Source organism: Saccopteryx bilineata, chromosome 2 (assembly GCF_036850765.1).
Source record: "Saccopteryx bilineata isolate mSacBil1 chromosome 2, mSacBil1_pri_phased_curated, whole genome shotgun sequence".
NCBI classification, from domain to species: domain Eukaryota; kingdom Metazoa; phylum Chordata; class Mammalia; order Chiroptera; family Emballonuridae; genus Saccopteryx; species Saccopteryx bilineata.
Genome location: NC_089491.1, coordinates 312,449,377 through 312,578,693, shown reverse-complemented (window position 1 = coordinate 312,578,693; position 129,317 = coordinate 312,449,377). Strand labels below are relative to the sequence as shown.

General features: G+C 47.3%; 4 protein-coding genes, 1 non-coding gene and 2 pseudogenes across 7 annotated transcripts; 4 read left to right on the top strand and 3 right to left on the bottom strand.

Annotated features, from left to right (window-relative positions):
• Positions 1-19,627: 19,627 nt before the first annotated feature.
• TRNAS-GGA (transfer RNA serine (anticodon GGA)) lies at positions 19,628-19,703 on the bottom strand. The gene has a single exon. It is a non-coding gene; the product is annotated as a tRNA-Ser (tRNA).
• A 10,306-nt stretch (positions 19,704-30,009) lies between these two features.
• IQGAP3 (IQ motif containing GTPase activating protein 3) lies at positions 30,010-85,890 on the bottom strand. 3 transcript variants are annotated; one of them, XM_066261810.1, is made up of 38 exons: positions 85,807-85,890; positions 80,737-80,824; positions 67,381-67,537; positions 66,676-66,753; positions 64,492-64,568; positions 63,440-63,507; positions 63,235-63,348; positions 62,862-63,040; positions 62,318-62,405; positions 61,685-61,848; positions 60,853-60,940; positions 59,499-59,662; positions 57,625-57,782; positions 55,389-55,510; positions 55,122-55,285; positions 54,152-54,242; positions 52,921-53,088; positions 52,689-52,828; positions 52,415-52,585; positions 48,582-48,665; positions 48,371-48,442; positions 48,209-48,278; positions 44,601-44,809; positions 43,654-43,806; positions 43,194-43,357; positions 42,644-42,868; positions 41,028-41,168; positions 38,245-38,329; positions 37,593-37,825; positions 37,091-37,223; positions 36,883-36,985; positions 36,138-36,264; positions 35,034-35,121; positions 33,981-34,193; positions 33,366-33,532; positions 32,981-33,082; positions 32,424-32,532; positions 30,010-31,780 (listed from the first exon to the last, which is right to left on the bottom strand). In XM_066261810.1, the coding sequence occupies exons 1-38, from the start codon at positions 85,841-85,843 to the stop codon at positions 31,667-31,669; spliced, it is 4,908 nt and encodes a 1,635-aa protein (XP_066117907.1). In that variant the 5' UTR covers positions 85,844-85,890; the 3' UTR covers positions 30,010-31,666. The 3 variants fall into 3 exon arrangements, with proteins under 3 accessions (XP_066117907.1, XP_066117909.1, XP_066117908.1); XM_066261812.1 differs by having other exon boundaries at positions 34,029-34,193; XM_066261811.1 differs by having other exon boundaries at positions 62,318-62,396.
• LOC136324424 (hsc70-interacting protein-like) lies at positions 68,638-76,665 on the top strand (annotated as a pseudogene).
• Positions 85,891-93,265: 7,375 nt separating the features above from the next.
• TTC24 (tetratricopeptide repeat domain 24) lies at positions 93,266-98,477 on the top strand. The gene is made up of 8 exons (XM_066255196.1): positions 93,266-93,965; positions 94,140-94,343; positions 94,819-94,947; positions 95,112-95,224; positions 95,565-95,663; positions 96,674-96,768; positions 97,869-98,024; positions 98,125-98,477. The coding sequence occupies exons 1-8, from the start codon at positions 93,266-93,268 to the stop codon at positions 98,204-98,206; spliced, it is 1,578 nt and encodes a 525-aa protein (XP_066111293.1). The 3' UTR covers positions 98,207-98,477.
• A 5,568-nt stretch (positions 98,478-104,045) lies between these two features.
• Positions 104,046-108,081, top strand: NAXE (NAD(P)HX epimerase). The gene is made up of 6 exons (XM_066261809.1): positions 104,046-104,281; positions 104,407-104,515; positions 104,640-104,750; positions 104,830-104,943; positions 106,835-106,982; positions 107,686-108,081. Exons 1-6 carry the CDS (start codon positions 104,052-104,054, stop codon positions 107,886-107,888), a joined length of 915 nt encoding a protein of 304 aa, XP_066117906.1. The 5' UTR covers positions 104,046-104,051; the 3' UTR covers positions 107,889-108,081.
• A 1,079-nt stretch (positions 108,082-109,160) lies between these two features.
• LOC136326209 (G patch domain-containing protein 4) lies at positions 109,161-119,557 on the bottom strand. The gene is given in 9 exon segments (XM_066261808.1): positions 109,161-109,351; positions 109,354-109,939; positions 110,169-110,219; positions 110,479-110,570; positions 113,600-113,686; positions 113,766-113,858; positions 113,952-114,025; positions 114,666-114,801; positions 119,481-119,557. Coding segments are annotated over 8 exon segments (1,110 nt in total). The 5' UTR covers positions 114,745-114,801; positions 119,481-119,557; the 3' UTR covers positions 109,161-109,303.
• A 4,862-nt stretch (positions 119,558-124,419) lies between these two features.
• On the top strand, positions 124,420-124,973 carry LOC136323359 (actin-related protein 2/3 complex subunit 3 pseudogene; annotated as a pseudogene).
• The last annotated feature ends 4,344 nt before the right edge of the window (positions 124,974-129,317 follow it).

Sequence of the window (129,317 nt, the reverse complement as noted above, 5' to 3'; positions counted from 1 at the left end):
TGGGGGGGAAAGAAGGTGGCTTTAAAGGGCCAGGAGCTTTTGGTCTGCTCAGTAACTTCTGTGAGATTTGGCCTTGAAAAACAGGAATGAAATGAGATGTGGGAAAATCTATTAGAACAGGAAGAACTGCAGGATAGATGTTAGGAAGAACTTCACAGAGAAGGGAGGCCAGCCTTTTCCTCTATGTTCCACATAAATTTGAGTATTTTTGCCTGGGAAAGAGAGCCAGAAGGAGCAGGACACTCTGAGGGTGAAGAGTTGGCATTAAAAACTAGCCCTGTTACAATTTCAACCTCTTCTGGGTCCCTCTCCAGCATGTCTGCAGCGTAAGGACTTTGTTCACTTGGTATCCCTAACAACAAGTACAAAACACATAGTGGATACGAATGGAGTCCAGTACAAAGACACCTCCTTTAGGAGGCTTTTCCTGATTGCCCCACTGACCATGCATAGCATATACCTGCAACTAAAGACAATCTCTTTCTTTTGAACACCCACCTACAGCATGTAATGAACCTGCCTCTTCCTTCCATGCATTAGTGACTACAAGGCAGTGGTTAAGAACACAGAATTTAGAATCATGTAAACCTGGGTTTCAATTCCATTTATACTGTCTAGTGGTTGAGTGACTTTGGACAAGTCTCTTCATCTTAGTTCTAGTAACTGTCAGATGGGGCTAATGCTACTTATTCCATAGATTTGCTATGAGGCTTAATTGGGACAATTTCTATGAAACTCTCGTATGCTATCTATTGCATAGCAAGCCCTCGATAATGGTGAGGCGTAGGTTTTAAGGAGGCCTTCTTTCCTACTGAACTGTGTGCTTCTTTTTTTTTTTTTACAGAGACAGAGAGAGAGTCAGAGATAGGGACAGACAGTAATGGAGAGAGATGAGGAGCATCAATCATTAGTTTTTTGTTGCGACAACTTAGTTGTTCATTGATTGCTCTCTGATATGTGCCTTGACCAGGGGGCTACAGCAGACCGAGTAACCCCTTGCTCTAGCCAGCAACCTTGGGTCCAAGCTGGTGAGCTTTGCTCGAACCAAATGAGCCCGTGCTCAAGCTGGCAACCTCGGGGTCTCGAACCTGGGTCCTCCGCATCCCAGTGCGATACGCTACCCATGGCGCCACCGCCTGGTCAGGCAACTGTGTGCTTCTTGAGTCAAGGGCCCTGCTATACTAGTTTATTCTCAGCACCAACACAATGGGAGTATTATAGCTGGTGCTTTCTAAATATTTGTTGAATCAATAAACAAGAATGAATGAATGAATGATATTAGTGTTTCCTGAAATCTGACCTCCAAACCCACCCCTTAAGTTGTTACCCCAAAGTAGAAAAGATTAGAAATGTCCCCTCTGTGCCAAGGTTTTAAACTCTATGGTAGAGTCTCAGGTAGAGTTGGAGTGAGGCCCTAATTTCTGTGGTTGAACTAAAAGTATTAGGCAAACAAGTTGCAAATGATTGGCCTGCAGGGAGACCTGAGAGGGGCCCTTCTACCTCTCCCCATCCCCAGCTCCGCTGCTAAAACACTGTTCCAGGAAACTCAAGCTGGGCTTTTGCCAGAGGCATAGGACACTAAAAAGGAGCAGAAAGAGAGGAGCTTCTTGCCCCTTCAGAATTCCATAGTCAGGCATTACCTATGTGTGGCCTTTTATTCTCTGGAGCCTAATCTGTCCCCCCACCAATTCCTCTCTCCAGCTCTGCCTCCCACCCCCACCCCAACCTTTATTCCCTCCATAGCTTCCTGATAGTTATAGTGGGGGTGGGAGGCAAAAGACCTCTTAAACCTTATTCCAGCTTCTTGGCCAGAGGAGCAGTAGCCACCTCGTCCTGGTTCATCCTGTCTTGCTGCTGCTTGTTGATTTCATTGTCAATATCTGTTCCCCTCTCTTAAGTAGAAGAACTGTCAGACAATAGAAGAGACTTCCTGCCAGGGAAGGAGCTATGAGCAATAGTGAGAGCCCTCTCCTAACTTGAAGATCAAAAAGAAGCCTGGTAAGACCCTCCTGAGGGGGCGAAGGTAGGGGTGGGGAGCCGGGAGAAGATGCCGGTCGGTTTCCCCCACAAGAATCTCCCATTGGCCTTGATACTGGCTCCGCCCCCTGCAGGGGTGGGGTGCTGCCCAAGAGCACTCTGTGTTCCAGAAAACCCCAAAATAACTGCCTTCGCTGTCCGGTTGCTATTTTTGTCTGTCTTGTTTAATTATTCAAACCCAGTTGGGGAGTGAACTATAAAAAGCTCTCCTACTTGGGGACCCAGGAGAGCTGGGAGTCTGGCCAGGTTGCAATAGCAGCAGACAACAGACAACAGAGTTTGGGTGAGGTCACTTGGTCCAGCCTCCTGCCTCCTCTGTTCCATCTGCTGTTTGCCTGCTTCTTCTGCTAGAAGGCAGAATCTAGCCCGCCTCTCCCACCAGCCTCCCCCAAGCTTCCCTCGTGCCCTCATTTCAGCATTCCTCCAAATCCATCCTGTGTCCTGCATGGGAGCTGGGCTCTACCCCATCTCCCTTTATTTTGTAAGTATTTCCTCTCAGCTGTCTCTTTGCTGACTGCTTTTGCCTCCTGGCTCTTAACCCAGAGGCAATATTGTCAGACCCAAGCATTGAGGACTAAGAGAGTGGGGTGGCAAGGAGTATAGGTAAATAGGTCAAGTCAGGGGACACAGAAAGGGAGACTCGAGGGCACTTGGTCATCTAGGGGCTGGGAGCACTGTTCTGGAGGCAGGCAGGCTTCTGACATCAGTCACAGGTGTGAGCCTCTTCAGGGTTTCTCTTAAAGACTGATCTTGTAACTGAGAGGATGGAGAGGAGGCCTCAAGAGGGGTCTAGTCCTCTTTTCTTTCCTTCCTTCCCTTTTCCTTCCTTCCTTCCTTCCTTCCTTCCTTCCTTCCTTCCTTCCTTCCTTCCCTCCCTCCTTCCCTCCCTCCCTTCCTTCCTTCCTTCCCTCCTTCCCTCCTTCCCTCCTTCCTTCCTTCTTTCATTTTAAATGTTTTGCCATTGAATTGAGAGAGAGAGGAAGGAAGGGAGAGAATGGAGTAAGGGAGAGACAGAGAGAGAGAGAAAGAGGAGAAAAGCATCAACTCATTGTTCCACTTAGTTGTTGTTTCTCACATATGCCCTGACCAGGGATCAAACCCAACTTCCACGTGTAGGAACAACACCCTATCCACTGAGCTCCCCAGCCAGGGACTAGTCCTCTTTTTATTTGATAGAAGTCTCAGATCAGTTTCCATTGAAGCTAAAGTCCAGGAGAGGCTAAATGAGGAAAGCAGGATTCCGCTAGGGGCCTCTTCTGTGTCCCACACCCTGTCCCCCATAGACTTTTCCTAGAAAGGTTAGGTAGCAAGGGGTGGGATCATGATTGCTATAGAAACATGGGGTCAGGGCCCTTGGAGGTGATGAATAAAGGGATTGTGTTAGTCAAGGGGAGATTGGAAATTATATAGTCTAAGCAGGAGGGAGCCAAAGAGAGGCTGAGGCAGCCACAGAGACCCCAGAGACAGATACATGGATGTGGAGTTACAGAATGGATGAAAGGACGAGGGGCCTTGAGTCTCAAGAGAAGGAGAGACACAGGGGCAGATCCAGAGCCCCAGAGCAGAGAGAAGGGTAGACAGTGAGGTGAGAAGCACAACATAGGGGAGGAAGCCAGCAGCCCGGCAGATGCTGGGAACAGGGAGCATGGCAGGACTTTCCAAGAGTCACTGTGGGTCCTGAGTGTTAAAAAGGAATCTTGGGTTTCACATTTGGACCTATTTTAGTACTTGTTCCCACATATTGCCTGTCCGCGGCAGCAGCAGCTCCTGTAGGTCCAGCCTGGCTCTTCCTGCTGTGGCTGCTACTAGAACTTCAAGGGAGGTTGCTGAGGTCTGGGAAGAGGCAAGCCATTGCTAAGCAACCAGAGCCTGTGTACCTGGAGGGCATAGGAGGGGGCTCTGGCACCACTGATACAGGGGAGGCAGGGACATGTAAAGGAGCAGAGGGAACAGTGCCCAAGTCTCACTCTGCCATTTTCCTCGTGACAACAGAGGTGTCTCCACGACTCAGTAAGCATGGTAACGAGGAAGCGAACAATCCAGAATGCTGTGATTGTGTGCACATGCCTGTGTGGCACTTATCGGACTATCTCTGAGGACTGCCAGAGGTAGGAGCTAGGGGACGAAAGACCAGGGTAAGCATCTTTCACAGTGTGATAGGAGGGGTCAAGGGACCTGCCTCACCTACTAAAAGGTAGGAGCCTCTGTGGAAGTGCAAAGGCCTGAGAGTGGCAGCCTGGTGGGGGCCAGAAAGGGAGGAGAAGCTGTCTGTAACCTGCCCCAGACGCCTACAGACAGAGGCTCCACTGCGGAGAGGCAGCATGGCAGCAGGGTCTTCACCCATTCTGGACGTCCGTGTTTGCAAAGCTAAAGTTCTCTACTACGTTTCATTATTTTTATCCTATTATTTTATTTATTTATTTATTTATTTATTTATTTATTTATTTTTGCATTTTCTTTTCTGAAGCTGGAAACAGGGAGAGACAGTCAGACAGACTCCCGCATGCGCCCGACCGGGATCCACCCGGCACGCCCACCATGGGGCGACGCTCTGCCCACCAGGGGGCGATGCTCTGCCCATCCTGGGCGTCGCCATGTTGCGACCCTCCTGGGCGTCGCCATATTGCGACCAGAGCCACTCTAGCGCCTGGGGCAGAGGCCACAGAGCCATCCCCAGCGCCCGGGCCATCTTTGCTCCAATGGAGCCTCGGCTGCGGGAGGGGAAGAGAGAGACAGAGAGGAAGGTGCGGCGGAGGGGTGGAGAAGCAAATGGGCGCTTCTCCTATGTGCCCTGGCCGGGAATCGAACCCGGGTCCTCCGCACGCTAGGCCGACGCTCTACCGCTGAGCCAACCGGCCAGGGCCTTATCCTATTATTTTAAAGTTATTTTTAGGTTGACTGGAATTTGGCAGAAGTAACCATCAATAGGAAAGACTATTCTTTCTCCTCTGAGGCTTGTTACCTATCCAACTGCATCTCCGACAGGCCTATGGAAGCAGCTCGAGCCTCCACCCAGTATTAAATGAGCACTCTGGGAATCCACAATAGAGCGTTGGGGAAGTGCCGAGGGGTGGGCACTGTGGCAGTCCACACCCAGCCCCCTTTGCATAGTGCTAGTCTACCCATTGGAGTCCCACTCTCGCCTGTGGCACATACTGGTTAATAACTTCTTGCTATCTATCCTGGTAAGGTCCCTGATTCCACAGGGAATGGGGTATGCCTTAGCCCCTCCATCTCACACACTCTGGATCTGCCCCCTAGAGGGCTGTATTGCTGAGAAGACTCAGGCCATAGAGTCTGTCTCAGGTCTGACCGATGATAAAGAGAAGAAATTGGGGATTAAAAGGATATAAACTGCCTGACCTGTGGTGGTGCAGTGGATAAAGTGTTGACCTGCAATGCTGAGGTCGCCAGTTCAAAACCCCAGACTTGCCCAGTCAAGGCACATACTGGAAGCAACTACTACAAGTTGATGCCCTTTCTCTTTCTGCTCTTTAAAATCAATAAATAAAATATTTAAGAAAAAATGGATGTAAACTTGTTTTGCTTTTATCCTTGCTTCATGCCAGGCACTCAGAAAAGCATTATACTCACTATTTTCATCATCATACATCTGACATAGAATTTTCACCCTCATTTTACAGATGATGAAAGTGAAGATCAAAGAGGTTAAAGAGTGTGTTCAGTAGTTATGGGGTCCCAACGCAGGCTTGTCTGTGCCCAATGAAGGGTCAAGGGAGAAAATGGATTCACTGTTGGCCAAGAAGAGAAGCCCTGACTGTGTGGTCACAGGGATAGGACAATAGCCTCATGAATTCAGTGTTTGAAAATGCTGATGAGAACAAAAAGGGCACTCAGAGATCAAGTATGGTCACATAAAGACCTTAGAGTTACTCAGGTTTTGTTGTGTTTTTTTTAGCGAGAGAGAAAGACAGATAGACAGGGACAGATAGGAAGGGAGAGAGATGAGAAGCATCAGCTTGTAGTTGTGGCACTTTAGTTGCTCATTGATTGCTTCTCACATGTGCCTTGGGATTCCAACTGAGCCAGTGACCCATTGCTCAAGCCAGCAACCTTGGGTTCAAGCCAGTGACCTTTGGCTTTGTAAGACCGGTGGCCATGGCCATGCAGATTCACATTGGATTTGGGCAGATGGTAAAGGAACAGTGGAACCAGAGGATGGTGGGCCATTCTGTTTATTAGAGTCTCGCAACAGTGGATGAACAAGTAGGCAAAGCAAACTGCTTCTTTCTCTCTTAGGACTCACAAGCAAAAACAGGTGGGGGAACCCTGACCTGTGGTGGTACAGTGGATAAAGTGTCAACCTGGAACACTGATGTTGCTGGTTCAAATCCCTGGGCTTACCTGGTCAAGGCACATACAGGAAGTAACTACTGTGAGCAGATGCTTCCTACTTCTTCCCCCTCCTTCTCACTGTCCCTCTCTTTCTCTCTCTTTCTCTCCCCCCCTCCAAAAGTCAATAAGTAAAATCTAAAAAAAAAAAAAAAAAAAAAAGCCTGACCAGGTGGAGGCACAGTGAATGGGGTGTCAGACTGGGAAGCAGAGGACCTAGGTTTGAAACCCCAAGGTCGCTGGCTTGAGCACAGGCTCACCAGCTTCAGTGTGGGTTGCTGTCTTGAGCCCAAGGTCACTGGCTTGAGCAAGGGGTCATTCGTTCTGCTGTAGTACACCCCCCACCCCCAGTCAAGGCACATATGAGAAAGCAATCAATGAACAACTAAGGTGCTGCAATGAAGAAAGATGATTTTCATCTCTCTCCCTTCCTGTCTCTCTGTCCCTATCCATCCCTCTCTCTGTCTTTCTCTTTGTTTCTGTCACACACACAAAAAATAAATAAATAAAAACAGGCTGGGGAGGAGGTGGGGAAACCCTTCTCTGGCAAATAGCAAGAAATGGCCCCTCCCAAAGGCAGCAGGCAATCTGCAATCTACCTTCTGCTGCCCTGAGGGTAAGCACCTGCAGTCCCACGTAGACCATACACATGAAGTGCTGCCCTGTGCTCATGCACCAATCAGGTAAAGTACAAGGCAAGCAAGCCTGACACACTTGTTTGCCCAACATTCCACTGTTTAGGGTTGGTTGCTTCACAATCCACACAACAGGTATCTTCCATGATGGTCCCTGTGTGAGGAGTGGAGCACATTGCATAAACAAACAGACTACAGCAATAGCAAAAGTTATACAATTATAATAATTACAAAGGTACCCTTCACAATGTCTCCTTGAGCACTCTGCCCAAGGCGCTAACTGGACCCCCACCTCTAGCCCCCTGACCTACTGTAGGTAAGAGGGCCTGTATAGTCCAGGGTTATGTCCATGGAAACCATAAATTGTCCTTGGTGCATCTCTGCAACTGGATGAGAGCACCTTGCCAGTGCAGGAGGGCCTCCACCAGAGCTGGGCACCCCCCCCCCATCAGTGTCTCTCATACTGTCCAAAAACGGCATGTCCATCCAACAAGGGAGCTGGTGCCCCACTCTGGTTGCAGTCCAAGAGTCCATTACACCACTCAGTGATCAGTCCACGATATCCCAGCTGTCTGTGCAAATCACCCAGGTAAAGGTCCATTACAGGCAACTAGGCACACAGCTCCTTAATAAAGAATCTCAGCACCTTTCCATAAGCACTCTGTTAAGCCCCATCCAAACCCCTCAGCAAGATTATAGGGCTTGGCGGGGTCAAACACATTCAGGGCTGTGCCACCATGGTAGTTCTCTTATTTGTTGCTGCCGCTGCTGAAAAAAAAAAACACCTATTATCTTCTAATGCCAACACCTGCTGCACATTAGAAGATGATCAATGGATTTTCAACTTTACATGGGGTCTCAGGCCTCCCTGCCCAGCCTGTTAGGTGGGTCTCTCAGTCTTCCCCCTATTCAAACTGGAACAATGGGTTTTGGAGATCCTCCTCTCCCTTGGCTGTCTCCATCATAATCTTGTAACCGTGCCACCCATGTACCAACTGTTTTATTGGTAGCTGCTGGGGCCTTTCGTCTCAGCAACTGGAACCTCTGTTCTGGTTTAAGCTGCCATCAAAGCTCCAAAATAACATTTTAGACTTGCCATCCAATTTCTATCTGCCCCATATGCAACCAAATCTACTCACAGCTGTATTTGGGTAATCTTTACAGGTTTATTTCCCTTGTTAGTTGTGGGATAGGGCAGCACAGGCAGCAGCCCTCACTGCTTTATGACCCTGTGCTGCCTCCAGCTCCCCTAAATCTGCTACCATCTGCCTAACCATGTTGATAGGCTGCCCCACATAGGGACCCAAGATAGCCACTAGGGGCCCAAAAAGGGAAGATGGGGCACTGCAGAGAATGAGGTCCCTCATCCCTGCTGTAAACACTTCCTCATCTGGCCCACGGAACCTCAGGTTGATAGCAGCATTCTTTATACCTAGTTCCCAAAGGACTCCTACTAGCTCACTATAGCATTGCTACCTGCTCACTGCTTCTGACAAGTCTCCGGCATTCTGCCAGACTGTAGGAATAGCAGTCATCACCCCTTCTAAAAGGGTATGGTTTCCTGGGTTGCCATAGCAGTTCTGAAGATGCTGCCTCAAGGAGGAGTGCGTGGTAATAGCAGCCAATATCTCCACCTCTGTTCTGGAGAGCATGATGCCATCCACCCCCTATGTCCCACAATTGCCCCAACTAGGCTACCAGGGGCTCGGTAGGTTTCTGCCATCAGCTCTGCCTGGGTGTAGGGCTGGACCACAGAGTGCTCCAGTACCTAAGGAGGAGGCTGTGGTTGCCCCTGAGGGACTTTTTGCTGCTGGGTTTTTACCTTCTGAGCAACCACTGGCCAGGCTCTGAGTTTGCAGATGGCATCTTCAGCCTGAACCTCCCCCTCAGAAGAGTCAAAAATGTCTACTCCTGCCAGCTCAGAGCCACTCTGCTTGTTCAAATGCAGATCCATCTTCAGTGCCTGCTTCAGCTCCGGTGGCTGCCAACTCTCAGCCTGAAGCTGAGATTCAAGCTCTTGAACCCACAGTTGTGTTTCCACCAACTGTTGGTGCCAGAGTTCCACTTCCAGGGCAAACTGGAACTCATAAACCTGTAACTCCTCCAGAGATCATTCCAGTTTCAGGCGCCATTGATGTTCAGCCTGTATCTCACACTGCAGTTTTTGAGAGCAGTCGGCCTCCTTTGCCAGCGCTTGTTCCAGTTCAGGCTGTCACTGGTTTTCAGCCTGTAGCCTGACCTGCAGTTCTCGGACCTGCAGCTCTTTCTCCAGTGACCATTCCAGCTCATGCTGCTCTGTTTGCAGCTCACCCTGGCGCTTTCAATCTCAGGCAGCTTCTTGCACAGAACTCCTGGTTTCCTCATGCAGGGTTGCAAAAACACCCACCCTACAGCCCCCAAAAGGAGAGCCATGGGGAACCATACACAGGAGAGCAACGACAACTCCTCCGCCCCACCCTTCAAGGGTGTTGACGGCTCTGATCTGAATCTACCAATCTGATCTGAATCCTGCCGGCTGCACCAGTTGTAAGGCCAGTAGCTGTGGCCATGCAGGTTCACATTGGATTTGGGTAGACAGTAAAGGAACTGTGCAGCTGGTGGATGGGGGGCCATTCTGTTTATTAGAGTCTCACAATGCTGGACAAGCAAGCAGTCAGGGCAAACTGCTTCTCTGTCTCAGGACTCACAAGCAAAAACATGTGGGGAGTGGAGAACCCCTTCTCTGGAAACAATAGCAAAAAATGGTCCCTCCCAATGGTGGCCGGCAATCTGCAATCTACATTCTGCCACCATGAGGGCAAGCACCAATCAGGCAAAGTACAAGGTGCGCAAGCCTAACACACTTGTTTGCCCAACAGGCTGCAAGCCAGTGACCTTAGGGCTCAAGCCAGCAACCATGGGGTCATGTATGATCCCACACTTAAGCCAGCAATCTTGGTTTTATTATTATTATTACAGTATTATTATTATTATTATTATTATTATTATTAAGAGGTGAGGAGGAAGGGAGGCAGAGAAACAGACTCCCACATGAGCCCTGACCAGGATCCACCAGGCAAGCCCCCTACAGGGGGGATGCTCTGCCCATCTGAGGCTGCTGCTCTGTTGCTCGGCAACCGAGTTATTTCAGCTCCTGAGACAAGGCCATGGAGCCATCCTCAGCACCCAGGGCCAAATTGCTTGAACCATTTGAGCCATGGCTGTGGGAGGGGAGGGGAGGAGAGAGATTGAGAGAGAAAAAGGGAGGGGGAGGGATGGAGAAGCAGATGGTCACTTCTTCTGTGTGCCCTGCCTGGGAATCAAACCTAGAACTTCCACCTGGGCAACAGTCTACCACTGAACCAACTGGCCAGGGCTTGACCTTGGAGTTTCAAACCTGGATCTTTGGTGTCCCAGATCGATGCTCTATCATTGCATCACTACCTGGTCAGGCGGAATTACTCAGGTTTAGAGAAAGCCAGGAGAAAAGGCTGAGTCAGACCAAGCTGAAATCTAATCTCAGCTCAGTCATGTCTAGCCATGTGACCTTAGGCATGTCACTGACCCTTTCTGAGCCTCAGTTTCCTCAGTGACAAAGTAAGGGTGATACTCATAAAGTGCTGCAAAGATTTAATAGATAATGTAAATAATAAATAACATATGTATGTGTGATGCCTTGCAACAAATTCCCTCACCTTCCATCCCTTACAGAACAAGAAGACCACATGTAATTAAGAGAAAATTCAAGGGGGTGCAAACACATTAGTGTAGTACCAGGAAGCCCAAATCCTGGCAGAGGTTTCTGGAACATCTTAGAGTTTTCTCATTCTCATGGCAGGGGGGAGGTTGGTTATATTTGGAATAAGAAAGAGTATCAAGTAAGGGCCAAAAGAGTCCTCTGCTGAAGCAGCTGGAGTACTGGTGACAGAGACAGAGGAAACACAATTCCCGACTTTTATTTTCTTCCCGTTTCTCTTCTAAGATATTTAAAGTGGAAATAGGAGAATTGGCCTGACCAGGTGGTAGCGCAGTGGGTAGAGCGTCGGACTGGAATGCAGAGAACCCAGGTTTGAGACCCCGAGGTCACCAGCTTGAGCGCGGGCTCATCTGGTTTGAGCAAAGCTCACCAGCTTGGACCCAAGGTCCCTGACTTGAGTAAGGGGTTACTCAGTCTGCTGAAAGCAATCAATGAACAACTAAGGTGTCACAACGAAAAACTAATGATTGATGCTTCTCATCTCTCTCTGTCCCTGTCTATCCCTCTCTCTGACTCTCTCTCTGTCTCTGTAAAAAAAAGAGAAAGAAAGAGGCCCTGGCCGGTTGGCTCAGTGGTAGAGCGTCGGCCTGGCGTGCAGAAGCCCCGGGTTCGATTCCCAGCCAGGGCACACAGGAGAAGCGCCCATCTGCTTCTCCACCCCTCCCCCTCTCCTTCCTCTCTGTCTCTCTCTTCCCCTCCCACAGCCCAGGCTCCATTGGAGCAAGGATGGCAGGGTGCTGGGGATGGCTCCTTGGCCTCTATCTACCCCAGGCGCTAGAGTGGCTCGGTTGTGACAGAGCGACGCCCCGGAGGGGCAGAGCATCGCCCCCTGGTAGGCAGAGTGTCGCCCCCTGGTGGGCATGCCGGGTGGATCCCGGTCGGGCGCATGCGGGATTCTGTCTGATTGTCTCTCCCTGTTTCCAGCTTCAGAAAAATACAAAAAAAAAAAAAAAGAAAAATAAATAGGAGAATTGAAGTTATGGAAAGGTGAGAATCAAATCTATAGCCCATTTGTTCACTGACTGCCTATCCTGTGAAGTTCAGCAGTAGCATGGAGGGAACGTGCACAGATGGGAGTGGGGGCCTTGGCCCCAGTCCGTGAGGAATTCTGGACAATAGAAGTGTCAAAAGTGCCCTGCCTGACCAGGCGGCAGCACAGTGGATACAGCGTCAGACTGGGATGCAGAGGACCCAGATTCAAAACCCCACGGCCGCCAACTTGAGTGCAAGCTCACCAGTTTGAGCCCAAGATCACTGGCTTGAGCAAGGAGTCACTCACTCTGCTGTAGCCCCCCAGTCAAGGCATATGTGAGAAAGCAATCAATGAACAACTAAGGTGCTGCAACGAAGAATTGATGCTTCTCACCTCTCTCCTTTCCTGTCTGTCCCTCTCTCTGTCTCTCTCTGTCTCTGTCACACACACACACAAAAGTGCCCTGACTGGATAGATCAATTGGTTGCAGTGGTAGTCAACCTGGTTGCTACTGTCCACTAGTGGGTGTTCCAGCTTTCATGGTGGGCAGTAGCGGAGCAACCAAAAAATAAAAAGATAGATTTAGCTATAGTAAGTTGTTTTATAAAGATTTATTCTGCCAAACTTAGCAGAAATCCGACATAAAGTACTTGGTAATTATTTTTTAAAATATTTTTCTTTTTTATTTTATTTTTATTTATTTATTTATTTATTTATTTATTTTTTGGTATTTTTCTGAAGTTGGAAACGGGAAGGCAGTCAGACAGACTCCCGCATGTGCCTGACCGGGATCCACCCGACATGCCCACCAGGGGGCGATGCTCTGCCCATCTGGGGCATCGCTCTGCCGCAACCAGAGCCATTCTAGCGCCTGAGGCAGAGGCCACAGAGCCATCCTCAGCGTCGGGGCCAACTTTGTTCCAATGGAGCCTTGGCTGCAAGAGGGGAAGAGAGAGACAGAGAGGAAGGAGAGGGGGGAGGGGTGGAGAAGCAGATGGGCGCTTCTCCTATGTGCCCTGGTCGGGAATCGAATCTGGGACTCCTGCATGCCAGGCCGACACTCTACCACTGAGCCAACCAGCCAGGGCCTTTATTTTTTATTTTTTACAGGGACAGAGAGAGAGTCAGAGAGAGGGTTAGACAGGGACAGACAGACAGGAACAGAGAGAGATGAGAAGCATCAATCATTAGTTTTTCGTTGTGACACCTTAGTTGTTCATTGATTGCTTTCTCATATGTGCCTTGACCGCGAGCCTTCAGCAGACCGAGTAACCCCTTGCTCAAGCCAGCGACCTTGGGTCCAAGCTGGTGAGCTTTTTGGTCAAACCAGATGAGCCCGCGCTCAAGCTGGCGACCTCGGGGTCTCGAACCTGGGTCCTCTACATCCCAGTCTGACACTCTATCACTGCACCACTGCCTGGTCAGGCTTGGTAATTATTATTATATGCTTTAACTTGCTGTAACTCTGCTTTATAAATTTTATAAAGTAAAGTTACTTCCCTACTTTATAAATCACCATTACTGTGGAACCAGTGGGCGGTTAGAAAATTTTACTACTAACGGAGATACAAAAGTGGGCGGTAGGTATAAAAAGGTTGACTACCCCTGGGTTAGAGCGTCATCCCAAAGTGCAGAGGTTGCTGGTTCAATCCCCAGTCAGGGCACATACAGGAGCAGATTAATGTTTCTCTCTCTATCTCTCAAATTAATAAAAAACAACAAAGTGTCAAAAGACTGTGGTAAAAATAGGAGGCTCCGATCTTTAAGAGGAGGGGAAGATAGATTTCAAAACTCCAGGCATGAGCTCCCATCATTTTGGAAGGTTGGAGAAGAAAGCAGGGATCATCTGGAGCTAGCTGCCCTAACCACTCAAGTGTGGGCATCACTGGGTGACTGTAGAACTGCAGAGAATTTCAGCCTGCTCCAGACCTGCTAATTACAACTTACATTTTAAAAAGATTCATAGGTGATTTAAATGTATGTATTCAAGACTGAGAAGCACTTCTTATCACAAGAAAAAAAGTTAGTAATGATGTGTGGTAATGGATGTTAACTAGACTTACTGTGGTGATCACTTTGCAACATATGCAAATGTCAAATATTGTGCTATACAATTATGTGCCACATGAGGATTTTTAATCCTTGACAGATTGCATATATGATGGTGATTCCATAAGATTATAATGGAGCCAAAAATTTTCCATAAGTGGTGCTGGTGATGTTGAAGCCAACATAATTTTGTAGCACAAAGGTTGCAACAATCAACAAGGCTGTGGTTGAGAAAACAAACAGCTTTAACCTGTGTGAAAGCAGACGACTTTGAGGAGTGCCTACCGGTGGCTCCTGAGGAATTGACTAATGAGGAGCTATTGGAACTGGAACAGGGACACATTGCTGAAGAAGAGGCAAAAGAAAAAGAAAATCTTAGGTTTCATTTCTTCAACCCTGCCAGTAAGTCTGTTTCAGGGCTTGCAGCAAATGACCAACCGTTAAAGAATGTCTGACGTCACAAGCTGAAAAGTCCTGGCAAACTTCCATTAAAGACCCTCCTTGGTCCAGCAGCCAATGGGCTAATGCCCCACTACCCGTCTCACTCCCCCTCCCAAAACCCCTTAAAACCCAGTCCCAGGCTGTGCCTGGCAGGGTTCCTTTATTCCTTTCTATAAAGCCTGTTACTCTGGTCTTTTTGGACTCCCATGGATTCCAACAGAAATTACAGGAGAAAAGACAAAGAAAATTCACAGTGAAGGGTTTAGCAGAAGCTTTTGCTCCTTAAAAGGTTTGAAAGCATGGCCCCCAACCCTGAAAGGTTTTCATTAATAGAGAGGAATGTTCATGGTACATTATCTGCTTACAAGCAAATTTATGATGAAAAAAGAAACAAACAAACCAAGTAAACCGCCGTGGACATATCTCTGAAAAGAGTGACAGCTCCTGCCCTGGATGGATGGATAACTTGGTTGGAGAGCATCGTCCTGAACTGCAGAGGTTGCCGGTTCAATTCCCAGTCAGGGCACATACAGGGACAGATCGATGTTCCTCTCTCTCTCTCTCTCTCTCCCTTCTCTCTCTCAAATTGATAAAAGAAAAAAAGGATTTTGAGAAAGGTGACAGCTCCTCAACAAGAGCCTCAGGCATGTCCTTCAGGAGGTTATTTCAGAAGAAGGCATTTTTATCACAGGCGGTGACAGCTCCAGGTGTGTTGGCCCTGAAGACCTGAGGGTGGGATGGGAAGTGGAGGTGGCAATGTCATTATAAAAAAGAAGAGAATCCATGATGGCGGATTTTGTTATGGCCATCTTAGAAAATATAATATGTTACATTTACTAACTACACTGGGAAACAATTTTTTTTTTCATTTTCTGTTGCATGAGGTTTTAGAACTATTTCTATATATTTCTGCATCGCTGATTCCAAATCTGAAATCTGTTTTTTGGTGCATGCTCTAGTTTTTATGCAATTTTAATTTCTTTTTGTTACAGTTAATGGTATGCATTGGTTTTTACTTTTTTTTTTTTTTCTTCTTTCATTTTTCTGAAGCTGGAAACAGGGAGAGACAGTCAGACAGACTCCCGCATGCGCCCGACCAGGATCCACCCGGCACGCCCACCAGGGGCGACGCTCTGCCCACCAGGGGGCGATGCTCTGCCCATCCTGGGTGTCGCCATGTTGTGACCAGAGCCACTCTAGCGCCTGCGGCAGAGGCCAAGGAGCCATCCCCAGCGCCCGGGCCATCTTTGCTCCGATGGAGCCTTGGCTGCGGGAGGGGAAGAGAGAGACAGAGAGGAAAGCGCCGCGGAGGGGTGGAGAAGCAAATGGGTGCTTCTCCTGTGTGCCCTGGCCGGGAATCGAACCTGAGTCCTCCACACGCTAGGCCGACGCTCTACCGCTGAGCCAACCGGCCAGGGCCCATGCATTGGTTTTTAAATTGGAGTTAAAGGGCAACGACTCTTGGATTGAACATAACCACAAGGCAATTAATGTTTTACAAACATCACTTTTACATAATTGTAGTTGTTTTGAAATGTAAAAAATTATTATCTGATAAAAACACCATCTTATTTTGTCTTAAAATTGAATCATGGCTTCTTCGAGTAAGCATAAATGTAAGAATAGTCCTGACACCTTCTGTTATATATGTGGCTGTTACACACTTCAATGTCAAAGGCGCAATATTTCATCATTTGTGATATGTGCATATATTGCCTATTTTCAAGTTCCCCTTGGCGATCAAGACAAGAATTGGGCTCCTCATATTGTGTGTCATAATTGTGAGGAAATGCTTCATGACTGGACAAAAGGAAAATGCAAAGGAATGCCTTTTGGTATTCTCATGGTTTGGCATGAACCTAAGGAGCACAGCAGTGACTGTTATTTCTGTCTGATCCATACAAAGGGCATCGGCAAGAAAAAACTGGCATATGATCGCATATCCTAATAGTCCTTCAGCAATACGACCTATCCCACACTCTGAGACACTCCCGGTTCCAGTTTTCAATGGTTTTATTTCTTCTAAGGACGAAGAAAGTGAACATGATGATCAAGTGTATTTTGATAAAATGCATGAGGAAATGGTTGTAGAATCTGAAGGGTCTTCTTTTCATGCCAAGCAGTCATTAACCCCTCAGCAGTTTAATTTTTTTTGTGTGTGTGTGAGAGAGAGAAGAGAGACAGGAAGGGATAGAGATGAGAAGCAACAATTTATAGTTGTGTCACTTTAGTTGTTCATTGATTGTTTCTCATACGTGCCTTGACCAGGGGGCTCCAGACAAGCCAGTGTGACCCCTTGCTCATGCCAGCAACCTTTGGTTTCAGGCCAGCAACCATGGGATCATGTTGAGCTCGAGCTAGTGAGCCTGTGCTCAAGCCGTCAACCTTGGGGTTTTGAACCTGGATCCTCAGCACCCCAGGTCGGTGCTCTGTCCATTGCGCCACCACTGGTCAGGCCCCTTCAGCAGTTTAACCAAACCGAATTGAATGACTTAGTAAGAGATTTGGGCCTATCAAAGAAAGCAGCTGAGTTATTAGCCTCCAGGCTTCAAAAAAAGAAAGTACCTCACCGGTCAGCTAAAGTATCCCATTTCAGGAAGCGTGAAAAAATTTTTGTGGACTTTTTTTCCGAAGACAAACACTTTGTTTACTGTCATGATATCAGTAGTCTTCTCAGCCAGCTAGGTGTTACCACTTACAGTCCAACAGAATGGTGGCTATTTCTTGACAGCTCTAAACAGAGTCTGAAATGTGTTCTCCTACATAACAGTAATGTTTATGCAGTGGTTCCAATTGGTTATTCAACTCATCTGTGAGAAGATTACAATGACATAAAAATTGTCCTCGACTTTCTAAAGTACGAGGAGCATAACTGGATCATTTGTGTGGATCTTAAAATGGTAAAATTCCTGCTAGGACAACAGAGAGGTTTCACGAAGTATCCTTGCTTTCTGTGTTTGTAGGACAGCTGAGCTTGGGAGAAACACTGGACACAGAAGGAGTGGCCGAAACATGAAGCTGTGGAAGTAGGGATGCAAAATATTGTGAATGAACCTGTAGTTAATCAAGACAGGATCATTTTCCCCCTACTTCACATCAAACTTGGCTTAATGAAGCAACTTGTTCAGGCTTTGAATAGAGAAAGTAAATGCTTTCAACATATTATTTCTGCTTTTCCTGCCTTGTCTTTCGAGAAGATAAAAGCAGGTATATTTGATGGACCTCAAATTCGAACCCTCATACATGACGAAGAATTTGCCAGGAAGATGAATAAGGAGGAGAAAGCAGCATGGTAGTCTTTTGTGGCAGTTATAAAGAACTTCCTTGGCAACAAAAAAGCAGAAAACTATGACCTTCTGGTTCAAAGGATGCTGTTGGCTTTCTGCGACATTGGATGTAACACGAACGTTAAGCTTCACTTCGTGAACAGTCACCTTGATAAGTTTCCTGAAAATCTTGGAGCTGTTAGTGATGAGCAGACTACTGCGGGAGCATCAAATGAGATTGTCCTCAACAAGTACACAAATGCAAGAGCTACAAACGCAAATTTTTGCCTGAATAGAATTTAAATAAGTTTTACGCAAATTTTATGATTAAAATAAGTGTTTAAATATGTTCTATTTCAAAATTGTAGACAAATTCTGATGCAATCATATCTTTTAGTGTATTTACTGCATTATATAAATTATTATATTTTCACAAAAATGATGCCCAAGAAGACATTCTACTTCATTATGTTAAACTAAATGTTGAAAATTTTACAATAACATGAAAACCTAAAATCTTGAATTGCAAAAAAACCCTGTAGCTTACAGAGAAAAACTAATGTCAGATTTGAAATCAGCACACTCGAATTAGGTAAGAACAAGTGTTTTTGTGTATGCAACAAAAATTTTGTTCCCCAGTGTTATCAAAGTATTTAAAACTAAACAATGATGCTCTTGCATTTTTCCAATTAAAAACAACTGACTCAGTTAACACAGAGTAAAAGCTACGGGTAAATCCAATGTCAGGGCAGATGGACTAAGTCGTACTGTGGTGATAACCCCCTCTAAATCTCATAATAAGAGTCTCCATTCCAGAGAGTGGCTGTCTCTCCAGAGTGCTATAAGCTAGTGACTCAGCTCATGACACATGTTACACACATGTTAGTAGGGAAGGCTCTGCTCCACATACAAAGGTGGGCAAAAGTACATTTATAGTTGCATTGTGACATTCTTTTGAGTTAATAAAGCTATCATAATAATCATAACCTGCATGTCTTTTTCCATATAGACAACTATAAACCTATATACTTTTGCCCACCCTGTAGTCACTCAAGGACCTAGGCTGATAGAGGCACTACCATCTTGTAGCTGCAGCATCGGGAACAGATACCACATCAGTGAAAGAAAGACCAGAGCATCAAAAATGGAATACTCGTTGCCAAAGTTAGAAGTGACACACGACACTTCCACTCATACTTTTTTTATAGAGACAAAGAGAGAGTCAGAGAGAGGGATAGATAGGGACAGACAGACAGGAAAGGAGAGAGATGAGAAGCATCAATCATTAGTTTTTCGTTGCGACCCCTTAGTTGTTCATTGATTGCTTTCTTATATGTGCCTTGACCAGGGGGCTACACCAGACTGAGTGACCCCTTGCTCAAGCCAGCGACCTTGGGTCCAAGCTGGTGAGCCTTGCTCAAACCAGATGAGCCCGCGCTCAAGCTGGCGACCTCAGGGCCTAGAACCTGGGTCCTCTGCATCCGAGTCCGACGCTCTATCCACTGTTCCACTGCCTAGTCAGGATCCACTCACATTTTGTTGGCCCAAACTAGCCGTATAGTCCCACCTAACGGCAAGGGAGCTGGGAATGTGGCAGAGTAAATGGAGGGGTTTTTTTGTTTATTTTTATTTTTATCCTTTTTATTTATTCATTTTAGAGAGGAGGGAGGGAGGGAGGGAGGGAGAGAGAAAGAGAGAAAGGGGAGAGGAGCAGGAAGCATCAACTCCCATATATGCCTTGACCCGACAAGTGCAGGGTTTTGAACCAGCAACCTCAGTGTTCCCAGGTCGATGCTTTATCCACTGCGCCACCAGAGGTCAGGCATGTAAATGGAGTTTTTTTCCTTTTTTTTTTTTTCATTTTTCTGAAGCTGGAAACGGGGAGGTAGTCAGACTCCCGCATGCGCCCGACCGGGATCCACCTGGCATGTCCACCAGGGGGCGATGCTCTGCCCCTCTGGGGCATTGCTCTGTTGCATCCAGAGCCATTCTAGCGCCTGAGGCAGAGGCCACAGAGCCATCCCCAGCGACTGGGCCATCTTTGCTCCAATGGAGCCTTGGCTGCGGGAGGGGAAGAGAGAGACAGAGAGGAAGGAGAGGGGGAGGGGTGGAGAAGCAGATGGGCGCTTCTCCTGTGTGCCCTGGCCGGGAATCGAACCCGGGACTTCTGCACTCCAGGCCGACGCTCTACCGCTGAGCCAACCGGCCAGGGCCATAAATGGAGTTTTTGACGAATGTCTCTGCCACACTGGTATGGCACTGACAAGGCCATACATCATGTGTCTTTCCACACCTTACCTCTCAAACCTTTTCCTCAAATATCTACATGGCTTACCTCTTCTTCTCTTCAATGAAATCTCGCCTAATCACCCAATAAAAAATTGCAGTCCACTGCTCTTTCTTGTCCTTCGCCGTGTTGTCTGTCCCTTATTCCGCTTTTCTCTTTTGCTAACGCACTTATAACTTCTGTCATACTAATCTCCCATCTTTTCCTGTCATGCTCTCAGCTCCACAAGGGCATTGATCTATGTCTGCTTTGCTTAGTCTTTTTTTTTTTTTTACTGATTTGAGAGAGAGAGAGAGAGAGAGGAAGGGAGAGAGAGAAGGAGGAGAGAGATGAGAAACATCAACTTGTAGCTGCTTCACTTTAGTTGTTCATTGATTGCTTTATCATACATGCTGTTGGGTAAACTAGTGTGTTTAGATTTGCTCGCTGGTATTTTGCATTGGCAGCAAGCGCCACGTGTGTGCGGTCTGTGCAAGGCTGTGGGTGCTTGCCCTCAGGACAGCAGATTGCAAATTGTGGATTGTCTGCCTCCATGGGGAGGGGTGATTGTTTTGCAGGAGAGGGGGTATTGCTGTCAGGCTTGTTTTGCCAGAGAGTGCTGAGGCTGGTGGGGACCTATGAGTCCAGTGAATCAGTGAATCCAGAGAGCTGAGGGGCTTATGAGAGGGAAGTGGCCTTTCCTGCCTGTTTGCTTGTCTGCCGTTGAGAGACTTAATAAATGGAATGGTCCATTTTCTGGCTCCACAGTTCCTTTACTGTCTGCCTTGACTCCAATGGAAACCTGCATGCATGGCCATGGCTACGGCCACTGGCAGGATTCGGATTAGATTGGTATGGAGCCGCCACCACCCTTGAGGGGTGGGGTAGAGGAGTGGTTGTTTCTTTCCAGCATATGGTTCCCCATGACCCTCCTTTTGGGGACTGATGGCTGGCTGGTTTTCTTTACAGCCCTGCAAGAGGAAACCAAGAGTCGAGGTCGAGAGCTCCTGAATGAACTGCAGAGTGGCAGCAACAGCATGAACTGGAATGGTCACGAGAGAAAGATCTGCAGTTCAGTGACCTGCAGGTACAGCGCCTGGAACTGGAGTGGTCTCTGGAGAGGAGGCCGAGTCGGTTCCCAAATCCAATGGGAACCAGCATGGCCATGATGGCAGCGACTATTGGCCTTACATCTGGTGCAGACAGCAGGATTTGGATCAGATTGGTATGAAGCTTGTCCAGTTGGAGAGATGCACCAAGGGCACTTAATGGTCTCCCTGGATACAGCCCTGGGATACAGGCCCTCCCACCTACCGTGGAGTAGAGGGCTAGAGATGGGCCACCAGTTAGTGCCTTGGGCAGAGTGCTCAGATAGACATTGTGCTGTCGTTATGAGACTAATAAATGGAATGGCCCACCATTTTCTGGCTCCACAGTTCCTTTACTGTCTGCCTGAATCGGCAGGTTGTCTACCGAGAACCTGTATGGCCATGGCAGCAGCCACTGGCCTTACACATGCCTTGACTGGGGACTCCAGCTGAGCCAGTGACCCCTTGCTCCTTGCTCAAGCCAGAGACCTTGGGCTCAAGCTAGTGACCTCGGGCTTCAAGACAGCAACCATGGGGTCATGTCTCTGATTTCATGCTTAAGTTGGCGACCTCGGGGTTTCAAACCTGGGTCCTCAGTGTCCCAGGTCGATGCTCTATACACCTGGTCAGGGACATTTGTTGATTTTTTTTATGATAGCTGTTGTGACAGGGATGAGGTGGTATCTCATGGTGCTTTTAATTTGCATTTTTCTGATGATTAGTGACATTGAGCATCTTCTCATATATCTTTTGGCCACCTGTATATATGTCCTCTTTGGAGAAATGTTTATTCAGGTTCACTGCCCATTTTTAAAAATTAGATTGTTTGTCTTTTTGGTGTTAACTCTTATGAGTTCCTTATATATTTTGGATATTAACCCCTTATCGACTATATCATTGGCAAATATTTTCTCCCATTCAATGGGTTGTCTTTTAATTCTGTTGATGGTTGCCTTTGCTGTGCAAAAACTCTTAGTTTGATGTAGTCCCCCATTTGTTTATTTTCTCTTCTGTTTCCTTTGCCTGAAGAGACATATGAAAAAAAAATATTATTAAGAGCAATGTCAGGCCTGACCAGGAGGTAGTGCAGTGGATAGAGTGTCGGATTAGGATGCGGAAGGACCCAGGTTCGAGACCCTGAGGTTGCCAGCTTGAGTGCGGGCTCATTTGGCTTGAGCAAAAGCTCACCAGCTTGGACCCAAGGTCGCTGGCTCCAGCAAGGGGTTACTCGGTCTGCTGAAGGCCCCCGGTCAAGGCACATATGAGAAAGCAATCAATGAACAACTAAGGTGTCGCAACAAAAAACTGATGATTGATGCTTCTCATCTCTCTCCATTCCTGTCTGTCTGTCCCTATCTATCCCTCTCTTTGACTCTCTCTCTGTCCCTGTAAAAAATAAAATAAATAAATAAAAAGCAATGTCATATCGGGAGGTGAACACGCAATATGTTATACAGAGACTGGTTGTAGAATTTGGCACCTGAAACCTATATAATTATGTTAACCAGTGTCACCCCAATGAAATTCAATTTAAAAAAAAGAGAAAAAAGAGCAATGTCAGAGTTTACGGCCTGTGTTTTTTTCTAAGGCAGCAGTTCTCAACCTGTGGGTCGCGACCCCGGCGGGGGTCCGATGACTTTAGGCGACCCCTGTGTTTTGGTCGTTCGACCCCCGCCGGGGTCGCGACCCACAGGTTGAGAACCGCTGTTCTAGGAGTTTTATGGTTTTGGGTCTCACATTTAAGTTTTTAATCTATCTTGAGTTTATCTTTGTATATAATGTAATAAATTGGTCTAGTTTTATTTTATTTTTTGCACATATTTCTGAGTTTTGTTTTTTTTTTTTGTATTTCTCTGAAGCTGGAAACGGGAGGGGGCAGGGGGGGGGAAGACAGACAGACTCCCGCATGCGCCCGCCTGGGATCCACCCGGCGCACCCACCAGGGGGCCGATGCTCTGCCCCTCCGGGGCATCGCTTTGTCGCGACCAGAGCCACTCTAGCGCCTGGGGCAGAGGCCAAGGAGCCATCCCCAGCGCCCAGGCCATCTTTGCTCCAATGGAGCCTCGGCTGCGGAAGGGGAAGAGAGAGACAGAGAGGAAGGAGAGGGGGAGGGGTGGAGAAGCAGATGGGCGCTTCTCCTGTGTGCCCTGGCCGGGAATCGAACCAGGGACTTCTGCACGCCAGGCCGATGCTCTACCACTGAGCCAACCAGCCAGGGCCATGAGTTCTTTTTCTGTTCTATTGATTTATGTGTCCATTTTTATGTTAGTACCATATTGTTTCAATTACTGTAGACTTGTAGTATAGTTTGATAGCAAGTAGTATGATACCTCCAACTTTGTTTTTCTTTCTCAAGGTTGCTTTTACTATTCAGGGTCTTCTGTGGCACCATATAAATTTTAGGATTATTTGTTCTAGTTATGTGGAAAATGCCATTGGTAATTTAATAAGGATTGCATTGAATCTATAGATTGCTTTGGATCTGTCCTATCCATGAGTATAGTATATGCTTCCATTTATTTTTCTTCTTCAATTTTTTTTCAATGTCTTATAGATTTCTGAGTACAGATCTTTTACCTCCTTGGTTAAATTGATTACTAGTTATTTTTTTAAATGCAATTGTAAAAGGGAGTTTTTTTCTTAATTTCTCTAATAGTTTGTTATTGGTGTTTAAAAATACAACTGATTTCTGAATATTGATTTTGTATTCTGCTACTTTACTGAATACATTTATTAATTCTAGTAGTTTTTTTGTGGCAGAGACAGAGAGAGTCAGAGAGAGGAACAGACAGGAAGAGAGAGAGATGAGAAATATCAATTCTTCATTGCGGTTCCTTAGTTGTCCATTGATTGATTTCTTATATGTGCCTTGACGGGGGGGGGGGGGCTACAGCAGACCGAGTGACCCCTTGCTTGAGCCAGTGATCCTGGGCTCAGGCTGCTGAGCCTTGCTCAAGCTGGATGAGCCCGCACTCAAGCTGGCAACCTTGGGGTCTCGAACCCGGGTCCTCCGCATCCCAGTCCGGCGCTCTATCCACTGCGTCACCACCTGGTCAGGCTAATTCTAGTAGTTTTGTGGTGGACTCTTTAGGGTTCTTTCTGTATAGCATCATGTAATATTTAAATAATGACAGTTTTACTTCTTCCTTTCCAATTAGGATGCCTTTTGTTTCTTCTTCTTGGCTGATAGCTGAGGCAAGAATTTCCAATACTGTGTTCAATAAAAATGGTGAAAGTGGACATCCTTGTCTTGTTTCTGATCTTAAGAAAGATGCTTTTAGCTTTTCACTATTGACTATAATGTGCTTATCATATATGGAAGCAATTTTCAACTAGTGTGTCACAAAAAATGTTTAAACATGCAATACCTGACTATTTAGTCAGGAACACTGACTTCTTTTCCCTTAGATACTCAAATAAAAAAATGACAACAGCCATCACAACAATAGCCATCTGGTGTGAATGAATCAAAGTTATATCATTTTTTTTGTCAGATTGGCAAAAATTATATATTTTTTGGTATGCTGTAGAATTTTAGTAGTTTATGTGTGCCATGAAATGAAAAAAATTAAAGATCACTGATATCTGGCCTTTATTATGTTGAGGTATGTTCCCTGTACTCCACTTTGCTGAGTTTTTAATCATACATGGATGCTGGATTTTGTCAAATGCTTTTTCTAAATCTACTGATATGATCCTGTTTTTATCCTTCATTTTGCTTATGTTGTGTTCATGTTAATAGATTTGTGGATACTGAACCAATCTTGCAGCCTAGGAATAAATCCTGCTTGATCTTTTTAATGTATTGTTAAACTCCATTTGCTAATATTTTGTTGAGAAGTTTTGCACTTATGTTCATCAGTGACCTTAGCCTATAGCTTTTTTGTCATTTCTTTGGTTTTGGAATCAGACCATGTAAAATGTAATGCTGGCCTTGTAAAATGAGCTTGGGATCCTTTCTTCTTCTTCAATTTTATTGGAACAGTTTGAGAAAGATGTTAATTTTTCCATAAGTTTTTTTTTGTAAAATTCACCTGTGACGCTATCTGATCCAGGACTGTTTTTGTTTGTTTTGTTTTTGAGAGAGAAAGAGAAAGAAACATTGATTCATTGATCCACTTATTTATGCATTCATTGGTTGAGTCTCATATGTGACTTGACCAGGAAAGCCCAGGGTTTTGAACCAGCGACCTCAGGGTATGGGTCGCCACTCTATCCACTGAGCCACCAGAGGTCAGGCAATTTTGGTTGTCTTGTATGTCCTCTGACCTGGGATCTAATCCACAAACTTGGCATATCAGGATGGTGCTCTAACTAACTGAGCTACCTGTCAAGGACTTGGTCCAGGACTTTTGTTTGTGGAGAGTTTTTTTGGTCCACAACTTTTGTTTGTGGAGAGTTTTTAAATTTAAAATTTTTATTTATTTTAGTGAGGAGAGAAAGAAGTGGGAAGAGAAGAAAGTGTCAACTCCCATATATGCCTTGACCAGGCAAGCTCAGGGTTTCGAACTGGCCACCTCAGCAATCCAGGTCAATGCTTTATCTACTGTGCCATCATAGGTCAGGCTGTGGAGAGTCTTTTGATCACTGATTTGGTTTTGTTAGTAGTTATCGGTCTGTTCACATTTTCTGTTTCTTTTTGGTTCAGACTTGGAAGAAAAAAAAATTTATTTATTCCAGTTTGTCCAATTTATTGGGATGTAATTGTTTGTAATATTTTCTTACAGTCCTTTGTATTTCTTTTTTTTCTTTATTTTTATTCTTTGTGACAGAGACAGAGAGAGGAACAGATAGGGACAGACAGACCAGAAGAGAGAGAGATGAGAAGCATCAATTATTTATTGTGGCACTCTAGTTTCTCATTGATTCTTTCTCATATATGCCTTGACCGGGGGACTACAGCAGACCAAGTGACCCCTTGCTCAAGCCAGTGAACTTGGGTTGAAGCTGGTGAACCTTGCTCAAACCAGATGAGCCCACTCTCAAGCTGGCAACCTCAGGGCTTCGAACTTGGGTCCTCTGCGTCCCAGTCCGACACTCTATCCACTGTGCTACTGCCTGGTCAGGCCAATCCTTTGTATTTCTGTGGTTTCAGTTTGTCACTTTCACTCCTGATTTTATTTGGGTTCTTTCCTTTTTCTTAATGAGTCTGGTTAAAGTCTTATCAATTTAATCTGTTTAAAGACTCAGCTTTTGGTTTCATTAATATTTTGTATATTTTTAGACTTTTTAAAATTTTTCTGCTCTTTTCTTTATTACTTCCTTCCTTCTATTCTCCTTGGACATTTCATATAAGTGGAATGGGCTTTGTTTGTTCTTTTTCTAGTTCTTTTAGGTGTAAAGTTAGATTGAGATTTTCTCATTTCTTGAGGAAGGCCTGTATTGCTATGAATTTCTCTCTTAGAACTGCTTTGACTATGTCCCATAGAGTTTTGGGTTGTTGTGTTTCATTATCATTTGTCACAAGGCATCTTTTGATTTCTTCCATGACCTTGTTGTTAACCTATGCATTGCTTAGCCTGTTATTTAGGCTCCATGTGTTGGTGTGTTTCCTTCCTGTAATTGATTTTTAGTTTCATATCAGTGTGATCAGAGAAGGTGCTTGGTATAATTTCAATTTTCTTTTCTTTCCTTTAGAGAGACACAGACAGACAGGTAGGGAGAGAGATGAGAAGCATCAACTCATAGTTGTGTCACCTTAGTTGTCCATTGATTGCTTTCTCATATGTGCCTGACCAGGGGCTCCAGTCAGGGCAGTGACCCTTTGTGTAAGCCAGTGACCTTTGGGCTCAAGCCAGCGACCATGGGGTCATGTCTATGACCCCACACTCAAGTTGGCGACCCCATACTCATGCTGGTGAGCCCAAATTCAAGCTGGATGAATCTGTGCTCAAGCCGGTGATCATGGGGTGCTCAGCATCCCAGGCTGATGCCCTGTCCACTGAACCACCATCTGGTCAGGCTGATTTCAATCTTCTTAAACTTGAGACTTGTTTTGTGGACTAACCTGTTGTTAGTCCTGGAAAATATTCCATGTGCACTTGAAAAGAATGTATATTCTGCTGCTCTGGGATGAAATGTTCTAAAAATATCAACCTCATTTTGTCTGTGTCATTTAGGCTGCTGTTCTTTATTGATCTCATCTGACTGGATGATAGTACTTCACTCCTTCTGATGGCTGAATAATATTCTATTGTATGAATATACCACTGTATGTCAACCATTCTTCAGTTGATGGACATTTAGATTATTTCCCCAGGCCCTGGCTGGTGGCTCAGTGGATAGAGTATCAGCCCAGCATATGGACATCCCAGGTTTGATTCCCAGTCAAGGACATGCACGAAAAGAAATCATCTGCTTCTCTCTCCATTTTCTCCCCTCTCTCTCCCTCTTCTCCTCCTGCAGCCAGTGGCTGGATTGGTTCAATCGTGTCCCCAGGCACTGAAGATAGCTTGGTTGGTTCTAGAGTGTTAGCCCCAGGCACTAAAAATAGCTTAGTACTTGAGCATTGGCTCAAAATGGGGTTGCTGGGTGGATCCCGGTCAGGGCACATGCAGGAGTCTGCCTCACTATCTTCCCTTCTCTCACCTAAAAAAAAAATTATTTCCCCATTTGGCTATTATGAATAATGATGTAATGAACATTTTGTGCAGATTGTGTAAACATCTGCTTTCAATTTTCTTGGGTTTATACCTAGGAGTGGAATTGCTAGATCATATGGTAACTCTGTTTTAACATTTGAAGTAATTGCCAAATTGTTTTCCAAAGTGGCTCCACAATTTTATAACCTCCTACAAGTTGTAATCTCTCTGCATCCTCATCAACGCTTGTTATTACCTGTTTTACTTTAGCCATCTTAACGGAGATGATGTGGTATCCCATGATTTAATTTGCATTTGCTAATGACTAATGATGTTGAGCATTTTTTTATGTGATTAGCCATTCATACATCTTCTTTGGAGAAATGGCTATCCAGTCTTTGTCCATTTAATTGGGTTGTCTTTTTATTTTTGTCTTGTAAGACTTCTTATACATTCTGAATATAAGTTCCTAATCATATATATGATTTGTAAAATTTTCTCCCATTCTGTGTTGTCTTTTTTCTTGTAGGTGTCCTTTGAAGCACAAGTTCTCAACTTTGACAAAGTTCAACTTATCTAATTTTTCTTTTGTCATTTGTGTTTTTTGGCATCCTAGGAAACTATTGCCTAATCCAAAGTCAGGAAAATTTGCACCTATATTTTCTTCTAAGAGTCTTCTAGTTCTAGCTCGTACATTTAAGTCTATGATCCATTTTAATTAATAAAATTTAATATATGTGACCTATGTTTGTGTACGCTGAGGTAAGGATTTGACTTCATTCTTTCACATGTGAATATCCCAGTTGTCCCAGCACCATTTGGTGAAAGGACTAGTCTTTTCCAGCTGAATTGTCCTAGTGCCCTGCACTAAATTTTTTAATCTCACCAAATTGTCCTCCAGAGAGGTTGCACTAGTGCAGGGGTCCCCAAACTATGGCCCGCGGGCCACATGCGGCCCCCTGAGGCCATTTATCCGGCCCCCGCCGCACTTCTGGAAGGGGCATCTCTTTCATTGGTGGTCAGTGAGAGACGCAAAGCATGGCATCGCTCACATACAGTATTACTTCCAGTGACGTGGGATGCACGCCTCACGGCTCCGGAAGCACGTCACATCACTTGTTACATCTAGCAGTGACAAATATGGACCGGACATTGACCATCTCATTAGCCAAAAGCAGGCCCGTAGTTCCCATTGAAATACTGGTCAGTTTATTGATTTAAATTTACTTGTTCTTTACTTTAAATATTGTATTTGTTCCTGTTTTGTTTTTTTACTTTAAAATAAGATATGTGCGGTGAGCATAGGGATTTGTTCATAGTTTTTTTTTATAGTCCGGCCCTCCAATGGTCTGAGGGACAGTGAACTGGCCCCCTGTGTAAAAACTTTGGGGACCCCTGCACTAGTGTATATTCCCACCCATAGGAACCAAGTGCCTATTGAGCACTGAAGGTTAGCAAAGGACACTGATAAACTAAGGCTCATCAGGAACCACCCCTTAGTAGAGTCGGGGTAGGCTTGAAAGAGAGTGGGCTGGAAAAGTGGAAATGTTTCTTTCAGAGGAAAATGCTGGGGAATATAAATCGAGTAGGTGGGCCAGAATTTAGAGCCTTGTTTTGCCTGTACCAGCTGTGTAACCTTAGGCTGTTAATCAACCCTATTTACTTCAGTTGCATTACATTAAACAAAATTAGTAACCATACACCTTTGTAGAGTTGTGAGGAGTTAATATATGTAAACATCTCAACCTATGAAAGGCTATCAATAATGGTAGCTATTGTGACATTCCTATATATATGGGGTTGAGATCATGTGATTGTGAGGGAGCATCACAGTGGGACAGTGTTGGAATCATTTGGTGAGTGTGAGATTTTTAATGACTGATCATGTGTAGAAACTTGAATTGACTGGTATGTGTCACTGTCACCCAGAGCAAGACGGTACTTGAAGCCTTTGCTGTGATATGCTAAGAGGGGAAAAGGATGTGACTGAGACTGAATGTGACAGCAAGACAAATCCTGAGTGACATAATGGGATGGGGTACAGGGAGGCAGGCTGCAGCAGACAAACTTGTGGGGGCCCAACAGGGGCTGCTTAGGAGTTCAGATGCCAGGACAGGTCTCTACCCTGTCCCCTCCTCTACAAACTTCAGGAAGCAGGGAGGGAAGGAGGGCAGCTTTCCTCATGGAAAGGGGATTTTGTGCAGTATCTAAGGAGCTGCCACTCAAGCACCTTTGGTATTGTTGCCGAAGGCTCAGGAAAGAACCTCCTGAAAAATGTGTGCAAAATGGATGGGGTAGAACCAAGACCGGTGTATCCATTTCTTGGCTTTAGAGTGGCTGATAAAAGCAGAATCAAAACCTAAGAATTCCTTCCTCCTCCTCTCTGTCCCCTGGGGAGGGAAGAAAGGCATAAATTCCACATCTCATTAAGCTTTTACAAGCTCAGACAGGCAGAGCGGTCCCACATGGGAGGCATGCAGGGGGTTTGGGAGGCTGTATGAAGGACTCCCCAGCTCTTAGCAAAGATCTGTCCAAGACTGTGGAGGCTTGCTCTGCAGCAAATGAAATAGATGTGGGGTAACAGCTGCTTTTATTAAAATGAAATCAGAAAGGCAACAGGAGTAGGAAGTCGGTACATGTGGGGACAAGAGAAATAGCAGAAATAAGACTGCAGATCTATCAAAATTGTCTGGAAGAGTCAGCTCTAAAGTACAACAGTCTTGAGGGGGGACAAGAAAACGAGACTGCTCTGGGACCATATGAAGCTGAAAAAATGAGGCCTTAAACATGAGTGGGAGTTTTACTGCTCTTAACCTAAGGTCACTTAGTTTTTTTTGTTTTTTTGGTATTTTTCTGAAGTTGGAAACAGGGAGGCAGTCAGACAGACTCCCGCATGCGCCCGACCGGGATCCACCCGGCATGCCCACCAGGGGCCGATGCTCTGCCCATCTGGGGCATTGCTCTGTTGCAACCTGAGCCACTCTAGCGCCTGAGGCAGAGGCCATGGAGCCATCCTCAGCGCCTGGGCAAACTTTGCTCCAATGGAGCCTTGGCTGCGGGAGGGGAAGAGAGAGACAGAGAGGAAGGAGAGGGGGAGGGGTGGAGAAGCAGATGGGCGCTTCTCCTGTGTGCCCTGGCCGGGAATCGAACCCAGGACTCCTGCATGCCAGGCCAATGCTCTACCACTGAGCCAACCGGCCAGGGCCTTGTTTTGTTTTTTTTTAGGTTTTCTAAAAAATATTTATTTATTTATTCTTAAGATTTTATTTATTCATTTTAGAGAGGAGAGAGAGGGAAGGTGGGGAGGAGCAGGAAGCATCAACTCCCATATGTGCCTTGACCAGGTAAGCCCAGGGTTTTGAACTGGCGACCTCAGTGTTCCAGGTCGATGCTTTATCCACCAGTCAGGCCCTGGGTCTTTTTTTAAATTAAATTTATTGGGGTGACCTAAATACAGGGTATAAAAGATTGGCATATTAGTTTGAATAAGAGAAACGAGAGCTCTTTTTCTGAGCTCAAAAGATGAATTAAAATCATGATCCGAAGTATAAGGCTGGAAGAGAGAATAAATACCCTAGTGATCCACATATAAAATAGACCATAAACAAAGGAATGGGATTTGAGGTTAATGGAGGGTCAGCTTGCCTATGCCACCGTGGAGGATAACAGTGCTACAACTCCACACGGGCATCAGCAAGCACTTCTGCCCCTCCTGGGTGTGAGAGGCAGGGGCTGGAGGGTGTGAGGCATTATTCCAGCCGAGTGGCCTGCGCTGCAGCAGGGCAGGAACACCCACTGCTATAGAAGTGGGTGTAGGCACGGGGAGCCTGGGCCTGGCCTTGGGGTCAGCAGAGAAGGTGGAGGGAAGTAAGGCTGCAGGTGCAGTGCATGTAATATTGCGGTGATCATGGAAGGCAGCAGCAGACACAAGTGCAATTGCCTTCACAGGCCAAAGGGCAGGGTTTCACCTCACCTAGGTTCATGCCCTACCATCTACCTGGAAAACCACGGGGTTCTGGGACTTAAAAGTCACACAGCCAGACTCTGGGGCAAGGCTGACTTTAGCCAATTAGAGATGCTGCCAGTGGCCAGGTAGATCAACTCCTCCTAGCTAGGGAAGAAGTAAGACTCCTTGAGCCTTGCACAGTTCAGAGCTCTGGGTGTTTGCAGGGAAGTGGAGTAGCGAGTGTTAAGAAAAGCATTCAGTGAGATAAAGGCTGGGCTAGCACCCACTGCTTCTGTCACTTCCGTAAGAATTTCTTGTTGAGGAGGAAGATGAGAAGGTTGACGTTGACCTTGGCCTTGTTGAAGAGCTTCATGACAGCAACACCCTCATACTGGAGCTGCAGGAGGTCCTAGAGAAAAGCAGGGAGGAGAGTTTAAAGGTTCTTCATCGTGGCCTAGCCAGTCTATAAAACATCTTGGAGCCTTACACTGTCATCCAGGGGCAATGGCCACTGCAGTGGGGCACTGCAACCCTACTTTACAGGTGAGGAAAACAAGGCCAAAGGAGGGGTGCAAAGACTTGACCAAATGTCAGTTCAAGTGGAGCCAGGGCCAGAAACCAATTTTCTCATTCAAAAGGCAAAACAGCAAAGCAAGATGATTTGGGTTTAAAATCACTGTTTTCCCAAATGACCTCTGTTTAGGCTGGCTTCTTAATCTTTTAGCCTCAGAGCCTGTAAAACAGGCATAAAGCTTCAGAGCTACAGAGAGGATTGAATGAGATAATGTGTCAAGTCTCTGACTTGCATCAGAGCTTCCAGTGTTAATCCTACTTCTGACATTGCCAGCCCACACCATTGTCCTGACGCTTGGCAGTGGGTCTGTCCGAGCAGAGACAGAGGGGCTTGGGCTACACAGACCCTCACGCTTTTCTTCAGGGACAGATGATACTGATGGGGGAACGGAGCTGATGTCATCTGAGGTTGGCCAACTATCATCAGGCTGCACCTAAAGCCTGGCAGGTGTCTTGAGGGTTCATGAATGTCCCCTCACCTGATAGTGAAGCTGAAATCGCTCCATGTCCACACCCAGGAACTTGGAGTTTACTTCAAACTTTCCCGCCTCGTCTCCAGGAGTGATGTTAAAGATCACATTTCTGAAGCTATCAGAAACAGGATTCAAAATGGGGCCCACTGCTTCCTTACAGGGTAATAGTCCCACCCTTCTATCCTCTGCTCCGCATCCTGGGTAGTGCCGTGTCACCCAGAGCCCAGACCTCCCCTCTGTCATTCCCAGGCCTCAGCTTTCTCTGTCTTCTCCCAATTTTACTTCTGTTCACCACCCCACATCTCCTACCTGCCCAACCCCACTCAGATGTTCTCTCCTCTGGGAATCTTTCCCAGCATCCTCTGCCTTGGGGTGTTGGAACTGCGCCAGACTATGCCCACTGTTCTTAATTTTCTGTCTAAAGATGTCCTGTCCTCCCATTATTATCCTTCAAGACAGAGACCATGTTTCTTCTCCCTTCCTCCTAGGTGCCCAGCCCCAAGTTCCACCCCCAGGTAATGGGATGGGAAGGGCCCGACATTCTGCCCTCTAAAGAAACATACTGAGAGGTAGGAAGATCTTCAATTTCCACCAAGACACCCTTCTCCAGGAGCTGGGCAGCAGTGTAATGAAGAGATAGCCGCTTCTTCCCTTTCCCAGAAATCCTGATTAAAGAAAGGTCCCAGAGAATTCATCCAATAAACTCTTCAACACAAGGATAGTGTACTTTCTGTGGCTGGTAGACTCTGAGGGAGACTCTCACTGTGGGAGACAGAGCTCAGGAGGGGCTGCACCTGAGCCCAAGACTTTGCAAGGGAGATTCAAAGACCTGGGTTAAGAAGGGGCCATACTGTGCTAGAGTACAATGCCCCTTTCCCAGCTGGCGGAATGGGGCAAAGGTTGTCACGGACAGGGTGAGAAGGCACACGTGAAGAAGGCAGCACCTACTTGGAGCTGGGGGCCAGGTGGTCCAGGCAGGCCTGGATGTACTGGCTGTAGTAGTCGCCCTGCTCCTCACAGAAGGTGGTCTTAGTCCTCAGGCCTTGGAGTGTGGTCCGGAGCTTCACCAGCTCGGCCTTCCGCCGCTGCCGGTGCCTGCGCTGGTTACGGATGTCCTGGGGTTGGAGGACGACCAAGAGAGGGGGAGTTGGGCCGTCCTGGCAGGAGAGCCTCAGGGCCTGACTCAGCCCAAGAACAGCTCACTGTGAGGACCTCGCAGGGAAAGCGAGAAGAGGAAGATTTCCAGACTGTTTTTCCTAGGAGGAGGACAATCTCAAGGATGCCATCTCAGACCTTCAATTTATGACCTTCCTCACTGAGGAGTAAGTGTTTCCAGGCTCTTTGATTTTTAGTAAAAAAGTTTCCAGAATACTTCCCTTAATTTTAAAATCTTTCTTTCAAAAAGGATCCTTGGAGGTTTCGTGGCCTTCCCTGGGCTGGTGACAATCTGGGGTGGGCACTTACCAGGGAGGCCTGTTCTTGAGGTGCCAATACTATGTACACACGGTGCATGCACACACGCACACACATATAAGTACACCGGTCCCGGGCCCAGGTCATTACCTTGGCCAGTTCATCCACCAGCCCTTGGTAACCATCGCTGGCACTGACCAAGCCCAGGCTCTCCAGCCGGCGCAGGTTCTGCATAACACGTCTCTGCTTCTCTGCCAGCGGCAGGAGGGAGTCGGCCACCAGTGAGCGGTGTCGTCCAAGCAGCTCTACGTTCTGGGCCTCACAGGCCTGGCGTTGGCACATTAGCCGCCTGTGAGCTGCTTCCTGGGGGGTGAGGGACCGGGGAGGGGGGAGGGGCGGGCAGAGATGTGGCTTAATGGGTCTACCAGGCCCCACCATTCTGCCTCCAAGCCAGGGCAGGCCCCAGAGGCAGCAGCAATGAAGGTAATCCTGGGCACTTTGGGGCATCATCAGGAGAATGCCCCCAGAGCCCAACCTCTGGGTGAAAGAGACAGGGGTGGCTTGTGAAGAGCATCAAGGTGTAACATCATAGACACAGAAGGGCCTCACAGACCGCCAAGGGGAGCAGAGGTACAAGGGAATCCCGAACAGAAGTACAGCATAAAGGACTCTGGACAGACATCGGTGGCTGTGACTTCTGAACACTGGGACTCTGTGATGGCTCCAGAGTATTTGGGGGCATTTCCCTCCTGTCCTGTGTTGGAATGCCCCTTTACTGGTCATCCCCACCTTTTCTCTAGGAAGCCCCTGGTTTAATCTTCACTACAACTGGCCCAATTTGCCCCTGGCTCCCCACCCTCTTACCACTGTCTTCCGCCTTTAGGCCTTCAGGTGCCCACCCTCTCCACTGAGCATCAGCCCCTTGGTGCTCATGTCGGGAGCAGCTGTCTCTGCAGAGCTCGCTCTCGTTTTAGTGGGACTGGGGAGGAAGGTGGGGTCCCAGGACGCTGCAGCTGAGGCTCCCCACAGCTAGGGCTGCTCTTCTCAGCCTGTCGGTCTCCGGGGTCAAGGGTAAAGGTCGTGGCCCTCGCGAGCTCTCATTACTGGTGCGCAGAGGTGTCTGCTGCGGCAGACTGTGGGAGGGACCCGGGGGGAGGGCTCAGCAGTGCTGGTGGGGTGAGGTGGGGATGAACAAGGTAGTACCTGTGGGCTCGATGCCGAGAGGGACAGCATGTCCTTGAAGGAGTCCCCAGGGTGGAACTGCATGATGTCAGCAAGCAACTGCTTGGTGCTGCAGGAGGAGTGGGTGACGGGGGCAAGGTGAGGGACAGACGCAGGGCTAGCCAGAGAGCTGAGAGCAAGTGGACTCCACCTAGCATCATGGCTGCCAGGGCCATTTGGGAGCTAGGAGGGCGGGGGCATGTTTGAGGAGAATGCAACCCAGGATGGGAACCGCTGTGATACGGAAAAAACTACTACAGTCCAAACCTACTGTGCTCTCTTGCACCTGTGTCCTCTGCCTATAGTGCCCTCCCATGAAATGTCTTCGAGTCCTTTGGTGAAGTTTGCACTTCATCCTCTGAGACTTCTCCCAACCAAGATGTCCCTTCTACTTGGCTCTCACTGCACTAGACAGCCACCTCCCTCTTGGTGGCTCTGACTGCGTGTTCACCTCTAGCCTCACCCTGCTGTGAGGCCTTCAATGGCAGGACAACACTGGACACCCAGCTCACTTGCTTACTGGGTGAATGAAGGAGGGCTGCCTTGCTGGCAGGGAGATGGTGGTGACCTGATTCCTCTTCTGCCCAGATGACTAGCCTGCCCTCTGCGGGTCCACCCTCACTTTCGCAGAACTGGGGAACCAAGCTTTGTGTCCATCTCCTGACCATCACTCAGCAACAAGAGGGAATTAGAACACGAGCTCCACCACCAGCTGGCTGTGGGATGCTGGACCAGTCACTTAACCCCAAGTTTCTTTCCTCAACTATAAAGCAGTTTGTTACTAAGGTTAAATGATAACATATAAAAGACGTATTTAGTGAACAGCACAACAATATACAAACATCTGTTGTTGCCAATATCTTAACTATTCCTTTCATTTCAACTACAACACAGATCAGAAGCTGAGGTTTCCAGGAAGAAAACAGTTGAGATGGCAGCAAGCAGAATGCCAGTTAGGCCTCAGGGAGAACTTTCAAAGGACAGGAGAGCCCAGGCAGAAGGTGGATGGCCATTTCTGTGTAGGTCGTTTTACTGGTCTGAGGGGGAAGGCGCAGGTCAGCAGCGGCCGAGACCTCTCTCACTCACCTCAGAAGCAGGCTCCGGGCACTGGTATCATCAGTGCCTGTCGCTCGCCCTTCAAACTTGTTGGTAAGTGTCAGGGACACTTCTAGCTTGCTCAGGTCCGTGCTCCCATCTGCTGCTACACTGTCCCCTGAGGTTGGGTGAGAAATGGGAGATGAACACACACCACATGCAGAGATAGGGTCACGGTAGATACACTGCTCCATGCACCCCTCTTCCAGGGTGCTTTCCACACTGCCCTGCGGCACCAGTGGAAGGGCTGCTACCCACAGAGCTCCCCCTTGCATTGGGGACATGCCTCCCCATCACCCTCAGCCTGGTGCCCAGAGGGCAGTGGGAGCTTGCCTCCCTGATTCTGGAGCTCCTGGCTCACTCCTATCTGTCAGCACCTCCATTCTGCCTGTCCACACATAACACGTTTGCTGCCATCGCATACTCCTGATATCTTCCCTTGTCAGGGAAACCTTTAGAGACCCAAACAGGCCCAGATCCCTCCGTGTCTATCTCACATGATCTAAATGGGCATTTATATGATGGCCCCAGGTCTCTACTGTCCACTCTCTCCAAATCAGTCTGTGTCCATCTCCTGACCAGAGGTAAAGAAAGTTCTAGTGTGTAACCAGCTTCCTGGCACACATCCCAGACCAAACAAAAACTCTACAGAGAATATGTGAGCATGCCCAGCTCACCTGTCAGTCCATCCCTCCCTGCAGGCCCCCCAGCCAGCCCAGCTGGCCCCAGCACGTACTGATGAGGTCAGGGATGTTGGGCAGCTCCCCAAGGTCCTCCAGGAGCTCGTGTAGGGGGTCACGGTGATCAGGAGCGATCCAGTCCTGGTGCTCCAACAACAGCTGCGGGATGAGGGAAAGAATATTCAGGGTCTGAGCCCTCCACCCCATCATGGACTTGCAGAGCCCTGCCCACCTGCCCAGCACACCCAGGCTGCAGCCCCTCACCCTGTGTGTGTTGACCAGCTCCCCCACAGTGATGTACACCATGGGTTTAGCCACAGCCACCATGTCCGAGTACTCGTCCATTGCAAAGCGCTCTTCCGGCTCTGGCACCTGGCAGGCCCGGCAGATGAACCTCCTATCTCCACGGGGATAGCATGTGAGTGGGGCGGCTCAGCACCCCCACACGTTCTGTTCTGACAGCCCTGCCTCTGGCCCTCTCTGGTGACAGCTCAAGCCACTCTGACAGTTCAAGTCAACCCTGACTCCAGCCTCAGACCCCACCCCTGTCCTACCTTACCTCCCCCACAGTGTCCCCTCAACCACTTCCTTCAATACCCCCTTCTCTCTCCATGGGGGAGTCCTTCCAACAATTTCCCCACTAACTATACTCTTCACCCCCTGCCTCTCTTCTTCCTGGATTCTGGAGAGGGGAAGTGGGACATGAAAGATGAGAAGAGAAAAAAGGGACAGGGACAGGGAGGAACAGGGTGCCAGGACCCGAGACCTGAACTTGACGTGTGTCTCCTCCAGATAGTCATTCAAGGCTTGCAGGTGCTGGTTCTCCCCTGAGAAGGTCTTGCCAGCTGCAGCATGCTGCAGAAGTTGAGCCACAGCCCCCAGGGTGTGGCGCTGACGGCTGGTCAGGATGCCGCCTGCTGCCATGGCCACAATGTCAAAGGCATCGGGGGCCACGACAGCTGGGTTCAGGAAGCGGTAGTACAAGAGGTTCCCTACCACCTGAGGGCAGAGGAAGCTCTCTGGGTTCCGCATTGACAGCCCCAACCCACCCACCCACCCGGCTCACTTGGCTAGAAAGCACCAGCTGGGCCCACCCCATTTTACAGAAGAGAAAACAAGACCTAGAGTAGGCCAGCAACTTGCTCAAAGTCACACAGCAAGCTTGAGCAAGAGGTGGGACTAGAACCCAGATCTCCCAACAAGTCTAGCATTGCCCATTCTGTCAGTTCATGCCCCAGTTGCCTTCCCATTGGCCACCTGAAGCCCTGCTCATAAGTCAGGGTTGATTTACAGGGTGCAGAATATTTTCTTCCTTGCGTTTTTATAGTACAGGGTTTTTGTCTTTTTGTCTCAGTCTGGGGTTCACAGGCGCCACTGGGGAAAAGGAAATCCCAGGAAGCTGAGGAGGCAGCACTTGCCTTACAGATTTCATTTTCTGTGGCACTGGGGAACTTCTCTGCCAGAGTCATCTTCAGGAGCTTGGCCATATATCGCATCCCGTAGCTGGGGACAAAACAATTGGTATAATATGGCCCTGTCCTCTTCTACCACAGTTCAGGCCAGGAGTGCCTGCCTGCCTCTCCCTCAGGCTCAGCCACGCCGGAGCTGGCCCTCCACAGCCAGGCTGCCGCTGCTGTCCTCCAAATACCTCTGGACCTGGTCCCTCCCTCCTGCTCTTGTGTCAGTCACCCAAGACCAGGGCTCTCACCCTCTGGGTTCTCAGTTTCCCACCTGGCCTGGGTCTCTTCTTTGGACCCTGTAGTCTCCCCTGGGGATACCCCAGACCCCAGCATCCACCCCGCCTTTCCCCATAGAGGCACCTTTAGCCTGTACGTTAGGCAGGGTTCTGCTGACACTCACACCAGCCCCAGGACAGCCTGTGAGGCTCTGAGGTGGCCAACCTTGTTGGCTATCACAGAGCATCTGAGGGGCCTGGCCTGGATGAGGCAGGGTCCAAGGACAGCAATGAACTAGAGTAGGAGCTCCAGTCCTGCCTCTCTACCACTAACCAGAGATATCAGCTTAGGCTATTTTCTTCCCCTTTGGAAGTTGGGTTGGTCCCTGATCTGGAATATAGGGATGATTATTCTTTTTTATTTTTTTTTTGTGATAAAGACAGAGAGACAGAGAGAGGGACAGATAGGAATAGATAGGGACAGACAGACAGGAAGGGAGAGAGATGAAAAGCATCGATTCTTTGTTGCAGCTCCTTAGTTGTTCATTGACTGCTTTCCCATATGTGCCTTGACTGGGGGGTGCTACAGCACAGTGAGTGACCTCTTGCTCAAGCCAGCAACCTTGGGGCTCAAGCCAACAACCATGGGATCATGTCTATGATCCCACACTCAAGCTGGTGAGCCCGTGCTCAAGCCAGATAATCCCATACTCAAGCTGGTGACCTCAGGGTTTCGAATTTAGGTCTCCGCATCCCAGTCTGATGCTCTATCCCAGGGGTCCCCAAACTTTTTACACAGGGGGCCAGTTCACTGTCCCTCAGACCGTTGGAGGGCCGGACTATAAAAAAAAACTATGGACAAATCCCTATGCACACTGCACATATCTTATTTTAAAGTAAAAAACCAAAATGGGAACAAATACAATATTTAAAATAAAGAACAAGTAAATTTAAATCAACAAACTGACCAGTATTTCAATGGGAACTAGGCTCCTCTCACTGACCACCAATGAAAGAGGTGCCCCTTCCAGAAGTGCGGCGGGGGCCGGATAAATGGCCTCAAGGGGCCGCATGTGGCCCGTGGGCCGTAGTTTGGGGACCCCTGCTCTATCCACTGCACCACCGCCTGGTCAGACAGGGATGATTTTTCTTGCCCTCTCTATTTCATGAGAATCAAGTAAAAGTAGTGTATAATTCAAACGTGCAAGAGTTTATTATTTTTAGCACACATATGTGGGTGCATGAGAGCAAGGGGGAGAGGGGAGAGGAAGAGAGGGGAGAGGAAGAGAGGGGAGAGGAGTAGGGGGAGAGAAAGACAGACAGACAGGAGGGGAGAGAGATGAGAAATGTCACCTTGTAATTGCAGCACCTTAGTTGTTCATTAATAGTATTCTCACATGAGCCTTGAGGACGGGGGGCTCTAGCTGAGCCAGTCACCCTGTGCTCAGCCAGTGACCTTGGGCTCAAGCCAGTGACCATGGTGTCATGTCTATGATCCCACACTCAGGTCAGCGACCTTGGGGCTTTGAACCTGGGTCTTCAGCATCCTAGGTCGACACTCTATACACTGTGCCACTGCCTGGTCAGGCAGTGTTTTTTTTTTTTATTATGCTTATCATGGATGTGCCATCTACAAATTATTTTTTTTAAGTTACCATCTTAACCATTTAAAATTTTTTTTAATTTTTTATTTTAATTAATTAATTAATTATTTTTTAGAGAGAGAGAAGGGGGGAGGAGCAGGAAGCATCAACTCCCATATATACCTTGACCAGGCAAGCCTGGGGTTTTGAACCAGCAACCTCAGCGTTCCAGGTTGATGCTTTATCCACTGCGCCACCACAGGTCAGGCCTACAAATTTCTTTAAATTTTAAAAGTTATTTCTATCTCCTAGGGTACCAGAGATAGAAGTTTACAGCTCATTGTGTACTTTCCTTTATTAGCTCTAGGACGATCTTTTCTGAATCCTAACTGTAAACTCTTAATCCAGCTCTCCAAGTTTGGGGAGCAGAGTTAAAAACTCTGTGGGTCCCCTCACTTGCACCCCCACCTTGCTCCCTGCAGTTCCAAGCAGCAGCAGGGCTTGCTGGCTGGCGGGAGGATGACCGAGATGAAGCTCATCTTGTCAACATTTTCAATAATTTGCTTTTCAAAAAACACTAAATTTTAAGAAAGGAGAGAACTATAAAGTACTTATTGGTTTGAAGTAGTTGTTTTTGACTTTGTAGACTAGAGAGTCCTATATTTTCCCCCATTTGCTCTCAAACAATAACTTGTCCCCATAGTCACTTGATGTTCCCTTCTCTGGCTCCAGTGAGGTCCTGACCGGCCACACATAGACCTGCATGTTGTATCCCAGCTCAGTCTCTAGCAGGGTATCTGCGCACTCTCTCTCCACCTGTCTCATAGGAGCCCTTGAGCACGTCCGGCCACATTTCCCTTCTGGTCCTGCCCCACCTCTTCAGGACTGCTCTGCTCTTCCCATCACGGCCTGGCCTAGGCTGGGGTGGGGCTGTTACACGTACGGAATTTGGTCCAGAGATGAGATGATGGCTACAAGGAACTTATCAGTCACGGCAAGGAGGCTGCGAAGGGAGATGTCCAATCGTCTCTGGACCTCAGGGTGACTCAAGGCCTGCTCTGGGGTGATGCTGTAGGGGAGGTGGCTGTGAGCAGAGAGAGACAAGGTATCAGCCAGAGCCCCCTCCCATAGCCTCTCCTCCCTGAGCCCCTCCCCCTTAGACTCTTTTTTTTTTTTTTAATAATTTTATTTTTTTAATGGGGTGACATCAATAAATCAGGTTACATATATTCAAAGATCAACAAGTCCAGGTTATCTTATCTTTCAATTATGTTGCATACCCATCACCCAAAGTCAGATTGTCCTCTGTCACCTTCTATCTAGTTTTCTTTGTGCCCCTCCCCCTCCCAAGACTCTTTATCTAACAAGATCTCATACATACACATGCTAAGGGCATCCCAGCATGCTTAAGAGGATCAGGTCCAAAGTAAGAGAAAGGACTTAGAGAGAGGGCTGGAGCCATGTGATTGGAAAGCGAAGAAGAAAGAGTTGGAGTACCCACAGGAAGGTGGAAGAGTGTAGAAGGGAATGGAGAAGGTGGAGTTCATGGAAGGAGTCCTAAGGAGAATGAAAAATACCAGGGCTGCCCTGCATCCAGACTTTGGCACTTAGGGAGGTAGGGAAAGCTGGGCCAGGGCCTTGAAGTCCCCCCACCTACAAGCCGATGTGCCCCTGGGAGTAGCACCAGCACTGCCTACTCTCTTCAGTGGCTCCATTTGCCTAGTAACTTTGCATCTGAGTAATGCCTCCAATCTCTAGGGCCAACCTATTTCTCCCATTATCTCATTTGCCTATTCATTTGTAAATGTGAATATTCATCTATTCCCCTATCAATGAGGAGTCCATATCCCAACTCCCAGCAAATCTGAAATATCATTTGCAAGCACTGACATAGCAATTAAACAATTTGCATATTCATTTGTGCTGCTCATTCAATATATATATATATATATTTTTCTGAAGCTGGAAACGGGGAGAGGCAGTCAGACAGACTCCCGCATGCGCCCGACCAGCCCGACCGGGATCCACCCGGCATGCCCACCAGAGGCGATGCTCTGCCCACCAGGGGGGTGATGCTCTGCCCCTCTGGGGCATCGCTCTGTTGTGACCAGAGCCACTCTAGCACCTGGGGCAGAGGCCAAGGAGCCATCCCCAGCACCCGGGCCATCTCAGCTGCGGGAGGGGAAGAGAGAGACAGAGAGGAAGGAGAGGGGGAGGGGTAGAGAAGCAAATGGGCGCTTCTCCTATGTGCCCTGGCCGGGAATTGAACCTGGGACTTCTGCACACCAGGCCGACGCTCTACCGCTGAGCCAACCAGCCAGGGCCTGCTCATTCGATATTAAGTACACCAGGCCCCATGTCACTTACATCAGTTCCATGTTAATTAGCAGACGGGGTCTGAAAGGCTACCTTATTTTATCCTATAGGACTGGTCATATTTACATAAATCAGCATGCTCATTTATATGCCACCTTCAAAGCACACCCAAGTTTCCCCAATGAGGCCCAAGACAGAGCTGATCAAAGAGAGTGCTCCCTCGGTCCTCTGCCCCTCTGTCACCTGCGCTGCCCTGTCTGGGCCTCGGTCTGGTTGATCCAGCTCTTGTAGATGTGGACAGGGTCTGTGTGGACGCTGAGCATCTTGTCCTCCAGCACTTCCTGGATAACCTTGCCCAGGATCTCCCTCAGGGCACTCTGTCCACGCCCATTTCGATAGAATCTCACCACCAGCCTCACCACAGTTGGGTTGCCTGTTATCATGTCCTGGGGCTGTTCCACCTTTGACCTGTGGTTCAAGAAGTCACTGAAATTGGCCTCCTGCCTCTGTAGGACAACTATTTGCTTTTTCTTTTTGAGATTTTGGCTCTTCAAAGGCTGCTCTGGTGTCCCTCCTCTTAAAAATGTCATTATCTCTATCTCATCCTTTTTGCTAACATGCCAGTCCATGTCCTCCCACTGTGCTGTTCTAGAAGATGTTTTAGTGACTCCACAGGAGGCAGAGAAAAGGTGTTCTGATTCCATTTCTACCCTCAAACCTCAACAAATTGCCACCTTGTGAGAAACCAACGGTGGCACTTCTTAACCTGTTCTCTTTCCACGTGGAAACCTACTTGATCTCCTCCTGGAGCGCCGTCTTGAACAGCTGGAGCAGAAGATACGCCTCTCGGTGGTTAGAGGCGTAGTTGTACAGGCTGAAAATCACTGACTCCATGAACTTGGTGGTTTTGTTCTGTGGCATCTGAAAGATCAGCTTGGCCAGATAGATAGGTTGTGTCTGCAGGCAACGGGGAGACGGAAATGGCTGCTCATGCACCGTGAGGACTAGTGATCAGATAAAGGAAGGTTTTCCTGATAGGACCTTGGAATGGAGAAAGCACTGTCCTACTTTCCCAGGGATACTGGAAACATTTCAGACAAATGGTAGGAAACAGTCTCTTTATCAGGGGGTCAGGTATTGTGATTTTGGGAAGGGACATCTCACAGAGAGGTAAAAGCACAGACAGGAAGGCCTCAAGGTCCCAGATTCTCAAGAGGTGGTGGAGACACCTCCTTCCAAAGTCCTCTGCTCACCTGCAGCAGGTAAAAGAGGTGCTGGTAAGCTTCTAGTTTCTGCCGTTTCTCTTTGCTCAGCGACTTTAATCCCTTCTGCTTGTCCAAAACCATCATATCTGACAGCTGTTCTTTAGTCTTCTTGGTCAGCTTCTTGCAGTGGGAGACCACTTCCTGCAGAGGTGGGGGAGTGGGTGGTACAACTAGCCCAGCCCAGCCCAGAGCACAGAACATATGGTCTCGAATCAGCGCCTGGAAGAGCCAGGGCTTTCTGCTGCTCAAGGTATTCAAGGTGTGAGCCAGGGAGATGAGCAGTTCTAGGGTGAGAAATCGCCCCTCATACTACCCTGAAACTTCACCTGGCACCCTGCTCTCACAGGGTGAGTTTCCAAAGAGAACTAGGTTGCCAGGTTGAAACATCATTTCTACTGGTTTTGCTGTTAGTTCTTTTACTTAAAAAAAAAAAATTTATGGGCTTATTTGGACCAAAACTGACAACAATTACAGAGAAACAAGACCTAAAACGCTCCCCTATTAGTTTTTATTGGACTGTTGTACAAATTTAAGTGGCGATATCATTTCTACCCCATCCCTGCATATTGGTATGGTAATTTACAATTTAAGGAACTTTCATATCTATCTCTACATTTGGCCTGGTGAGCTGGGCCCTCTCATTATCCCCACTTTACTAATAAGGGAACAGATCTAGAGGTTAAATGACCAGCCCCATAACACCTTCACTAAGAATTAGCAGAGCTAGGCATTCTAATTTTAAAACCAGTGCTCTTTCTACCATATCATGTGTGCCCAACAAATTCCTAGAAGGACAGAAGACTCCTGGGATAAGGACCTGAACCAGGTGATAAAATCTAGGTATTTAAAAACATTGGACTAATAAGCAATGTTCAGTATCATGGCTCCAGAAGCAGCTAGAGCCAGGGGAGAGGGTGGACGGGTGGGCCCCTCACCTGCAGGGTAATCCGGTTCTTCACCAGCAGACCAATCTTGATGTCCATGAGGTTGAGGTCCTGCTCCAGCTGCTGGTTCCACCGGATCTTCCTGACCACCTCTTCCTGGAGTTTTAGTAGCTCGGCCTCAGCCAAGAAGTCCTGTTGGCTTTGATTCAAGAGATGGACAAATCTGCATACCACGCTGAGAGGGGGGTGGGGCGCGTGCACTGGCAGAAAGAGAAGAGGCATCAGGACTAGCATGCCCTCACCAGAGGCTTCCTTGCCCACCCACGGCCCTAGTTAACCCACCCTCAGTCCTCATTCTAATTGAGGCCAGCAGGCCCCCAAGCCCCAGTCCATTTCTAGCTGGAGGACAATGGGCAGCCTCCCAGCCAGTCCTGTCCCTGAACTCTGTGTCTTATAACCAGGTCTGACACAAGAGCGGCCCTTCCCTGGACTGTGAATTCACCCCCAACTGGGGCCTATCCCAGGGACCTACACACCAAAGTCAGAGCCCTCGCTCCCCTGGACGGTCCCTCCAGGCCCTCCTATTCTGATTAACTACCCATTCCTGCTGAACCAACCGTTCACATCCCAAGTTCACATCCACCTATCAGCTTCTACTCAGCCCTAGCTGCCTACCTCACACAACCCTCTTCTGTCAGGAGTGTTTGCACTAGGGGAGCGGGAGCAGGAGCAGGAGCAGGAGCAGAAGGGATGCCCAGTGGGTTTTGTAATATAGGGAGGTCAGATCTAGATGGTGATTCTCCTGGAATCTCTTTGGAATGGGTATCTGAACAAAGAGAGACCTCTGAACCAAGTTACAGGGAATAACAACAAAACTACTACCTACAATATTCAATTTGGGACAGAAACTGCTTTACATACTGAAAACAATCCTGTGGTCAGTATACTAAAAGCAATTGATGAGATCACTGAGGCATGGAGACGGGAAACAACCTGCCCAAGTTTACACAGCTAGTAATGAAGAGTCAGATTTGGAAGATGAATAAAACTAGGCCCTCTCCAGTAAGGGAACTAGACAAAGAAACCACAATTCACAACAGCATGGTTAGTGTTTTCAGAACATGCAGACCTTTGGGAAAACAAAAACAGGCCACCCAAACCCACCTGGTAAGTGAAGAAAGGCTTCCCAGAGGAGGTAAGGACCTCAAGCTGATGTCTGTGAAAAGGAGGTGAGAGCAAGCAAATATAGCTGTTCTAGGAAGTGCCAGAAAGAAATCCATTGTGTCTGAAGCACAGTGCGGAGGGTGCAGGTGGTGGGCAACAGAGCCAGGGGCCGGCGAGGCCAGAGGTGCAGGCCGAAGCTGGACACGGAGAGCCTCCAGAGCTGTGGTTAGCGGACTAGACCTTCTCCCCAGGGCACTGGGATGCACTGACAGGATTTAACAGGAGAGCGACCATATCACATAGACAGGTTCTATGAATTAATCCAGTTACTTCATGGAGGGTGGGACTTGAAGTGAAGAATGGTGGAATAATTTTATTTTTTTATTAAGTAAAAGGCAGGGAGGCCAAGAGACAGACTTCCTCATGCACCTTGACTGGGATCCACCCGGTAAGCCCCCAGAATGGCGGAATCAAAGACAAAGACAACTGACGGCATCTTGGATTTGATGAAATATAGTGCATTTACTCATTTCATCCTCAAAATAACCTTAGTCAGTTAGAGTGGCACCCCAATACACCAAGGTTGTGGGTTCAATCCCCAGTCAGGGTATATATATACAAGAATCAACCAATGAATGTATGAGTAAATGGAACAACAAATTAATGTTTCTCTCTCTCGCCCTTCCTCTTTCACTAAAATCAATTGATAAAAAAAAAAGATAGGTACTGTCATTATCTCCATTTTATAAATGAGAAAACTACAGCAATAAAGAAGTCAAGTGGCACCTGACCTGTGGTGTGCAGTGGAGAAAGCATCAGTCTGGAATGCTGAGATCGCAGGTTTGAAACCCTGGGCTTGTCTGGTCAAGGCACATATGAGAAGCAACTGTGAGTTGATGCTTTCGTTCCTACCCCCTTTCTTTTTCTCTCTCTCTCAGATCAATAAATAAAATCATTTTCTTTTTTTTAGGTGAGAGGAGGGGAGATAGAGAGGCATGCACCTCAACTGGGACCTACATAGCAACCCCATCTGGGGTCAGTGCTTGAGTACCAAGCTATTTTTAGTGCCTAAGGCTGTCACACTCTGATGGATCAATCCTCAGTGTCCAGGGCCACACTTGAACCAATCGAGCCACTGGCTGGGTGAGGGGAAGAGGGAGAGAAGGGGGAAAGGGAGAAGGGGAGAAGCAGATGGTCGCTTCTCCTGTGTGCCCTGATTGGGAATTGAACCTGGGATGTCCACATGCCGTGCTGACACTCTATCCACTGAGCCACTAGCCAAGGGCCAATAAATAAAATCTTTAAAAAAAAGTCCCAGTGGCTAGTAAGAAGTAGTGCTGAGTGGGGCCTGGGATGAAACTGGGAGAGAACTGGGAAAAGAAAGTACTTCCAGGAAAACTATAAACTAAGGAGAAGAGAAAGAAGATAAAGGATGGCCAGGGCAGCGTTATTAGCACAGAGACAGCAAGGGAAAAAACAGAAAGGGGCAGGCGGGGAAAAGTAGGGAGGAAAAGCAGCTGGCTGCCCAGAAGCAGGCAGGCCAAGGGTCCGTGGCCAGAGGGGATAGGCGGTGCTCCTGTAGGCAGGACAGGGTGGGGTGGGCGCAGAATGAAGATGACTCCCGAACAGCACCTCAACCTGGAGCCCAGGAGAGTCACCCGAGGCCCAGAAAGGAACCAACTTTTTCAGGAATCCGAGGGACAGTGGGGAATCTGGACACAGACTACCAGTCCCCCTCACAAGGAAGACCTCCAAGGCGGGGCTCCTGGACTTCGGACAGAAGCAGTCTAGAAGGACCTCTTTAAGGCTTTAAATGGGAACTGTGGGGCAGGAAGATGGGGCCCCTTCAAGTTCCCCAGCCTGCAGAAAGGACTCCAGGAGCTTCCCCTGGTTCCGCGTGCTGGACCACAGAGGTCGGGAGGTAGGAGTCATGAGGCGGGGGAGGCCAAAGTGGGAGAAAGCTAGAACTCTAGGGAGGGGAGAAGGTTCCTTTTCTTTTCCTGTGGCTTTGGTGGCAGCAGCAGGAAGATAACTGAAGCCTGGTATACAATGAACCTGGTTAGAGGAGCTGACCCTGTGACCAGGCTTTTCTGTTACTGGGGTAGGCAGGGTGGCTTTGTTCCTACCAGCCTGCGCAGACAGCTTGTGCCTCCCCCTTACCTACCGTGCAGCCTCACGAGGAATATCCAGACCTGCTTGACTCAGGGATCCCCATCTCTACCGTCAAACTGGGGGATCCCCAAAAGCAGAGTACATCTCCTCACTGCTCTGTCCTTAGACATACTCAAGGTTTCAACGAGAGACGGCAGCTTTCAATGAGAGAAAAGGGCTCAAGAAAGCCAGAAAACTTCTCCAAGGCCCCACTTTGTAAGTGATGAGGTGGTGTGACTCTCCCCCTTGCTGATTCCCATCAGGCTCGCTCAGCTGGCACTCACAGACAGAGGAGGGGAACCGGGCAATTTACTCACAATGCGGAGAAAGACCAGGCAACTTACCTAACATCCTGTATTCACCCCGGGCTTTCCTGGCTCGGAAAAATGCCTGGATCTTCACAACAGAGTTGACCTGCCATGAACACAGATGAAAAAAAAGTCACTGGGCTACCCTTGCCCTGGTAAAGGTTGGGTATAAAGACGGAAGAGCAGGATGACACTAACATTCTTCTGGAAGTAGCCCAGGCGCCTCCGGTATTGCCTCCGAGCTGCCCACATCCGAGCCCAAGCCTGAATCTGGGAAAAGAGACATATTGCCCTCAGACCCAGGACAACTCAGCCATCTCCAAAGATCAAAGTTTGTGAGAGGACTGAAAAGTTGTTCTCAGTGGATCCTTCAAGAGAGACAAGACCCTGCCCAAATCACGATAGCTACCTTAATTACAGCATCTGTGTTGGCTTTTAAATACTGCAACCGTTTCAAGTATTTCTTCTGTTGTCTGTAACCCCGCCAATGAGCCTGCACATCACGAGAAAAAAAGAAGTAACCCTGGCTGGTTCCTGTTGGCCTGAGAGGCTTGTGGAAAAGCCTTGTCCTGGGCTCTCCGGGGAAAGGTGGGAGCAGGCACGTGGAGAGGGGAGGGGAAACTGGGCCTGATCTCAGAGGACTCCCAGTTTCATGGGGAAGACCAAACACCTGCACAGAGCCAATTGTGCCCTCTACCACACTCCCTGGTACGAGCTTACATGCGTGCACTATACTACCAAGCACACACACCCAAACTAACCAACACCTCCTCACAGAAACTCAAGTATAAGGTAGCTTAAAAGAAATTAATAAAGCATATATCTACTCATCAACTTCACTGATATGTACCATACTCCCCCCAAATACACTCCTTCACACCATATCACACACTCCACCCTCCCTCACATGCACTGTCTGGAGGCACACGGTGGCGTGGATAGAAGGTCTGCACAGACACGGAGTTGGTGCCACCATCTCTACCAGTGAGCAGCAGGTCACTCATGCCCTCATAACACACACTGCTCTTTACAACTATAACATACAGCTCCCCACCCAAGTTCTGAGCAAATCCTCCCCAAGGGCCCCAGTAAGTCAGCTGTCAGTCTGATGGCCTCCCCCTGACTGGTCTGCTATAAAGGGCTCAAGCGACCATCTCCTCCAGGAAGCACACTCCCTTTGACCTCTAAGACAAATCTCATAGCTCCCTTCTTTTTTGGTCTTCTTCCGAGGGGCCTCTTCCCTTTCACCCCAAGCTTGTGTGAGATTAATTTTCCTAAAGAATCACTTGGACAATGTCTCTCAGCCCCAAAGTTACAGAAGTTCTCAACCATCTGATCCCACACTCTCATCTGGTCCCTACCTTATTAAGGATTCTAGTCTTATTTCACTTTCTTCTAAACATGCTCTGCCCTCTGAATTCCTTCCTGTTTTTTTTAGGACCCGTGTCAAATAGCTTCCGGGTGCTCCAGCCTTGGAGTACACTCCAACACTGACAATGTCTCAGTTTGGTGGGTAACGAGCATCCCCTCTCAGTCAACTGTCTTGTCCTCCAGCCCTTCTTAAAGCCAACTGTCCTGGCCAGGCTTTCCTTAGCCTGAGGATTACACTGTCCCTCTCTTGGGACAGGATGTAAGATAGCTTGTCCCATAATAATAGCTGTCTGTCTCCCTTGGAGAGCTTAGCGTTCAGGAGGCCCCACTTATTTTCTTTCTTTCTCTCTCTCTCTTTCCTTCCTTCCTTTCCCTCCCTCCTTTCCTCCTTTCCCTCATTCCCACCTCTTTCTTTATTGAGAGGAGGAGAGATAGTGAGACAGCCTCCTGCATGCACCCCAACGGGGATCCACCCAGCAACCCCCTGCCTGGGGCCGATGCTCAAATCAACTAAGCTGTTTTTAGTGCCTGGGGCTGACATGCTCAGACCAACTGAGCTATCTATCTTCAGAGCCCAGGGCCGATGCTTGAACCAACTGAGCCACTGGCTACAGGAGGAGAAGAGGGAGAGAAGGGGGAGAGGGAGGGGAAAAAGAAGCAGGTGATCGCTTCTCACGTGTGCCCTGACTGGGGATAGAACCGGGATGTCCATATGCTAACCAGCAAGGAACCAGGAGGCCCCATTTTCATGTCTTTCCTCAGCACTCCTTACTCTCCTACTCCAGGTACTACCTGACACACCCTCTGGACAGCTGCTATAGTGAAAGGCAGAGAGGTCTCCTCACTGCTCTTGCCCCTTCGTACCTCACATGGCTCCTCCTTAGAGAAGGGGTCTCCCAGCCCTGGCCAGTTGGCTCAGTGATAGAGCATTGGTCCAGTGTGTGGATGTCCTGGGTTCAATTCCTGGTCAGGGCACACAGGAGAGGTGCCCATCTGCTTCTCCACCCCTCACCCTTTCACTTCTCTCTCTGTCTCTCTCTCCCACTCCTGCAGCCATGGCTGGACTGGAGGTAGTTGGCCCCAGGCACTGAGGATGGCTCCATGGCCTCTGCCTCAGTCTAGGAAGAGCTCAGTTGCTGAGCAACAGAGCAATGCCCCAGATGGGCAGAACACTGCCCCCTAGTGGGCTGGCCGGGTGGATCCCAGTTGGAGTGCATGCAGGAGTCTGTTTCTGCCTCCCCTCCACTCACTGAATTAAAAAAAAAAAAAGTAGGGCCTCCTAATCTGGATTTGTTGGAATTCAGGACTCTAACTGGGGTCCTAGCCAAGGTCAGAGCTTTCAAGAGAGCTTAGTCTCAACATACCCAAGGTGGCTCATTTCTGACTCTCCCTTCTCCGCAACTGGAAGTCAGGTGGTCTGAGGCTCTGTGCCACCTTTGCCTGTCTCCCAGGAGCTGGGCCAGAGCCCGCATAGCACCAGTCCTGATAGCAAATGACTCTATTCTCCTCCCACTATTGTGGTGGCCTTTTGTCTCTAACGTAGAGTCAGTGTGAAATCCCAGTCTGGACTTATAGGAATTCCTATGATTCAGATCACTAAATGTTGATTACTAAGGTTCTGTATTGAGCTCTGGAACAGATGTCCTGAAATTGAGCAACTCATAATGGCTAGCACCGATGGACTGCACTAAGTGATACATGTAATTTTTCTACTTAATCCTAAAATGAAGTGAGTACCATCTTTATGAATGAGGAAACTCAGTGTTGGAGGGGGCTTAGGTAGGGTGCCCAAAGTCATAGGAACCAGAAATAGTAGGACCAGGAGGCAAACTCCAGCCTCAGACTCTAAAGCCTAAGCTCTCAATTACCGCCCACACGCCCCAGATCATAATCCATAATTGAGGGCCATTTGCCAGTCTCAGCCTGTGCATCTGTCTCACTAGGATGCTCTGGAGTTGTCTTTGTGTCTACTATCACAATGTTGAACACCAGCTATATTCCAGCTCCTGCGAGGGGAAGAGATGTGATCAATCAGCTGTATCTCACACTCACCTCCCACCTTTGCCAAATTGCAGCCTTTGCAGATTGAGGCATTCAGAGATGTCTATTAAATAAAATATCTTTACACTGCCAACATCTCCATGAAGCCCTCCAGACTGCATCTACCTGGGAGGTCTATGTTTGTTCAATTCCTATCATTCCTGGCTTGTAAAGTGCTCGGGCCTGATGCCTATCTTTCTGGTTGGCCTCATGTCCTAGTTACTTGTTGGTCAATCTTAGAGCCCACACTGCACCAGCCACAGGTTGTAAGAATAAAACTGGAAAGGACCAGCTGAGGAGAAAGAGCAGAAGTCCTTTCCCTAAGAGATATTCCACCCTCCTCTGTTTAACCACCACCCTCTCTTCACTTCTCTTCTGGTTGGAAGGTCTCCTGGTGTCTAAACCCTGATGTCTCCCTAAACCTTATTCCACTCTCCCCGGGGAAGCTCACAAGCAGCTTCCATACCCTCAGGATAGTGATGGTGGTGACAGTAACTAGCACTTATGCCATGTTATTGGCTATCTGCCAGGCACTGCTTAAAAGCATTTTAGACATTATCTCACTGAATCCTCACAACCCCGCAAGTCGGATGCTACAATTTACAGATTCCTTTTTTTCAGATGAAGAAACAGAGAGAGTCACTTGTCATAAGGGATAGAGCTGGGATGCAAATCCAAGTAGTCTGGGGCCCAGAATCCATGCTTTTAACCAGTATGTTCAGAGGCCAAAAGATCATCCCAAACCTACTCAGCAAAAAGGAAAGCAGTGAGGGAACTATGAAGCTCAGATAGCTCCAGGCCCTGAAGACTGAGAAGGCCAGAGCCTGCCACCTGGATCTTGATGACTGCTGGGAGCCAGGTCCTCAGAAAGTGCAAATGCTCAGCAAACTTCTGCCGAACCAGGAAGCCGCGGAACAGGGCCTGAAGCTGGACGACCAAGCCAACATGGGTCTTCCAGAGCTGTTGGCGGTCATGAGCAGCGGTGACTTTGGTGATAGCTGACTGTGAAGGAAGGAGAGAAGCCCTCTGATACCCTGGTGGGGCAGAGCCTCTCTCACAGGGGTCCCTCATCCATGGTCCCCTCCCTTGCAGGGGCCCCGCCGACCTGGATCTCCTCCCGAGTCAGGTGGGAGGTGTTGAGGCGGCAGCCAAGGGGTCGCTCCCAGGTCCCTTGGAAGGTCTGTAGATGGAAGTAGTAGGCAGTGCCATCCTTCATGTCATGTTGAACCCAGAAAGCTGTGTCCCCTAAGCAGAAGCCAAGTAAGCAGAAAATGGTCAGTGAAGGCAAGAGGTAGATAGGACAGGCAGAGAATCAGGGGTCAGGCTCGGGCCGTTACCTGGGCACCTCTTCTTTGCCATGGCACCTTCCAGGACTCGCTGGTAGCCGTCGGCATACTCAGAAACCACTCCTCGGAGGGCCACAGTGGGGTTCCTCAGCACCCGCTCTGTCTGGGCTGCTTTGCCCTCCTTAATGGCCTGATTGATGGCGGCCACACCAAGAGCCACTGGCAGGAGCATCAAAAAGGAGTGGTCAATCCTTCCTTGAGTTCCTCCCATGGGTCCTGTCCTGTCTACTGGGGAGGGATTCGGAGGAGGACATAAAAAACACCCTGTATGATGGTGAGGACAGGAAACATCCCAGGATGGATGCAGACACACGAAGAGAAGCAGTATGCAGCTGTACTTGAAAGAAAAGATAGCAGTCAAGGAAGGCTTCCTGGAGGAAGGCAGCCTGGGGCTGGGCTGGGTAAAAGGGAAGTCAGTTTGTACAGAAGGTCAAAGGCAGGATATAGAGTACAGAACCTTAGGATAATTTTTTTTCTTTCTTTTTTCTTCTTTTAATTTATTGATTTTTTTTTCAGAGAGAAAGGAAGGAAGTGGGGGAAGAGAGAGACAGACAGACAGACATTGATTTGTTGTTCCACATATTCATATTGTCATTGGTTGATTCTTGTATGTGCCCTGACTGGGCATGTCGGAACGACACTCTAACCAACTGGGCTATGTGGCCAGGGCCTCAGGAAAGTTTCTTAGGAGAATAAAGTACAAGAAGTAGAGGTAGTTGATGTAGCACCTGCCTTCTAGTCACTCACAAACAGATGGACATCGGGATTCCAGACACAAAACTAACACGTTTGTGTCTACTTGTACTCATCCTACATACTTTTCCTCAAAACCAATCCCTCTTCTCTACTCTCAAGACTAAACATTCTCTAGCCAGAGTTGATTGCTGGCACCCAAACAAGCTACCAGTAGCAAATAAGATGAATTTTTGGCCCCACCTCATTTCACACAGTCACAGTGTGGAGGAAAGTGCTCACACAGCAGAAGGCAGTGGGTAGACAATGCACTCTCAGCTCCTGAGGTTGTCTCGCCCACTGACTGCTGGGAAGTCCATCCTATGGGTCCAAGCAGCAACCCTCCTATTCTGATTTTGGTCCACTTCCCAACAGAGGTTCAAAGGGAGACAGAGGTGACTGGAGAGGCTGCCTGATTATCTGGGCTGCTGCTGAGCCTACAGCTCCTTTCCTCCCCTCCACCCGGCTGCCCCCTACCCGGCCCATTTACTTCTCTGAGCTGCACTTGTGTCCTGGTTGGCTCTAACCACTTCTTGGTGGATCTCTTCTAGCCAAAGAACAGCTCCAGGATCTCTTGTTCTCTGGGAAATTGAGAGAGATAGGAGAAGCCCAGGGTGGTTTCCCTCGTTCCTAGGTTCAGCCACCCAGGAGAACCCAACTGCCGCTGACATTGGGAGCCCCAGGGACAGCAGTCTCCACTCCCCTCCTCCTGCCCTGCCTAGGAATAGCCATGTGGCTCTCTGGGACTGCTGCTCTCCGAAGGTTCCTTCCTACCCCGTTTTCAGGCTGGCCCAACATCAACTCAACTTGACCACAGCATCCCCAGCACCCACCCAAACTTACCTCAGTATCCACTGCCCTGTCAACAGCTCACTTCCTTGCTTTTGTGGCTGCGCCATGTCCAGAGAGAGCCAACACTGAAGGCTCCCCGACCTGCCCTACTCCCCATTACCCTGTGCCACAACTCACACCTTCCCAGGCCAATCCTGACCCCAACCTTCGCCTTCTCCTTCCCAAACTTCTCTACCGCACAGGGTACTGGAAAGATTACGTGTGCCACATTATTCAATTCATTTTATTTTTACCCCCATTCTAGGAGGTAGGTTAGGACCAGGGCATGTAGTAAGTAATAGATGAATAAGTGGAGCTCAAAGACATTAGATTTGCTGGAGGTCACGTGGTCACTAATGTCAGAGCAGGACATGTCTATCCCAGTTCTGTCTCCCAGGCTTGTGCTCTTCCCCACCATTCTCTCTGTGCTGGCAGCTAGAGCTCTGTCCAGTGCCCCAGCCAAGGGCCACCTTTTCCCATGGCCAGGTCAGAACACCTCCTGCCCCTACCCCCAGAAGGGACTGTGTCCATCAGGTTGGAGTTCCTCCATGATGCATACTGGGTACAGCCCTAACCACAAGGGATGTTCTTCCTGCTCTGGTGACCAACCCAGCCAGCCCAAACCTCACCTGGGCCTTCTGCCTTTTGGCTGCCTTGAGGAGGAAATGGTACCGAAAGGAAACAGGGAGGCTGACATTGTCCAGGCCAGCTGAGGGAAGCATCAGAGCAGATAAAGTCTTCTCAGGGCTGTCCTGGTTCAGAGCCTCATTGATGAGGCTTACCGCGAGGATTTCTAGGAAAGAGATCTAGGTGAGGTGGGCCGAGGGCTCAGACTTAGGGCTGAGACAGGGCTACCTGAGGTGGGCCATCCTCTCCCATCCCCGGGCTCCACTCACGATCAGTCTCTTTCTGGACCTGGCTGTTGACCTGACTCAGAGTGGCCTGTAGGTCATTCCAGCTCAAGAAGGCCTCATCCACTCCACGCACCTGTCGCAGCTTTACCAGAGCATCAAAGTAACTGGCAAGGTGAGCAACAAGTGCACCATCAGCCAGGAGTCAGGGGAAACCTCTAAACTATTTTCCTCACCTGGCCTCCAGGATATCACAGTCTCTTGGTTCTCTTCTCACATCATCGGCTGTTCTTTCTAACCCACCTCTCTTGCTTCCTCCCTGACCTCTAAATACTGGAGTATCCCGAGGCTCAACCTCAAGCCCTCCTCTCCCCATGTCCTACGTGATCACATCTCACCTAATGGCTTGAAACACTGGATTTATTTTTTAAGTGGAGGAGGGGAAATCCCAACCGGAATCCGCCCAGCAACCCCCATTTTGGGCCAATGCTCAAATCAACTAAACTATTTTGAACACCAGAGGCTGACCCTCGAACCAACTGAACCATCCTCAGCATCTGGGGCCGACGCTTGAACCAATCAAGCCACTGGCTGTGGGAGAGGAAGAAGGAGAAAAGGGGAAGAGGAAAAGAAGGAGGAGAGAGAGGGGGAGAGAAGCAGACAGCCGCTTCTCATGTGTGCTCTCTGGGGATTGAACCCAGGATGTCCATATGCTGGGCCAACGCTCTATCCACTGAGCCTGACTGCCAGGGTGAAACACCAGATTTCTAATAACTCCCCAAAGCACACCTATAGCCCATTCATAAACCCCAGCTGCCTCCTTGGCACCTCCATGTGATTGCCTAATAAGCACCCCAAGCCCAACATCACAGCTGGTCTCCTGATCCCCTTGTTCAACTTGCATATCCCATAGTCCTTTCCATCTCCAGCTGGAGTATTCACTCCACTCTCACAGCCCCAAAACCTGGGAGTCATATCTGACTCCACTCTCACATCTATCCACTACATTAGCAAAGCCGGTCAGCTCAGCTTTCAGAATATATCTCAAATCTGACTCCTTTTCACAACCTCTACTGCTACTGCCCTAGACCAAGTCTCTATCACCTCTGCCTGGATTACTCCCACAGACATCTAACAGGTCTCCCTACTTCTCCCTTCTAACCTGGAGTCAATTCTCAGCACAGAAGCCAGAGTGATCCTGTTAAAAGTAGGTCAAATTATCTCCCTCCTTGCTCCAACCCTCTTCTTCTGGCTTCCTTCCTCACTAGAGTTAAGAACAAGAGCCTACGCTCTCTGGCCTCTGCTACTTCATCTCCCACCACTCTCTCATCTTCACTCCACTCTGCCCGGTGGCTTCCTGGTGTGATCTGGACACACCAAGTGCACATGTCAGGGCTTGTGCCCCTGACAGCCCATGGCAATCACTTATGCCCTGTAGGTCCCTCTCAAAATGACCCCCTTACCAAAGACGCCTTCCATAATGACACTATAAAACGGACAAACCACCCCTCCCTCATTCGCACTCTTATCCCTAGTGCCATTATTTTTCACTACAGCTCTTCTTTTCTAATTATCTGACATGTTTGTTTTTAGTCGGCCTTCCCCCACTGGCACCTAAGTTTGAGGAGAGCAGAACTTCCTTTTGTTCACTTTTGTTTCCTAGCACGTAGAACAGTATCTAGCACATAAGTGAGTACTCAAATCTTTGCGATCCGGCCCTGGCCGGTTGGCTCAGTGGTAGAGTGTCGGCCTGGCGTGCAGGAGTCCCAGGTTCGATTCCCGGCCAGGGCACACAGGAGAAGCGCCCATCTGCTTCTGCACCCCTCCCCCTCTCCTTCCTCTCTGTCTCTCTCTTCCCCTCCCGCAGCCGAGGCTCCATTGGAGCACAGTTGGCCTGGGCACTGAGGATGGCTCTGTGACCTCTGTCTCAGGCGCTAGAATGGCTCTGGTCACAACAGAGCAACGCCCCAGTTGGGCAGATCATCGCCCCCTGGTGGGTGTCCAGGTGGATCCCAGTCGGGCGCATGCAGGAGTCTGTCTGACTGCCTCCCCGTTTCCAACTTCAGAAAAATACAAAAAAACCCAAACAAACAAACAAACAAAAAAACCCCCAAATCTTTGCGATCCAAAAGTGATTAATGGAGGAGAGAATGACTGTGCTCCCACCACTCCTAGGAAGAACAGGTCATCATGCAGAAGGCTGGTCTCTGAGTAGAACTCGCAGTCTTGGCTACATTTCCTCCATTTCTTCATTCCCAATATAGGGCTAAATCTTTCTTACCGCTGAGCATTTTCGCTTTCCACCTCAGCCAGGCCTGTGGCAGGGTTCACCAGACTGCTCCAGAAGCCACTGGGATCCCTGGCCTCCAGGGCCTGGTTAATCAGGACCACAGCTGAGAGCATCTCCACGGCCACGAAGAGCTCCTCCTGGCCAAGCTCCTATCATAGAGGGAGGGCTGGTAAAGAGCCTGGGACTTACCTGCCATCCTGCCCCCAAGACTCTGCTGTACCCCAGAGTCTCTATCTCAAAACCTCATTCACTAACAATCATACTTCATATTTGAGAATGCTTCTATGTGCTCAATGTATATGTATTTCAAATACATTATCATTTAATTTCATAATAAGATATGAGGTAGGTATCATTAATTTTTCATTTCACAGATGAGCCCATAATCAAGTAATTTAAGTTAAACCTAGCTGCCTGATTCCAGAGCCCACACTCAACCAGTGAGCTCTACCAGCCCCTTTCTTGTTCCTTTTACACAGTGAGAACTGAACGAGGCCCTGGGCACACGGACAAGAAGATAAAGTGGGTACCTCCACATACCCCACACGCCCCGGTCCCACTTCCTGCCCAGCAGCCCTCCTCCTTTTCAAACATCTGCTTATGCTCTTTCCTTCTGTCCAGAGCACCCTTCCTGTCCTCAACAAGCAGAATGTTGAGAATAATAGTAATAATAATAATAACGGCTCAAACTTACATGCCAGGCTCATTCCTAAGCACATATTAACTTGTTTAATCCTTATAACAATCTCATGAACTTTATTATTGTTCCTATTTTACATATAAATTGAGGAACAGAGAAGGTAAATAACTTGCCCAAGTTCATTTGGCTGGAAGTAGCAGAGTAAAATTGAACTCAGGCAGCCTTGCTTGAATGTCCACAATCTTAGTCACTGTGCTTTACTTTAGTCCTTATTTGATGCTTGTGCTAGACTGCAGGGGTCCCCAAACTTTTTACACAGGGGGCCAGTTCTGTCCCTCAGACCGTTGGAGGCCCGCCACATACAGTGCTCCTCTCACTGACCACCAATAAAAGAGGTGACCCTTCCGGAAGTGTGGCGGAAGGGCTGGATAAATAGCCTCAGGGGACCGTAGTTTGGGGACGCCTGTCTAGAGCCTCCTGTGTTGAGACTGTCCTGCATGAGAGTTGTGCCTGGAGTAAATGCTCCATAAAAGCGTGCTGTAGGTATGAGTCTCTTTTGCTCTTCCAGGAAGCCTTCTCAGACGTACCCCTAGGTCTGCTCCCTTCATTTCCCTGTTCTAAAGTCATATTCCTCTTACCTCTTCTACTCTTCCTGTGTCTCTGCATAGCCCCTCTAACAGTGTTTTTCAACCACTGGTTGAAAACAGACCCAATAATTATAAGCTCTATAATCGTCATACAATGTCATGGTGGTTAACTTTCTTGTGGCCAGCATAAAATTTCTGGTGAACCGGTGGTTGAAAAACACTGCTCTAACCTACGGGCAGCCCTGTCAGCCATTGTGAGGGAGGCTGTCTGGACTGGGCGAAGCGGGACAGCAGAGTGGTTAAAGGCACAGAATGCCAGACATTCAACGTAGTGTCCACTCTGCACTGCCAGGTACACCTGTGTTGGGCAAGTTCCTCAACCTCTGCATCTCAGTATCCTCCTCTCTAAAATAGAAATAATACTTATCTTATAAGGTTCTTTTAAGGATTAAATGAGTGTGCAAAGCAGTTTCTGCTCAAAGGTACTGGCTATTATTCTATACTCAGGCAGCAAGGCCTTCCTCCTCTAATTTCTACCAGCATCTCAGAGTACCCTCAGAGGATGCTCTGGGCTGACTGCCTGATCTCTCCAGCTGCTTGGGAACCCGAGAGCAAGACCCCGTATTTCTGGGACTCACCCCCTGCTGCTGCTGCTGGAGCACTGCCAGCTCCTGCTGGTACACCGCTGAGGCAGAGGGGTACACGGGAGGCAGCTGGGCTGCAGGGCACATCAGCTCCTTCACCGTGTCAGCTGCTGCTCCCTTCTGGATGGCTCTGTTGATCCTCTGCACAGCCTGGAGCACTGCAGGGGAGAAAGAACAGAGGCCGCACAGGATGGCCATTCAGAGAAATTTCTACTCTCTTGGCCAATTTGGTTCTGCTGGGGATCTCTGAGAGAAAATGGCTTTGTAACTACTCTTTTTTTTTTTTGCAAGAGAGAGAGAGAGAGACAGACAGGCAGGAAGGAAGGAAGGGAGAGAGATGAGAAGCATCAACTCATAGTTGCAGCACTTTAGTTGTTCATTAATAAAGTCTCATACGTGCCTTGACCAGGGAGCTCCAGCTGAGCCAGTGACCCTTTGATCAAGCCAGTGACCTTGGGATCAAGCGAGCGACCATGGGCTCCTAGATGCTCAAGCTGGTGACCTAGGGGTCTTCAACTTGGGTCCTCAGTGTCCCAAGTCAATGCTCTATCCACTGTGCCACCACCAGTCAGGCTTAACTACTCTGAAAAACTATTCTGCTAAGTTCAAAATGTGTTTCTAAATGTTCAGGAGGAAAAGGAGCTGGCTCATTTTAAGAAGAGGTTCTGGAAGAAGCAATGTTAGGCCTAGAAGCTGAGTAGCTTAGCAGGTAACATGGAGAGGCTGTCACGGCAGAGGTGAGTTCCTAAGGTGGTGAGCACCAGATTGACAGTAGGCTATGGAGCATAACAAAAACGAGGTTAATCAGGAGGTTTTAGCGGGGATTAAATCTTGATGACAGCACAGAGGAATAAACCAGCTTCTAGGTGGAGCCATGGTGCATCAATGTAGTTTTAGTTTGGGAACACCAGGGCTTATAAAACACTAAGTGGATATGGTACTGACATCAAGGAGCACAGAAGTTACTGGAAAGCAATAAGGGAACAAATATACCCACAGTGTATTGCTGTCATTGCATCTGGAAGATCACTATATTTCAGAAGGCAAAGGAACCCTAACAGGTAGAAACTATCAAACTATAGGGGAGTGCCTAGAAGGAAACTGCCTGCCCCAGGAGTAGACCCCGATGCAGGACCGTCATTATCTCGAAGGCCTTCATGAACTAACCTGTAGTGTCCCTCCAGGCAGCCAATAGAGCACACTGTGTGAGAAGGGAGAGAAGTCCCTTGCCAGGCTGGAAAATCAGGCAGCAGTTTGCATTGCACTACACACAAACTAGCAAAGGGTTAGATTCTCTTCCAAGAGCCTGTGATATAACCAGGCCAGACCTCAGCCTGAGATGACTTACTGGCTTGTTCCTGATCACCCTTCATGTTGGCAGCAGCCACACCAGCTTGAACCTCCCCCTTTTCCAGAAGCTCCTCCAGGCCCAGCTCCTGAAAGAGGAAGAGATGCAGTAGAAGAGTCCTCTGGGAGCTATGAACATGCTCAGTGAGCTGCCAGCATGAGCTCCCAGATCCCATGCATTTAGTCTCTCATCGTCAGTCCCATCTCTCCCATTCAGGCACACGAGCCTGGCCCACCCATCCTTATTAACCCAGCTCTAACCTCTGGCTCATTGTTATGCAGCAAGCATGTGAAATAACAACACAGGCAACACATATACAAAGAATGTCAGAGGAAAGTCAACAGCACTGACAATAAGATTACTAAGTTGAGGTCCCAATTCAGCAATGGGGGAGCATAACACTGCCTATAGAACTCCCCATAGGTCCCCCAGGCAGTTTGAGAGACTCTCAGAGAACAGAAGCTAATCAGTCTAGTCCTCTGGTCGGCAAAGTGCAGCTCGCGAGCCACATGCGGCTCTTTGGCCCGAGTGTGGCTCTTCCACAAAATACCACATGCGGGCACTACCTCGATAAGGAATGTACCTACCGATATAGTTTAAGTTTAAAAGATTTGGCTCCCAAAAGAAATTTCAATCGTTGTACTGTTGATATTTGGCTCTGATGACTAATGAGTTTGCCGACCACTGGTCTAGTCCATTAGGCTTTGAGGTGATTTAACCATTTAAACATGTAGTCAGCACTTCACTTACTAGATACAAAGAATTGACACTTAAGTAAGAGTCCCCCACCCATTCTACAGTCAGACAGAGGTAGCAGGTCACAGAGCCTCACCTGTGCTTTCTGCTCTCTGTCTGAGCTCAGCTGTTCCAGGTACCAGTTCGCAAAACCCCTCCTCACTCCTCGTAGGCCCAGGGCAGAGTCTTGAAGGGCCTCAAGTAAGGCCTCGGGGCTCTGTCTTTCCAGGGCATCATCAACAACTTCTAGGGCCCCATGAACTGAAACAGACAGGTTTTCATAATGGACAACGTGGGAAAGGCCCCTGCCACCACTCCCAGCCCCGTCCTAGAAGTTGGCCCTCTTCCTGTTGGCCCCGAGTTCCTGGGGCCCAAATGATCCAGCCTGAATTCTGAAGCTTGATCTGCACAGCCTTCCCATCTCACCACTGCAGACCCTTTGCTTTCAAGCAGCCTCTCCTGCACTGATCTCCCCCTTCCCATCATTCTCCACATCCCCCTCTTGAGCCTCTCCATGGGTCTCCATTCAAACAGAAGTCTCCTTGACAGACACTGAAAGCTATAAAATAGAACCTTGACTCTACACACTGCCTTGACTTTGATCTTTACCTGAGACAAGGGATGGCCCCACTGAGGCCACAGGCCTTCTGGCCTGGAACCAGCCCCAAACCTATCAATGCAGGAGCTCAGCCTAAGAGCATTCCCCTAAGCCCCTCCTGGACTCTCTTACCATTGACATGGTTGATGTTGCCCTGGATTTCAGCCTGAGTCAGGTAGTAGTCATAGATGTCCTGGCTTTCTCCATCATCCTGCAAATACTACATTGAGAAGGGAACCTAAGGAAAACTAATTCGATCTCCTCCTCCTCCTTCTTCCTGGGCTATACCTATTCCTTCTTCTGCAGGCCTTCCCCAGGCCAGAAGTCAGCCTGGTAGGAAGGAATCTGGGGAAATTGTGGGATCCAACCCCCTGGCACTGACATAGTTAAGTCAAACCAACCTTTGGAATCTCCAATCCAATTTCATCCAGTTGTACGTTCCAGAGTCTCTCTCAGCCCTCGCTGAAGAGCTAACCCTCCAGAACTTCTCCTATCTTATCTTTGAACTCTCATTATTCTCCTAAATTCCTCTCCTATTTCTCTAAAATAACTGACAAGTTAGTTTCTCTACACAACTTTGGAACCTAGAAACAGAATAGATAGGAGTCCTGGTTTCACTCAAGGTTTTCCAAGACATCCAGCTTTTCAACCCCTGCACTCCAAAATTCCTCCTTACGCAGTTCCTGGCATTTGCAGTTTTCTCCATCTTGGCCTGGGCCAGCAGCTCCTGGTACATGGCTGCCAGAGGTTCTCGAAGATTCCCCAGCAGAGCACTGGGATTCTGCAAGGCAGCCAGGGTGTCCTCAACCACCCCTTGCTCCACTGCCTCATTGATGGCAAGAATAGCTGCGTGGACTGGGAGGGGGCATGGAAACAAGGTCAGGAGGCCAGAACAGCTGCAAAGCACTGACATCACCGCTCTCCCATCCACAGGGGCCAGGCAAACCAGGTAGCCTGATGGCCCTGCCTGTGGATGCGAGGGCTACGAGGCTCAGAGTCCCCCCAGTCTCACTGAGCCTCCCCCTAGCAGAGTAGAGCCCAGTCCCTACCTGCAGCCTCATCAACCGAGAGCTCATTGGCCAGGATACCCCCAATTTTGCTGAAGGCAGGCAGCTGAAGGCCATATTTAGCTAGTTCGGAAGTCATGTTGCTGAGTTCCTCGGCTGCAATGATACCACAGGCGCCCTTCATCAGGCCCAGAACCCCCAGGAGACTGCCTAGAACTGCGGTGGTTGGGGAAGGAAACGGGCTTACCTGTGAATTTCACTTTCCCATACAGATCATGTATCTGAGGGGCCAATCCCAGCCGGAAGAGGAAAAGACTGAAAAAGAATGGAAGGCAATGGAACCTATTCATTTTGACATGCTGCCCATAGTGGGTTTGTGGGAGACACTTCAGGGACCTGGAAATTAAGACCACTCAGCACCTGCCCTTAAGTCACCCCAATCCACAGAAGAGATGTTTATTGGAAGTCAGTCCAAAGCAAGTGCTATAAAAAAGAAATAAGATGCTGTGGATGTAGCTCAGATGGTTAGAGTGTTGTCCTGACATAGGTTTGATCCCTGGTCAGGGTACATACAAGAATCCACCAATGAGTACATAAATAACTGGAACAATAAATCAATGTTTCTCTCTTAAAAAAAAAATTAATAAAAAAATATCAACCAATGAATGCATAAATGGCTTGAAGTACAAATCAATGTTTGTCTCTCTCTCTCCTCCTTCCCCTCTCTTTAAACTCAATAAATAACTTAAATAGAAAAGATGCAGTGGAGATCTGGGCATTGGGAAGGCTTCACAGATAACAGCACACTGCAGTAGCAGGTCACTGGGTGGAGATGGAGGGTGGGAAGGGCATAGTGAGCAGACACCCACTGAGGCAAAGCCCAGAGACTTGAAAGGACATGAGAAATGAAGTCAGGAGGTGGTGATGTGCTGGACACAGGAACTGGTCAATCCCTTTCTATGATTTAGCCAACTGGTTGCTGATGACTGGCTCTGAGTAGAACCAAAGAGCCTTCAGCATTCACACTAAGTTGCTCTTAATAGGTCCTGTGTACCCCAGTCACAAGCTGAAGACCTTTCCGTTGCTGCTCTTTTTCTTCACCCACACAGGTCATGCATAAATGTCCCACAAACACGCACATCAATCTAAACACAATTACACAAATCTAAAACCTTACTCTACTGAGGTGTGCTCTCTGTAGTCTACCCTCCATCATTCCTGCCGAAGCATTTGTTTCTATCAATTGTCGGTTGCGTCCACCTAGAGCAACCAGGATGACAGAAATTTGGGGTCTCTCACCTGAGCGCATGGATGCAGTAGATCACTCGGGGCATGTTCTTCTTGTCATAGATGTCTGTGGTCTCTGGGAAGAAGGTCTGGAGGGGAAACCAGCAATTACTGCCTTTAGAGACCTTAAAGCAGCACCAGCTATGGAGAGAAGGGGCTAAGTAATGGGTCTTTCTCTCCAACCTGAGCGTGTGCTCCTTCAGTGCCTGGGGCTTCTAGGTCAGTCTCCCTAACCATTTACAGCCAGTCCAGTGTAAAAGAAGGCATTAGGCATACATACTAAGCCAAGACACAGTTACAGACACACAGCCCCAGATTAACCAAACACTATACAAGGATATCAAGGTTATAGAATGCAGGCCATATCTTCCAGGAGAAATGGGCCCCTTGTTCATCCTATAGACATAATCATCTGGTGCCCCTCACACTGGACTCTTGCCAGAAAGGTGGCATGCTAGGGAGCTGTCCATGTTCCCACACAGGACCCAGTGAGACATACATTGCTAAGGACCACAAAGGGATCAGGGTATGTATGTTGTCATCCTTGTCTCCAAGCCAGAGGCGTAAGAGAAATGGAGTTACCCCAAGCATGGCTTTCCATGCCACTTGGCAGCTATAATTAGGTCTAACCTCAGGACCTCTTGGTTACTTTAGATTCATAAGAGATGAGCAAATCTAGAGACCTAAGCATTCCAACCCCACTGAGGACACATAGCCTCTATTGCTCCTGCCTCCCACCAAAGTGTCTTTCTTTACTGCTATTTCCTTGTCTTATAATTCCCTTTTACAATGAAGAAAAAGCAGAAAGAAATCAATCATACATTGTAGAATCCTATCATGCCTTATTTGTATAACTCTTTACAATTCAAAAAGAAAATTCACACAGACCATGTGATCCTCCAGTCAACTTTATAAGATAGACAGGGCAGGGATTACTGTCCCTATTGTTTTTTATTCTTAAGAGAGAGAGAGAGAGAGAGTGACAGGAAGGGAGAGAGATGATGAGAAGCATCAACTCGTAGTTGCATCACTTTAGTTGTTCATTGATTGCTTCTCATACGTGCCTTGACTGGGGCCTCAAGTCAAGCCAGTGACCCCTTGCTCAAGCCAGTGACTTTGGGATTCAAGCAAGCAACCTCTGGGCTTAAGTCAGTTACCATGGGATCATGTCAATGATCTCATGCTCAAATTGGCAACCCTGCACTCAAGCTGGCAAGCCTATGCTCAAGCCAGATAAGCCCATGCTTAAGCTGGTGACCTTGCAATTTTGAACTTGGGTCCTCAGTGTCCCAGGTCGATATTCTGTCCACTGTACCACTACCAGTCAGGCACTAAACATATTTTGTAGATGAAAAGACAACTGAAATTCAAAGAGGATATGCAGCATGTATCCAATTGGCATTTGGGTCCTAGGCTTCCAGTCTATCACCTAGTGATGTGATGTGCCCTTGCTTTACGCTATGAAATTCCAGTGGAAAGAAGGCTGACAACATGAACCCCATCACCTGCTTTACACAGGCGTCTCACTGCCTAATGGGAACAATAAACTTGAGCCAGGGAGCCTTCACCTCCTGTTTTTTACCCACAGGGAAGTGGAGACAAAGACCAAATAACATGGTTCAAAGACACAGCCCCAAGGAACTTAAACTCTTAGATTAAGTTAGTTTAGAAAACACATGGAGGGCCCTGGCTGGTTGGCTCAGTGGTAGAGTGTCAGCCCAGCGTGTGGAAGTCCTGGGTTCAATTCCTGACCAGGGTACACAGGAAAAGAACCCATCTGCTTCTCCACCCTTCCCCCTCTCCTTTCTCTTTATCTCTCTCTTCCCCTCCTGCAGCCAAGGCTCCACTAGAGCAAAGTTGGCCCGGGCACTGAGGATGGCACCATGGCCTCTGCCTCAGGCACTAGAATGGCTCCAGTTGCAATGGAGCAATGCCCTAGATGGGCAGAGCATCACCCCCCTGGTGGGCATGCTGGGTGGATCCTGGTCAGGTTCATGTGGGAGTCTGACTGCCTCCCTGCTTCTCACTTCAGAAAAATACAAAACAACAACAACAAAACAAAAAAAAACAAAAAAAGAAAACACATGAGATAAAGGCTAGAGTCCCAGAGTGATAAATTTGTGTGTGGTGAGGGCTGGGGAAGGGGTTGGCTGGTGAATAGTAAAGATAAACCTCAATCTTGAGGCTTATTGTTACCGAAGGCAGACCGATGTGGGCTATTGCAGAGAGCCAAAAATTGATGTTGTCGGTGTGACGGAAATGCAAGCCAGTTGCCTGAAAGGGAAAGAAAGAGAAGAGAATCTATTTCCACAGTTCTCAGGGTTCCCTATGAGCAGAGCCAGACCACTGCTCGGATTTTCAAGTGGCTGGAGGAGCCAGAGGATCCTCCCATTGGACTTTTCATCTCCCAAGACAGACACACAGACCAACAGAAACCACCAGGAGTGGACATTTGGGAGAGGTGGCACAGGGATGGGACTAACAATCTAGAAAGGCATCCTCGAAAACAGGAATGCAGAACTAGGACAGGAAGGAGAGGCAGGTCAGGCTACCAGGGCACAAAGGGGGCAGTGTGCCCAGGAAATCCCTGCATGGGGCAAAGCCCACAGCCTCTGCGTGGAGGTGGTGGGTAGAAAAGTCTTCTTAGAAGTTTTCATAGCAGGGGTATCTCAAAGCCCACTTGTCAAGTGTCCCTTGCTGCTAAGGATAATGCACATGGTCTGGCTGGGAGATACCAATTGATACCTGTTGTTCCAGTGCAATGATTAGCAGCACTGTTTTCATCTTCAAAAATATCCAGGTTTGGACAATAAAATATATGGTCACTCTACTCACACAGCTTTGAGAAGAAGGGGTAGTCTGAGAGGAATAAGTTGGAAGGCAGAAACCTCTATTACCTACCTGGTACCGCAGCTGCTCCACGTCATAGATCTTCTTCAAGGGAACCACAGAGGGTGCAAAACAGTGGCCCAGCTTGGCCAGCAGCACTCCATTCCGGAGGCTCTCTTCCAGCTCCACCGGGGAAGGGAGCTCCTCCTTCAGGCAGGCCTCCATCCAGCTGCGAGCACAAGAGCAGAGAGCACCTTCTCACCTGCTCCGACAAGCCACTGCAGTTCATTCTAACCACAGGACCTTCCCTCCCTCTCTCCCCTTAAGTAGCCTCTGACTCTCCTACCTCCTATTCTTGCTCTGTTCCCAGCTCCCCTCTCTGCCCATTGCCTGGCTGTTTCCATATTCTCCCAAGCTGCTCCAGACACCTGAACTGGCTAATCCTTAGCCCCCACCTATCCCAGAAATTCTCTCCTGACAGATCCTAAATCTGCCCACATTCAGTAGGGCTTAAAGAGGCTCCTATCTGTTACATGATATAACCTCTCACTCAGTCTGGTTATGCATTTGACTGTTAAACAAAAATGAATTTGCTCACTTCTCTCATTCTGCATATTCTCTGAGAACTCAGTTACAGAAAGGTCATATAGGCCTGAGTGAAATATGTACATGGCCCAAAACCCACCTTTGACGGTAGTGAGGGTAGGGGGAGAACACCCAGGGCTGATGGAAGGGAAGCAGCACAAAGGGACAGAAAGGTCATAGCCCTTGGAATCAGAAGCTATGTTTTCCACACCATTTCTGCTACTTCACTGGAGCTTCAGTTGCATAATCCATTTTTTTCAATTCAGTGTGAGGCAGGGAAGCAAAGACAGACTCCCGCATGCACCCCAACCAGGATCTACCCAGCAAGCCCAGTAGGGGGAGATGCTCTGCCCATCTGGGGTATTGCTCCGTTGCTCAGCAACTGAGCTCTTCTTAGCACCTGTGGAGGAGGTCTTGGGGCCATCCTCAGTGCCCGGGGTCAACTCATACCAATACAGCTATGGCTGCAGGAAGGGGAAGAGAGAGAGAGAGAAAGAGAGATGCGAGAGGAGTGGGAGGTGTGAAGAAGCAGGTGGGCACTTCTCCTGTGTGCCCCGACAGGGAATTGAACCCAAGACATCCACATGCCGAACTGATGCTTGACCACTGAGCCAACTGGCCATGGCCGCATAATCTTCAAAATGAAGATACTACCATCTGTACTGTGTGTCAGTAAGCATCTACCAAAATAAATGAGCTATGTGAGAACACTTTGAATATAAATGTGAAGTATTATTATCGTTGATGGCTATACAGGTAGAGAACAAGGACTTCTCACATGGGATTTCCAAACTTCTTCACATAAAAAAATCTATAGAAAAAGAACTGTTTTCAAAGATGGAGCCAGTCACAACTCACTTCATGCTTTTCCTGCCAAAGACACCTGATTTCCTGTCCACCCTATGTTACCTACCTTTTATTTCTTCTGTGTGTGTGTGTGTGTGTGTGTGAGAGAGAGAGAGAGAGAGAGAGAGAGACAGAAACAGAGAGAGGCACAGATAGGGACAGACAGACAGAAAGGGAGAGAGATGAGAAGCATCAATTCTTCATTGCAGCTCCTTAGTTGTTCATTGATTGCTTTCTCATATGTGCCTTGACTGGTGGGCTCCAGCAGAAGGAGTGACTCCTTGCTCAAGCCAGTGACCTTGGGCTCAAGCCAGCGACCTTATTTTCCAAGCCCACAACCTTTGGGCTCAAGCCAGAGACCATGGAGTCATGTTTATGATCCCACACTCAAGCCAGCGACCCCGTACTCAAGCTGGTAAGCCCATGCTCAAGCTGGATGAGCCTGCGCTCAAGCTGGTGACCTCAGGGTTTCAAACCTGGGTCCTCAGTGTCCCAGTCCGATGCTCTATCCATTGCACCACTGCCGGGTCAGGTTGTTACCTACCTTTTTAGAAAACATTAAAAATATAGTATTGACAAAAAAGAAAGAAGTAAGCATTTAATCTGCCTTTAGAGCTAACAGCCATTTACAGGAAATATGGTGTATAGAGGAACAAGTTGAATGCAAAAGCAGAGACAAAGCCAGAATGTAGGATGTTCTCTACAGAGCAAATAACCATGTTTCTTCAACAAGCCAATGACATAAAGAATTAAAAACGAACCCTGGCCCAGTAGTTCAGTTGGTTAGAATGTTGTCCTGATATGCCAAGGTTGCAAGTTCAATGCTCAGTCAGGGCACATACAATTATCAACACATGAATGCATAAACAAGTGGAACAACAAATCACTGGATGGTTGGTTCAGTGGAAGAGTGTTGGCCTGGCGTGTGGAAGTCCTGGGATCGATTCTCGGCCAGGGCACACAGGAGAAGTGCCCATCTGCTTCTCCACCCCTCCACCTCTCGCTTCTCTCTCTCTGGCTCTCTCTTCTCCTTCCCTCTGTGGCAATGGTTCAATTAGAGCGAGTTGGCCCCTGGCACTGAGGATGACTCCATTGCCTCGACCTCAGGCATTAAAAAATGACTCGGGTTGCAACAGAGTAAGTGCCCCAGATGGGCAGAGCATCACCCCCTAGTGGGCTTGCCGGGTGGATCCTGGTCGGGGTGCATGTGGAAGTCTGTCTCTTCTCACTAAAAAACAAAAACAAAAAAAACCCTAATCAATGTTTCTTTCTCTCTCACTCTCTCACCTCCCTTTCCTCTCTTTCTCTAAATCAATAATTTAAAAAATTTAAAAATAACTAAAAAGGGAAGATGGGTTATTCTAGATTAAAGAAGACTTAAGAGACATTGTGACCAGATGTAAAAATAGATTTTTTTAAAAGATAATCAGGAAAATCTGAAAATAGTCGCAGTATTGATCTTCCAAGGATTAATGGGTAACTTGGTTGGGCATTATAATGACATTGTGGTTATATAAGCAAATTTTCACATAGTTTAGAGCTATGTATTGAGGTAGGTACGGGGATAAAAGGATGTGATATTGCTTTGTTCACAGAAGGCATAATTGTCTATGTAAAAAATCTGAAGAAATGCAACCAAAAACCCCCCTGGAATTAATAAACAATTATATTTATAGCAAGATTTCAGAATACACGGTTAACATATATGTCAATTGCTTTCCTATATATCAGTAACAAATAGAATTTGAAATTAAAAACAGCAGCATTTAAATGAGCATCCCCCGGCCCTGGCCGGTTGGCTCAGTGGTAGAGTGTCTGCCTGGTGTGCTGGAGTTCTGGGTTCGATTCCCGGCCAAGGCACACAGGAGAAGCACCCATCTGCTTCTCCACCCCTCCCCCTCTCCTTCCTCTCTGTCTCTCTCTTCCCCTCCCGCAGCCAAGGCTCCATTGGAGCAAAGATGGCTCGGGCGCTGGGGATGGCTCCTTGGCCTCTGCCCCAGGCGCTAGAGTGGCTCTGGTCACAACAGAGCGATGCCCCGGAGGGGCAGAGCATCGCCCCCTGGTGGGCAGAGCCTCGCCCCTGGTGGGCGTGCCGGGTGGATCCCGGTCGGGCGCATGCGGGAGTCTGTCTGTCTCTCCCCGTTTCTAGCTTCAGAAAAATACAAAAAAAAAAAAAAAACCCCACAAAAAACAAAAAACCCTGGAATTAATAAACAATTATATTTATAGCAAGATTTCAGAATACACGGTTAATATATATGTCAATTGCTTTCCTGTATATCAGTAACAAATAGAATTTGAAATTAAAAACAGCAGCATTTAAATGAGCATCCCCCGGCCCTGGCCGGTTGGCTCAGTGGTAGAGTGTCGGCCTGGCGTGCTGGAGTTCTGGGTTCGATTCCCGGCCAGGGCACACAGGAGAAGCACCCATCTGCTTCTCCACCCCTCCCCCTCTCCTTCCTCTCTGTCTCTCCCTTCCCCTCCTGCAGCCAAGGCTCTACTGGAGCAAAGTTGCCTCGGGCACTGAGGATGGCTCTGTGGCCTCTGACTCAGGCGCTGGAATGGCTCTGATTGCAACAGAGCAACGCCCCAGATGGGCAGAGCATGCCCCCTGGTGGGCATGCCAGGTGGATCCCGGTCGGGCGCATGAGGGAGTCTGTCTGCCTCCCTGTTTCCAACTTCAGAAAAAATAATAAAATAAAAAATAAATGAGCATCCCCCAAAATCGCAAACTTAAGTATAAATCTAACAAAATATGTACAAGATCTATATGAGGAAAACTATAAAACTCTGATGAGAAAAATGAAAGAACTAAATAATTGAGAGACATTCCGTGTTTAAGAATAGAAAGACTTAATTTTGTCAAGATGTTATTTCTTTCCAACTTGAACTATAGATTCAACACAATCCAAATCAAGATCCCAGCAAATTATTTTGTGAAAATTACATACTGATTCTAAAGTTCATATGGAGAGGCAATAAACCCATACAACATATTGAAGGAGCCAACAAAATATTGAAGAAAAAGAACAGAGTTAGAGGACTGATGCTACCTTACTTAGCCACTGTAATCAAAACAGTGAGAGAATAAACCAGGGGTCGGGAACCTTTTTGGTTGAGAGCCATGAACGCCACATATTTAAAATGTAATTCCGTGAGAGCCATACAACGACCTGTGTATGTTAGGCATTATCCAATAAAATTTGGTGTTGTCCCGGAGGACAGCTGTGATTGGCTCCAGCCACCCACAACCATGAACATGAGCGGTGGAAATGAATGGACTGTAATACATAAGAATGTTTATATATATATATATATATATATATATACATATATATATATTTTTTTTTTTTTTTTTTTTTACAGAGACAGAGAGAGTCAGAGAGAGGGATAGATAGGACAGACAGACAGGAATGGAGAGAGATGAGAAGCATCAATCATCAGTTTTTTGTTGCAGCACCTTAATTGTTCATTGATTACTTTCTCATATGTGCCTTGACCATGGGCCTTCAGCAGATCAAGTAACCCCTTGCTCAAACCAGCGACCTTGGGTCCAAGCTGGTGAGCTTTGCTCAAACCAGATGAGCCCGCGCTCAAGCTGGAGACCTTGGAGTCTCAAACCTGGGTCCTCTGCATCCCAGTCCGATGCTCTAGCCACTGCGCCACCACCTGGTCAGGCTGTTTTATATTTTAACGTTATTTTTTTTATTAAAGATTTGTCTGCGAGCCAGATGCAGCCATCAAGAGCCACATCTGGCTCGAGAGCCATAGGTTCCCTGGAATAGACAAATAGATAATGAACTGAAATAGTCCAGAAATAGACCCAGGTAAATATAGTCAACTGATCTTTGACAAAGGAGTAAAGGCAGTACAATAGAGCAAAATCAGTCTCTTCAACAAATGCTGCTGAAATTGAATATTCACTTGCAAAAAATGAATCTAAACACAGACCTAGTCAATATTGTAATAACTATGTATGGTGCTAGGTGAGCACTTGAGTTATCAGGGAGGGGTTACTTCATAAATTTTAAAGTGGCACACCTGAAACTAATACAAACTAATATTGTCAACTATAATTAAAAATATAAATAAACTAAATAAATAAAAATAAACACAGACCTTACACTCCTCACAAAAATCAACTCGAAATGGAGCATCAATCTAAATGTAAAACACAAAACTATAAAAATTCTTTGAAGATAACATGGAAGAAAACCTAGATGACCTTGGGTATGGCAATGACTTTTAGATACAAGAAAGGCATAATCCTTAACCCTTGAAATAGTTAATAAGCTGGATTTCACTAATATTAAAAACTTCTGCTCTACAAAAGACAATGTCAGGAGAGTGAGAAGACAAGCCACAGACAGGGAGAAAATATTTGCAAAAGGTGTACCAAATAAAGAATTTTTATCTAAGATACACAAATTGTCAAAACCCAGTAAGAAAACAAGCAACCCAATTAAAAAATGGGCCAAAGACCTTAAAAGACATCTCACCAGAGAAGATATACAGATGGCAAATAAGCATATGAAAAGATGCTCCACGCCTGACCAGGCAGTGGCGCAGTGAATAGTGTCGGACTGGGATGTGGAGGACCCAGGTTCGAGACCCCGAGGTCGCCAGCTTGAGCGCGGGCTCATCTGGTTTGAGCAAGGCTCACCAGCTTGGACCCAAGGTCGCTGGCTCGAGCAAGGGGTCTATGTTATCTTCAAAGAATTTTTATAGTTTTGTGTTTTACATTTAGGTTGATGCTCCATTTCAAGTTGATTTTTGTGAGGACTGTAAGGTCTGTTTATTTTTATTTATTTAGTTAGTTTATTTATATTTTTAATTATAGTTGACAATATTAGTTTATATTAGTTTCAGGTGTGCCACTTTAAAATTTATGAAGTAACCCCTCCCTGATAATTCAAGTGCTCACCTAGCTCACTCGATCTGCTGTAAACCACCCCCCCACCCCAACCCCACCCCCGTCAGGGCACATATGAGAAAGCAATCAATGAACAACTAAGGTGCTGCAACAAAGAATTGATGTTTCTCATCTCTCTCCCTTCCTGTCTGTCTGTCCTCTGTCCCTGTCTCTGACTCTATCTCTGCCACAAAAAAAAAAAAGAAAAAGGAATTCTCACTGGAATAAACACTTATCTTAAAACGAAAGAAAGAAAGAAAGAAAGAAAGAAAGAAAGAAAGAAAGAAAGAAAGAAAGAAAGAAAGAAAAGATGCTCTATCAGGGGTCCCCAAACTTTTTACACAGGGGGCCAGTTCACTGTCCCTCAGACCGTTGGAGGGCCACCACATACAGTGCTCCTCTCACTGACCACCAATGAAAGAGGTGCCCCTTCCGGAAGTGCAGCGGGGGCGGATAAATGGCCGCATGCGGGCCATAGTTTGGGGACGCCTGCTCTACATCCTATTTTATCAGAGAAAGGCAAATTAAAACAATGATGAGGTTCTGCCTCAAGGCAGCCACCCTTTCTTCTACCTAGTCCCCTGGAATTGGGTCACAGCCTCAGCCAAGCTTGCTGCTTCCCACAGTTTTCTGACCATGGACCAGCCCACCTTACCCACCCCACCCAGCTTCAGGCCTATATGAATATGTGTAAGCAGGATCTGAGCATTCTGCACACTGGGGAAATAACACTTCCTTACAGAGTAGATGGAGAGAATTTGTGGCAGTAGTAAAAAACCACCTGCTACTCATAAAACTAGCCTGACCAGGCGGTGGCGCAGTGGATAGAGCATCGGACTGGGATGCCGAGGACCCAGGTTCGAGACACTGAGGTCGCCAGCTTGAGCGTGGGCTCATCTGGTTTGAGCAAGAGCCCACGAGCTTGAACCAAAGGTTGCTGGCTCCAGCAAAGGGTTGCTCGGTCTGCTGGAGGCCCACGGTCAAGGCACATATGAGAAAGCAATCAATGAACAACTAAGGTGTTGCAACACGCAATGAAAAACTAATGATTGATGCTTATCATCTCTCCGTTCCTGTCTGTCTGTCCCTGTCTATCCCTCTCTCTAACTCACTGTCTCTGTAAAAAAAATAAAATAAAAAATAAAAAATTAAAATAAAAAAAAAACTAAATCAGAGTATCAAGGAAAAAAAAACATTGTAAGAAGGCAGAGGAAAACATAAGGACAGAGGAACCATCAAGTGAGGAAAGTGATCCTGAAATTGACAATGAAAATATGATTGAACCAGACACTGATGCCCCTCAAGAAATAAGATAAATGGCCCTGGCCGGTTGGCTCAGCGGTAGAGCATCGGCCTGGCATGCGGGAGTCCTGGGTTCGATTCCCGGCCAAGGCACACAGGAGAAGTGCTCATCTGCTTCTCCACCCTTCCCCCCTCCTTCCTCTCTGTCTCTCTCTTCCCCTCCTGCAGCCAAGGCTCCATTGGAGCAAAGATGGCCCGGGCGCTGGGGATGGCTCCTTGGCCTCTGCCCCAGGTGCTAGAGTGGCTCTGGTCACAACAGAGCGATGCCCCGGAGGGGCAGAGCATCGCCCCCTGGTGGGCAGAGCCTCGCCCCTGGTGGGTGTTCCGGGTGGATCCCAGTCGGGCGCATGCGGGAGTCTGTCTCTCCCCGTTTCTAGCTTCAGAAAAATACAAAAAAAAAAAAACCCACAAAAAACAAAAAACCCTGGAATTAATAAACAATTATATTTATAGCAAGATTTCAGAATACACGGTTAATATACATGTCAATTGCTTTCCTGTATATCAGTAACAAATAGAATTTGAAATTAAAAACAGCAGCATTTAAATGAGCATCCCCCGGCCCTGGCAGGTTGGCTCAGTGGTAGAGTGTCGGCCTGGCGTGCTGGAGTTCTGGGTTCGATTCCCGGCCAGGGCACACAGGAGAAGCACCCATCTGCTTCTCCACCCCTCCCCCTCTCCTTCCTCTCTGTCTCTCTCTTCCCCTCCTGCAGCCAAGGCTCCATTGGAGCAGAGATGGCCCTGGCGCTGGGGATGGCTCTGTGGCCTCTACCTCAGGTGCTAGAGTGGCTCTGGATGCAATGGAGCAGCGCCCCAGAGGGGCAGAACATCGCCCCTTGGTGGGCATGCGGGTGGATCCTGGTCGGGCGCATGCGGGAGTCTGTCTGACTGCCTCCCCATTTCTAGCTTCGGAAAAATGAAAAAACAAAACAAAAAAAGAAATAAGATAAAAATGTAGAGATAACCAAGGAGAGATCAGGCAAATGATGATTAAAAAAAAAAAAAAAGTGGTTGTCATTGATGCCCAAAATGATGGTGAACCACAGAAAGCCATGGGTTTGTTGACCATCAAGCTGAAGCCTCACTTGGCCATTCTAAATCCCAAGAGACCCAGTGTCTGTCAAATTACAGGAGCCAAATGCTGCCATTCGAGACTGGCATAGCTACTGAAATAAATCCTGATTCAGCTCAGCCTTACAAGTGGCAAGGAAAAGCGCACAGCCTTCTGGGCCACTGGGAAGAAGCAGCCCCTTGCGTGTAAATTGGATTATGACCTAGATGTTAGTGCAATGCTAAAAGAAGTTCAACCAAGGGCACAGAAAATTGCAGAACATCGGAGAAAGTGATAAGGTGAAGAGCAAGAGATCAAAGAAAGAATGGAAAGGGTTAAGAAGGTTCGGGAGGAATATGAGAGAGATCAGAGGGAGGACAAAGCCAGACCATAATTAGGAGCTCTCAGTAAGACTCTTTTCCAGGTAGCTTTGCTGGGGGCATGCCTGGAATGGGAGGGGACGTGCCTGGTCTGGCAGTAATGCCTGGGATCAACAAAATTCTTAGTAATCCAGGGGTTCTTGCAGCCGCAAGAATACAGAAGTTAGGTGGCCTTCCATGATATAGCCCAGAACCTGGCAAATATGTTCAACTATCAGAGCAGCCCAAAGCTTATGAATCTCATCACTAAACTGTCAGCCAAATTCGGAAGTCAAGCTTAATTCCCATCTGAATAATAAAGCCCTTGCTGAAGGAAAAGCAACTTATATCACCCCATGGATGTTGCAAGAATACAAACCAGTGTTCTCTGATCTCAGAAGAAAGCTGAGGTGCTTTGAAGAGAATCCCTAACCCTCTACCCTAAATGCAGCTGTAACATTCTACAGTGGTTTGACATTAGGGTATTCATTCAGGTAATGTTTTCCTACTAGGAATTATGAACTTCAAACACTTTTAAACCTTAAAAATATTTATAAATAGGCCCTGGCCAGTTGGTTCAGTGGTGGAGCGTCGGCCTGGCATGCGGAAGTCCTGAGTTCGATTCCCGGCCAGGGCACACAGAAGAGGCGCCCATCTGCTTCTCCATCCCTCCCCCTCTCCTTCCTTTCTGTCTCTCTCTTCCCCTCCCGTAGCTGAGGCTCCATTGGAGCAAAAGATGGCCCGGGCGCTGGGGATGGCTCCTTGGCCTCTGCTCCAGGCACTAGAGTGGCTCTGGTCGCGACAGAGCGACGCCCCGGATGGGCAGAGCGTCACCCCCTGGTGGGCGTGCCCGGTGGATCCCGGTAGGGCGCATGCGGGAGTCTGTCTGACTGCCTCCCCGTTTCCAGCTTCAGAAAAATACACACACAAAAAAAATTATAAACAAATTAAAAGAGTGTGTTAATCTCTACGTTTTTCTTTAAAAAAAAAAAATGATGAGAGCCTGACCAGGCGGTGGCACAATGGATAGAGCATCAGACTGGGATATGGAGGACCCAGGTTCGAGACCCTGAGGTCGCCAGCTAGAGCGCAGGCTCATCTGGTTTGAGCAAGGCTCACCAGCTTGAGCCCAAGGTCTCTGGCTCAAGCAAGGGGTCACACAGTCTGCTGTAGCCCCCTGGTCAAGGCACATATGAGAAAGCAATCAATGAACAACTAAGGAACCGCAACGAAGAATTGATGTTTCTCATCTCTCTCCCTTCCTGTCTGTCCCTATCTGTCCCTCTCTCTGTCTCAGCCAAAAACAAACAAACAAACAAAATGATGAGATACTAATATACACCTATTAAATGGCCAAAATCTGGGACACTGACAACACCAAATGTTGGCAAGGATGTGGAGCAAAAGAAACTCTCATTTATTGCTGGTGGGAATGCAAAATGTTACAACCACTTTGAAAGACAGTTTAGTGCTTTCTTACACTAAACGTACTCTTACCACAAATGATCTAGCAATTATGCTCCTTGGTATTTACCCAAAGGAGTTGAAAACTTATGTCCACACAAAAACCTCCACACAGATGTTTGTAACAGATTTAATCATAATTGCCAAAGCTTGAAAGCAACCAAGATGTCCTTCAATAGGTGAGTGAATTAATAAAGTGGTACACGCAGACAATGAAATATTATTCAGCGCTAATAAGAAATGAGCTAGCAAGCAATGAAAAGACATGGAAGAATCCTTGGGTTTATTTGTTTTTCTTTTTGTTTTTGAGAAAGAGGCGGGGAGAGAGAAACAGGAACATCAAGCTGCTCCTATATGTGCTGTGACCAGGAATCGAACTGGTAACCTCCAAGCCAGGAAAACACTCCAGCCAACCACCTATCCAGCCAAGGTTTTTGTTTGTTTGTTTTGTTTTTATCTTTTTTTATCTTTTTGAATTTTCCTGAAGTTAGAAACAGGGAAGCAGTTAGACAGACTCCTGCAAGCGCCCGACCGGGATCCACCCAGCATGCCCACCAGGGGCGATGCTCTGCCCATCTGGGGTGTTGCTCTGTTGCAACCAGAGCCATTCTAGCACCTGAGGCAGAGGCCACGGAGCCATCCTCAGCGCCCGGGCCAACTTTGCTCCAATGGAGCCTTGGCTGCGGGAGGGGAAGAGAGAGACAGAGAGGAAGGAGAGGGGGAGGGGTGGAGAAGCAGATGGGCGCTTCTCCTGTGTGCCCTGGCCGGGAATCGAACCCGGGACTCCTGCACGCCAGGCCAACACTCTACCACTGAGCAAACCAGCCAGGGCCTTTATCATTTTTTTAATCTTTTTTTTTTTTACAGAGACAGAGAGAGAGTCAGAGAGAGGGATAGACAGGGACAGACAGGAACGGAGAGATGAGAAGCATCAATCATTAGTTTTTCGTTGTGCATTGCGACCCCTCAGTTGTTCATTGATTGCTTTCCCATATGTGCCTTGACTGTGGCCTTTAGCAGACCGAGTAAACCCTTGCTCGAGCCACCGACCTTGGGTCCAAGCTGATGAGCTTTTGCTCAAACCAGATGAGCCTGCGCTCAAGCTGGCGACCTTGGGGTCTTGAACCTGGGTCCTTGGCATCCCAGTCCGACGCTCTATCCACTGCACCACTGTCTGGTCAGGCTTGTTTTGTTTTTTAAAGATTTATTTATTGGCCCTGGCCGGTTGGCTCAGTGGTAGAGCGTCGGCCTGGCGTACGGGGGACACGGGTTTGATTCCCGGCCAGGGCACATAGGAGAAGCGCCCATTTGCTTCTCCACCCCCACCCCTTCCTCTCTGTCTCTCTCTTCCCCTCCCACAGCCAAGGCTCCATTGGAGCAAAGATGGCCCGGGCGCTGGGGATGGCTCCTTGGCCTCTGCCCCAGGCGCTAGAGTGGCTCTGGTCACAGCAGAGCGATGCCCCGGAGGGGCAGAGCATTGCCCCCTGGTGGGCAGAGCCTCACCCCTGGTGGGCGTGCCGGGTGGATCCCGGTCGGGCGCATGCGGGAGTCTGTCTGACTGTCTCTCCCCGTTTCCAGCTTCAGAAAAATCCAAAAAAAAAAAAAAAAAATTTATTTATTGGTTTTATTGAGAGAGGAAGGAAGAGAGACAGGAACATAGATCTGTTCCTGTATGTGCTCTGACCAGGGATCAAACTGGCAACCTCAGCACTTTGGAACAATGCTCCAACCAACCGAGCTATCCAGCCTGGGCCAGGGTTTTACTTATTGATTGATTTTTACAGAGGAAGAGAGAGAAAGGGGAGGGGGAAGGAAAGCATTCATTTGTTGTTCTACTCAGTCATGCATTTATTGGTTGCTGGTTGCATTCCAAGTGTATCCTAACAGGGGATCATACCTGCAATCTTGTTTCAGGACAAACCGACTGAGCTAACTGGCCAGGGCCATGGAGGAATTTTAAATGCATATTATTAAATAAAAGAAGCCAATCTGAGGCCCTGGCTGGTTGGCTCAGCAGTAGTCAGCCCGGTGTGTGGAAGTTCTGGGTTCAATTCCTAGTCAGGGTACACAGGAGAAGTGCTCATCTGCTTCTCCACCCTTACCCCCTCCTTCCTCTCTATCTCTCTCTTCCCCTCCTGCAGCCAAGGCTCCATTGGAGCAATGTTGGCCAGAGCGCTGAGTATGGCTCCATGGCCTCTGCCTCAGGTGCTAGAAAGGCTCCGGTTGCAGCAGAGCAATGACCCAGATGGGCTGAGCATCACCCCCTCGTGGGCATGCCGGGTGGATCCCGGTTAGACGCATGAGGGAATCTGTCGCCCCCTGCTTCCCACTTTGGAAAAATACAAAAAAAACCCCAAAACAAACAAAAAAAGAAGCCAATCTGAAAAGGTTATAAAACGATATGATTACAAGTATATGACATTCTGAAAAAGGCAAAACTATTGAGACGATAAAATGATCAGTGGTTGCAGGGGTTAGAGAGAAAGGGGAGATACAAAGGATTTTTAAGGCAGCGAAAGGATTCTGTGTGATACTATAATGGTGGATACATGTCCTTATATATTTGTTCAAACCCACAGAATATACAACACCAATAATAAGCCCTAGTGTAAAGTGTGGACTGTGGGTGATAATGATGTGTCAGTGTCAGTTCAATTGTAATAAATGTTCCAGTCTTGTGGGGGCATGTTGAATGAGGGAAACTATGCATGTGTGGGAGCAGGAGGGTTATGGGAAATCTCTGTATCTTCCTCTCAATTGTACTGTGAACCTAGAACTGCTCTAAAAAAAAAAAAGATGCTATTTCCCACACAATGGACTCTTGCCCTTTTGCTTTTGCTTTGGGGGCAGGTGCCTGGAGTGGGCAGGGTGGGCAAGGGAGACCAGAAAGAGGCAGTCCCTCTGCTCACCGTTTGGCTTCCTCCAGCCGGCACAGGTACTGATAGGCAACGTTCTGCCGCCTCTGCTCATCCATTTCCTCAGCTGTGAGGCGTTCATCTGAGGAGTGAAGGGGAATAAATAGGTCAATGAAGGGAACATTAGATAGAGGCCCATAGCAGTGAAAGTCTGTTAAATGAAGTTCTTAACAGTCTTCTTAGGCAACTCTGCTCAGAGGCCAGAAGCATCTCCCAGTTTCCCTCTTCACAGGACACCCTGACTCCAATCTTCTGCTTCCATTCAGTAAAGCTATCCCAGTCAGCACCATGTTGAAGGGTGACCTTTGAACCCTTTAACAAGAGGATCCCTCCTGTATTAGAGGTGTTCCTTTCCATTCCTCTTCAGCCATCTTCTTGACTTCCCCCTTCTCAAATCTACTTCATGGACCTTCCCTCGGGGCCTCCCAGCAGCGATATCCAGATCCCTCCTAGCTTGGCAATTTAGCTCCTTATTTTATCTCTAATTAGACTCTGAGTTCTCCAAGAACTGACTTGTGTCATCCTCCTCAAATATACTGCTCACAAAAATTAGGAGATATTTTATTGCTTCATATTCATTTTGAAACATCCCCTAATTTTTGTGAGCAGTATACTCTCCCTGAGACTAGGTTAACAGAACCAACTAGGACTCATCATTCAATAGCCATTCATTCAATACCTCCTATATGTCAGTCACTGCGCGAGTGGACCCCGACTCTCAAGAAATACAGAGATAATTATTAGAACAGAACAACATGTAAGTAAAAAAAACCCTTCCAACCTAATGTTAATAAGTGTGATTATAGCCCATGAATAGTCTATATAAGAAGCAGAGGATTCTACCTACGAGTAGAATCTTTTTTTTTTTTTTTTTTGAGAGAAGCAGGGAGAGACAGGAACATCAAGTTGCTTCTGTATGTGCCCTGACCAGGGAATCGAACCAGCAACCTCTGTGCACCAGGATGACGCTCCAACCAACCAAGCTATCCGGCCAGGGCTATGAGTAGAATCTTAAAGAATATACAGCTGGCTGGGTGGCTCAGGTAGTTAGAGTGTTGTCCCAATACACCAAGGTTGCAGATTTGATCCTTGGTTGAAGCACATACAAGAATAAACCAATAAATGCACACCATTCCCTCACCCCCCCTTCCTCTCTAAAAAAAATCAATAAATTTAAAAATACTTTAAAAAATGAATAGGTGGTAAGGAGGAAAGGCAGTTCAGTAGAGAGACCACATGAAAAAGGCGACTGACTTAGGATTAGGTGGAAGGACAAAGAATTTTAAAAGATCACAAAAGTATCACTACTCTCCTTTTTTGGTACAGGTCAGCTGAGGAAGAAAATAATCTCCAGGCTAAATAAAATGTAGACAATATTCTGACCCCCGAATTCCAGAATAGGGAATCCTTATGTTCACTGCAGTATTATTTACAATAGCTAAGATTTGGAAGCAGCCCAAGTGCCCATTAGTAAAGTGAATAAAAAGGCTGTGGTACCTTTACACAACGGAATACTACTCAGCTGTAAAAAAGGAAATTTTAACTTTTGCGATAGCATGGATTGACCTGGAGAATATTATGCTAAGCAACATAAGCCATTCAGAGAAAGAGAAGTATGACATGATATCACGTATGCAATCTAATTAACAAAATAAACTAACAAACAAAATAGAAACAGACTCATTGATACGGAGAACAGACTGACTGTCGTCAGAGTGTATGGGGATTGAGGAAGCAGGATGACAAAGGTGAAGGGATTAAGCGAAGAAAAAGAAACCCACAGACACAGACCACAGTGTGGGGATCACAGTAGGGAAAGAGGAAGTAGAAGATGGTAAAGGGGGATAAATGGTGATGGAAGGAGACTGGGGGAGGTGAACACACAATACAATACACAGATGATATATTATAGAATTGTATACCTGGAACCTATATAATTTTATTAACCAATGTCACCCAAATAAATTAAAAAGTTATAGTCTCAACCTATAATTTTGTTTTTCCAAACTCTTTATTTCTGTAACAAAAACAAACAAAAAATAGAAAATTCCTTAAATGAGACAGCTTTCACAGTCTGCCTTAGCCTCAGCCTCCCTTTATCCCACTCCTTTCTCCTCTCCCCCATCCTCTGGTTTCCTTAGGGAAGACAATAAAAAATTAGAGTGAGAGAAAGCTATATACACACATATCAAAAAAAAACACAAAACTCAGAGGTCTTGAAGAGACAGCTTAGTCAATCTGTCTTTGACTTAGCACCTAATGCCATTCCTACTCTTTATCTTATTTCTTTTCTTTCTTTCTTTTTTTTTTTTTTTTTGTATTTTTCTGAAGCTGGAAACAGGGAGAGACAGTCAGACAGACTCCTACGTGTGCCCCACCGGGATCCACCCGGGGCGTCGCTCTGTTGCGACCAGAGCCACTCCAGCGCCTGGGGCAGAGGCCAAGGAGCCATCCCCAGCGCCCGGGCCATCTTTGCTCCAATGGAGCCTCACTTCAGGAGGGGAAGAGAGAGACAGAGAGGAAGGAGAGGGGGAGGGGTGGAGAAGCAGATGAGCGCTTCTCCTGTGTGCCCTGGCCGGGAATTGAACCCGGGACTTCTGCACGCCAGGCCGACGCTCTACCACTGAGCTGGTTGGAGAGAGAGAGAGAAGACAGGAAGCATCAACTTGTAGTAGTTGCTTCCTGTATGTGCCTTGATCAGGCAAGCCCAGGGATTTGAACCAGGAACCTCAGCGTTCCAGGTCAATGTTTTATCCACTGAGCCACCAGAGGTCAGGCTATCTTATTTCTTTATATTGCATATCCTGAAATAATTTGAGGGAGGGGCAGGGCTGATTTGATTTGGCAGTTAATCAAGTTAAAACACACACACATGTTCAGATTTGAAAGCACTGGCCAATCACAGGAAATCCATCAGTTCTTCTGATGGGGTATATAAGGAACAACTGTTGGTTGCTAAGCATGGAAAATAAACCAGTAAGTGAATAATATCACCTCAGGGTTATGAATTGAAAATTATAAAACATGGGTAGGGCTTTATGTGCACGTATGCACGCACATGTGCGCACACAAACAGTCTTAAAAAAATCAGTCTTCCTGCCCTTGTCAGGTCTGGAACTAGCTTTCCTTCATGATGGATGTGGGCTTTGATTTTTGAATCCCAATGGAGAGGAAGAAGGAAATTTTGCCTTTTATTCAGACGTTCAAATGGAAATCTTTCTGCTGCCCATTCTTCTGACTCATCTTTCTTTTTTTAAAGATTTTGGCCCTGGTAGGTTGGCTCAGCAGTAGAGCATCGGTCTGGCATGTGGAAGTCCTGGTTCAATTCCCAGTCAGGGAACTCAGGAAAAGCAACCACTCCCTCTCTCCCCACCTCCTACAGCCATGGCTTATTAGAGCAAGTTGGCCCCAGGCAGTGAGGATGGCACCATGGCCTTGCCTCAGGCGCTAAAATAGCTTGGTTGCCAAGCAATGGAACAATGGAATCTAGGGATGGGCAGAACATTGCCCCATGGGGGGGTTTGCTGGGTGGATCCTGGTCAGGGTGTCTGCATGAGTCTGTCTCTCTGCCTCTCAATAATAATAATAATAATAATAATAATAATAAATATTTTATTTATTCAGTTTTAGAGAGGGGGGAGAGAGAGAAATGGGGAAAAGCAGGAAGCATTAATTCCCACATGTGCCTTGACCAGGCAAGCCCAGGGCTTTGAACTGGCAACCTCAGCACTCCAGGTCGATGCTCTATCAACTGGGCCACCACAGGTCAGGCAGTCTCTCTTTCTAAAGCAGTGTTTTTGAAAGTGTGGTTCATGAGTTTTTTCATGAGTTTTGGCCTGATAGCTTGGCATATCATTCCAATATGCAGAAGTTGCTGGTTCGATCCCAGGTCAGGGCACATACAGGATCAGATTGATGTTTCTGTCTCTCTCTCTTGCTCCCCCCACCCCTTCCTCTCTCTCTAAAATCAATAAATAGTTTTTTAAATAATAAATTTTTTTTAAAAAAATAGGCTTTGCTGGTATCTCCCTGCCTACCACATTTAATTTATATATTAAGCAAAATTTTCTGAACTCCTTTAGGCAGGTAAGGAGAGAGTGTCAAAGGTTCTTTCTGAGTCTTGTATTTCTTAATAACTAGCTTAAAGTCAATATCCTAAAAGGTATATTTGGGGGTGGCAAAACTATGGTCCCTCACCCGCCCCCAGGTCTCTTTAGGCGTCCAGTTCCCTGGTAGCACTTAGCAAGCAAGCACAGCAGCCATCATTAAGTGCTGAATTTTTTTAAAAAATTATTTATTGGCCCTGGCCGGTTGGCTCAGTGGTGGAGTGTCGGCCTGGCGTGCAGGAGTCCCGGGTTCGATTCCCGGCCAGGGCACACAGGAGAGGTGCCCATCTGCTTCTCCACCCCTCCCCCTCTCCTTCCTCTCTGTCTCTCTCTTCCCCTCCCGCAGCCAAGGCTCCACTGGAGCAAGGTTTGCCCGGGCGCTGAGGATGGCTCTGTGGCCTCTGCCTCAGGCTCTAGAATGGCTCTGATTGCGGCAGAGCATCGCCCCCTGGTGGGCATGCCGGGGTGGATCCCAGTCGGACGCATGCGGGAGTCTGTCTGACTGCCTCCCCGTTTCCAGCTTCGGAAACAAACAAACAAACAAACAAAAAAACCTGATTTTTAGCGAGAGAGGAAGGGAGAGAGGGAGAGACAGACAGAGACAGGAACATCAATCTGTTCCCGCATGTGCCCTCCCCAGGGATCCAACCAGCAACCTCTGAGCTTGAGGATGAGGCTCCAACCAACCGAGCCATCTGGCCAGGGCATTAAATGCTGGATTTTAAGGGGCCATCCAGACCAGATGTAGGTGCCCCAAAATTTGGGAATAGGGAGAAAACTCTTTGTAAGCACAGAAGTCGGGGCAGTTTTGCTGCTCACAGCTTTACTCCTGCATACAGGAGTCCAGACTCAATGCTCCCTTCCCGCTGAACATAGTCCCGCCAGCCCGCTCCGAGGACCACCGACCCCCGGCAGGGGCACCACCGCTGGGCCCTCCTCGGCTCCTTATGACACTCACAGACCGCCAGGCCGGGCACCGCTCCTCTCTCCTCCATGTTTCTTCTTTTCCAGGTTTGAATCTCCCGCCGCCGGCCACCGCCCCTTACCGTTTCCACAATAGAATAGGACACTTCCTTATACGCGCAGAGAACACTGGGATTTGTAGTTTCAGGCTGTGGAAACACGCCGCCAGATAAGGAGGACAAGAATACTGCCCCAGCAGGGGAGGAGCGCTCCCCTCCCAGCGGTACTCTGGTTTGCTGTTCCTCCAGGGCTCCTTAGTTGCTAAACCGTCTTATTTCAACTAGCCCCTGCCCTTTCCCATGCCTTTATCATTGCCCCCAGTATTCCCATTAACCACGTCCAACTTCCAATAGAATACTTCGGTCCTACTAACATGACGGTCGGCTTGGTTGGTGCGGAAGCGCAGATAAATAAGCACAGTTAATACTCTAAAGAAGCTTGCTGTTCTGGAATGAGTGATAAACATATAGTCAAATAAGTTAGAGATCAGTGATACACAGAGGATAAAAGTTAATTGCTGTTGCCCTGGCCAAATGACTCGGTTGGTTGGAACATCGTCAGGAAGTAGAAGCTCAGAGCTTGCCAGTTGGATCCTTGGTCAGGGCACATATAGGAACAGATCAACGTCTCTCTCTCTCTCTCTCTCTCTCTCTCTCTCTCAAAGAAAGAAAAAGCTAAATGCTTTGAAGAAAGAAAAAGCTAATTGCAGTGAAGAACAGGAAGATTTCGTTTGTGGAGGTGACAGCTGATCTGGGTTGAAAAATTAACAAGGGCCCGGAGCTGGTTGGCTCAGTGGTACAGCCTCAGCCTGGCATGTGATGTCTAGTTGGATTCTAGTCAGGGCACACAGGAGAAGGGCCCATCTGCTTCTCCACCCTTCCCCCTCTCGCTTCGCGCTCTCTCTCTTCCTCTCCTGAAGCCATGGCTAGATTAGAGCAGGTTGGCCCCAGGCACTGAAGATGGCTCCATTGCCTCCACCTCAGACGCTAAAAAAGAGCTGGGTTGCAACCTTGGTCCCAGATGAGCAGAGTATCATCCTCTATGGGCTTGCCAGGTGGATCCCCATCCCAGCGCATGCAGGAATCTGTCTCTCTGTCTCCTCTCCTCTGACTTAATAAAGAGAGAGAGAAAGAAAGAAGAAAGAAAGAAAAAAAGAAAGGAGGAGAGAGAGAAAGAGGGAGGGAGGGAGGGAGAAAAGAAGAAAGGACAGAAGGAAGGGAGGAAGGAAGGAAGGAAGGAAGGAAGGAAGGAAGGAAGGAAGGGCCAGACCAGGCCGTGGCGCAGTGGATAGAGTGTCGGACTGGGATGCAGAGGACCCAGGTTCGAGACCCTGAGGTCTCCAGCTTGAGCGTGGGCTCATCTGGTTTGAGCAAAGCTCACCAGTTTGGACCCAAGGTCACTGGCTCAAGCAAGGGGTTACTCAGTCTGCTGTAGCCCCTCGGTCAAGGCACATATGAGAAAGCAATCAATGAACAACTAAGGTGTTGCAACAAAAAACTGATGATTGATGCTTCTCATCTCTCTCCATTCCTGTCTGTCTGTCCCTATCTATCCCTCTCTCTGACTCTCTATCTGTAAAAAAGAAAAAAAAGAAAGAAAGAAAGAAAGAAAAAATTAACAAGAACTCAACAGATTGAAAGAAAGAAGAATTTCAGTCAGTGGAAACAGCATGTGCAAAAGCAGGGAGGTGATGCCTGGCCTGTGGTGGCGCAGTGGATAGGGCGTCGACCTGGGGGTGCTGAGGTCGCCGGTTCGAGACCCTGGGCTTGCCTGGTCAGGGCACATGTGGGAGTTGATGCTTCCAGCTCCTCCCCCCTTCTTTCTCTCTGTCTCTCTCTCTCTCTCCACTCTAAACATGAATAAATAAAAATATAAAAAATATATATTAAAAAAAAAAAAAAAGCAGGGAGGTGAGTTCAGGAAAGTAAAGTCTGTTCAGTTTTATAGAACAAAACTTAACCAGGAAGAGGCAGAAAGTAGCCAGGAGAGGCACAGGGCCAGATCCTGCAGGGCCTTGGGCACCACTGTCTGGGGAGCATTCATGTGCCAAAGAACACTTTAGACATAGGTCAGAGCCAGATATATATTTTTGTAGAGATTCCTTTTGCAGCAGAGGCTTGAAAGGGAGAGAGACAAGGCTAAGGACAGAGATCAATTGGGAGTTTATTATAATAGCACAGGCGAGAGATTATAAGAGTCTGAACTAATAAAAATATAACTACAACTATACTGAAAAAAACATTTTTTGGTACATTACCTTATAGTCTTCCCCCATCTAATGCTTCTCCTTTTGCCCTTCTCCTCACGCCCCATTCAAGCAACTATGCAGCCTAGGCTTATAGACTCAGGGGAGAAATGTGAAAGAGTAGAAAACAGAAAACATCTAAACCTTCAGAGAAACAGAGGAGACTCAGGGTCAAGACAAAACTATTTGAGAGATGTGGGGTTTGAGGAGAGTGGGTGTTCCCTGAGACCAGAAGGGATTCTCCCTTGCCACCCTCCACTACCACCAGGGGGAATCTTGATGTTGGTGGCTGCTGATGATAGAGATCATACTCCCTGCTTCTTGAGAAGGACTGGAGGAACACAGGACCCTGAGAAAGAACAGTTGCATAATGAGCCAGTCAACTATGCCTTTAGACTGTTGTGCAGAAATTGCCCAACCCACCCAGAAAGGAAGTACCTATATGACTCTTCTGGTTGGGACAAGGGTTTCTGAGCCTGAAAGAGCCAGGTGGATGAGAAGAAAGAAGATGTCAGTGGAGAGTGAATAGGTGCCCTCCTCCTTTAAGCCTCAGCATCCCACATCTCCCCTAACTTGGACTCCACCCTGAGAGAATGGAAGAGGCAAATCAAACTGACTCACATCCTAGTGGAATAGGGGTTTGCTTGAAACAGGAACTGCATAGAGATGCAGTCTCAAATGCTGGAGTTATGGACCACATATGCGTTGAGTGCTTATTACATGCTGGTACTATATTTAGCATCATTTTATAAGGACAATCTCATTTAATCATCCCAGCATATTTTTTATTTTACTTTTCTTTTTAGCGAGAGAGCGCACATGTGAGAGAGAGAAACAGGAAGGGAGAGAGATCAGAAGCATCAACTTGTTGCTGCAGCACTTTACCTGTTCATTGGTTGCCCTTCCATATGTGCCCTGATGGGGGAAGGAGGAAGGCTCCAGACAAGCCAGCGACCCTGGGCTTCAAGCCAGCAACCATTGGGCTCAAACCAGATACTCATGTATATGATCCCACGCTAAAGCCAGCAATCCTGCTCTCAAGCTGGTGAACCTGCACTGAAGGGGCTTTGAACCTGGGTCCTCAGTGTCCCAGGTCAATGCTGTATCCACTGAGCCACTGCCCGGTCGGGCTACTCTTCATAGTATACCTGGGGAAACTGAGGCTTAGAAATTTCACACAGCTAAAAACTGGTAGAGCCAAGATTCAAACTTAGCCCAACTCCAAGTTTGAGTTTTTAATCACTATAAATTATACCACTTCCAAGGCTATGGCCATGAGACTTCAGAGGAGAGGGTATACTGTACAGAGTTATCAGAAGTAGAATCGATAGGACTGAGAGGAGGAGAGGGGGGAGTCATGGATGTCATTGGTATGTTAGGCTTGCTCGCTTGCACTTTGCCTGATTGGTGCATAAGCACGAGGCAGCACCTCATGTCTGTGTAAGGCTGCAGGTGCTTGCCCTCAGGGTGGCAGATTGTAGATTGCAGATTGCCTGCCACCATTGAGAGGGGTCATTTTTTTTTGCCTGCCTGCTTCTCTGCTGTAGCGAGACTCTAATAAATGGAATGGTCCACCATCCTCCGACTCCACAGTTCCTTGATCATCTGCCTGAATCCAATGTGAACCTGCATGGCCACAACCACCAGCCTTACAGATGTCTACCAGGTTTCCAGCTTATAGGTTGGGTTGATGGTTTACTAGCTAAGACCAGGAACACAGAATGGGTAGATTTGAGAAACTAGGAATTTTGACTGGACAAGCTAAGTCTAGAGGTGTACATTTAGAAATTAATGGCTTGTCAATGGTGTTAAAAATCAGAGGAGTGAATGAAATGTTCATGGAAGGGTATATAAAGCAAGAAAAAGCAAAGGGCCTGACTGGTGGTGGTGCAGTGGATAGAGTATCAACCTGGGATGCCGAGGACCCAGATCTGAAACCCCAAGGTCGCCAGCTTGAGCACGGCTCACCAGCTTGAGGGTGGGATCACAGACATGACGCCATGGTTGTTGGCTTGAACCCAAAGGTTGCTGGCTTGAGCAAAGGGTTGCTGGCTCGGCTGGAGCCCCACAGTCAAGGCACCTATGAGAAGCATTCGATGAACAACTAAAGTGCTGCAACTGTGAGTTGATGCTTCTCATCTCTCTTCCTTTCTGTCTCTCTCGCGCTCACAAAAAAAGAGGAAGAAAGAAAGAAAAGAGAAAAGGGCAGAGTGTTGGGGAACACTAGGATTTAAGATACAAACCGAGGGCCCAGAAAAGGAGATAGAGAAGGAGTTGGCAGAGCAAGAGAAAGAGAATCAGGATACAATGGGACATGGAAGTCAAGTAAGGAGAGAGTTGCAAGGATATGTCAGTTACAGCAGGAAATCAATCAAACAAACAAAAGATTCAAGAAAATAATCACTAGATCATTCAGAGGTTTTTGGAACCTTGGTAAGAACAATTTCAGTCCCTGTCACCTCCTCAAATCATCTCCCCTTAAGGGAAGACTGCGGAGTCACCAACAGACTGAGCTGCGTATTTGCTGCTGGCCCAGCTGCTTAGCTCCTCTGGAAGGCCCAGGCCTGGGGCAGGCGTTACAGGCATCTGGGAGAACCTGACTCCACATGGCACAGCAAGCACCCAGCAAAGGCTGCCAGGCAAATGCAGGTGAGCCCATCTATTTCCTTAGAATTTTGTTTCTGGCAAAGTGCTCTCTACTTAAAAAGGTTTTTCCTCAGGAAAATGAGGACATTCGCTTTCTGATGCAGGCACCCTGGGTGAATTAGGGCAGTAGAGGCTCATTGTTCTGGGGCCTGCTGTCCTCTCATTAAGCAGAACTTGGAGGTTGCAGATCAGTGGAGCCGGGAAAAAGAAGTCTGGGGGCAGGAAGGCTCTTCTGATCTCTAGGCCTTTCCTGACCATCAACCTTTTACCCTATTTCCAACTGTGAAACTATCACACAGAAATACAGTGGAGAGAGAGAGAGAGAGAGAGAGAGAGAAAGGGTTCACTTTCGGGACAGCTCAAGCCTTATTAAAGTTTGCAATTATAGTTACTGGAACTGACCCTAGGCTAATTAGCCCAGAGTCAGAAAACCAGGGGTCTAATCCCAGCTGCATGACTGCTCTGTGACCTCAGGCAAGTCACACCTGTTTTCTGAGCCTGGCCCCTTCCTCTGTGAAATGAAGGTATGGGATAGATAGATGATCTTTGAAGTTGTAACTAGCAACAAGACCATGATGCTTTGATTTATTGTTTCGAGTGAGGGACTTGAAAGGTGTGTCTGCAGATGTGGAGAGGAGTGGAACAAGAAGGGCAATGGAATTCAGGTGTCTGTGCCCAAGCATCAACAGTGATCTGCACTAAGATAGGGCACCTGAGCTGTCAATCCAAGAATTCCCTAGGAGTGGAGGGCGGTACCTGGTTGTCTGGTAACAGCGGTGGGCTCTGAGCAAGGAGCTAGGGTAGGTAACCCAAGCCAGAGGGACCATTCCAGAAAGCCAGCTGCCGAGAAGATCAAAGGAGGTAAGGCGTCCTAGGCTGGGACCCCAAAACCTGGTGGGGGTGGCCAGGAATGCTCCAGGAATGAGGGCCTTGAAGAGGTACGATTCTTCGTTGTTCTTAGGAGCAGGAGAAATTTCTTCAAAAATAGAATGTTTTTATCACCTCTGCTATTTCTCCTAAAACCAGCAGGAGGGGGTGGTAGGAAAAGGGGGGAGGGGCTGAGAGCTCAGTTCCTGGGTCTTTTCCACTCCATTTCCTCTCTCCTGAGAGGAGAGTTCATAAAACAGCTCTTCCTTTCTAGGGGAGGGATACTAAGGGGAAACATTTGCTGATGAGAGAAATGTGATTGGATTTAAGAGCACCCTAGAGACCAGAGCAGGATGTTGGGGGACCCGAAGTAGGCAGCAGAGAGAAAGCTAAGGAGATAGGGGAGAAAGAAGTTCGTTTCCCTTGAGATAGGGAGTGGGGGTCTGGGGGAAATAGAATCCTTACTCCTGGAAGTTGGCTCCTTGCCATTTCAATAGCCTCTTCAGTTTTGTGACCCCAGTGCCTTTTATGGTTCCTAGTACATAGCAGGAGCTCACTGAATATTTGAGTGACTTGACCCATGTCTGGAGATTAGACAGCAGGAACACAGTGGATAGGGTACATGTGGAGGCACAGGGTGAAGGAGACCGTGGAGGTGAGCCCTGTATACGCTCAGTTCATTCATCTACTCATTTATTCATTCAATAAACATGTTTATTGTAGTAAAATATATATAACATTAAATTTATAGTTTTAAATCATTTTAAGTGATATTAAGTGTACTCATATTGTTGTTGCAACCATCAGACATCCATCTCCATAACCTTTTTATCTCATTTGATAAATATTTATTGAGAATCTACTATGTGCCAAGCTCTTTAAGTTGCTCCAAATCCAATAGGGGAGATAAGAAAGTTAACAACTCTAACCCAGTGGGATAAATGCCATAAAAGTCATAAGGTGCTATGGGAGTGCAGAAGGGCTCAGCTGGCTGAGGGGAGGGGACTTTCTGAAGGAAGCTATTACTTGAACTGAGTCTTGAAGGAGGACTAAGAATTATTCAGGACATTAGAGTGAGTTGAGATGATGCCCAATGGGAGAGATGAAGCAGTGAGGTGGCAGAGCGAAATTCTTGAAACTCTGAGGCTCACACCAGGGCAGGAGTAGAGCTCAGTTCCCCTAGAGTAGCAATTTTCAACCGGTGTGCCGCAAGATTTTTTTAAAAAAAGACTTTATTCATTTTAGGGACAGGGGAGAGAGAAGGGGGAGCAGCAGGAAGCATCAACTCCCATATGTGCCTTGACCAACAAGCCTTGAGTTTCGAACTGGTGACTTCAGTGTTCCAAGTTGACACTTTACCCACTATACCACCACAGGTCAGGTGCAACATTTTTTAAAACATGCAACACCTGATTATTTAGTCAGGGGTATTGACCTCTTATCCCTTAGATCGTCAAATAAAAAAAATGACAACAGCCAATACAACAGTGGCCGTCCGGTGTGAATGAATGAAAATTATACCTATTATTCTTTGTCAGATCAGCAAAATATATATTTTTTAGAGTGCCACAGAATTTTAGAATTAGCTTATGTGTGCCATGAGATGAAAAAGGTTGAAAATTGCTGCCCTAGAGGAATCCTGCTTTGGAGAAAACAAAGGGTAACATATAAACCTGTGCTTTCCATTTTCAGTACTATGTCTTCCCCCAGCCCTGAGGCTACCCCACCAGAGCCTGAGCCTTCAAGTTCTGAGAAGAAAAAGAAGAAAAGAAAGCGACAACAGCAAGAGGCCAGCATTCAAGCCCTAACCAGGGCTGGCCACGGAGCCCTATTGGCCGGCCAGAATGATGAGGCCTTGGCCAGCTTCCAGAGGGCCTTCTTCCTGGCCTTCAAGGCCCCACAAAAAAGGGACAGCCCTATTCTCCAAGCCTGTGCCTTCAACCTGGGGGCTGCCTACGTGGAGACTGGGGACCCAGCCAGAGGCCTTGAGCTGCTCCTAAGAGCCCAACCTAAAGAGGAGTCACAGGGCCGGTGTCATGGTGACCAGTGTTTCAATGTGGCTTTGGCCTACCAAGCCCTGGGTAACCTGCCTCAAGCTTTGACCTGGTACCACAGGGCCCTGGGCCACTACCAGCCACTAGGTAACCAGGGGCAAGCCCTGGCAAAAATGGGAGCCTGCTACCAGGCTCTGGGACAGCCGGAGCTAGCAGCCCACTGCCTGCAGGAAGCAGGCTGGGTATATGCCCAAACAAAGCAGCCCCGGGCTGCAGCCCTGGCATTGGGGGCTGCGGCAGGGTGTATGCTGAAGAGCGGGCAGTATGGCCTGGGTGAAGTGGTGCAGGTGCTGGAGGAGAGCCGGAGGCTTGCTGAAATGAGTACTGAGCGGGGACTGCTGGGTAAGGTCTTTGGTCAGAGAGGTGTGGGATCTGGGGAGGCTCAGACCTGGTGATCCTCTGAGAGGTGAAGTGGAAGCAGAGGCACTTCTGAGGGTGGGGAAGGGGTTGCAAGAGTGAAACAAAGGCTATAATAGTATAGCCTCAGTTGCATCTGACCTTGGCTTTGCCTTCTAGGGCAACTCTTTAATGACCTAGGCCTGGGTTACTCCCAGCTCCAGCTGTTCCCGATAGCAGCAGAGGCCTTCCAGCAGGCCCTGCCCTTGTGCCAGGGGCCAGGAGAGGAGGCCACAGTGCTGAGAAACCTTGGGATGGCCCACAATGCCCTTGGCAACTATCAGGAAGCCCGGGTGTTTCACCAGAAGGCTGCTGACCTACATGGTGAGTACCAGGGCCTGGGGAATGGTATTAAGATTAAAGGACTAAGAGGGGGTTCCAGCAGGGGCCCAAAAGCTGAAAAGTGGATTAACCGTTAGGACTAGTTATGGGGCTGGGAAGCCTAGAACTAGGGGGGTGAGGGCTGGGGATGCAGAAGGTGGGATAGCCAGACAGGGCAAAGTGTTGTGGGCCCAAAGGCTGAGGCCTAGAGCAGGGAACACAGCAATGGGAAGAAAGAAGAGCTATTAATATCTGCCTTGCCTACCTCACAGGGTTGTTGCTTGGCTCAGAATTGCCAGAGGGAGGCATCAGAACTGCAGAGAGGCTGGGTATAGGTATTGGAAGTTTGGGTCTCGGTGTACATCTGAAGTTGTGCTGTAGCTGAGCAATGTAAACTTTCCTTTGATTGTTGGGGGGTAGGGTACTGATGTCCAGCAGCCAAGGTCCCCTCTTAGAATTGGGTGGCCTTTGTCATCAGGCTCTGTGGGGCAGCGGTGGGAGCAGGGCCGGAGCTTTGGCAGCCTGGCATTCGCACTGAGCCAGCTGGGGGACCACAAGGCCGCCAGAGACAACTACCTACATGCTCTGCAGGCTGCCCAGGACACTGGTGAGGGTGAGGGGGTTAGAAGGTGGCTTGGGGTGGTGGATAAGAGGCTGAGAGTCCTTGGGGCTGGTAGGAAGCAGTAGGGGACTTGGGGGTGAGAAGTACCTCTGGAGGAGAGGGTTCGTGGGGTAGGAGCCATAAAAGGACCTCTCAGGCTCTCTTCCCAGGAGACATGAAGGGGCAGTGGCAGGCCTGCGAAGGTCTGGGGGCTGCTGCAGCCAGGCTGGGGCAGCACAATCAGGCCTTGAAGTACTATAAGGAGGCGCTGGCCCGTTGTCAGGTGAGACCCTCCACTCTAGAATTGAACCCTTCCTCTGGCCCTCCAGGAATCCTTCTCTGACTAACATTCCTGCCTTCACATCTTGTCTTCTCTGCCTCAGTGGTTCACTCATTAAACATGCCCTGTGCCCATTGTGTGCTAGGTCCTGGGACACTATTCTGAGGAAGAGTTCGTCTCTGTCCACAGTTCTGGGTAGGACCCTGGCAAAGGCATTCAGGGATGGGGCAAAAAGGAGGGAAGACAAAGCCCTCTTCCTTCTTCCCTTTCCTATTTCTTTCTTTCCCAGAGAACCACAAAGCCCAGAGTTTCGCCCTTAATCCATTATCTTCCCTCTCCCCAGAAAGAGCCTGATTCTGTGCGAGAGCGTCTGGTGGCCAAGTTGGCGGATGCCATGAGGACCCATTTGGCCCGGGGTGGGCTGGACCTGACTCACACCCTGGTGAGATGATACTGAGACAAGGATCTGGGGGTGGAGAGAGGTTACCTGAAGAAGGGGGAGGGTAGAGGTAAGCAGAGCTGACTGCTTTTCTGTGTTCATTTGCCCCTGGGCCAGCATATGGTACATGTATCACTTTCCCCAGGCCACCTGGGGGTGGGAGGTGAGAAAGGGATCATGGCATGTGTCCAACACTAGGAGTATGCCAGGGTTTTGGCTGAGTGGTAACTAGCTCCATGGCTGAAGGCCAAGGAGTGCAATTAAGCCACACCAAGGAGGAGGCTTGAGAAGCGTCTAGAGTTTTAAGTCCTTGGCTGCAGTTCCCAAAAGGGCCACGTGATGGGGACAGTGCTCCAAGTAAATCCTTCTGTCTCATCTCTGATTCTTGGGTGGCATTTTTCTTAGTCTCTACCGTGCTTCTCCCTCTCTGGCTCCTCCTCAACCTCTCTCTACCTCCTAGTTTCTCTCAACAGGCTGATGTCTTTCCAGCTGTCTCCTCCCACCCCTCTGAGATACCTTCAGGAAACATTCCATTCAAGTAATTGAAATCATAGTTCAGTATTTATTATGTTTGTATTTATTTAATCAGTTTTATGTCTTCTCTTATTTTAAAGATTAGGACATCCTATTTATAATTTGCAAGAAAAATTAAATTAGCCCGGTACAGAAAGAGGACAGTATTGGGAGTCAGATGACCTGAGTTCTATCTAAAGTTGGCCACCAACTTTCTGTGACTTTGCTGCTGGAGGCCCTGAGCAGGATGGGATGGTGGTCTGGCTCTGGTCACATCTGCTAGTCCATGAACCATAGTATTAACATGATAGTTAGTAGTGGGGGCCTTAATAGAACAAAGGGCCTCACCCTGAAATTTTATTCTCAGACACAGGCACAGCCTGGTTTACTCTGGCGCTTCTCTGACTCTGGGGCCATGTGTCTGGAAGGAACATACACTCATGCACACATCCACAGCCATTTTTCTCTAATTGGTTGTATGTACTCCCCTTCATTCCCAGACCTCAGCTCCAGAGAGGCCTCAGGCTACAGGTGAGGCCTACCCAATGGGGACTCCAGCCAGAGTGGGAAGGGGCCCGTCAGAAGCACAGCACAGGTGATTGGGTTGGAGCAGAGCTTCTGGGATGGATGTGTCCTGGGGAGGGGGTTTGTGGAGGTGTTGCAGTAGTGCTGTGGTGGCTAGTACTTCATAGGTGCCCCAAGGGAGAGGGGACCTAGCTGGGTGACATTTTGCTCCTTGTTCAATGCCCCTATAGCTCTTTGGGTGGGTGGGAAGACAATTAGAGAAGGGTTATAAGGAGAAAGAGGAAGAGGGCTTTGTGAAAGTTCCCTGACTGGGTTTGCTTGTGCAGGAACTCGAGTGTGGTACATGTAAGCTTTGCTGGCTGAGGGGAGCACTCTCCCCTGTCCCCTCCTTTCTCTTCCTGTCTGCCTTTCCCACCTCAGGTCTGATGCCCCAGATCAGCCTCCCCCCATCTCTACTCCTCTCTCAAGATTCTGGCCCATTTTCCCTGAACCCTTTCTGGAATCACCTCTTCCTCCTTGCTTCCACAGCTTTCCTAACTTCTAGAACTGCATCTCAGAGCACCAGTGTTTGTTGGAAGCCTACTAGGGGCCAGGTACCCGGTGCGTTTCCTACCCTAGCTTGCTGTTCACTAGTCTCTTCCCTCAAAGGCTTCCAATTCTGGCAGCAGAGTTTCTTGCTACTTGTTGACTTAAATTCACTGATACCTTCTTTTCAGTATGTTTCCTTCCAGGCACTTGCAAGTTGTTCCCACATCTAGCCCAGGCTTGTCAATAACACAGTCTTTGGTACAGCCTCCATATACAGTGACCAACACATTCCCTGATATCTACCCTCTTTGTTCTCTCAAAGCGTTCTCTTTTCCAGCATGCAGGTTCTTGGTTCAGAGAGGCCTGCAATAAATGTCTGTCCCTCTCCATCCAGGACACGGGTCCCATCTTCCATTTGGAGGCCAGAATGGAGTACCTGGCTTTCTGGTACCCAGTGGCCCCCAAGCCAATAGGTGGGTCGCTGGAGGAGGGGAAGGAGGCCTAGAGAATGGATAAAGGGAGTAGGAAAGGATGTAACTTTGGATGGTTTTAATGGGACTGTGATCACTGTTAAAACTGGGAGAAGATGTGGCCTGTGTTTGGGAAAATAGTGTTCTGAGTCTCTTTTTCTTTGCTGTTTAGCAATCTGAGCAACCTTCACCCAGATCAGGAGGCCTGGCATGTCCCCTGCCTCCTGCACGGCCTGACTGTAGACCTCAGAGAAAGGGAAAGTCCCATTGAATGGGGGGATATGCAGCTTAAGTCTATTCCCCATTGCTCTGCAGCCTGCCGGCAAAGGTAAGAGCCAGAGAGGGCGACAGAAGCTAGAGCCAGAGCAGGCTGCTTCTGCTCTTTCCACAGCCACTCCCACTGGCAAGTTCTGCCCTGCCTCCTGCAGGTCATTCAAACAGCCCAGGGGAACCCCCAGCAGGAACCCACAGAAGAGATCCACCACATCTGGCTTCTGCATGATCATGTAACCCCGCCCTGCTGGCCTCAGCGGTACCTCCCCAATATACACACTTGTGTTTCTGGGATCGAGCCTCGTCCCAGTGCTTCAGTGCTGTGTAGACACAAAATACAACATAGTGAGCACTTGGGCTGCTGAGCAGGCTGGACAAGGGCTCTGCAGTCTCAGCACTGAGGTTATTTGCTCCTTGCTGGGATTTTTGGACTCAACAGGCAAAAAGGAAAAGGAAAATCAATGATGAATCTCCCCCTTTTCTTTCTGGATCCAAACCTCATGATCAGTAAGGCCCTTTCCAGTTCTAAAAAAATGACTTCTTGGCTTTGGAGTCAGTGATTCTCTCCAGACCTCCGTTTTCTCATTTGGGAAATGGGATTATAATACTATACAAGGTACGTCTTAACCAACCAATGCGCTCCACTTCCTCCACGAAATATAGCAGAGGCTGGATGCAGGCCCTGAGGCCTGTAGCCTGTAGGACAACTGCTCCCAGCAGCCACAACACTGATATTAAGTAGGTTTATTGATCGCTTAGCACATGCCACACATTGTTCTCAAGTTTCACAAGTATACTGCTCACAAAAATTAGGGGATATTTAAAAAATGAATATGAAGTGATAAAATATCCCCTAATTTTTGTGAGCAGTATATTTTCTCCTTTAATCATCACAACAGGTGACTCCTCTTTCGCAAATGAGGAAAAGAGGGCACAAAAGATAAGTAGTTTGTCTTCCCAGGTCACACAACTAGTAAGTGGAGAAGCCATGATTCTAACCTAGACAGTGAGTTGAGGTTCTATAATGCTGGGCAGTTCTACTCTCCCAGTTAAATCATGGTTTGCCAAGAGTTGGTTGTGCTTGACACCAAATGTATTTATGCTGGTTGTATGTATTATTGCAATTTGTAAGTTAATTAAATATTATATAAACTGATGAACCAAATGTGAAAACAAGGACTGTTTATTTGAGCCCTGGCCAGGTAGCTCAGTTGGTTAAAGCATCAGGTCCATTAGCCAAGATTGTGAGTTTGATTCGTGGTTGGGGCACATACAAGAATCAACAAAGGAATACATAAATAAGTGGAACAACAAAATGATGTTTCTCTACCCCCCCAATCAATAAATAAAAATTAAAAAGAAAAAAAACAAGCACTGTTTCTTTAAAAACAAAGTTGAATCCTTAGAAAACTTGACTAAGGTGAGTCACTTTCAAAACTTGTTGAATTAGGTATGAGCAAGGAGGTTATTATAGATTGAGAGAAATCATAAAAATCTGGATGAATTTTGTACTCAGATGGCTTTAAGCATGCCATTTTTTGTTCCATCTTAAGTGAGCAAATTGCAAAGTGTAGGCGATATATAGTTGGTGAGGTTTTTGGAAGAAAGAAAATGGAGCCAATCATTGGCTCTAATCTCAAAGAAAAGAGCCTGGTCACACTTTGATAGATGGCAAGTAAATGTATTTTTTGTTTTAAGTTGAAATAAGATAGTCCACCCTGATCATGTCAGATAAGAGGGCTTCTGTTGTACTGTGTACTATTTCACACTGAGATTTTGTGTATTCATTAAAATATTTGTAGAGACTCTATTATGTGCCAGGCACAGAAGTAGGTGCCGGGGACACAGCTGTTAATCTTCCTTATGTAAATAGAGTATATTGTCTTGTCAGGCATTCAGTATATGTTGATTAGGATGCAGGTTCACTAACTAGAGCAAGAGCCAATACAACAGTGCCTTTATCCAGAGAGAACTTGATTCCCGTCTCGTATAAGGAGCCCAGGGCGGATATAGTAGCTCCATGGAGCTTGGGGAGCCAGGCAGGATGCTCTTCCATTCTCAACCTGGGATTTACATCTCATGGTCCGAATGGTTGCTCCAGTTCCAGTATAAAACTGTCCTTTCAGCCAGTAAGAAAAAGAGAGTAAGTGGAAGAAAACATTCCACCTGCATATATCATTTCTACTCAAATCTCATTGGTCAGAGTTTAATAACATGTGCATGGTCAGCTGGTGCAAGGGAGACTGGAAAATGCAGTGTCTAGATGGGCAGCCATGTGGTCAGATAAATCTCAGGGATTCTCTTATCAAAAGAAGAGAGGAAAATGGATTTTGAGGGAAAAGTAGCAGTATCTGCCACCCAGGAATCGCCAATTCAATATCAACCATTACTGGCTCTACCATTTAATAGCTGTATTATTTTAGAAAAATTCCTGTCTGACCAGGCAGTGGCACAGTAGATAGAGTGTTGGCCTAGGATGATGAGGATCCAGGTTCAAAACCCCAAGAACACCAGCTTCAGTGTGGAGTCACTTCACTGGCTTGAGCATGATATCATAGACATGACCCCATGTTGCTGGCTTGAAGCCCAAGGTCATTGGCTCAAGCAAGGGATCACTGGCTCGGCTGGAGCCCCTGGTCAAGGCATGCATGAGAAAGCAATCTATGAAAACTAAGGCGCTGCAACTATGAGTTAATGCTTCTCATCTCTCTTCCTTCTTGTCTCTTGCTAAAAAAATAAAAATTACTTCTCTCTGCCATTCAATTTCGTCATCTATAACATGAAGAGAAAAATACATCATAGGGCCTGACCAGGCGGTGGCACAGTGGATACAGCATTGGATTGGGATGCGGAGGACCCAGGTTCGAAACCCCAAGGTCACTGGCGAGCCCAGTGGGCTCACCAGCTTGAGCGCCGGGTCATATATATATGACCCCCTTGTCGTTAGCTTGAGCCCAAAGGTCACTGGCTTGAAGCCCAAGGTTGACCCCCTTGTCGCTGGCTTGAGCCCAAGGTCACTGGCTTGAGCAAAGGGTCACTCACTCTGCTGTAACATCCCAGTCAAGGCACATATAAGAAAGCAATCATTGAACAACGAAGGTGCCACAATGAAGAATTGCTGTTTCTCATCTCTCTCCCTTCCTGTCTGTCTGTCCCTAGCTGTTTCTCTCTCTCTCCCTCTGTCTCTGTCAAAAAAAAATATATATATATAGGCCTGACCTGTGGTGGCGCAGTGGATAAAGCATTGACCTGGAATGCTGAGGTCACTGGTTCAAAACCCTGCACTTCTCTGGTCAAGGCACATATGGGAGTTGATGCTTCCTGCTCCTCCCCCTTTCCCTCTCTCTCTCTCTCTCCTCTCTAAAATGAATAAATTAAAAAAAATATATATATCATAGGAGTGACAGGGTTAAATTAGATAATATATGTAAAGCATTGGAACTCAGCAGGTGATCAATTAATCCTTGTGCCCTTCCTAAGTTGGTTTTGAAGGCATTTCTTAAAATTTCAAAAATCTGAAGGACAGCAACAAAGTAGACTGCTAGGTCTTGGGCACTGCCTCTTGGGGATGGTTGTTTTATATATATATATATGTATGTATATATATTTATTTATTTAATATATATATATATTATATTTAATATGTACCCCAACTGGGATCCACCCGGCAAACCCACTAGGGGGTGATCCTCTGCCCATCAGGGGCGTTGCTCCGTTGCTCAGCAACCGAGCTCCTCTTAGCATGAAGGAGGAGGCCATGGAGCCATCCTCAGTGCCCTGGGCCAACTTGCTCCAATTGAGCCATGGCTGCAGGAGAGGAAGAAAGAGAGAGAGAACTGAGAGGGGGAGGAGTGGAGAAACAGATGGGCACTTCTCCTGTATGCCCTGATTGGGAATCGAACCTGGGATATCCACACGCTGGGCCAATACTCTACCACTGAGCCAACTGGCCAAGGCCAAACCTCATAATTAAAAAGGAGATTATCAGAGAAGTTAAAAGGTGGAAAGGTTATTTTATTTATTTATTTTTGTGAGAGAGACAGAGAGGGACAGACAGGAAGGGAGAGAGATGAGAAGCATCAATTCTTTATTGTGGCACCTTAGTAGTTCATTGATTGCTTTCTCATATGTGCCTTGACTGGGGTGGGGGCTACAGCAGACCAAGTAACCCCTAGCTCAAGCCAGTGACCTTGGGCTCAAGCTGGTGAGCCTTGCTCACACCAGATGAGCCAATGCTTAAGCCTGCAACCTCAGGGTTTCGAACCTGGGTCCTTCGGTCCCAGTCCAACGCTCTATCTACTACGCCATGCCTGGTCAGGCCAGGTTTTTCTTAAATATTATTGTGAACTGAAGTCTATGGTCTCAACATTTTTGATAATGGCATACTCAACCTGGTAAGGTTTGTAATTTTCTATTATCTTGTTAAAGGGGTAAATATTCTGTATAATTTAGGAAGTACATTGTGCTATTCTGGTAAAGAGAACTAGGGGAAGCTAATGTTGTGAGGAGAGAGGTCCTAAATTATATAATACATTTAGTAGTGTACTGTTGTAATGCTGGTGGCCGAGGAAAGGCCACATTGGATTTGGGCAGACGGCAGAGAAACTGCAGAGCCAGAAAGCATTGGGCCATTCCATTTAATAAAGTCTTACAATGGCAGACGAGCAACCGGGCAGGAGAAACTGCTTCTCAGGCAAACAAGCAGCAAAAATGGTCCCTCACAGAGGCGGGCAGGCAATCTGCCATCCACAATCCACAATCTCCGCGGAGCGCAAGCACCCATAGCCTTATGCAGGGTATGCATACGTCCTCTGCCATGTGCTCATGCACTAATCAAACAAAGTGCTTGCTGCTGGTACACCAGTGAGCAAGCCTAATACAGCTGTTTTCCCAACATGTACATAAGAACACTAGCTTAATTTATTGAGCCCTATGTGTCCGGTTTGCATGCATTACCACCCTATGAAATGTACTCTCATCTTATTTTATTTTACTTATTTATTTTTGTGACAGAGACAGAGAGAGGGACAGATAGGGACAGACAGGGAGAGAGATAAGAAGCATGAATTCTTCGTTGCAGCTTTTTTATCTCCTTAGTTTTTCATTGATTGCTTTCTCAGATGTGCCTTGACATTGGGGCGGGGGCGGCTACAGCAGAGCGAGTGACCCCTTGCGCAAGCCAGCAACCTTGGGCTTCAAGCCAGTGACCTTTGGGCTCAAGCCAACGACAAGGGGGTCATGTCTATGATCCCAGCTCAAGCCTGTGACCCCCACGCTCAAGCTGGTGATCCATGCTCAAGCCAGCAACCTCAGGGTTTCGAACCTGGGTCCTCTGCGTGGCCACCACCTGGTCAGGCTCTCATCCTATTTTATAAGACAGAAAACTGAAACTTGGTGTGTCCGAATTCACTTAGCTAGTTAGTTGTAGGGCAGGAACCCAGGCTGACTGCTATGCTAAACTTGAATTATTATTATTATTATTTTGTATTTTTCTGAAGCTGGAAACGGGGAGAGACAGTCAGACAGACTCCCGCATGCGCCCTACCGGGATCCACCCCCACGCCCACCAGGGGCGACGCTCTGCCCCTCGGGGCGTCACTCTGCCATGACCAGAGCCACTCTAGCGCCTGGGGCAGAGGCCAAGGAGCCATCCCCAGCGCCCAGGCCATCTTTGCTCCAATGGAGCTTTGGCTGCGGGAGGGGAAGAGAGAGACAGAGAGGAAGGAGGGGGGGGGGGCGGTAGAGAAGCAGATGGGCGCTTCTCCTATGTGCCCTGGCCGGGAATCGAACCCAGGTCCCCTGCACGCCAGGCCGACCCTCTACTGCTGAGCCAACCGGCCTGGACCTAAACTTGAATTATTATTATCAAAGGCTGATTGGGGCAAAGCACTTCGGTCCATCTGGACATGTGAAGCAATAAAACGTTCTCAGAAAGGGCTGGGACCCATGCCGCAAAGCAAGGTGCACGGACAGAAGCTGCAGAAGATGCACACAGCAAAGTGCGCGGCAGCCTAACCGCACTTCCGGTGAAGGCCACTCCATCCAACCCCACTGCCTCCTAGGGCGGGGCGGAGTGCCGCGCATGCACCAGAGTGGCGGGCCGGGAGGAGGCGCCCGTCCCACGAGCTGTATGTTCCGGCTGCGGTCTCTGCTGAGTCTTGGGCTGCTGGTGGCGGGCTCTCGCCTGCCCCGCATCAGAGCCCAGACCAACGCCTGTCATGCAAGACCCACCTGGTGGGAGCCGCAGCGGCCGAGCTCGGGTGGCCGCGGGGACGCAGAGGTCATGGCGAGCACGGTGGTGCGGTACTTGAGGTAGGCGGGGCTCCGTTTGGGAGAGCGGGCACAGGATTTGGGCGGCCGGCTCCCTCTGTCCTGCGGTACCTGGGACGCTGTGCTGCCTCTGCGCGCGAGTTCTGAGCAGAGCGAGTTTACATCAGCCAGGAGGAGGCTCAGGCCGTGGATGAGGAGCTGTTTAACGAGTACCAGTTCAGCGTGGACCAACTAATGGAGCTGGCTGGGTTGAGCTGTGCCACAGCCATTGCCAAGGTCAGTGGCACAACTCTTGATCTGGATGCCTGGCCTAGGCACACTGGAGTGAGAGGGACAGTTGGGCCAAGCCTGGGCTGGTACAGCTCAAAGCTCCTTTAATCCCCTGTGACTCTACCTTCAGGCATATCCCCCCACGTCCATGTCCAAGAACCCCCCTACTGTCCTGGTCATCTGTGGTCCTGGGAATAATGGAGGAGATGGCTTGGTCTGTGCCCGACACCTCAAACTCTTTGTGAGTATGTTAAGGGCTGTGGGGAAGCTGTAAGGTTTTTAAGCCCTGGGCATAAATTACCCCTTTCTTTTCCTCTTAGGGCTACCAGCCAACCGTCTATTATCCCAAAAGGTCTAACAAGCCACTCTTCACTGCACTGGTGACCCAGTGTCAGAAAATGGACATCCCTTTCCTTGGTGAAATGCCCCAAGAGGTAGGTGGCTCCACTTCAGTGCCTCCTCCACAATAACCACTGTATTCTGCTCTTTCCTCAGATTTCTAGGCTGAGCTCACCTGCTCATCTTCCTCTAGACCAGGGGTCCCCAAACTATGGCCCGCAGGCTGCTTGCAGCCCCCTGAGGCCATTTATCCAGCCTCTGCCGCACTTCCGGAAGGGGCACCTCTTTCATTGGCGGTCAGTGAGAGGAGCACATTGACCATCTCATTAGCCAAAAGCAGGCTCATAGTTCCCATTGAAATACTGGTCAGTTTGTTGATTTAAATTTACTTGTTCTTTATTTTAAATATTGTATTTGTTCCCATTTTGTTTTTTTACTTTAAGATATGTGCAATGTGCTTAGGGATTTGTTCATAGGTTTTTTTATAGTCTAGCCCTCCAACAGTCTGAGGGACAGTGAACTGGCCCCGTGTGTAAAGTTTGGGGACCTCTGCCCTAGACCGGTGGTAGTCAACCTGGTCCCTACCGCCCACTAGTGGGCGTTCTAGCTTTCATGGTGGACAGTAGCAGAGCAACCAAAGTATAAATAAAAAGATAGATTTAACTATAATAAGTTGTTTTATAAAGATTTATTCTGCCAAACTTAGCGAAAACCTGACATAAAGTATTTGGTAAGTAATTATTATTATATGCTTTAACTTGCTGTAACTCTGCTTTATAAATTTTATAAAGTTACTTCCCTACTTTATAAATCACCATTACTGTGGAACCAGTGGGCTGTTAGAAAATTTTACTACTAACAGAGATACAAAAGTGAGCGGTAGGTATAAAAAGGTTGACTACCCCTGCTCTAGACATTAAACTCTTAGAGGGTAGGAATAGTGCCTGGCACAGAAGATGCCTAAAGTATGCTATGTGAATAGAAGCAGTATAAAAGCCTTCTCCTCTGTAACGTGTGGGCTGAGTTCCCAACACCAGCTCTTAAGCTTCCTTTCCCCTTCATCTTCCCTGGCCACTCCTTTCACTCTGTGGTCATTCTTCTAGCATGCAGTGAATACATTATCTACTCCTCAGGAGCTGAAGTGAATGCCTAAACCCATTCTGAAGCTGCATGGATGGATGTAGGGGTGGGAAACTTGAGAGCTTGGTAGTTTTATTTATTTATATTTATTTTTTATTTTTGTATTTTTCTGAAGTTGGAAACGGGGAGGCAGTCAGACAGACTCCCGCATGCGCCCGACTGGGATTCACCCAGCATGCCCACCAGGGAGCGATGCTCTGCCCATCTGGGGCGTTGATCTGTTGCAACCAGAGCCATTCTAGCGCCTGAGGCAGAGGCCATGGAACCATCCTCAGCGCCTGGACCAACTTTGCTCCAATGGAGCCTTGGCTGCGGGAGGGGAAGAGACAGAGAGGAAGGAGAGGGGGAGGGGTGAAGCAGACGGGCACTTCTCCTGTGTGCCCTGGCCGGGAATCGAACCCAGGACTCCTGCACGCCAGGCCGACACTCTACCACTGAGCCAACCAGCCAGGGCCAGAGAGCTTGGTAGTTTAAAAAAAAAATTTCTCAACACATTTTACAGATGAAGAAATTGAGGTGCAGGAAAGGGAAGTGGTTTGTCCAGAGTCACAGACCACATCATGGCAATGCCAAGACCAGAACCTGCCAAGACCAGAATCTAGGCTCTTCCATACTGTAGCCTCCCCAGTGCAGGCAGGCAGAACTCAAGTGTGTGGATTCAGTTGGGCCTGAATCAGGGACCAATGTGCACTTAACTCCAGGCTCCAGAATGCCATCTGAACGAGACAAAATTATATTGGTGATTCTGTGAATGGTTTGTGGGTGCAGAGGACAGCCCTCTCCTGTTAGGAGTTCATTGTGTTGCTGCTAGCTCTGACACCCTTTACTTTTCCTGTTCCACCACAGCCCATGCTGATCGATGAGCTTTATGAGTTGGTGGTGGATGCCATCTTTGGCTTCAGCTTCAAGGGTGATGTTCGGGAGCCATTCCGCAGTATTCTGAGTGTCCTGAGTGGACTCACTGTTCCCATTGCCAGCATCGACATTCCCTCAGGTGCTGGGCCCAAGGAGGTTGGGATTGTGGCCCTGCCCTATTCTGAGGAGTCCAGGTTCTTTTTTTTTTTTTCTGAAGTGAGAAGCAGGGAGGCAGAGAGACAGACTCCCCTGCATGCGCCCAACCAGGATCCACCTGGCAAGCCCACGAGGGAGCGGTGCTCTGCCCATCTGGGGCCACTGCTCCATTGCAACTGGAGCCATTCTAGCACCTGAGGTGGAGACCATGGAGCCGTCCTCAGCATCCAGGCCAACTTTGCTCCAGTGGAACCTTGGCTGTGGGAGGGGAAGAGAGAGATACAGAGAAAGGAAAAGGGGAGGGGTGGAGAAGCAGATGGACACTTCTCCTGTGTGCCCTGGCCGGGAATTGAACCCAGGACTTGCACATGCTGGGCCGATGCTCTACCACTGTGACAACCAGCCAGGGCCCTGAGGAGTCCTGATTCTTGAATCAAGGCTCAGACCAAGTCCAGAATTAGTCTGGAGGTGCAGAACACAGTCAGGAAGCAGAGTTCAGGAGCACCTTTTACAGGTTGGCTCCAAGAGCCCAAAGCCCAGGGATACATGGAACTCCAAGGATGCCAGTTCTTCATATGGGGATGCAGGGGGCTCCCATTCCTTCTAGGACTAGGGTAGAACAAGGTTTGGAAGAGGGCTGGACACTTGACCTCTTCTGTTCTTCCTAAATACAACCCTCTTTTCAGGATGGGATGTGGAGAAGGGAAATCCTGGAGGAATCCAGCCAGACTTGCTCATCTCCCTGACTGCACCCAAAAAGGCTGCCACCCAGTTTACAGGTCGCTACCACTACCTGGGGGGTCGTTTTGTACCATCTGCTCTGGAAAAGAAGTACCAGCTCAATCTGCCACCATACTCTGACACTGAGTGTGTGTTGCGTCTGCAGTGAGGGGAGGCGGGTGGTGTTTTCCCAATAAAGACTTAGTGCCTTGCCCTGGCCAGATAGCTCAGTTGGCTGGAGCGTCGTCCCAATGACAGAGATTGCCACTTCAGTCCTGGTCAGGGCACAAAAAGGAACAGATTGATGTTTCCGTCCCCCTTTCTCTCTCTAAAATCAATTAAAGTCACCTCATTAAATTTAATTTTCTAAATAATTTTTAAAAGCCTTAGTGCCTCTCTCTCCCAGAGCTGTAGAGACCCGAGAGCTCTTCTCGCAGCAGAGGTCAATGGGTGGTAGGCAACACTGGAGAGTGTCCTCTCTGGGGAAGCAGAACAAGACAGAATGCTGTGGCATTTGAGGGCAATAAAAATTGGCTTTCAGGTGCTGAAAAAGGCTCCCAAGTAAAGTGTGCTTGTCATTTTCACACAATTCTTACCCATTAGGGTAAGACACAGGATGGTGGATGTGGTTCTCTAAATTTTCCGCTTCCATTTAACTGTGTAGTGGACCACAGGAAGTTAACATAAGGAATTTCTTCAAAGGCCTCCAGGGAAACAATTTATTTTCAAGAGCTTCCCAGGCTGGGAATGGAGATGCCAGTCAGGAAATATATAGGCTAGGAGCCCAAGCTGATGTTTATTGAATCATTTGGCATAGTGTTAAAAACTGGCTCATAGATCTAAATTTGTATGTTTTCCTTAGTTTCACAAGGAAACATTAAATTATATATTTAAAAACATATCACGTAAGTCTACATTTTGAGTTTTTAGCAAGGATGTCTCTTCAACGGGTATTTGCGTTCCTATTCCCACAGCTCCCAGTACTCCTTGTCCCTTGGCTCCAGGCTCCTATAGACACTTGAGTTCATGATCTCTGGGTTAGAAGCTGCAAAGGGGATGACGCCCACTCCTTCAACTAAGGCATGGTGCTACCGGTCCTCTTAGCAGGCTGATATTCCAGAGCTCAGCTTCTTCCTTGGGAAGGACTCCTCACTGGGAGGGTGTAAGAGACCTCCTTGCTTCTGCTGCTTGGATGTGTGTGCTCGGCTTTCTACTTCCTGTTCTGATACCATCTACAACCTCCTTAAGTACTCCTTTATCTAAGAATTCCAGCTTCTCTTCATGGAGACCTGCATCAATTCAGGCTTAAGTCTCTAAGGCTTAAACAAGTCCTGAAAAGAAATCGATTGAACCCCACCCTGATCTGACCTTCAGTCTCTCTTCTGTTTCTTTTTTGCTTTCTGATTAGTGCTGACTCCAGCTTTTTGCTTCTCTGCTTGTTGCTGCCTTCTCTTCTTCCCTCTGCTGCTTGAGCCAGGGTGTGCTCTGCGCTCTGCTTCCCTAGTCCTGCCATCCTCATGTCCATCCCTTATATCCAAGATTCCCTCCTCTTGATGCCATGGTCTTTTCTTGCTTCTGTTTCTCCTATGACTGCATGCTCTGCTTTCTGCTTCCCTGGTCCCACCATCTGCAGCAGCCTCCTCAACATCTTTATGTTCCTCTGTGCTCAAGTCTTCCTCCTCATGGTGCTGCCTCTTGCTTCTGTTGCTTGGATCCGTGTGTGCTCGGCTTTCTACTTCCTCTGTTCTGACGCCACCTACAACCTCCTTACCGCCTCCTTTATCTAAGAATTCCAGCTTCTCTTCTTCCTGGTGCTGCCTCTTCTTCCTTTTCCTTTTCCTGGGGGACTGACCAATTTGTTCTCTGCTCTTCAGTTCCCCAAGCCCTCTTGTTCCTGCAGCCTCTCCCTCATCCCCTACAGTTGTTCCCTCTCTCTCATCTGTGACCTTCTCTTCTCGATGTTGCCTTTTCTTCTTCTTGCTTTTCCTGATGGTCTGGCTAGTGTGTTCTGCATACTCCTTATCTGCATTCCTTTCAGTTGCTGTAGCCTCTTCCTCCTCTTTCTGTTTCCTCTTCTTTTTCTTCTTTTTGAGGGGCTTGCTCTCAGACTGCAGTTGAGGGACACCAGGGTCCTGGCCTTTGAGCTGAGCCAGGAAGGCCTGCTCCTGGGCCTCCAAGCGAGCAAGCTTAGCCTTCATTGTAATCCCACAACGGGCAGCCCTGAAATACAGTCAACGTCAGAGGGAGGTTATCAGGAAAGATGGGCCTAATTCTTGAGAAGGCAGGGGAAATTGGTAGGGGAGGAGCTGTCTATCTGCAAGCAGCTTGAGATGGGCAGATAGTATGTATCATTTCCTTGGGGTAAAAAGGAGCCAAGAAGTAGCACAAGCCATCATCAGGGCTTGTGATTGGGAAAAAAAATGAGACCCAGGAGCTAACCCCTACTTACTTGTGAGCTGTTCGCCCCTCACAGGCTTGGAGCAGCATCTCATCTGTCAGACTGTTGGGGGGTTGGGTGGGAAGATATCAGAAATTACAAACATCTGATGGAAAAACTTGACCTCTCCTCCCCTCTAAAACAGCCCTTCAACACTGAGTTCGTGTTCAGGACCTGGCACTTTTCTAGGTGCAGGGACAAAGATTAGTACAACAAAGTTCCACCCTGAAGAAGCCCAAAGTCAAGCATAAGACTTGGTCCTTTCTCTTGAGATCTGAAGCGTCTCCTCCTACCTGCCCTCAGCGCTAAAATGAAGTCTCACATTTCTGGAGGCTGAGGCCTCTGGTGGTTGTCATCACCGCAGCTTTCCAAGTTCTCGTCTGGCTTCTCCTCACCTGAAGTCAGTGTGGCCATCTAGAAGGAGGGATCATGAGGTAGACAGGACTCACTTAACACCAATGCCATCCCTCTTCCCTCCTGGAAGCCCCCCACCCAGAAATTCATACCCACAGGCACAAATTTGCGAGCTCCCAATATCACTCCTTATAGATCCACAGAGAAGTGCACCAAACTGCATTATTTCAACTTGGGCAGGAGGGAGGGGTGTGTGTTTGTGTATTGGACAGGAGGAGTGTGTGTGTGTGTGTGTACGTGTGTACGCAGGCGCACCTCCCTGGCTAGTGGGCAGAACAAGAAAGGAGAAAGTTCTCTGGGCCATGAGGTCTTCACAGTGGGACAAGTGCCCCCTGGTGGTCATCCTATGCTCCAATTGACAGTAAAGATGACACCTTTCCCCTGACCCCCACCACCTATGCACGGTACTTTATTTGACCAAACTGAAAATCTGCTATGGGCCCAGAGTTGGGGATAAGAGTGGAGTAAAATGAGATGGGTCCAGTCCAGACGGAATCTATATGGTGAGGGGGGAATGAATATGGCAGAAAATAGGTGGTTATGATGAAAGTTTGCCTGTGCTGGAGGAGGGGTATCCGCTCAGACTTCAGGATTTGGGGAATAGTTTCTAGAGAAGCTGAGCGTGGGAAGACAAGACAAAATCAAGTAAATGAGAAAACAGAGCAGAACGTCCCAGTCAGAGCAAATAGCATGTGCAAAAACTTGAAGGTGGTACCTTAAAAAATAATGATTTCATCTGGCTAAAGCATAGAGATCCTGAGAGATGTGGCAAAAGGTGGGGCTAGAGAAGGTGGCAGGGACAAGGCATGAAGGGCCCTAAGAGCCAGTCTGATAAATCTGGTCTGTGTCACCCTGAGTCAAGAAAGGCTCAGTGACACAATGAAATTTGTGTTTTAGAACACTCTGGATGCTCTGTGGAGGATGAACTGATTGGAAGAGGGAGTGAGATTAGAGGTGATGAATTTGGTAATGAGACTGTAAGACAAATTAGGGCCTGGACTGTGGTGGTGCCATGGATAAAAGCATCGACCTGGAATGCTGAGGTTGCTGGTTCAAAACTCTGGTTTTGCTGGGTCAAGGCACATACTATAAGCAATCAGTGAACAACTAAAGTGAAGCAATTGTAAGTTGATACTTCTCACTCCACCCTCCCCTTTCCTCTCTGTAAAATCAATAAATTCTTAAAAAAAAAAAAAAAAGGCCTGGCTAGGTGGTGGCACAGTGGATAAAGCATCAATCTGAGATGCTGAGGGACCAAGTTCAAAATCCTGAGGTTCCTGGCTTGAGCATGGGCTCATCCAGCTTGAGCGTGGGGGTCACTGGCTTGAGTGTGGGATCATCGACATGGTCGCTAGCTTGAAGCCCAAAGTCACTGGCTTGAGCAAGGGGTCACTGGTTTGGCTGGAGCCCCATGTCAAGGTACATGTGATAAGCAATAAATGAACAAATAAAGTGAAGCAACTAAGAGTTGATGCTTGCCTGACCATCCACTGCGGTGGCGCAGTGGATAGAGCGTTGGACTGGGATGCAGAGGACCCAGGTTTGAGACCCCAAGGTAGCCAGCTTGAGCACGGGCTCATCTGGTTTGAGCAAAGCTCACCAGCTTGGACCCAAGGTTGCTGGCTTGAGCAAGGGGCTACTCAGTCTGCTGTAGCCCCACGGTCAAGGCACATATGAGAAAGCAATCAATGAATAACTAAGGTGTTACATGAAAAACTAATGATTGATATTTCTCATCTCTCTCTGTTCCTGTCTATCCTTATCTATCCCTCTCTCTCTGTCCCTGTAAAAAAAAAAAAAAAAAGAGTTGATGCTCATTTCTCTCCCTTCCTGTCTCTCTGTCTCTGTCTCTCTCACTAAAAAAAGGAAAAAAAAAAATTAAGCACTGACCAGGTACTCGGTGCATATAATGTCATCCTTGTGCACCAAGGTTATGGGTTTGATCCCCAGTCAGAGCACATATGAGAAGCAACCAATGGGTGCACAACTAAATGGAACTAAGTGAAACAATGAGTTGATGCTTCTCTCTTTCCCTTCCCCCATTTCTCCCTTCTTTTTCTCTTTCAAATCAATGGAAAAATTGAGAAAAAAAAGATTAGGCAGATGATGATGGTATGGGATAGAAGATGGCCACAGGGATGAAAAGAAATGGAACAGATTCACTAGATATCATGTAGAGCCCTTGGCATAGAATAGGTGATCATTAAATGTTAGCTTCCGCTTCACCAGGCGGTGGCACAGTGGATAGAGCATTAGACTGGAACATAGTGGACCCAGGTTTGAAACCCCGAGGTTGCCGGCTTGACCACAGGCTCACCAGCCTGAGCGCAGGGTTGCTGGCTTGAGCGTGGGGTTGCTGACTTGAGCGTGGGATCATAGACATGACCCCATGGTCGCTGGCTTGTGCCCAAGGTTGCTGCTTGAGGAAGAGGTCATTCACTCTGCTGTAGCTGCCTGGTCAAGGCACATATGAGAAATCAATCAATAAACAAACTAAGATGCCACAATGAAGTCTCATCTCTCTCCCTTCCTGTCTCTCTGTCCCTATCTGTCCTTCTCTCTGAATCTCTGTCCAAAAAAAAAAAAAATCATAATAAATAAATAAATAAATATTAGCTTCCTTCTATTGGTATGCTAGTAGGCATGAGTTCTAGTCCTGTCTGCCATTACTAACCAGCTGTGGTCTCTTCGGCAAGCCCCTCTTCCCCCCTTTTCACAGATAATCTCTCAGGTTTTGACTTTTAAGTCCTTTGAATTGGACATCTCTTCCCTGCCCACGTTGGTAGCTGCTGACTATGCCCTACTTCCTACTCCACTGCTGCCTCATCAGCTAATGGTAGGGGGTTCATGTAACCTGAAGATCCCAATTCTTGCCTAGAGTCTGGGCAGTCGAATTAAACAACAGCAAAGCTGGTCACAGGATCCCACTATGTTAGGACAGTCCTGAGAATAGACGGAGCATACAGGCAGTTGTTCAGGCCTCAGGGAAGGAAAAAAGGATGAACCCTCTCACCCCCAGCCTCTAATACCTTCACAAACTTTTGATACAGCAAGTTGGGCTTGGGATGATTATGATGGACGGTCTCCTTAGAAAGGCGCCTTATCTGTACTCCATCCTGTAGGGAAGGATCAGTGAGTAGGTAACATACCGTGTCCCAGGCCCTGTTTCACACACCCACCTATTAGAGTTCATACCTTCCTAGTTTCCACTACTAAGCTGGCTGCAGTTTTGTTGAAGAGCTCATTCCACCAGTGGTTTGTGAACTCCTTGGCAGGGTCGTGTCCCACCTGCCAGAGGAAGAAGTATGAACTCCGAACCTGCCTCCATATCCTCAAGGATTCCCCCTCCCATCCCTACCTCCTCAGGCTGCCCCGTCTCACCCCGTGAGTGTCCTGCTTCAGCGTCGTCCTAAGGGCCTGGGTGATGCCGTTCTCCTTCCGGCCCAGTCCTTTGCCTGCGGAAGACAGGGAATGACTTAGCTTATTCTGCCTGCCCCAAGCTGTCACAAAACACCCCAATATGCCACTTCTTGCCATTTCACATGCCTAGCACTGGGCAAGCTCCGTCTCTCTCGGAAGCCCTCCCAGTTCCATTCTTTCTGCCACCTTTCCATGCAGCCCCCTGCCTTTGTCTGAGCCCAAGCTCTTTCCCCTCATACTTCTTTCAGGCCAGACGTCATATTTCCTCCCCTCTGACCCAGTCCTCCCAACCATCTTTCTTACTATCCATTGTCAAATTTCTTCCTCTTCTCCCTTTTTCTCAAAAAGATAGAAATTTTTGTCTGCAAATTTCCCTTATAGCTAGCTTTTCCTGCCCTGACTGGATAGCTCAGTTGGTTAGAGCATCATCCAAAAGTATAGAGCTTGCCAGTTCGATCCCCAGTCAGGGCACATACAGGAACAGATCAATGTTTCTGTCTCTCTCTTCCTTCTTCTCTCGCTAAAATCAATCAAAAATTAAAAAATAATGTTAAGCTAGCCCTTCTTCCTCCAACTGAGAGGACTGCATAGGGGTAATCTAGGAAGATGCCTCTCCCCTGGGCAGAGGGTAGGCAGGGAATTGGGGTGATGTGGAAGGTGCCCCATGGGGATTACCTTGAGTCCACCCATACTTTAGCAGCTGCTCCTCAGCAAACTTCATCCCACGACTCTTGACCTCCGGGGTAACATTCATGGTGAGAAAAAAGTCACTGTCCTCAGGTCCTCACCAGAGAGAAGTCACGTATCATCCCTGTAAGAGGAAAGAGGAAAGGAGCCTGACTTGTGTGGTGCAGTGGATAAAAGTGTCGATCTGGAATGCTGAGGTCGTGGGCTCGAAGCCCCGGGCTTGCCTGGTCAAGGCACACAGGAGTAGCAACTACTAAGAGTTCATTCTTACCACTCCTCCTCCCCTTTCTCTCCTCTCTCTGAAATCAATAATAAAATCCTTAAAAAAATAAAAATTAAAAAGGAAAAGAGGAAAGGAGAAAGTACCAAATCATACAGCAGATCCATCCTGACTTTTTTTTTTTTTTTCAGGGACAGAGAGAGAGAGAGGGATATATAGGGACAGACAGACAGGAACGGAGAGAGGTGAGAAGCATCAATTATTAGTTTTTTGTTGCACATTGTGACACCTTAGTTGTTCATTGATTGCTTTCTCATATGAGCCTTGACTACAGGCCTTCAGCAGACTGAGTAACCCCTTGCTCCAGCCAGCGACCTTGGATCCAAGCTGGTGAGCTTTGCTCAATCCAGATGAGCCTGTGCTCAAGGTGGCGACCTCGGGGTCTTGAACCTGGGTCCTCCGCATCGCAGTCCGATGCTCTATCCACTGCGCCGCCACCTGGTCAGGCCATCCTGGCTACTCTTATACGCATTCCCTTTATTTTTTAACTTTAAAAAAATTTATTTTATTGATTTTAGAGGAAAGGAAGGAGAAAGAGAAAGAGAGAAAAAGAGAGGAACATCGATCTGTTCCTAGCAACCTCTGTGCACTTCAGGGCGATGCTCTAACCAACTGAGCCATCTGGCCAGGGTTTTATAAGTACTCTTAAGTGCTTCAGAGGTTGCCTGTTCAATCCCCGGTCAGGGCACATACAGGAACAGATTGATGTCCCAGTCTCTCTCTTCCTCTATTGCTAAAATCAATAAATACAAAAAATTCTTTTTTTAATTTAAAAAAAGGAATTCTTAAATTTTAATTTAAAAAAAGGAATTAAAATTTTAATTCTCTGAACCTGAGGCAGAGACAAAGAAAGGAGTCCTGTTCCTTGAGGAGCTCCCTGTCTGATCAGAGAGGTCAACATCATCCTGTCAAAAGTTATTAATGACAACACCTACACTTATGGAGAGCTCACAACATGTCAGGCTGTGCTAAGGCCTTACATGGATTATGCCATTTAATCTTCCCAGCCCAGGAAGGTTTCCTGAATTTAACATTCAGAAAAGTATAATTATTCTTATTCTACAAATGAGGAAACTGAGACCTAAGAGGTTGGATGACTTGCTCAAGGTCACACAGCTAATGTGTATAGAACTCAAACACAGGCAGCTTGTCTGCAGAGTCCCCTTCTCCCGCACTACATGAGGACATCTCCCATGGTTTATTTCCATGTAAAAACAAAGCAATCAGATGCTTGTTAACCTGAGTTAAACAGTACTTAACAGAGCCCATTATCCTATACCCATGCCCTAGCCTTTACATTGTCCTCTTGGTTTGGGAGCTACACACTTCTTCCCCACTGCCACTGTCTTTCATCTTGTTGGAGCACTCCTCTTGAAATTGTCCTGCTTAGGAAGGGCACTCTCATTGAGCACTTAATGCATAACAGGTGGATTACACATATTGCACACATTATATTGTCTCATTTAATCCTAACAGCCCTGTTAAGTATTATCCTTACTTTACAAATGAGGAAAACAAATTCTGTGTTGTTTTTTTTTGTTTGTTTGTTCGGTTTTTAGTAAGAGTGAGAAACAAGAAGGGAGAGAGATGAGAAGTATCAACTTGTAGTTGTGGCACTTTAGTTGTTCATTGATTGCTTCTCATACATACCTTGACCAGTGTGTGTGGGAGGGCTACAGCCAAGCCAGTGACCCCTTGCTCAAGCCAGCAACCTTGGGCTCAAGCCACAGACCATGGGATCATGTCTGTGATCCCATGCTCAAGCTGGCAACTCCGTGCTCAAGTCGGTGAGCTCGCGCTCAAGTTGGTAACTTTGGAGTTTCAAATTTGGGACATCAGCGTCCCAGGTTGACACTCTTTCCACTGTGCCACCACCAGTCAGGCCAAATCCTGTGTTTCTTGCCCGGGGTTATACAGCTAGTAAGAGGTGGAGTTGGAATATGAGCCCAGGTTGCCTGACTATAAAGTGGCCCTCCTTCTATCACATCCCCAACTAACTGCATTTTTTCATAGTTACTCCACTATTTCTCCTTTTGGATCCCAAAATGGCATTATCAAATTTATATAACCAAATTTGCCTTTGGAATGGTTACGATAGCTTATCACACAAGGCATTCAAAACTAAGACCAGCACTGCTACCTACTCACTAAAGTTAATTTGTATTAAGATAATTTATTATAGGCACTGCAAACCATTTTTAAAGCTGATCGATGGCACTGCTGTCCTATAGCCCACCCAAAGTGACAGCTCTGAAAGTAAAACTTTCACATGAGTTTAGGAAGAGCTAGTAAGTATGCTTTAAAAAAAAAAATCAAATATATCATTAAGTCATGATTACCTGTAGATCTAACTGATACCTTGTGAGTCCCAACAGAGAAGCATAGAGTAAAGAAATGGCCCAAACTTGCCTGACTGGTGGTAGCGCAGTGGATAGAGTGTCGACCTGGGACACTAAAGTCCCAGGTTTGAAACCCCAAGGTCACCATCCTAAAGTGGGGTCGCTGCCTAGAGTGCAGGTTCATTGACATGATCTCAGGGTTGCTGGCTCAAACCCCTGGGTCAAGGCACATATGAGAAGCAATCAATAAATAAAAGTGATGCACCTGGACTTGATGTTTCTCATCTCTCCCTTCTTGTCTCTCTCTCTCTCTCAAAAAAAAGAAAGGCCTTATCTTTCTTTTTTTAATTGATTGATTGAATTTAGAGAGACAGAAAGGATTAGTGGGAGAGGGAGTGAGCAAGCAAGAGGCATTCATTTGTTGTTCCGCTTAGTTTTACATTCATTGGTCTCTTCCTGTAGGTGCCCTGACAGGGCATCGAACCTTCAACCTTGGGGTTTCCAGATGACGCTCTAACGGACTGAGCTAACCGGCCAGGGCCCCTATCTTGCTTCTTGATATTGTTAGAGAGAAGTAAGATTCAAACACAAAGGCCTTTGAGGCCACCTCAAAACTCTGCCTCTTCTCAGAATTTATCTCTGATCTATCAGCTCCCAGAATTCAATAATAATAATAATACTTAAGCATTTACTAGACGACAGCCTGTTGCTAATTACCCCATTAGACCAACAACCCTTTTAGGACTCAGTACTGCAATTTGCAAGAAAAGAAATGGCACTGAGAGGTTTAGTTACTTGCCCAAATCAAATAACTACTAAGTAGTGGATTCCGGATCTCAGGCATTCCAGAACTGGTGTTAATCACTATATTCCTCAGACTCTTACGGCTCTTGTGCTTTCCGTTGTCTTACCACAGCCTAGCCCGTCATAGTAATTAGAAACAATACACCCTGGAGTCAGAGATGGGCTTTGTCCCCAACCCCAGTACACTTAGCGCAGTGCCAGAAATTGAGAATGTGTTCAGTCTTTACTGGCTGAAATGAATACCATAGGTGGGAAATGCTGTGACGGACTTACAATGGATACCTGTGGACAAGACTGTGCGCCTCAGCCTTTATAAAGGCTGCGAGCACACTATTAGGAACTGTCTCCTCTCCAGTCAACCTCAGTTTTCCAGAGAAGTGGCTAAGGACCACTCTTTTTACAGCGATCCTAAAGAGCCTCACTACGTTTCCCTAGGCCTCCTTCTTGAGGTTTAAATTCCAGCTTTCCCGCTACAGTTTTACTTGGGTAAAACTCAAGGGTGGGATTCAAATAATTTAACAACCGGTTCTCTGCCCTAATGACTGTTTAAGAATAAAAAAAGAGCCTGACCAGGCGGTGGCGCAGTGGATAGAGAGTGAGACTGGGATGCGGAGGACCCAGGTTCGAGACCCTGGTTTGAGCAAAAGCTCACCAGCTTGGACCCAAGGTAGTTGTCTTGAGCAAGGGTTACTCCGTCTGCTGTAGCCCCATGGTCAAGGCACGTATGAGAAAGCAATCAATGAACAACTAAAGTGCCACAATGAAAAACTGAAGATTGATGCTTCTCATCTCTCTCGGTTCCTATCTGCCTGCCCCTATCTATCCCTCTCTCTGATTCTCTCTCTGTCTCTGTAATCCCCCCCCCAAAAAAAACCCAAACAAAACAAAAGAATAAAAAAAGATATACCGAAAGGTAATTTATGATTTTATGCATTTCATAAATAAGAACAGTAAGAGGTACACAAAACTAGATTATAAGAGTTTTAAAATATTAATGAAAAAATATTAAAATGTGACTTAAAATTGTTAAAGATATTTCCATATTACTTCTTGATTGGTGTCCTCACTTGCAATTTTTTTCACCTATGAATGGAATGAACAAGCACTCAGAATACACTGCTGCACAGATGAATGTTAAAAAACAGTAAGAAAAAAAAAAAGAGTAAGGAATGAAAATTTGTAATTTCCACATTGGGCGGCTGCCAGAGAGAGAACCCTGGCTACAAGTCCCATTTTAACAACCGGTTGACCGAACTCAACAAAAATTTAGGTATCGGTTCTGCTGAAACCGTACAAACCAGCTGAATCCCACCACTAGTAAAACTACTCTCCTGAAAACAGGCTCCAGCTGCCACCACTCAGGAGACAGTTGCCCCTTACCGTCACTGCAGGAACCTCCAGGCTGTTCCATGCGCCAGATCTGACTTGTGGGCCGCCATCTTCCCGGAAGTATCGTTTCTGTCCTTCTAGGCTGTCCAAACCATAGAGACGAATTCCGGTATTGAAGTCCAGGTTTTCCCAAAAGAAACAGTGTGGGGTTGGGCTCACTGCTGCTGTGGTTGCTATAGGAACTCGGCCCCAAAGCGTGCCTATTTTCCGAGGTTCTGGGGTGTTTCACCCACTGCCCAGCTGTAGTCCCTGAGTGACCGAGACACATTCCTCACTGGCTCTCTCGGGAGATCGAAATCAGCTTTGGGTCCAACAATGAGCCAGCCGCGGCCACAAATATGAGAAAGAAAAACTTAAGCATCAAGCGTGCCCTGAGAGTAGAGGCGGAGAAGAAGGTATCACCTCTGAGGTGAATTCTGCGGGGATGAATACTTCTCTTGCCGGGGCAGTTATTGCTAAAAGCCTAGAGTTTAGAGGTTTCAGTAGGTTCATCAACCATTTTTTGACTTACCACTGTGTGCCGCGACCAGCCCTTTTGGTACTGGTGATATAGATATACGTAAAGACACGAACCCTGACTTCAGGATTACCTAATCTATTCAGGGAAAGCTGGGATCTCACGTGGGACTGGAGGAGTTTGGGAGTGGGGCATGGAGAAAGATGTTGGGTCCCGGAATGCAAGCCAGGCTGAGGGGTTTGGACTGACCTTAGCAGAGAAGGGAAGCAAGATATTGCAAAGAGGTCAGCAAGGAGGTTACAGATGCTCGCATCCCCACAAACTGTCCCTAGACTTCACTGAGGTACCCAAGAACTAACACCTGAAAAAAGTATCTGTCATTTGCCTCTCTATATCAGTATATATGGTAAATTAGCACCTCCTAGGACTTCAAAAGGGAAACTGACATTTCATATAAAGCTTTGTCATGATTGCTCAGTATGTCATAGTTCCTTGTGCCCATAAAAAACTTAATATAGAATTAATTTTACTTGAAAATATGCTACATGGGTCAATACTTTAAGCAATGGATTTTGATTACTGGAATTTTTGACAATTGCATAAGGGATGTGAGATGTGGTTCCTCCTCAGAGGCTGGATTATTGAATAGAGGAACATTCTGTGAATGGGAGTCAGATCTGAGTCCTTTTCCCCTTCAGCCACTAATTGTGTGAACTTGATTGAACAAGTCACCTTGCTTGCTCAAGAGCACTTTTTCCCTGGTCTGTAAAATTGAAATAAAGGACTAGCTCAGCCTTTATTTACAAACTTGGTTTTATTGTGGTGTCTTGAGCCACTGAGAAAATTTCACAGTGCTTCAATATCCACTATCTCCCTTTCTAGCTCTTCTATCTAATAGTATATGTTATACTATGGTCATAAATGAAGACTTGAAAACTCCTGAATAAGGCAACCTCAGGGGTCCTTTCCAGCCCACAATTTCTGTGTGGCACACTTGGCAGGACACTCCAAAATCCTGGCCATAATTCTTTGTCTCAAGATTCCTTAGTCTGGTCTAGGACCTTGAACTCCTTGTTCAGCATGACTTAATCAGTAAATGTTTATTAAGAACAAGAGCTAGAGGTATAAAAATGTCCAGTCCTAGTTGTCCTGTTGGGCCTCACGATTTTATGGAGGTATAACGATTTACCAGGCACTTATATCACTGAGTGATGAGAGCTATCCAGACACAGTGGTGTGGGGGTAAAATGAAAAGCACCTGACCTAATCCAGGCCCCCTGGGAGTTTCCTGAAAGAGCTGCAGCCTGGGGATTATGTGGATTTGCAAAAGGAGAGAAATGGGCCTTATGGAGTTCAAAGTTTCATGGGATCTTATACCTCCTCACAAGAGGAGGAACAAAGGCACAAGAGAACAAGAATACATGAATATTTATAAGGAAATAATTTGAAATGTAGACATAGCAAGATGCATGGTAATATTTATAAAATGGCAAAATTGTAAAGACTCTAAACATCCCATAACAGGAGAATAGCTAAATAAATTATAGTAACCATACACTGTGGTGTTAAGGCATTGATTTGGAATGCTGAGGTCGCTGGTTTGAAACCCTGGGCCTGTCCAGTCACAGCACATACAAGAAGCAATGACTGCGAATTGATGCTTCCCTCTCCTCCCCTTTTTTTTCTTTCCCTTCCTGTCTCTCCCTCTTAAAAAAAAAAAGAAAGAAAAAGAAAAAAAGTCAATAAAAAAATCAGATACAAAACAGTACCTATAAGTAAAAGCCCATCTAAGTTAAAGAGTTATAGGCAATAGCAAAAAAAAAAAAAAAAGTTATAGGCAATAACATCAAAAAGAGTAAAACACTTAGGAGTTACTTAGGAGTTTAACAAAATAAAACAAAAGAAATATAAGACTTGTACACTGAAAACTACAAAGTGTCATTGAAAGAAATTAAGATCTACATAAATGCAAAGATACCCATGTTCATGGTTTGGAAGACTTAATATTGTTAAGATCACAATACTTTCCAAATTGGTCTACAGATTCAACACAATCTTTATCAAAATCCCAGGTGAGTTTTTGCATAAATTGACAAGCTGAACCTAAAATTCATATGGAAATGCAAAAGACCTAGAAAAGACAAAACAATTTTGAAAAAGAAAGTTGAAGAACTAACACTTTACAATTTGAAAACTCACTATAACTCTACAGCAGTCAGGATTGTGACTCTATCAACAAAATGAAAAAACAACCCAAACTGAATGGGAGAACATATTCACTGATCATCTGCTGAGGGGTTCATATCCAAAATAATAATTTTTGCTTTACTTTAGTTGTTTATTGATTGTTTTCTCTCTCTCTCTTTTGAGAGAGGGGAGAGACAGAGAGAAGAGGAGGGGGAGGAGTGGGAAGCATCAACCTATAGTTGCTTCTTGTATGTGCTTGACTGGACTAGCCCAGCATTCTGAACCAGCGAACTCAGCATTCCAAGTCAACACTTTATCCACTGAGCCACCACAGGTCAAGATATTGATAGCTTCTCAAATGTGCTTTGACCATGGGGCTCAATCTGAGCCAGTGACCCATTGCTCAAGGAAGTGACCTTGGGCTCAAGCCAGCCATCTTTGGGGTCAAACCAGAAACCATAGGATCATGTCGATGATCCTGTGCTCAAGCCAGCAACCCCACACTCAAGTTGGTGAACCTCAGTGTTTCGAAATGGGCCCTTGGGGTCCTGGATTGATGCTCCATCTACTCTGCCACCACTGGTCAGGCAATATCCAAAATTTAAAAAGAACTTATAAAAACACCCCAAAATCAAATAATCCAATTAAAAACAGGCAAAGGAACTAAATAGACACTTCTCCAAAGAGGACATACAAATGGCCAATCGGCATATGAAAAAATTTTCAATGTCATTTATCATCAGAAAAACGCAAATTAAAACCACAATGAGCTATCACCTCACACCTGCTAGAATGGCTATCAACAACAAATCAACAAACAATAAATACTTGTGAGGATGTGGAGAAAAGGGAACCCTTGAGCACTATTTGTGGGGATGTAGACTCATGCAACCACTGTGGAAAACAGTATGGAGTTTCCTCAAAAAATTAAAAATAGAGCTGCCTTATGACCCAAAGATCCCACTCTGGGACACTAATTCCAAAGAATATGTGCACACCCATGATCATTGCCACATTATTTACAACAGCCAAGATCTGGAAACAGCCCAAGTGTCCAAAAAAGCTGTGGTATATTTACACAATGGACTACTACATGACCGTGGAGGAAAAAAAAGAGATCTTAACTTTTGCAATAGTATGGATGGACCTGGATATTATTATGCTAAGTGAAATAAACCAGTCAGACAAAGACAAATACCAAACAATCTCACTTACATGTGGAATCTAATGAACACAATGAACTGATGAACAAAATAGAAACAGAGGCATGGACACATGGAACAGACAGAGAGTTGTCTGGGTTGGGGGGGACTGGATGAAAGAAGGTGAAGGGATTATTTAAAAAAAATAAAAATATAGTCCTGGCCGGTTGGCTCAGCGGTAGAGCGTCGGCCTAGCATGCAGAGGACCGGGTTCGATTCCCGGCCAGGGCACACAGGAGAAGCGCCCATTTGCTTCTCCATCCCTCCGCTGCGCTTTCCTCTCTGTCTCTCTCTTCCCCTCCCGCAGCCAAGGCTCCATTGGAGCAAAGATGGCCCGGGCGCTGGGGATGACTCCTTGGCCTCTGCCTCAGGTGCTAGAGTGGCTCTGGTTGCAACATGGCGACGCACTGGAGGGGCAGAGCATCACCCCCTGATGGGCAGAGCCTCGCCCCTGGTGGGCGTGCCGGGTGGATCCCGGTCGGGCGCATGCGGGAGTCTGTCTGACTGTCTCTCCCTGTTTCCAGCTTCAGAAAAAATGAAAAAATAAATAAATATATATATATACACACACACACATAACACAGATACAGACTACAGGGTGGCAGTAGCCAGAGGGAAAGGAAGATGGGACAAGATGGAGTTGGGCAAAGGGAGGGAAATGGGGACAGAAAAAGAATTTGTGGCCTGGCCTGACCAGGCGGTGGCGCAGTGGATAGAGCGTCGAACTGGGATGCAGAGGACCCAGGTTCGAGACCCCGAGGTCGCCAGCTTGAGCGCGGGCTCATCTGGTTTGAGCAAAAGCCCACCAGCTTGAACCCAAGGTTGCTGGCTCCAGCAAGGGGCTACTCGGTCTGCTGAAGGCCTGCGGTCAAAGCACATATGAGAAAGCAATCAATGAACAACTAAGGTGTTGCAACGCGCAATGAAAAACTAATGATTGATGCTTCTCATCTCTCTCTGTTCCTGTCTATCCCTCTCTCTAACTCACTCTCTGTCTCTGTAAAAAAAAAAAAAAAAAAAAAAAAAGAATTTGTGGCCTGATCTTTCTCATCTGGGTTGAAGCTCAGAATCGGGGACTACCAGGATGCCAGCTTACCACTCTTCTCTCATGGACCCTGACACCAAACTCATTGGAAACATGGCACTGTTGCCTATCAGAAGTCAGTTCAAAGGACCCGGCCCTAGAGAGACAAAATATACAGATATTGTAGATGAAGCCATCTATTACTTCAAGGCTGATGTCTTCTTCAAAAACTATGAAATTAAGAATGAAGCTGATAGAACCTTGATATACATAACTCTCTACGTTTCTGAGTGTCTGAAGAAACTCCAAAAGTGCAATTCCAAAAGCCAAGGTGAGGAAGAAATGTATACACTGGGAATCACTAATTTTCCCATTCCTGGAGAGCCTGGTTTTCCACTTAATGCAATTTATGCCAAACTTGCAAATAGGAAGATGAAGTGATGAGGGCCTATTTACAGCAGCTAAGGCAAGAGGCTGGACTGAGACTTTGTGAGAAAGTTTTTGACTTTCAGAATGATAAACCTAGCAAGTGGTGGACTTGCTTTGTGAAGAGGCAGTTCATGAACAAGAGTCTGTCAGGACCTGGACAGTAAAGGGAGCTTGGGCAGACACTGTTCCCAGCCATAGGCAGCATTTCACCACAAGATATACACAGTTCTTTGCCTTTATTTCACAAAGTTTTACAAAGAAGAGAGAAAGGAGCATGTCTTTACTTGACAAATTTATTATCAAAAATTTGGGGGGGGGGCCTGTCCAGGCGGTGGCGCAGTGGATAGAGCGTCGGACTGGGATGCAGAAGGACCCAGGATCGAGACCCCAGGATAGCCAGCTTGAGCATGGGCTCATCTGGCTTGAGCAAAAAAGCTCACCAGCTTGGACCCAAGGTCACTGGCTCCAGCGGGGGGTTACTCGGTCTGCTGAAGGCCCACGGTCAAGGCACATGTGAGAAAGCAATCAATGAACAACCATGGTGTCGCAACGAAAAACTTATGATTGATGCTTTTCATCTCTCCCTTCCTGTCTGTCTGTCCCTGTCTATCCCTCTATCTGACTCTCTCTCTGTCCCTGTAAAAAAATAAAAAATAAATAAATAAATTTAAAAAAAATTGGGGGGGAAGGGAAGAATAAATTGTCAAAGGGTGGTTTGAAATTTTCTGCAGTATTAAGTTGGTGCTTAATAAGTAATAATAAAGAACTTTCTAACATTTAAAAGAGAAAAAAAAGAATCTGCTTGGAGTGAAGGGTGCACAATGCAGCATGCAGATGGCATTATATTGAGTTGTCCAATCAAAACCTGTATGGCTTTGCAAACCAATGTCATCCCAATAAATTCAATTTAAAAATATGTTGTTTGTAGGTAAATTAAAAAATATAAATAAGGCCCTGGCCGGTTGGCTCAGCGGTAGAGTGTCGGCCTGGCGTGCGGGGGACCCGGGTTCGATTCCCAGCCAGGGCACATAGGAGAAGCACCCACTTGCTTCTCCTTCCCCCCCCCTTCCTCTCTGTCTCTCTCTTCCCCTCCTGCAGCCAAGGCTCCATTGGAGCAAAGATGGCCCGGGCGCTGGGGATGGCTCCTTGGCCTCTGCCCCAGGTGCTAGAGTGGCTCTGGTCGCGACAGAGCGACGCCCCGGAGGGGCAGAGCATCGCCCCCTGGTGGGCAGAGTGTCGCCCCCTGGTGGGCGTGCCAGGTGGATCCCTGTCGGGCGCATGTGGGAGTCTGTCTGACTGTCTCTCCCCGTTTTCAGCTTCAGAAAAATACAAAAAAACCCAAAAAACAAACAAACAAACGAACAAAAATATAAATGAGTTTCAAGAAAAATTGTCATTTAATCTCACTAACCAGAGGAAATCTCTATTAATAGTTTGTGGTGAAGTTTTCTATTTATTTATCTATAGTAGGGGGAGTCAACCTTTTTATACCTACTGCTCACTTTTGTATCTCTGTTAGTAGTGAAATTTTCTAACTGCCCATTGGTTCCACAGTAATGGTGATTTATAAAGTAGAGAAGTAACTTTACTTTATAAAATTTATAAATCAGAGTTACAGCAAGTTAAAGCATATAATAATAATTACTTACCAAATACTTTATGTTGGATTTTTGCTAAGTTTGGCAGAATAAATCTTAATAAAACAACTTACTATAATTAAATCTATCTTTTTATTTATACTTTGGTTGCTCTGCTACTGCCCACCATGAAAACTGGAATGCCCACTAGTGGGTGGTAGGGACCAGGTTACTACCACTGATCTATAGTTTTTATTTATCTTAAAATTAAAATTGTGACAAAAAACTGTGGTTCTGATATAGGGTAGATATAAAGATAAATGGCTAGAATTAAGTGTCCAGAAATAAACCTATCTATTAATGTACAATTAATTTTCAACAAGAATTCCAAGACAGGCCCTGGCCGGTTGGCTCAGTGGTAGAGTGTCGGCCTGGCGTGCAGGAGTCCTGGGTTTGATTCCCGGCCAGGGCACACAGGAGAAGTGCCCATCTGTTTCTCCACCCCTCCCCCTCTCCTTCCTCTCTGTCTCTCTCTTCCCCTCCTGCAGCCAGGGCTCCATTGGAGCAAAGTTGGCCCGGGCGCTGAGGATGGCTCCATGGCCTCTGCCTCAGGCGCTAGAATGGCTCTGGGTGCAACAGAGCAATGCCCCAGATGGGCAGAGCATCGCCCCCTGGTGGGCATGCTGGGTGGATCCTGGTAGGGCGCATGCGGGAGTCTGTCTGACTGCCTCCCCGTTTCCAACTTCAGAAAAATACAAAAAAAAAAAAAGAAGAAGAAGAAGAAGAAGAAGAAGAAGAAGAATACCAAGACAATTCAGTGGGGAGAGAAGGGTCTTTTCAACAAATGATGCTAGCCACATAAAATAACTTAACCTGACCAGGTGGTGGTGCAGTGGATAGAGTGTCTGACTGGGATGTGGAGGACCCAGGTTCAAAATCCCGAGGTTGCCGGCTTGAGCACGGGCTCACTAGCTTGAGCGAGGGGTTGTTGGCTTGAGTGTGGGATCATGGACATGACCCCATGTTTGCTGGCTTGAGCCCAAAGGTTGCTGACTTGAAGCCCAAGGTTGCTGGCTTGAGCCCAAGGTCACTGGCTTGAGCAAGGGGTCAATCACTCTGCTGTAGCCCCCTAGTCAAGGCCCATATGAGAAAATAATCATTAAACAACTAAGGAGCTGCAACGAAGAACTGATGCTTCTCATCTCTCTCCCTTCCTGTCTGTCCCTATCTGTCCCTCTCTCTGACTCTCTCTGTCTCTGTCAAAAAAAAAGTTTATTAATTTTAGAGAGAGAGAAAGAGACAGAAACATTGATTTGTTCCTGCATGTGCCCTGACCGGGATTGAACCAGCAACCTTTGTGTATCAGGACAATGCTCTCTAACTAACCAAGCTATCCGGCCAGAACACTCTTCATTTTCTTGATGATGTCCTTTAGAGCCAAAAGTTTTTAATTTTGATGAGGTCTAATGTATTTTTTCTTTGGTTGCTTGTACATTGGGAGTCATATCAAAGAGATTATTGCTTAATCCAAAGTTATAAAATTTTACATGTATGTTTTCAGAGTTTTAGAGTCTTCCATCTAGGTCTGTTATTCATTTTGAGTTCATTTTTGTCAAAGCACATATAAGAAAGCAGTCAATGAACAACTAAGGAGCCGCAATGAAGACTTGATGCTTCTCATCTCTCTCCCTTCCTGTCTGTCTGTCCCTATCTGTCCCTCTCTCTGTCTCTGTCATAAATAAATAAATAAAATAAAAGACAGTTCATAGAATGAAAGAAAATATTTGCAAATTATATATATGATAAAGTTCTGATATCCAGAATATATAAAGAACTCTTAAACTCAACAGTAAAAACACACATAATTTAAAAATAGGCTGAGGATTTTCATAAACATTTCTTCAAAGAAGATACACAAATAAGCACATGAAAAAATGCCAACATTAGCCCTAGCTGGTTGGCTCAGTGGATATAGCATCAGCCTGGTATATGGACATCTCAGGATCAATTTCCAGTCAGGACACACAAAAGAAGTGACCATCTACTTCTATCCTCCTTCCTCTCTCTTCTCTTCTCTCCCTCTTCCCCTCCTGCAGCCATTGGCTCAGTTGATTTGAGAGTGAGCCCAGGGAATTAAGGATAGCTCAGTTGGTCCAAACCCATCAGTCTTAGAGGCTAAAAATAGCTTGTTTGATTCCAACATTGGCCCCAGACAGGGGTTGCCAGGTGTATCCTGGTAGGGGCTCATGTAGGAGTCTATCTCACCATCTCCCCTCCTCTCACTTAAAAAAAATTTAAAAGATGCCAACATCATTAGTCATCAGGGAAACGCAAATGAAAACCACCATGAGATAGCAAGTTACATCTCTAGGATGACTATAATAAATAAATGTACAATAATAAGTGTTGGTGAGGCTGTGAAGAAATTGAAACTCTCCTACATTGTTGGTGGGAAAGTAAAATGGTGCAGCCACTTTGGAAAACAGTTTGAAAGTTCCTCAAAAAGTGAAACATAGAATTACTATATGACCCAGCAATACTTCTCCTGGAGAATTGAATCCCAAGAGAATTGAAAACATATATCTATACAAAACCTTGTACACAAATGTTCATGAAGCATTATTCAAAATAGCCAAAAAGTAGAAACAACTCAAATGTCCGTCAACTGATGAATGGATAAATAAAACATGCTAAATCCATATAATAGAATATTATTCAGCCATCAAAAAGACTGAAGTACTAAGACATGCTACAACATAAACCTCTCTATAAAATAAACCTTGACCAGGTGGTGGCACAGTGGATAGAGCATTGGCCTAGGACACTGACGACCCAGGTTTGAAACCCTAGGTCACTGGCTTGGAGTGTGGGCTCACCAGCTTGAGCTCAAGGTCACTGGCTTGAGTCCAAATGTATCTGGCTTGAATCCCAAGGTCTCTGGCTTGAGCACGG

Coding starts and splice junctions, on each gene's coding strand:
- TTC24 (XM_066255196.1), top strand. CDS start 93,266: ATGTCTTCCCCCAGCCCTGAGGCTACCCCACCAGAGCCTGAGCCTTCA. Junction 95,664..96,673: donor TGGACCTGACTCACACCCTG/GTGAGATGATAC, acceptor CTTCATTCCCAG/ACCTCAGCTCCAGAGAGGCC. Junction 98,025..98,124: donor TCTGCAGCCTGCCGGCAAAG/GTAAGAGCCAGA, acceptor TGCCTCCTGCAG/GTCATTCAAACAGCCCAGGG.
- NAXE (XM_066261809.1), top strand. CDS start 104,052: ATGCACCAGAGTGGCGGGCCGGGAGGAGGCGCCCGTCCCACGAGCTGT. Junction 104,516..104,639: donor GTGCCACAGCCATTGCCAAG/GTCAGTGGCACA, acceptor CTCTACCTTCAG/GCATATCCCCCCACGTCCAT. Junction 104,751..104,829: donor CCCGACACCTCAAACTCTTT/GTGAGTATGTTA, acceptor TTTTCCTCTTAG/GGCTACCAGCCAACCGTCTA.
- IQGAP3 (XM_066261810.1), bottom strand. CDS start 85,843: ATGGAGGAGAGAGGAGCGGTGCCCGGCCTGGCGGTCT. Junction 80,825..85,806: donor GGTGCCCGGCCTGGCGGTCT/GTGAGTGTCATA, acceptor TTCACTCCTCAG/ATGAACGCCTCACAGCTGAG. Junction 52,829..52,920: donor GGCAAAGAAGAGGTGCCCAG/GTAACGGCCCGA, acceptor GCTTCTGCTTAG/GGGACACAGCTTTCTGGGTT.